The following is a 102,262-nucleotide window of genomic DNA, read 5'->3' as shown; positions in this document are numbered from 1 at the left end:
CCCGCTGTATGGGGGAAAACGCTGCTTTAGGGACACACGATTGGGATAGGACTCGTCTCAATCATTAGGCTTATGCCCATGCTGAAAAGAAATGTGAATAGTGCCTATAATCCATGGAGAGGTTATTTGACCTTAAAGGGGTACTCCCGTGGAAAGCTTTTTTTTTTTTTTTTTTTTTTTTTTATCATCATCAACTGGTGCCAGAAAGTTAAACAGATTTGTAAATTACTTCTATTAAAAAATCTTAATTTCAGTACTTATCAGCATGCTCCACAGGAAGTTCTTTTCATTTTGAATTTCCTTTTTTGTGTGAACACAGTGCTCTCTGCTGACATCACGAGCTCAGTGCTCTCTGCTGACATCTATGTCCATTTTAGGAACTGTCCAGAGCAGCATATGTTTGCTACAGGGATCTTCTCCTACTCTAGACAGTTCTTAATATGTCAGCAGAGAGCACTGTGCTTGTGATGTCAGCAGAGAGCTCTGTGTTCCAAAAAGAAAATAATTTCCTCTGTAGTATTCAGCAGCTAATAAGTACTGGAAGGATTAAGATTTTTTTAATAGAAGTAATTTACAAATCTGCTTAACTTTCTGGCACCAGTTGATTAAAAATTATTATTATTTTTTTTTTTGCGGAACGGCTCTGAAATGCATTGCCGTCTATGGAGACGGTGCATACTGAAGATACCGAACCCACAGGGGCAGATGTGAGAGAAATCAGGAAAACTTTGAACGCAGCTTTAGATGTGACTAGAGTGTAAGACATGATTTTAAAAGCAAAATAACTCATCGGGTGTTTTAAGTCAAAACTGTATTCCTCAAAACCAGACCAAATTGTATGCAACCGTGTGCTTAACTGTATATGGTCTGAAATGTTTTAATTTTTTGTCCGGTTCCATGCGGTTGCATACGGTTTTTAACAATTACATCAAATCCGGTTTTAATATATATATATATTTTTTTTTAAATAAAGTTTTAATTGTTCGGTAGGTGTGACTTTAGAATCGCATGTGCAAAGTTAAAAACCGTATAGGGAAAACTGGATTGAACCATAGACACATACGGTTCTCATTGACTTCCATGTTACTAGGACCATATATGGTTACGATACGTTTTTTTTTCACCCGGACCAAAAACCGTGGTAGAACATTGTTTTGAGTACGGACGGAGGGAGAGAACATATTACAAACAAACTGCATGCTACCGGATGCATCAGATTGCATACGGTTTCCAATGCATTGTCTATGAATACGGTTGCAAACGGTTTCAAATATGAAACCGTACACGGTAACCGCGCGGACAAGTTGTGATGTGAACCCACCTGTAGTTGGAGCGTGGAAGTTATGCAATTTGTGTAACGCCCATTGACCTTAATGGGAGTTGTGCAAATGGCGTAACCTCACAACTGCGCTGTTTTATGTAACCCCTAGAGTTAAGTAAACAGTAAAGCGCGTGGGACTATTCCATTTGCGTAACTCCCTTTTGCCTTTAATGGAAATTGCACAAAGTTGATTTAAAGGGGTATTTCTTAGCTCAGCGTTTGGAACAAACAGTTCCAAACGCTGGAGTTGGCGCCGGGAGCTTGAGCCGTCATAGCCCCACCCCCTCATGATGTCACGCTCTACCCTCTCAATGCAAGTCTGTGGGAGGGGGTGTGACGGCTGTCACACCCTCTCCCCCAGACCTGCATTGAGGGGGTGGCACTATGATGTCGGTCGCTCCCCCGGCTCCAGTGTTCGGATACAGTTTGTTCCAAACGCTGAGCAGCGGAGTACCGCTTTAACAAGATAGGACAACCCCTTTTAAAGGATATGAAATATTCCAGGATATGAAAAATTATCCCCTGTCGTAAGGATAGGGGATAAGTTTCAGATAGCGGGGGGGGGTCTGACTGCTGGGACCACCCATGATCTCCCGAATGGGGCTCCAGCTCGCCAAATAGCGCGTGTCAACCACCGCACAAAGCGACAGCCGACACGCCCCCTCAGTACAGCTATGGCAGAGTCGGAGATTGCCAAATGCAGAGCTTTAGTTCCCTCATTAAGTTGTATTGAGGGGGCGTGTTGGCTGCTGCTTCTTCGTGCGGTGGTCAGACACACCCCCTTCCTGCGGACTACCGGGGCCCCGTACAGGAGATCGCAGTGGGTGTCAGAGGTCGGACCCCCCTATTGTTAGGAGAGGGTATAAGCTGTAGACCATTAAGGCTACGGTCACACATCTGAATGTCCATACGGAGTACGCAGAAAGAATGGATGTGTTTCAGATGTTTCTGCCGCAGAAATTCTGAAGTGTGCACAGTGGAGCAGAATCCGGTTGATTTCAATGGGATTCTGCTGCTGCAGAATCTCCGTGCAGAATTCCGCACAGAAATTCTGAGGCGTGAACATGGCCTAAGCCTATGTTCCCACTGATTTCTGGAGCCTCATTCTGGGCTGTATTTTTACCAAAGCCAGAAGTTGAACCAACACAGAGAAAATATAAATAACTAACTATTGGAAAGCTCGAAAAACTTTAAAGGGGTAGTCCGAAATGTTTTTTTTTTTTTTTTTTTTTTAAATCAATTAGTGCCAAAAAGTTAAACAGATTCTTAAATTACTTGTATTAAAAAAAAATCTTAATCCTTCTAGTACTTATTAGCTGCTGAATACTACAGAGGAAGTGGTTTTGTTTTTGGAACACAGAGCTCTCTGCTGACATCACGAGCACAGTGCTCTCTGCTGAGATCTCTGTCCATTTTAGGAACTGTCCAGAGCAGCATATGTTTGCTATGGGGATTTTCTCCTACTCTGTACAGTTCCTAAAATGGACAGTGATGTCAGCAGAGAGCTCTGTGTTCCAAAAACAAAACCACTTCCTCTGTAGTATTCGGCAGCTAATAAGTACTAGAAGGATTCCGATTTTTTAATAGAAGTAATTTACAAATCTGTTTAACTTTCTGGCACCAGTTGATTTAAGAAAAAAAATGTGAACACAGCCAAAGGCCTCCGAAATCCCTGACCAACCGTGCATCTAATGACCCAAAGTAATTTATTTTTTTTGCTTGTGTGAACATACCCTAACAACGCTTGCAGTCCTCCTAAATTCAGCACCCCACCCCCACCATCCTTTTTATTAAAACACTTCCTGTTTTTTATCTATATATTTTTATTTCCGGAAGGATGTGTGGAACTTTACCGTGTTTTGACATCTTAATATATTTAATTAAAAAGAGGCCAGTGTAGTGAGAGCCGTATGTTCCTGCTGTGCGGCTTTTCCTCTGCGCTGGAGACCTTTTTTTTTTATCGCCAAGACTGCGCCTTTTGAGCCCTGTTCACACTATGGAAATTCCTTCTGGAATTACCGCGAGGGGATTTTGAGCAAATTGATCTCAACGGGATTCTGCTGCTCAGTTTACACGTCAGAAGTTGCGTTGTGGATTTTGCGGAGAAACGTTCTAACATTCTGCAGTTGTCAACTATAAGGGTATGTTCACACTAAGGAGATTCAGCGGATTCATGTTATTCAGAATGATCGGGAATCGGCGCTTAATTGTTGCGTACATGAGCTCTGTCCTACTGGTAGATTCTTCTGGAAAACGGAACGTTCTTGTGAAGTGGGCAGTGGAGTTCCTATTGAAGTCAATGGGAATCCTCCATAGTGTGAATGGGGCCTTTAAAGGGGTACTCCGCTGCTAGACATCTTATCCCCTATCCAAAGGATAGGGGATAAGATGTAGATTGCGGTGGTGCTGCTGCTAGGGGCCCCCACAATCTCCCGCAGCGCCCACCGTTCTAAACAAACGCTGGGTTCCTGCAGCAGAGGTCGGGATGTCACAGCCAAACCCTCTCCATTCATGTCTATGGGAGGGGGGCGTGTCGGCCGACACGCCCCCTCCCATAGACATGAATGGAGGGGGCATGATGTGACATCACAAGGGGGCATGGCCATGACATCACAATCGCGGCCCCTAACTCCAAGCGTTCTGAACAAAATGTTCAGAACGCTGGAGCAGCAGAGTACCCATTTAATGTGCTTAAAGGGGTAGTCCAGTCCTGAAAATCTTATCCCCTATCCTAAGGATAGGAGATAAGTTTCAGATCGCGGGGGTGGTCCGACCGCTGGGCCCCCCACAATCTCCTGTATGGGGCCCCGGCAGGCACGGGAAGGGGGCGAGTTGACCACCGCACGAAGCGGCGGCTGACACGCCCCCTTAATAGAACTCTGTGGCAGAGCCGGATCTCTGGCTCTGCCGTAGTGCTGTATTGGGGGGGGGGGGGGGTGTCGGCCACCGCTTCGTGCTGTGGTCAACTCGCCCCCTTCCTGTGCCTGCCCGGGGCCCCATACAGGAGATCGCGGGGGTCCCATCGGTCGGACTCTGTGATCAGACATTGATCTCCTATCCTGTAGATGTTATGTACCAGAGCTCCCCTGTAATAGGAGGCTGCTGCAAGGCGGAATATCCTAAGTGTGCTGGGCTCACGTATCCGCTCCTGTCGGCGGCGTCCGACACGCCTCCTCCATATATGTCTATAGGAAGATAGCCGAAAGGCTCCCCCATAGAGATATATGGAGGGGGCGTGTTTAGACCTGCATTTTTATGTCTTTACGCCACCTGTTGCGATTGAGCTTCAAATCTTTTTAAAAAGTCACCTATAATAAATGCGTCTGAAACTGTTTTTCAACCAGTGTGCCTCCGGCTGTATCCAAACTACAACTCCCAGCATGCCTCGAAAGCCAATGGATTTTGAGCAGTAAAAATGTTGTTTTCTGGTCTTTTTACGGCTTTTAAGTAGGCAAAAATACTGTGTGCGCATTAGGGGAGATTTATCAAAACCCGTCCAGAGGAAAAGTTGTTGAGTTGCCCATAGCAACCAATCAGATCGCTTCTTTCATTTTTCAAAAGGCCTCTGAAAAATGAAAGCAGCGATCTGATTGGTTGCTATGGGCAACTCAGCAACTTTTTCTCTGGACGGGTTTTGATGAATCTCCCATAATACGTTTTATCTAATACAGTGTTTTCCAAACAGTGTAACTCCAGCTGTTGCAAAACTGCAACTCCCAGCATGCCCGGACAGCCAACGGCTGTCCGGGCATGTTGGGAGTTGTAGTTTTGCAACAGCTGGAGGCATACTGTTTGGAAAACACAAATCTAAAACTTGGATGCCTTAGACTTTGCAGGTGTAAAACAGCATGGAGCGCAACAAGTGACGCGCTGGAAAAATATTATTTAACTTGAAAATAAGATCCAGACGTCTGAATGGAGTCGTTTTAATGGCAAAGTTCCGTGTTTGAATTTACCCTTAAAGGGGTACTCCGGTTAAAACCTTTTTTTTTTTTTTTTTTTAAATCAACTGGTGCCAAAAAGTTAAACAGATTTGTAAATTACTTCTATTAAAAAAATCTTAATCCTTCCAGTACTTATTAGCTGCAGAATACTACAGTGGAAATTCTTTTCCGTTTGAAACGCAGAGCTCTCTGCTGACATCACGAGCACAGTGCTCTCTGATGACATCTCTGTCCATTTTAGGAACTGTCCAGAGTAAAAGGAAATCCCCATAGCAAACATATGCTGTTCTTGACAGTTCCTAAAATGGACAGAGATGTTAGCAGAGAGCACTGTGGTCATGATGTCAGCAGTGAGCACTGTGTTCCAAAAAGAAAAGAATTTCCTCTGTAGTATTCAGCAGCTAATAAATACTGGAAGGATTAAGATTTTTTTATAGAAGTAAAATTTTAAAGCACTGTGCAACGATTTGCGTCTTATTTTTTTTTTCAACAACATTTTTCGGGTGTAAGACTTTGATTGGTTCAGCAGTAAAACTCTTTGTTAGATTAATTCAGAGGAAATTCTGTAGTGTGTGTGAACGTTTGCTTCAGAGCAGTGTTTCTGAACCAGTGGGCCTCCAGCTGTTGCAAATACTACATTTCCCAGTATGCCTGGGCTGGGCATGCTGGGAGTTGTAGGTTTACAACAGCTGGAGGCCCACTGGTTGAGAAAACACAGTCGTAGAGTGACTACATCCCAGTGTTCCCCCAACCCTCATTGTTTTGCAGCAGCTGGAAAGCAACAGATTGGGGCATAATATCTATAAACGTGTGTGGTAATATTCAGTACAGTCAGCCGCATCTCCAGTATATGGTGATTCACACAAGTAGTTAAAATACATAGACTGCGATGCCCTGTCCTAAATATAGATAACCGCAGACTTACTTTTTATTCATTTTATTTTACGTAATACTTGTTTTCGCCACATGATGGCAGCAGCGTTTCACAATCCATCCCACCACATAGTTACACTGGGACATATATTAGCTGTGATGTCATTCTTCTATTGGGGATGATCCGATCAGATGTGCGCTGTGGTCCCAAAAATAATTATAGAAATAATAATTTTAATAAATACTACAAATTCTCATATATCTACTAAATAACGTTTAGTTATATAAATGACATTCAGCAATGGGATTTCAGATGCTTTAGATTGGGCCCTTGGGTTTATCCGAGAGATGCACGTTACATATATAGTGTGTGTGTATGTGTGTGTATATATATATATATATATATATATATATATATATATATATATGAGACTTGCCGGGACACTACCTCCAATGGTGGCACTAGAAAGCAAGCTCCTTTGTCTCTGGATAGAGGCCCATACACACTACGGAAAAATTCCTGACCGCAGGGCTGGTTCAAGAATATTTGCCACCCGAGACAAAAGCTAATTTTGCCACCCCTTGACTCCACCCCTTGACTCCACCCCTTGACACGCCCTTTGATGGAACCGCCGCAGCCTGTCCGTGCTCCTTCCGTATTTCCCCACAGTGTAAACTAATGCTGATGCTGTGGAGCCACGACTGACAGACACTATGCGTAGCCTCTGCCTCCCGGAACCATTATGCAAGCAACCCCCTTATACATTACCACCGCCGGAACAGCAAAGCTTCAGTAGCAGGAGTCTGGCGGAGCTCAAAAATGGCGGGAGATTTGAATTCTGTACTCCCTGCCGGGCACAGCAACGTCCGCAAAAACGGCATGTAATGCTCCGCCAGTAGGTGCAGGGGTGTTATATACCCCTGCCCCCTACACACCACTCCTTAACACCCCGCCTAGAAGTGTAGGGGGGCAGAAGAGATCGATGCCCCTCGCACAAATACAGCCTGATAGGCTTAAAGGGGTTATCCAGGAAAAAACTTTTCATATATATATATATATATATCAACTGGCTCCAGAAAGTTAAACAGATTTGTAAATTACTTCTATTAAAAAATCTTAATCCTTTCAGTACTTGTGAGCTTCTGAAGTTGAGTTGTTCTTTTCTGTCAAAGTGCCCTCTGATGACACCTGTCTTGGGAAACGCCCAGTTTAGAAGGGGTTTGCTATGGGGATTTGCTTCTAAACTGGGCGCTTCCCGAGACACATGTCATCAGAGAGCACTTAGACAGAAAAGAACAACCTTAACTTCAGAAGCTCATAAGTACTGAAAGGATTAAGATTTTTTAATAGAAGTAATTTACAAATCTGTTTAACTTTCTTAGCCAGTATATATATATAAGTTTTTTCCTGGATAACCCCTTTAAGACATAAAAATATGAATATAATATATGGTCTATAGTTTATGGGATCACTATTAGGCAGGGGCTCCACATTTGCTCCACATTACATCGGGGCTGCAGTGTTTTGGTTCTGTCTCAGTTCCTTCTCAGTGAAGAATGTGGAAATGAAAGAGAAAAAAATGCATTGATGGGTGGAAGTTGTCGCAGGCGCGGAGGCATGAACTCAAGTCTGAGCACGAAATCCTGACAATTCAGTATTTTAACATTTCCTGTTTAGTTGTAGAACTTGCTTCAAATTTGGCTGTTATCTCTGAGGGAAGCAGCCGGCAAGTCTGGATAATAGAGGGGAGGTCAGGGGTGAAACCCCCGCTATTATCTCCAGACATGATACCCCTCTACGGCTGGGTTCACACCACGTTTTTCAAATATGGTAACCGTACACGGTTTTCCTCCAAAAAACGTATACAACCGTATCCGAAACCGTATGCATAGAGAATGCATTGTAAACCGTATTCCAAATGTTGTGTACGGTTGCATCCGTTCTGCCTCGGATACGGTTTTGCCGATTTTTCAACCGTAGGCAAAAACGCTGTCGACCACGTTTTTGCCTCCGGTTGGAAAACCGTATGCGAACCGTATGCAGTTCTTTTAACATTGCTGTCTATGAGAACCGTACACAGAATTTCAGAATACGGTTGTATACGGTTTTTCTAATCCGTTTTTGGAGTTGACACATGCGCAGATTGGAATTTTAATAGAACAATAGTAACTTTATTAAATTGCTGGAAAACTGATTCCAACAAAATAGCAAAACCGCACGCAAAAACTGATGGAAACGGATAGAACCGTACAGGGGAAAAACCGTATACGTTTTGATTTGGAGTCATACGGTTGTATAAGGTTGCATACGGTTTTTGCCATACGTTTTTTAGCGGAAAACCGTGTACGGTAACCGTATTTGAAAAACGTGGTGTGAACCCAGCCTACCAGGGGCATAGCTATAGAGGTAGCAGTCGCATGGGGGGGGGGGGGATTGCTGGTGCCTAAGAGAGCCCCCAAGCTCATCTGCCCTATTAGAGACCAGTATTATAATTGGCATATGGGGCCCTGTTGCAGATTTTGCATCAGGGCCCAGAAGCTGCAAACTACACCTCTACCATCTCCATACACGAGGACTGGGGTATTCCCTTTAATATCCCGGACGAGCCCCCAGCAACCCCTTCCTCAGACACAAGGACCAGGGCATCTGTGGGGAATCAATGTTACCCCTTCCTCAGATACAAGGACCGGGGGTAGATAGGCCACAGATTCGCCCCACAGGATGAGACTAATTCTGCACTAAGTCTACAACATACAGCAGTGTTTCCCAACCAGAATGCCTCCAGCTGTTGCAAAACTACAGCTCCCAGCATGCCTGGACAGCCTTCGGCTGTCCAGGCATGCTGGGAGCTGTAGTTTTGCAACAGCTGGAGGCACCCTGGTTATGAAACACCGACATACAGAATGATAGTGTGTGTCAGAAATCCATGGTTATGCCCACAGACTTCTTGGATACACACAAGGGAAGATTTATCAAAACCTGTCCAGAGGAAAAGTTGCTGAGTTGCCCATAGCAACCAATCAGATCGCTGCTTTCACTTTTCAGAGGCCTTTACTAAAATGAAAGAAGCAATCTGATTGGTTGCTATGGGCAACTCAGCAACTTTTGATAAACCTCCCTCTATGTGTCTATGGGACCTTAGGGTATTTTATAAATCCCTAATCTACGGGTTTCCTGGTAAAAGGTAACATTTTTTTTTTAAAAAGTTGCAATTGTTGGTGCATTTCTGTTGGCTGTCTGGGCATGCTGGGAGTTGAAGTTTTGCAACATCTGGAGGGCCACAGTTTGGGACCATTGCTTTAAAGTGTTTAGTGGTGGAAAGTTGAAAGGAATTGCACATTTTTGCGCAAAACAGGAATGCTTTCAGTGCAACAACCTCTTATTGTTTTCAATGGGATTCTGCTGCATCGTGCACATGGCTGAATTTCGGCGGCAGAAAATTCCATTCCGGACTCCTTTGAAAGAATGAACATGTTCTTCTTTCGGTGGATTCTGCTTGGATAGGCATTGCCGTCGATGACGTGCACGTTCAAGCGGTCCTAGCACTCTGTATAAGCCTATGCTGACTTGTACAGAAAATAGGGCGGCTCTGTCGACGGGGGAGTGAACATCGCTGCTGCCCGCTTTACCGGCCTATAACTAGCAATCGCAGCAAATGTCAGGAGTGTGACCCGATGCGATCAGAACTTTTAACGTGTGGGCAACAGTAACACTTTAAGGGTAGGGTCACACGAAACGGATCCGCAGCGTATCTTACGCTGTGGATCCGCTGGTGACCCGACCTATGGTGTGCCTCCAGCTGTAAGATCTAACCCAAATCCATGTCCCCCCTGCCCCCCGCCCTGCTTTCAGCTGTAATACGCCACTCTTAGCAGACCTGGGGCCTGAGAGATGCGACTTGTAGTCAGACATGTTGGAGCAGCCTCCATTTCTGAGTACATTGCGCATGCGCGCGGCCACTCATAGTGTACTCAGACATTGTGGCTGCTCCACAGGCCCCCTGTGTGTCTGCTCGAAGTGGCGTATTGCAGCTGTGAGCAGGCCGGGGGGCAAGGGGGATTCGGGTTAGTTCTAACAGCTGGAGGCACGGTATGGTTCGGGTCACGGGCGGATCAACAGCGTAAAATATGCTGCGGATCCATTACGTGTGACCCTACGCTAAATGGGAACTATCACTTTAAAAAAAAAGCTTATGACATGTTGTAAAAACATGTAAAAAATTTTGATCGGTCGGGGTCTGAGAGTTCTGACCATGAACGGCTGGCTAAAACTAACTGGGAGAAGAGCGCCCAAAGAGAGACAAACTTTCAATGTTAGTCTATGGGATTGCCTTTGTCAGCCGCGCTGTTCTTCCGCTCGTTCTAACAATTGGTCGGGGTCTGAACACTCAGAACCTGCACGGTAAAAACTTTTGGCATGTCTCTAGGAGATGTCAAAAGTTTTTTTTTAAAAGGACAGGTAGATGTTAAAGAGAAAGTAGACTGTTTAGTGGGATTTACTATAAATGAGGAAGATTTATGAAAACCTGTGCAGAGGAAAAGTTGCCCAATTGCCCATAGCAATTAATCAGAAAGCTTATTTTATTTTTACAGGCCCTTTTAAAAAGGAAAAAAGCGATCTGATTGGTTGCTATGGGCGACTGATCAACTTTTCCTTTACACCATAAATTGGGGTAAATTATAGTGGAAATCTACGCCACCTCATATTGGAGTGTGTAGCATTTTGGATAGCTCAAAGAGCCTACAAAAGTATAAGGGAATGTTCACACAGTGTACTGTGGTGGCCCAGTATGGGAGGTGTTACCCCGTGTTCCCGCTGTCCTGTCAGGCAGCCTCCTTCAGTGTCCCCAAGGCCCCCTGCACTTGTTTCCCCATTGCCCGCCCCACCTGACCGTGAACCACCCCTACCCAGAAAACCTGCCCCTGCTCCCCGCAATTTCAACCCCACACAACCCACCGCCTAATAGACCCTTAGGGACTCAAAGACCCTTTTGTAACTTATTTGAATAAACCAGGACATTGGAAAATGCAGTGTTGGGATTTAAATTGATTTCCCCTGAGGTCGCAGACCGGCCCTCAATAAAACAGTAATCAGGTCCAATCCCCGTACCACCTAAGTCAGGCTCTCACTCTATGTCGCCTCCTGCCCCAATGTAAAAATTATTGTAGAAGGTGTACCGTTGGAGGCGTTGATAGATACAGGGTCATAAGTGTCTACTATAGCATTGGGATGCTAGCTTTTTGTGTAAACTGCTAACTTCAGAGTAGTTGCGGGTAATGGGCAACCCATCCCCAGACATGGATACTGGGAGCCAACCATTCAGCTGGGAAAGCATGTACTTAGCGGGCAGGGAGTGATTGTAACTAATGTGACAGATAAGGGGTTTGCTGAATTTATATTGGGGATGAACATTATGAAAAACTGTTTTATTGAAATAGTAGATGCTTTGCATGCCTCTCTTCCCCATATCCCCTTCAGGCCAGCAAGCTGCGCTGCACCACTTGAAGGTTCTACAAGCAGAGCGGAAGTTTGCCAACAAGCAAGTTGAAATCTGCAGAATTCGAGTACAAGACATCCGGTCGGTGACCTTGCAACCCAACACAGAGTCAAGAATAGAAACTATCAAGCCATGCTGGAGCCTCTGCAACTAGAATACTACCCTCTTGTCCGAGCTGCAAGAATCCTTGTCACTGTCACCAACGGGAGAGTTCCAGTCCGGTTAGTCAACCTGTCTGATGCTGCTACTGTGTAGCTTAGTTGTATCTCATAGAGTCAAAGGACATCTTAACAGAACGTATGGTGGCCTCACTGCGTGCAGCCCAAGTGGCTGAAGGATCCAGCACGAGTCCTCCCAAGCCCTGGTGGACACAAGTTGGAGACGACACTACCCTAAGAGATCATGTCAAGGGAGTCATCAATGTCGCCAAAATTTACCATGAAGCTTTTAGCAAACACTCCACAGATTTTGGGCATGGTGACAGCCCACCTATCAAGGAAAGACACCGCCCGTTCGCGCCAGGCATGTATCAGACTGTCAAAAGATGCTGGCCGACATGAAAGAGGCAGACGTCATCCAAGAAAGTCAGAATCCACTTATTCCTGGTCAAGAAAAAAGACAGAACCATCCACTTCTGTGTCGACTACAGGAAACTGAACAATGTCACACATAAGAGTTTGAGTACGCATATCCTCTGCCAAGGAGCGAGGAGTCACTCACAGCCATTGGGTCTGCTGCTTACTTCTCCACCCTGGATTTAATCAGCAGATATTGGAAAGTGGCCATGTCTGTGGAAGACCGGGAGAAGACCGCATTCGTGTCACCCATGGGACTGTTCGAGTTTAAAAGTATACCATTTGGGCTATGTAATGCCCCTGCTACAGTTCAGCATTTGATGGAAAGGTGCCTGGGCCATCTACATTTTAAAAGTGTCCTATTGTACCTGTATTACAAGTCCTACCAGGAACACCTCAGTCAGACGTCTTCCAAGTCCTGTCAGACGTCTTCCAAGTCCTGATCAAGCATGGGCTTAAGATCAAGCCGTCAAAGTGTCACTTGCTCAAACCTCAGGTACACTACCTGAGTCATGTTGTCAGCACCGAGGGAGTCCAGCCCAATCCTGAAAAGGTGGAAGTTGTCAAGAACTGGGCTACCTCGTGCGCGGTGAAAGATGTCAGGAGCTTCCTGAGATTTGCTGGCTACTACCGCCGCTTCATTCCCCACTTCGCCCAGATTGCAGAACCCCTCACAGCTCTCTTACGGGGTACAGGGAAGGAGAACTACAATGGGAAACTACCTGTTGAATGGGCCAAAGAGCAAGAAACAGAACCACCCATCCTGGCGTACCCAGACTACAGTCAGCCATTCCTGTTATATACCGATGCCAGTTTAGAAGGTCTGGGAGCTGTCCTGTCCCAAGTCCAGGAAGGGCAAGAGCGAGTAGTTGCCTTTGCCAGTCGTAACCTGCGAGGAGCAGAGAAGAACGCTGCAAACTACAGCTCATTCAAGTTAGAACTTCTTGCCCTGGTATGGGCAGTGACCGAAAAGTTCAAAGACTACTTGGCTGCCACACCAATTACTGTCTATACGGATAATAACCTGTTGGCCCATCTGAACACTGCCAAGTTGGGTGCCATCGAACAACGTTGGGCTTCAAGATTAGCCAATTACAGTATCACCATCAAGTACAGAAGCGGCAAGTCGAATGTCAATGCTAATGTACTGTCTCGGATGACTCCCGGTGAAGAACCACCTGTCGAAGACGTGTGGGAGGACGTGGAGATGCCCCATTTTTATCAACGGGTTCGTGAACCAGAACTTTGTGATTGCCCTGATGGACGGTGAACCCAGGTCCGAAAAGGTTACCTGTACACCTGGAAGACTCTTCAAGATGAAAGTCGAGTCATGGGGGATCTATTGGACTACCTTCTGGCGATAAAGGTACCAGCCCGTCTACGCCGGGCCCAGTGTGATTATGAGCTGAAACATCTGTGGCGACAGAGGAAGCGACTGTTTGTACACAAAGGGCTGTTGTGCCGAAATTCTTTTGATCTGCTTTCTGGTGATTGACTTCATCAGATTCTGGTTCCCCAAAGAGACGCGGCGATGGTCCTCAATGCATACCATGATCAGTCGGGACACTTTGGAGTCCACAAGACCGAAGCTACTGTCAGGCGAAGATTCTATTGGATTGGAATGCGGAGCGACATTGAGAAATGTTGCAGTGAATGTGCTGTCTGTAATGTCACCAAGAACGTGCGCAAGGACACAAGAGCACCCCTCCGTTCCATCCAGAGTGAAAGACCTAATCAGTTGGTCTCGCTAGACCATGTCAAATTGTCTCCTACCCGGTCTGTGTACACTGCTCTCACCACAGTGTTCACATGGTGGAATTTCCCTGGCAGATGTTTCCCAATTCTGGTGTACCCAGTAATAATAGACCTGTCTATCCTTTCTGCGGACTTTGCTCGGAAACGCATTGCCGTCTATAAGGCTGCGCATTCCAGAGAGGTCCTTTTGCCCGCCGAACTCTCAAATGTGTGGTATGTCCGCCCGTGTTTTCGGGCCAAACATACCCTAAGGAGGTGTGCGCGTCTTAATGTACGTGCACATGTGGCCCGTTCACACTACGGAGTTTCCGGGCAGAATTATGCTTGGTAATTCCGGGGAGCCGTTGTTTTCGGTGGGATTCGGCTGCACCATGCATACTTGGAAATTTCCGGATTCCGCCCAAAGAATATCCGTCAATGTGAACTAGCACCAATTGATTTGGGCAGCACCCGTTGCAAATGGAAACATATATCCTACGGAATTTACATTCTGTAGTGTGAAGGGGCTCTTATGTGAGAGAGAGGGGGAGCAGGCCAGATCGGGTGCATTATTTGGGCGCTTTATTAATAGGTGTTAAAAAGCCTTACAGATCCTACAAACAAGGACCCACACCAAAGGTCCCAATTATATCTTCCGCTATGGGGCCCCTCACATTTATATCTACATGTTGAAAGGATCTGTTACTCCTCACTATATGCCCCTGGCATAAGTGCCCTGGTTCCACCTTGGTTTGTGTGACCCTCCCTGGCGCCAGCAGAGTGTCTCCCTCATGGGAAAAGATGACAGACACGTAGGTATGAGGAAAACACTCTGTCTTTATTTTTATCAAACATCAGTATATAAAAGCGAAGGGCGTATCTATCAATTTGGGGAGTTGACGCAAGTAAATGGTTGGTACAATAGTTGTAGTTTTAACAAAAAGTTTCAATTCTTCAGCAAGCGAGGTCAGCTACGGGAAAAGAAACTTATTAAGAACAGGACCTTGAAAAAGACTGAGAACTTGGAAAAAAGATAAGGCTGCGTTCACATCACGATTTCTCCATCCAACTTGAGTAAATGATTTTATAACTTAAAATCGTATGAAATCGTAGATAAAGTCGGATCCATTGACCTCCATTAAAAAATCGGATCAATTACACTCATCCGATTTGATCCGCATCCGATTTCACACGATTTTTGTTCAGGTCTGAAAGCGTGGTCAAACCCGATTTCAGACCCGAACAAAAATTGTGTGAAATCAGACGCGGATCAAATCGGATGAGTGTAATTGATCCGATTTTTTAATGGAGGTCAATGGATCCGACTTTATCTACGATTTCATACGATTTTAAGTTATAAAATTGGTACTCAAGTCGGATGGAGAAATCTTGATGTGAACGCAGCCTAAGAAAGAAAAAAAAAACAATACTGAAGGAGAATTAGGCTGGGTTCACACTACGATTTGTAACTACGGTTCCCGTATAAGGCTGGGAGGAGGGGGGCGGGGCTTAATCGCGGCGCCCGCACTCAGCCGTATAGGGGAACCGTATTTAATGCATGTCTATGAGCCGACCGGAGTGAGGGGGGCGGGGCTTAATCGCGGCGCCCGCACTCAGCCGTATAGGGGAACCGTATTTAATGCATGTCTATGAGCCGACCGGAGTGAACCGGTCGGCTCATAGACCGAGTGCGGGCTCCGCATAGACCGGTCGGCTCGGGCGCCGAGTGCGGGCTCCGCGATTAAGCCCCGCCCCCTCCTCCCAGCCGTATACGGGAACCGTAGTTACAAATCGTAGTGTGAACCCAGCCTTATCCTCCAGCCTTTCACATGTCTTTGCTCGTTCGCTGTCAGGGCATGCTGGGACTTGTAGTTTTCCAACAGTTGAAGAGCCGCAAGTTTGGGAACATTAGGGGAGATTTATCAAAACCTATGTAGAGGAAGGGCGGTGCAGTTACCCATAGCAACCAATCAGATCGCTTCTTTCATTTTTCAGAGGCCATTATTAAAAATGAAAGAAGCGATCTGATTGGTTGCTATAGGCAACTACTCTACTTTCCCTGTGCACAGGATTTTATAAATCTCCTCCATTGTGCTAAGGCAGTGTTTCCCAACCAGGGTGCCTCCAGCCATTGCAAAACTACAACTCCCAGCATGCCCGGACAGCCGGAGGCTGTCCGGGCATGCTGGGAGTTGTAGTTTTGCAACAGCTGGAGACATTGGGGGAGATTTATCAAAACCTTTCGAGAGGAAAAGTTGCTGAGTTGCCCATAGCAACCAATCAAATCGCTTCTTTCATTTTTGAAAAGGCCTCTGAAATAAAGCGATCTGATTGGTTGCTATGGGCAACTCAGCAACTTTTCCTCTCGACAGGTTTTGATAAATCTCCCCCATTCTGTCTGGGAAAACACTGACCTAAAACTTAAATCCTGGGAGTTGTAGTTCTTGCAAGACAGCCGGAGAACCGGGGGGGGGGGGGGGGGGTGGCAGACTAGAACGCAAACGTAATGCGCAATACGGAGAATTAGCTTGGCAAGAAAGAGTTAATATCTTGGCTGTTCCAAGGTCTTGCCTAATTGAGTTTTGCCGTCTGTAGACGCTCGGTCTCGGCCACATGTGCCCCCATATTAATATTAATGTGCGCGTCTAAGTGCTCTGCATTCTAATGCTCCGTCCCTATGTCAGAACCCAGACATAATGACAGCGTAATTAAAGGGGGATTCCACCAAATCTCATCCTGCCCTAGTGTCCGAGAGACATCTCAGATCTGACATCATTGAGAGTTTAGATCCCTACAGACTCCTAAAACAAAAGGGGTCGGGGTACTTTTAAGATCAGGGGCCATTTAGGGCTCAACTATTGTGCTGAAAATGCCCACTGAGAGCAGCACTAATGGGGGTCACAGCGGCCGGCTAAGTGCTAATGGTACTACCTTGTGGGAATTAGCATCTGAAATCATCCCTGCCAATGTCATCGTCTGACCTGTCATATGGCAAGGATTTAAAGGGGTATTCCAGGAAAAAACTTTTAATATATATATATATATATATATATATGTATATATATATATATATATATATATATATATATATATATATATCAACTGGCTCCTGAAAGTTAAACAGATTTGTAAATGACTTCTATTAAAAAATCTTAATCCTTTCAGTACTTATGAGCTTCTGAAGTTAAGGCTGTTCTTTTCTGTCTAAGTGCTCTCTGATGACACGTGACTCGGGAACCGCTCAGTTTAGAAGAGGTTTGCTATGGGGATTTGCTTCTAAACTGGGCGTTTCCCGAGACACGTGTCATCAGAGAGCACTTAGACAGAAAAGAACAACCTTAACTTCAGAAGCTCATAAGTACTGAAACGATTAAGATTTTTTAATGGAAGTAATTTACAAATCTGTTTAACTTTCTGGAGCCAGTTGATATATAAAAAAAAGTTTTTTCCTGCATAACCCCTTTAATGCGGTTCCCCTCTAAAGAGGTTGTTTGCACTGTGAAATCTGCCAAAATCTGCCAAAGTTATAAAATCACCTTTTTACTTCTCAGTCAAGTGTCAAGGAGGTGGAGCTCAGCTGCTAAAGTGCCACAGCCTGGCACCGCTTTCTCGCTCTCACATTCCAGCCCCCCCCCGCCATGACTGACATCTGATATACAGGGCTCTTTACATTAATGAGATTATCAAGCAAAATAAAACCATATCCCCCACCCTTACCCTTTTAATAAAGGAGTAGCTGGGAGGTGAGGGAAAGCGAAGAGATGTGTCAGCCCCGCCTCCTTGACACTTAGCTGAAAAACAAAAAGGTGATTTTATAAGTTTGAACTATAGATAAACAATACCTGACAGGTGCGTCATATTGAAGGTCCTATAATTCTTGTGGTAATGTCCGCCATCAGCATCTGTCAGCAGGTTAGTGAACATTTACAATTTGGCCATGAATTACAGATGTGTTAAAGGATGAAACAATAATTTACAATTGAAATTATTATCCCTCCCCCGCTCTGTCTGCTCACTACTAGAATTGGCGGAAAAATAGAGACTGGATCTGAAATTGTTTGTGTAGGTGAGATCAGGATGAAGCGGCCATTACCAGGATCATTATGTAATGAGAATGACTTCATACAATACATTCTGCCTACAGTATACAGGGCAAGATATAGGGGGAGATTTATCAAAAACTGTGCAGAGGAAAACTTGCCCAGTTTCTCATAGCAACCAATCAGATCGCTTCTTTCATATTTCACAGGTCTCTTTAAAAATGAAAGAAGCAATCTGATTGGTTGTCATGGGCAACTGAACCATTCTTCCTCTGCACAGTTATTAATAAATATTAATAAATATCCCCCCATGACTGTCAATCATTTATATGTCAGACACAACCTGTCAATCATTATTATATCAGACACAACCTGTCAATCATTATTATATCAGACACAACCTGTCAATCATTATTATATCAGACACAACCTGTCAATCATTTATATATCAGACACAAACTGTTAATCATTCCTATATCAGACACAACCTGTCAATCATTATTATATCAGACACATAACCCGTCAATCATTCTTATATCAGACAAATAACCTGTCAATCATTCTTATATCAGACATATAACCTGTCAATCATTATTATATCAGACACATAACCTGTCAATCATTCTTATATCAGACATATAACATGTCAATCATTCCTATATCAGACATATAACCTGTCAGTCATTCTTATATCAGACACATAACCTGTCAATCATTCACATATCAAACACACAACCTGTCAATCATTCACATATCAGATACATAACCTGTTAGTCATTCACATATCAGACACACAACCTGTAAATCATTCACTTATCAGACACACAACCTGTCAATCATTCATATATCAGATACACAACCTGTCAGTCATTATTATATCAGACACACAGCCTGTCAATCATTCCTATATCAGACACATAACATGTCAATCATTATTATATCAGACACATAACCTGTCAATAATTCTAATATCAGACACATAACCTGTCAATCATTCCTATATTGGACACATAACCTGTCAATCATTATTATATCAGACACACAACCTGTCAATCATTCCTATATCAGACAAATAACATGTCAATCATTATCATATCAGATACATAACCTGTCAATTATAATTATATCAGACACATTACATGTCAATCATTCTTATATCAGATATATAACCTGTCAATTATTATTATATCAGACACATAACCTATCAATCATTCTTATATCAGACACACAACCTGTTAATCATTCTTATATCAAAAACATAACCTGTCAATCATTCATATATCAGGCACATAACATGTCAATCATTCATATATCAGACACATAACCTGTCAATCATTCTTATATTAGACACATTGTTTCACTTGTATCATACATCACAGCTGTCCATCATTCTCTTATCATACATCACCGCTGTCAATCATTCTCTTATCATACATGACAGCTGTCAATCATTCTAGTATCATATATCACAGCTGTCAGTCAACTTATTATCATACATGACAGCTGTCAATAATCCCAGTATCATAAATCACAGCTGTCCATCATCCCAGTATTATATATCACAGCTGTATATCATCCCAGTATTATACATCACAGCTGTCCATCCTCCCAGTATTATACATCACAGCTGTCAGTCATCCACGTATCATACATCACAGTTGTCAATCATTCTAGTATAATACATCATAACTGTCCATCATCCCAGTATCATACATCACAGCTGTCAATCATGCTAATATCATACATCATATCTGTCATCATTCTAGTATCATAAATCTCAGCTGTCAATCATCCCAGTATCATATCACTTCTGTCAATTATTTTAGCATCATGCATCACAGCTCTCCATCATTCTGGTATTATGTATAACATCTACCAATCATCACAGTATCATACATCACTGCTGTCAATCATCCACATATCATACATCACAGCTGTCAAACATCCGAGCATCATATATCACAGCTGTCAATCATCCATGTCTCATACATTATAGCTGTCAATTATCCCATTATTATACATCACAACTGTCAATCAACCCAGTATCATACATCACAGCTGTCAATCAGCCTAGCATTATTCATAATAGCTGTCACTCATCCTAGAATCATACATCACAAATATCAATTATCCATGTATCATACATCACAGTTGTCAATCATTCTGGCATCATACATCACAGCTGTCAATCATTCCAGTATCATACACCACAGCTGTCAATCATCCGTGTATCATACACCACAGCAGTCAATCAGCCTAGTATCATACATCACAGACGTCAATCATCCATGTATCATACACCACAGCTGTCAATCATCCCAGTATCATACATCACAGCTGTCAATCATCCCAGTATCATACATCACAGCTGTCAATCAGCCTAGTATCATACATCACAGACGTCAATCATCCATGCATCATACATCACAGTTGTCAATCATCCATGTATCATACATCAAAGCTGTCAATCATCCGAGCATCATAAATCACAGCTGTCAATCATCCATTTTGATACATCACAGACGTCAGTCATCCGAGTATCATATATCACAGCTGTCAATCATCCCAGTATCATTCATCCCAGCTGTCAATCATCCACGTATCATACATCATAGCTGTCAATCCTCTCAGTATCATACATCACAGCTGTCAATCATCCACGTATCATGCATCACAGCTGTCAATCATCCCAGTATCATACATCACAGCTGTCAATCATCCTAGTATCATACATCACAGCTGTCAATCATCCATGTATCATATATCACAGCTGTCAATTATTTTAGTATCATACATCACAGCTGTCAATCATTCTAGTATAATACATCACAGCTGTCAATCATCCCAGTATCATACATTACATTTATTAATTATCCTAGTATCATACATCAAATTTATTATCCTAGTATCATACATCACATTTATTATCCTGGTATCATACATCACAGCTGTCAATCATCCCAGTATCATACATCACATCTATTAATTATCCTAGTATCATACATCACAGCTGTCAATCATCCGTGTATCATACATCACAGCTGTCAATTATTTTAGCATCAAACATCACAGTTGTCAATCATCCCAGTATCATACATCACAGTTGTCACTCATCCTATTATTATACATCACAAATATCAATTATCCATGTATCATACATCCCAGCTGTCAATCATCCATGTATCATGCATCACAGTTGTCAATCATCCTAGTATCATACATCACAGCTGTCAATTATTTTAGTATCATACATCACAGCTGTCAATTATTTTAGTATCATACATCACAGCTGTCAATCATCCCAGTATCACTCATCACAGTTGTCAATCATTCTAGTATCATTCATCACAGCTGTCAATCATCCATGTATCATACACCACAGCTGTCAATCATCCATGTATCATACACCACAGCTGTCAATCATCCATGTATCATACACCACAGCTGTCAATCATCCATGTATCATACACCACAGCTGTCAATCATCCATGTATCATACACCACAGCTGTCAATCATCCATGTATCATACACCACAGCTGTCAATCATCCCAGTATCATACATCACAGTTGTCAATCATTCTAGTATAATTCATCACAGCTGTCAATCATCCATGTATCATACACCACAGCTGTCAATCATCCATGTATCATACACCACAGCTGTCAATCATCCATGTATCATACACCACAGCTGTCAATCATCCATGTATCCTACATCACAGTTGTCAATCATCCATGTATCCTACACCACAGCTGTCAATTATCCATGTATCATCCATCACAGCTGTCAATCATCCATGTATCACACACCACAGCTGTCAATAATCCATGTATCATACATCACAGCTGTCAATCATCCATGTATCATACATCACAGCTGTCAATCATCCATGTGTCATACATCACAGCTGTCAATCATCCATGTGTCATACATCACAGCTGTCAATCATCCATGTGTCATACATCACAGCTGTCAATCATCCATGTATCATACTTCACAGTTGTCAGTCATCAGACATCACTTACTACAAATACCACTCCTCTCCTCTATCCCATGAAGTCCTGCATCTCATCTGTCCATCACTGGCGGCAGCTGTCAATCATCCCAGGAGGTTCTGCAGCAGCTGACCCTCTCCTGCCCCGCACACCCCTCTCCTTCCTCCCCGGGCGGGGTCTCCGTTCCCTCCCTCCCCCCGGCCGGCGGCAGCGTGTCCCAGCAGAGCGGATCACTATGTCCTGGGATGAGGATCAGCGCTGAGGACAGGAGATCGGTCAGTGGATCCTCCTGCTCCGGATCCTTTGTGTGTGAGGCCCCAGGTCAGACCCCTCACTGCTGCCATAAGGGTGGGGGCTGCACCGGGAACAATGGGGGGAAAGACCGGACAGGGGGGCGCAGGGTAAACATTGGGCGTAATGGACTAACTTATGTATATGGGACTGGTGCTGTATATAGTATAGTGATCTGTATATAGTATAGTGATGTGTATATAGTATAGTGATCTGTATATAGTATAGTGATCTGTATATAGTATAGTGATGTGTATATAGTATAGTGATGTGTATATAGTATAGTGATCTGTATATAGTATAGTGATGTGTATATAGTATAGTGATGTATATATAGTATAGTGATCTGTATATAGTATAGTGATGTATATATAGTATAGTGATCTGTATATAGTATAGTGATGTGTATATAGTATAGTGATGTGTATATAGTATAGTAATGTGTGTATAGTATAGTGATGTGTATATAGTATAGTGATGTGTATATAGTATAGTGATGTGTATATAGTATAGTGATGTGTATATAGTATAGTGATCTGTATATAGTATAGTGATGTGTATATAGTATAGTGATGTGTATATAGTATAGTGATCTGTATATAGTATAGTGATGTGTATATAGTATAGTGATGTATATATAGTATAGTGATGTGTATATAGTATAGTAATGTGTATATAGTATAGTGATCTGTATATAGTATAGTGATGTGTATATAGTATAGTGATCTGTATATAGTATAGTGATCTGTATATAGTATAGTGATGTGTATATAGTATAGTGATGTGTATATAGTATAGTGATCTGTATATAGTATAGTGATCTGTATATAGTATAGTGATGTGTATATAGTATAGTGATCTGTATATAGTATAGTGATCTGTATATAGTATAGAGATGTATATATAGTATAGTGATGTGTATATAGTATAGTGATGTGTATATAGTATAGTGATCTGTATATAGTATAGTGATCTGTATATAGTATAGTGATGTGTATATAGTATAGTGATGTATATATAGTATAGTGATGTGTATATAGTATAGTGATCTGTATATAGTATAGTGATCTGTATATAGTATAGTGATCTGTATATAGTATAGTGATGTGTATATAGTATAGTGATCTGTATATAGTATAGTGATCTGTATATAGTATAGTGATGTGTATATAGTATAGTAATGTGTATATAGTATAGTGATCTGTATATAGTATAGTGATCTGTATATAGTATAGTGATGTGTATATAGTATAGTGATCTGTATATAGTATAGTGATGTGTATATAGTATAGTGATCTGTATATAGTATAGAGATGTATATATAGTATAGTGATGTATATATAGTATAGTGATGTATATATAGTATAGTGATGTGTATATAGTATAGTGATGTGTATATAGTATAGTGATCTGTATATAGTATAGTAATCTGTATATAGTATAGTGATGTGTATATAGTATAGTGATCTGTATATAGTATAGTGATCTGTATATAGTATAGTGATGTGTATATAGTATAGTGATCTGTATATAGTATAGTGATCTGTATATAGTATAGTGATCTGTATATAGTAGAGTGATGTGTATATAGTATAGTGATCTGTATATAGTATAGTGATGTGTATATAGTATAGTGATGTGTATATAGTATAGTGATGTGTATATAGTATAGTGATGTGTATATAGTATAGTGATGTGTATATAGTATAGTGATCTGTATATAGTATAGTGATGTGTATATAGTATAGTGATCTGTATATAGTATAGTGATCTGTATATAGACCTTGTACTGTATATAATATAGTGATCTGTATATAGACCTGATGCTGTATTTAGTATAGTGATCTGTATATAGTATAGTAATGTGTATATAGTATAGTGATGTGTATATAGTATAGTGATGTGTATATAGTATAGTGATCTGTATATAGTATAGTGATCTGTATATAGTATAGTGATCTGTATATAGTATAGTGATGTGTATATAGTATAGTGATGTGTATATAGTATAGTGATCTGTATATAGTATAGTGATGTGTATATAGTATAGTGATCTGTATATAGTATAGTGATCTGTATATAGTATAGTGATCTGTATATAGTATAGTGATCTGTATATAGTATAGTGATGTGTATATAGTATAGTGATGTGTATATAGTATAGTGATGTGTATATAGTATAGTGATGTGTATATAGTATAGTGATGTGTATATAGTATAGTGATCTGTATATAGTATAGTGATGTGTATATAGTATAGTGATGTATATATAGTATAGTGATGTGTATATAGTATAGTAATCTGTATATAGTATAGTGATGTGTATATAGTATAGTGATCTGTATATAGTATAGTGATCTGTATATAGTATAGTGATGTGTATATAGTATAGTGATCTGTATATAGTATAGTGATCTGTATATAGTATAGTGATCTGTATATAGTAGAGTGATGTGTATATAGTATAGTGATCTGTATATAGTATAGTGATGTGTATATAGTATAGTGATGTGTATATAGTATAGTGATGTGTATATAGTATAGTGATGTGTATATAGTATAGTGATGTGTATATAGTATAGTGATCTGTATATAGTATAGTGATGTGTATATAGTATAGTGATCTGTATATAGTATAGTGATCTGTATATAGACCTTGTACTGTATATAATATAGTGATCTGTATATAGACCTGATGCTGTATTTAGTATAGTGATCTGTATATAGTATAGTAATGTGTATATAGTATAGTGATGTGTATATAGTATAGTGATGTGTATATAGTATAGTGATCTGTATATAGTATAGTGATCTGTATATAGTATAGTGATCTGTATATAGTATAGTGATGTGTATATAGTATAGTGATGTGTATATAGTATAGTGATCTGTATATAGTATAGTGATGTGTATATAGTATAGTGATCTGTATATAGTATAGTGATCTGTATATAGTATAGTGATCTGTATATAGTATAGTGATGTGTATATAGTATAGTGATGTGTATATAGTATAGTGATCTGTATATAGTATAGTGATCTGTATATAGTATAGTGATGTGTATATAGTATAGTGATGTATATATAGTATAGTGATGTGTATATAGTATAGTGATGTGTATATAGTATAGTGATGTGTATATAGTATAGTGATCTGTATATAGTATAGTGATGTGTATATAGTATAGTGATGTATATATAGTATAGTGATGTGTATATAGTATAGTAATGTGTATATAGTATAGTGATCTGTATATAGTATAGTGATCTGTATATAGTATAGTGATGTGTATATAGTATAGTGATCTGTATATAGTATAGTGATGTGTATATAGTATAGTGATCTGTATATAGTATAGAGATGTATATATAGTATAGTGATGTATATATAGTATAGTGATGTATATATAGTATAGTGATGTGTATATAGTATAGTGATGTGTATATAGTATAGTGATCTGTATATAGTATAGTAATCTGTATATAGTATAGTGATGTGTATATAGTATAGTGATCTGTATATAGTATAGTGATCTGTATATAGTATAGTGATGTGTATATAGTATAGTGATCTGTATATAGTATAGTGATCTGTATATAGTATAGTGATCTGTATATAGTAGAGTGATGTGTATATAGTATAGTGATCTGTATATAGTATAGTGATGTGTATATAGTATAGTGATGTGTATATAGTATAGTGATGTGTATATAGTATAGTGATGTGTATATAGTATAGTGATGTGTATATAGTATAGTGATCTGTATATAGTATAGTGATGTGTATATAGTATAGTGATCTGTATATAGTATAGTGATCTGTATATAGACCTTGTACTGTATATAATATAGTGATCTGTATATAGACCTGATGCTGTATTTAGTATAGTGATCTGTATATAGTATAGTAATGTGTATATAGTATAGTGATGTGTATATAGTATAGTGATGTGTATATAGTATAGTGATCTGTATATAGTATAGTGATCTGTATATAGTATAGTGATCTGTATATAGTATAGTGATGTGTATATAGTATAGTGATGTGTATATAGTATAGTGATCTGTATATAGTATAGTGATGTGTATATAGTATAGTGATCTGTATATAGTATAGTGATCTGTATATAGTATAGTGATCTGTATATAGTATAGTGATGTGTATATAGTATAGTGATGTGTATATAGTATAGTGATCTGTATATAGTATAGTGATCTGTATATAGTATAGTGATGTGTATATAGTATAGTGATGTATATATAGTATAGTGATCTGTATATAGTATAGTGATGTGTATATAGTATAGTGATGTGTATATAGTATAGTGATGTGTATATAGTATAGTGATGTATATATAGTATAGTGATCTGTATATAGTATAGTGATCTGTATATAGTATAGTGATCTGTATATAGTATAGTGATGTATATATAGTATAGTGATCTGTATATAGTATAGTGATGTGTATATAGTATAGTGATCTGTATATAGTATAGTGATCTGTATATAGTATAGTGATGTGTCTATAGTATAGTGATGTATATATAGTATAGTGATCTGTATATAGTATAGTGATGTGTATATAGTATAGTGATGTGTATATAGTATAGTGATGTGTATATAGTATAGTGATCTGTATATAGTATAGTGATGTGTATATAGTATAGTAATGTGTGTATAGTATAGTGATGTGTATATAGTATAGTGATGTGTATATAGTATAGTAATGTGTGTATAGTATAGTGATCTGTATATAGTATAGTGATGTATATATAGTATAGTGATCTGTATATAGTATAGTGATCTGTATATAGTATAGTGATCTGTATATAGTATAGTGATGTGTGTATAGTATAGTGATGTGTATATAGTATAGTGATGTGTATATAGTATAGTGATGTGTATATAGTATAGTGATCTGTATATAGTATAGTGATCTGTATATAGACCTTGTACTGTATATAGTATAGTGATCTGTATATAGACCTTGTACTGTATATAGTATAGTGATGTGTATATAGTATAGTGATGTGTATATAGTATAGTGATGTGTATATAGTATAGTGATCTGTATATAGTATAGTGATCTGTATATAGTATAGTGATGTGTATATAGTATAGTGATGTGTATATAGTATAGTGATCTGTATATAGTATAATTATGTGTATATAGTATAGTGATGTGTATATAGTATAGTGATGTGTATATAGTATAGTGATGTGTATATAGTATAGTGATGTATATAGTATAGTGATCTGTATATAGTATAGTGATGTGTATATAGTATAGTAATGTGTATATAGTATAGTGATGTGTATATAGTATAGTGATGTATATATAGTATAGTGATCTGTATATAGTATAGTGATGTGTATATAGTATAGTGATCTGTATATAGTATAGTGATGTGTATATAGTATAGTGATCTGTATATAGTATAGTGATCTGTATATAGACCTTGTACTGTATATAGTATAGTGATCTGTATATAGACCTTGTACTGTATATAGTATAGTGATGTGTATATAGTATAGTGATGTGTATATAGTATAGTGATGTGTATATAGTATAGTGATCTGTATATAGTATAGTGATGTGTATATAGTATAGTGATGTATATATAGTATAGTGATCTGTATATAGTATAGTGATGTGTATATAGTATAGTGATCTGTATATAGTATAGTGATGTGTATATAGTATAGTGATGTGTATATAGTATAGTGATGTGTGTATAGTATAGTGATGTGTATATAGTATAGTGATGTGTATATAGTATAGTGATGTGTATATAGTATAGTGATCTGTATATAGACCTTGTACTGTATATAGTATAGTGATCTGTATATAGACCTTGTACTGTATATAGTATAGTGATGTGTATATAGTATAGTGATGTGTATATAGTATAGTGATGTATATATAGTATAGTGATGTGTATATAGTATAGTGATGTGTATATAGTATAGTGATGTGTATATAGTATAGTGATCTGTATATAGTATAGTGATCTGTATATAGACCTTGTACTGTATATAGTATAGTGATCTGTATATAGACCTTGTACTGTATATAGTATAGTGATGTGTATATAGTATAGTGATGTGTATATAGTATAGTGATGTATATATAGTATAGTGATGTGTATATAGTATAGTGATGTGTATATAGTATAGTGATGTGTATATAGTATAGTGATGTGTATATAGTATAGTGATCTGTATATAGTATAGTGATCTGTATATAGACCTTGTACTGTATATAGTATAGTGATCTGTATATAGTATAGTGATCTGTATATAGACCTTGTACTGTATATAGTATAGTGATCTGTATATAGACCTTGTACTGTATATAGTATAGTGATGTATATAGACCTGGTGCTGTAGTTATAGTACACAAATCTTGGCGTAAACACCTTGGAGACGTCGTTTTTTTGCGGCAGAACGTGTTTTTTTCTGGGAAGGGAGCAGATGCAGCAGAGCTGTTGTTGTTGGCAGCGCAGCGCCTTCTAAGAATACTTTGTGGTGTTTTATTTTCGGACAGTGGAGACGACCTCAGGGTGCGGAGAGGCTCTTGGACGTCCTTCTCCCCTCCCTTCTCTATAATTTCACATCACTCTGTAAACATATCCCAATATTTGTATTGAAACCAAATTCCCCCCTTTTTTTTCATACGGGGAAATTCCTCTAAATTCTGCTGAATGCATCAAATTTCACAACAGTTGGGAAACCCGCAGGTTGTAGTTCACGGCCCAAACCGGAAATTCCTCATTATTTTTATATTTTATTTTATTTCATAGAAATCACCAGAGATTTCTCAGCACTTACGCATAGAGTTTTCCCATATGTACAGAGTGCGTATGCAAATGTGTAGTCTGTTCCTGTAATCACAGTGCTCTCCTACTGAATGAAATACAAAGGTTTAGTGCAGGATCAGACTACACACTGGGTTTGTTTGTAGTCTGTTGCCATGGAGACACTTACGTTTTCATACACAAGACAGTCATTAGTTCAATGTGCCTAGTTGCTCCACTTTTCAGTTTAGATATAATAAAAATCCAGCCAAAAATAACCTGTCCCCTATCCACAGGATATGGGATAAGTAGCTGATCCTGGGGGAGGTCAGACCGTTGGGGCACCTTGCAATCTCCGGAACGGTCCCCGGCTGTTAGTGAGGAGCGCGCGCTGCAGACGCACACATTCTGTTCATTTCTATTGGAGCGCGGAAGAGACCCGAGTACAGCCAAGGCTGCTGTAATAGTTTTTGCCACCCCAGGCAAAAGCTAATTTTGCCGCCACTCAAAGGGGTACTCCGGTGGAATACATTATATATATTTTTTTAAATCAACGGGTGCCAGAAAGTTAAACAGATTTGTAAATTACTTCTATTAAAAAAATCTTAATCCTTCCAGTACTTATTAGCTGCTGAATACTACAGAGGAAATTCTTTTCCTTTTAGAACACAGAGCTCTCTGCTGACATCATGACCACAGTGCTCTCTGCTGACACCTCTGTCCATTTTAAGAACTGTCCAGAGTAGGAGAAACTCCCCATAGAAAACATATGCTGCTCTGGACAGTTCCTAAAATGGACAGAGATGTCAGCAGAGAGCACTGTGCTTGTGATGTCAGCAGACAGCTCTGTGTTCCAAAAAGAAAACGATTTTGTCTGTAGTATTCAGCAGCTAATAAGTACTGGAAGGATTAAGATTTTTTTTTATAAGCACCAGTTGATTGTAAAAAAAAAAAAGTTTTCCACCGGAGTCCCCTTTTAACTCCGCCCATTAGCCCACCCTTTAAAGGGGTACTCCCATGGAAAACTGTTTTTTTTTTTTTTTTTAAATCAACTGGTGCCAGAAAGCTAAACAGATTTTTAAATCACTTCTACTAAGAAATCTTAATCCTTCCAGTACTTTTTAGGGGCTGTATACTAAAGGGAAATCCTAAAAAGAAATGCATTTCCTCTGATGTCATGACCACAGTGCTCTCTGCTGACCTCTGCTGTCCATTTTAGGAACTGTCCAGAGTAGCATATGTTTGGGGTTTTCGCCTGCTCTGGACAGTTCTTAAAATGGACAGCAGAGGTCAGCAGAGAGCACTGTGGTCATGACATCAGAGGAAATGCATTTCTTTTTTTGGATTTCTCTTTAGTATACAGCCCCTAAAAAGTACTGGAAGGATTAAGATTTTTTTTAATAGAAGTGATTTACAAATCTGTTTAACTTTCTGGCACAGGTTGATTTAAAAAAAAAAAAAAAGTTTTCCACGGGAGTACCCCTTTAACACACCCCACCTTACTACTGGGGGTGACACACTGTTACAAACCTCCTCCTCATGCTGCTGGCTTAGCCAGTGTTTCGGATGCTAGTTGTCTAACTTTCTTGCGGCAGGCAGAGTAGGGCCCCCCCTCAAGAGGGCGCTCTAGGTGGCTGCCTATTTTGCTATAGACAGAGCCGGCCCTGAGTACAGCACTCCCGTAGAATCATATGGAGCACGTAAATTTCTGGACAGAGTTCCGCGTGGAAATCCCGTATTGTTTACGTACCCTTAGGTACGGTCACAAGGGCCGTATTTTTCTGCAGCGTCTGCTGATTTCGCCACCCATTGACTTCTGCATTAGAGCAATAAAAAAAAAAAATAGTTTTTAAAGGGGTATTCCAGGAAAAAACTTTTTTTATATAAATCAACTGGCTCCAGAAAGTTAAACAGATTTGTAAATTACTTCTATTAAAAAATCTTAATCCTTTCAGTACTTATGAGCTTCTGAAGTTTAGGTTGTTCTTTTCTGTCTAAGTGCTCTCTGATGACACCTGTCTCGGGAAATGCCCAGTTTAGAAGCAAATTCCCATAGCAAACCTCTCCTAAACTGGGCGTTTCCCGAGACACGTGTCATCAGAGAGCACTTAGACAGAAAAGAACAACCTTAACTTCAGAAGCTCATAAGTACTGAAAGGATTAATATTTTTTAATAGAAGTAATTTACAAATCTGTTTAACTTTCTGGAGCCAGTTGATATATATATATATATATATATATATATATATATATATATAAAAATATAAAAAAGTTTTTCCCTGGATAACCCCTTTAAGCTTGACTTCCCCTTTAAGACTGACGACTATGCCCTTGAAGTGGCGCGCGTCTTGTGATGTTTTACATGTCTCGGCCTTGAAGCAGAAGTTGATAAACCGCTAGTGGTTCCCACACGCCTGGTATTACAGCACAGTCAGCCAGTTAGGGTTGTCATAGGGTTTGTTCACACAGAGGAACTCTCCCTGCTAAGTTACTGAGTGAGAGTTGCTCTTTATTTAGGCCAACTGTTGCAAAACTACAACTCCCAGCATGCCCGGACAGCCAACGGCTGTCCGGGCATGCTGGGAGTTGTAGTTTTGCAACAGTTTGGAGAACAAGGAGGAGATTTATCAAATCCTGTCCAGAGGAAAAGTTGCTGAGTTGCCCATAGCAACCAATCAGATCGCTACTTTCATTTTTCAGAGGCCTTTTCAAAAATGAAAGAAGCGATCTGATTGGTTGCTATGGGCAACACAGTAACTTTTCTAGGTTTTGATAAATCTCCCCCCAATTGTTTTGAAGCCATGCTGGGAGTTGTAGTTTTGCAACAGTTCGGAGAACAAGGGGGGGGGAGATTTATCAAATCCTGTCCAGAGGAAAAGTTGCCCAGTTGCCCATAGCAACCAATCAGATCGCTGCTTTCATTTTTTAAAAGGCCTCTGAAAAATGAAAGAAGCGATCTGATTGGTTGCTATGGGCAACACAGTAACTTTTCCAGGTTTTGATAAATCTCCCCCCAATTGTTTTGAAGGCATGCTGGGAGTTGTAGTTTTACAACAGCAGGAGGCACCCTGTTTGGGAAACACTGGCCTAGCATCTACACGCCACTAAATATGCACGATTCCGCTCCAAATGTCCGGACCGCCAAACATTCCGCACATATGAATGATCCGGCAAGCGCTAGGACCGCTCTGAAATGCGGCGTCTCGTAGACGACAATGCATTTCCAAGCAGAATCCGCAGAAAGAATAGGCATGTCCATTCTTTCTGCGTATGCCGGAATCGGGATTTCCGTGGACAGCGCAGCGGAATCCCATTGAAATCAATGGGACTCTGCTGCAGCGGAATACACCTGCGGAATTCCGTTCCGAAATTCCGCCGTGTGAACATAGCCCAAGGCCCCATTCACACAGTGGAATTTTCTGATGGAAAATTCTGTCTGCGGCAGGTGGCGCTGGGACTGCTCGGAAATGCGTCGTCTCCATAGACGGGAATGCGTTTCCGAAAGGGTCGGAATTTCCGCTGCAAATGTTTCCGCCTCGTTCACAGTGCAGCAGAATCTTATTGAAAACAACGGGACTCTGCTGCAACAGAATTTCCGAGTGGAATCTTTTTGCCGAATTTTGTTAGTTAATTCTGCCGTGTGAACGAGGCCTATGCTCTGATGAAAGTGTACCAACCTGGAAATAGAATGTCCGAAAAGAGGATGATAATGGTAAAAAGAGAAAGGGCCTGGCAGCACCAAACAACAGACGGACAAGGACACGAAAGAGAAGACAAAACAAACCGGAGAACACAATCCTAGAGCGCCAAAGATAAGAAACCGCTTCATCGTATCGTAATATAAATATAAGGGAACCAAGGTTATTACACCGCTTCATAATGGGATGGGGAATTCTTGATAATACCGGTGAAACGGCATTAAAGGGGTACCGCAGTCTTAGACACTTATCCCCGATCCGCTGATCACCATTCTTGTTCCATTGCTCATTGTCTCCTCCTTTACCACAAGCTGGGGCAGAGAATGGGGGACAGATGATTTACATAGTGGAAACAGACAGTAGGACGTGTACGATGCTGCAATAAACAGAGCAAAGGACCAGATGTGGAGGTTTTTACAGAAAATATCTTTATGTTTTTAGAATTCCAGATCCTCAAGGTCCCCTATCTGCAAGGACTGAATATGAATCTATCTATCTAATATCTATCTATCTATCTCTCTCATATCTATCTCTCTATCTATCTCATATCTATCTATCTCATATCTATCTATCTATCTCATATCTATCTATCTATCTCATATCTATCTATCTCATATCTATCTATCTATCTATCTCATATCTATCTATCTCATATCTATCATCTATCTCATATCTATCTATCTCATATCTATCTATCTATCTATCTATCTCATATCTATCTATCTATCTCATATCTATCTATCTCATATCTATCTATCTATCTATCTATCTCATATCTATCTATCTATCTCATATCTATCTATCTCATATCTATCTATCTATCTCATATCTATCTATCTCATATCTATCTATCTATCTCATATCTATCTATATCATATCTATCTATCTATCTATCTATCTCATATCTATCTCTCTATCTATGTAGAGGGTAGGCAGCACAACCACGTATTCTGACGGAATCTTGGGGTGCAAGCAAGGATAGCAGTCCCAATCGCAGACGGCTCAAATAATCCAAGATGCAGAAAATATAGCAGCACACCCAGTAGTAAAGTGCAAAAATTGGGATTTATTGACCCATATCAAATGCGACTTTCGACGGCATCCCGCCATCTTTTTCAAGCTTGAAAAAGATGGCGGGATGCCGTCGAAACGTCGCATTTGATATGGGTCAATAAATCCCAATTTTTGCACTTTACTACTGGGTGTGCTGCTATATTTTCTGCATCTTGGATTATCTATCTATCTATCTCATATCTATCTCTCTATCTATCTATCTATATATCTATCTCTCTATCTCATATCTATCTATCTCATATCTATCTATTTATCTATCTCATATCTATCTATCTATATATATATATCTCTCTATCTCATATCTATCTATTTATCTATCTCATATCTATTTATCTCATATCTATCTATTTATCTATCTCATATCTATCTATCTCATATCTATCTATTTATCTATCTCATATCTATTTATCTCATATCTATCTATTTATCTATCTCATATCTATCTATCTCATATCTATCTATCTATCTCTCATATCTATCTATCTCATATCTATCTCATATCTATCTATCTCATATCTATCTCATATCTATCTATCTATCTCATATATATCTATCTCATATCTATCTATCTATCTATCTATCTCATATCTATCTATCTATCTATCTCTCATATCTATCTATCTATCTATCTATCTATCTATCTCATATCTATCTCATATCTACCTACCTACCTTTGCTTGGCTATAGCACAGAGAAACTTGGAGCAGTTAGAAAGTGAATCTAGAGATTAGAGATGTGATCTGCTTCTATGGATGCCCGTCTGATCTGTGCATTTTTTGGGCATTTGGGGCCTTTATGGGGCAAATTGTGTGTAATTCGCTATTCTCCTTATAGTGAGAACATACAGTACAAAGGTCGCCCACAATGTGCTTAGAGAAACCTCCGGGCATTAAACATTAAACAATACCAGTAAGAATAAAGCAATGATCTACACACATCATCTGCAGGTAGAACATTCTGGAATAAGAAGAAAACAATTTTCCCCTTAAGATTTTTGTATAGAAGTAATTTACAAACCTGTATAACCTTCTGGAGCCAGTTGATTTAAAAAATATTTTTTTTTTCCACCGGAGTACCCCTTTAACCCTTCAGGTGCTGTCCCTTCGCTCTTACCCTCTGTTGACCCTTCAGGTGCTGTCCCTTCTCCTTTCTCCCCTGTTAACTCTTGAGGTGCCGTCCATTCGCTCTTACCCTCTGTTAACCCTTTAGGTGCTGTCTCTTCTCCTTTTCCCATGTTAAAGTGGTATTCCAGGAAAAAAATGTTTTTTTATATATATATATATCAACTGGCTCCAGAAAGTTAAACAGATTTGTAAATTACTTCTATTAAAAAAATCTGAATCCTTTCAGTACTTATCAGCCGCTGAAGTTGAGTTGTTCTTTTCTGTCTGGCAACAGTGCTCTCTGCTGACACCTCTGCCTGTCTCGGGAACTGCACAGAGTAGAAGAGGTTTTCTATGGGGATTTGCTTCTACTCAGGACAGTTCCCGAGACAGGTGTCATCAGAGAGCACTTAGACAGAAAAGAAAAACTCAACTTCAGCAGCTCATAAGTACTGAAAGGATTAAGATTTTTTAATAGAAGTAATTTTCAAATCTGTCTAAATTTCTGGAGCCAATTGATGTATAAAAATTTTTTTTTTCCTGGATAGCAACTTTTTACAACTCACTTCCTCCCGTTAAAGGGGTACTCCGCCCCTGGCATCTTAGATCGCCGCGGTCCCGCTGCTGGGGACCCCGCCATCATTACTGCACAGAGCGAGTTCGCTCTGTGCGTAATGACGGGCGATACAGGGGCCGGAGCAGCGTGACGTGACGTCATGACATCACGGCCCATCACCTTAATGCAAGTCTATGGCAGGGGGCGTGACGACCACCACGCCCCCTCCCATAGACTTGTATTGACGGGGGCGGGCCGTGACATCATGAGGGGCGGGCCGTGACGTCACGAGGGGCGGAGCCGTGACGTAACGATGCTCCGGCCCCTGTATTGCCCGTTATTACGTGCAGAGCAATCTCGCTCTGCGCAGAAATGATAGCGGGGCGCTGCAACAGAGATCCCCTTTGGATAGGGGATAAGATGTCCAGGGGCGGAGTACCCCTTTAACCATTTCCTGGTACCCCAATCCTGTTTTTTTTCTAAATTCGGTGATCCAATTATCGTCTAACTAATTGATTTTACAAATAAACATTTGGTGCAGCCTTTGTCCTTATTGTAAACGGGGACTACAAAATACTGTGACTGTCCTTCCCAAGATGGGGGGGGGGGGGGGGGGGGTTGTACCTTACATTCCTTGTTCAAAATGTAGATGGATAAGCTATAGCCAGGCATATATTGCTATATGGTATGTGTGTATGTATGTATATATATATATATATATATATATATATATATAATGTAATATATATATAGGGGGGTATTTATCAATTTTGCCTGTTGACAGTTTCATTTTACCCTTTTTTTTCCCCTTTGGTTTTCGTTAGAGATGAGCGAACTTACAGTAAATTCGATTCATCACAAACTTCTCGGCTCGGCAGTTGATGGCTTTTCCTGCATAAATTAGTTCAGCTTTCAGGTGCTCCCGTGGGCTGGAAAAGGTGGATACAGTCCTAGGAGACTCTTTCCTAGGACTGTATCCATCTTTTCCAGCCCACCGGAGCACCTGAAAGCTGACCTAATTTATGCAGGATAAGTCATCAACTGCCGAGCCGAGAAGTTCGTGACGAATCGAATTTACTGTAAGTTCGCTCATCTCTAGTTTTCGTGGACATGCACCAAATGTATCATTTGGTGCACTTTGTTAGTAATTTTGGCGCAAATGTTGAGATCAGCTGTTCACAGCGCCTTTTACACAGAACTTACCGCCACAGAGGATGCGTATTTTACCCTGTAGAGCAGCCATTTCGGAGTCCCTCCTGCAGTATATCAGCAAGCGACATGAGTTATTTTCTTTTGTGGGGTTTATAGCCGCCATGTGAAATGGATTTTATTTTCAACTTGGGTAGTATTTTTGTTTTTTTTTACTTTAGTGCAGTGGTCTTCAACCTGCGGACCTCCAGATGTTGCAAAACTACAATTCCCAGCATGCCCGGACAGCCGTTGGCTGTCCGGGCATGCTGGGAGTTGTAGTTTTGCAACATCTGGAGGTCCGCAGGTTGTAGACCACTGCTTTAGTGCTTTACCTTTTCTGAACCTGTGCGGCCATGTCCAATGCTGGCTCAATGGAGGGTGAAGGTTCCTCAGAGACAACTATGTCGCAGGATAGTATTGAGCAGCCCTGGAGGCGTCGCTGCATTCACCCCAAAAAAATTTTTTATGTATTTTGACGCCTTTACATTTTCTGACATTGCTAAGTGTGTTTTCCATGTGCAAAATTACTTGGCGGGGATTTGCGCCCCCCCCAAAAAAATGGGATTTGTGCCAAAATTGCGCCAAAGATCGATTGGCGCAAATGATGAATTACTGACTGGTGCGGTGATTTTTGGACTTGATATAAATATATACAGTGGTCCCTCAACATACGATGGTAATCCGTTCCAAATGGACCATCGTTTGTTGAGGGATCTGTGCAATGTAAAGTATAGGACAGTGGTCTACAACCTGCGGACCTCCAGATGTTGCAAAACTACAACATCCAGCATGCCTGGACAGCCAACGGCTGTCCGGGCATGCTGGGAGTTGTAGTTTTGCAACATCTGGAGGTCCGCAGGTTGAAGACCACTGGTAATGGAGGTTGTACTCATGTGTCCCCGCCGCTCCGGACTGTCACCGCTCGTCACTGCTGCCCTGGATGTCGCCCTCCATCGCTGTTGCCGCGTCCCCGGGGTGTCCCCGATGCTCCGGCAAGGCCTCTGCTTCCCCGGCATCCTCGCTCTCCGTCGCCGCCATCACGTCGCTACCCACGCCGCTCCTATGGGGTGACGGGACGGCGTGTGCAGCGACGTGATGACGATGGAGAGCACCAGCGATGCAGGGGATCCCAAAGAGGACGCGCCGGAGCCCCGAGGACAGGTAAGTGATCGTCAGCGGAGCACACGGAGCACCGTAAACGGCTATCCGGTGGCAGCTGAAGCAGTCTGCGCTGCTGGATAGCCATTTATGCGATGGCCCCGACATACAAAAGCATCTTATGTTGATGCTGCCTCTGAGAGTGATCGTATGCTGAAATGATCGTATGTCGGGGCCATCGTAGGTCGGGGGGGGGGGGGTCACTATATATATATATATATATATATATATATATATATATATATAGATAAATAAATATATATAGATAGATATACAGTCCTTTAGAGATTGGCGGCCCGGAATCATCTCGGAACTATGTAAATAATATTCTCTACAAAGCCCTTGAAGCGTTAACAATAACTCCCCTGTAATCCTAATGCACAACGACGTTACATATACGCCGTGACTGTCACGGTTTCTGGTTAGTGCCGAAAATCTTTTTCTGCAGTATTTTTCCCTGGAAGCAGAAGGAGGAGACACAGTGAGCAATGGAACGAAGAATCCGTTTTCTGTTCCTCTTCATGGTCTTTAGTCATATTTCTCACTTCGCTTTCTTACGGTCATGTGTCATTTGAGAATGTAAACAGGAAGTAGTTACTGTTGTCATAGGAACCTATTGTACTTTCCAGGTGCCTGCTGTCAGGGTCCATTCACATCTCCCATTTGTGTATCCAGTGGTCAGATATGGCGGGAGAATTTTAAAACCGCCTCCTGCCGGATCCGCACCGTACCCCATTGTTTTCAATGAGCCGCACAGTCAGGTAGTGTCTCCGGTTGACTCTTGTTCCGCCATATCCGGTTTTTGGGATTATGCTGCCCAGTTCACCCTGCAGAGAACATGTTCATTCTTTTCCGGAATCCCATTTGTGGGACTTTTTTCCAGTGTCGCTTATTTTCGTGGTTAAATTCCTCGTAAAATACGCGTAGAATGTGCGAGTATAACTCTGTTTTGTGTATGGGCACTAACTAGGATATCTCTAGGGCCTAGGTCTCCAATCTGTGGACCTCCAGCTGTTGCAAATCTACAACTCCCAGCCAAGCTATGCGGGAGTGCAGGATCAGACTACACACAGGGTTTGTTTGTAGTCTGTTACCGTGGAGACACTTAAAGGGGTATTCCAGGAAAAAATCATACTGGCTCCAGAAAGTTAACCAGATTTGTAAATTACTTCTATAAAAAAATATTAATTCTTTCAGTACTTATGAGCTTCTGAAGTTAAGGTTGTTCTTTTCTGTCTAAGTGCTCTCTGATGGCTCCAGAAAGTTAAACAGATTTGTAAATTACTTCTATAAAAAAAATATTAATCCTTTCAGTACTTATGAGCTTCTGAAGTTAAGGTTGTTCTTTTCTGTCTAAGTGCTCTCTGATGACACCTGTCTCAGGAAACGCCCAGTTTAGAAGAGGTTTGCTATGGGGATTTGCTTCTAAACTGGGCGGTTCCCGAGACAGGTGTCATCAGAGAGCACTTAGACAGAAAAGAACAACCTTAACTTCAGAAGCTCAAAAGTACTTAAAGGATTAAGATTTTTTAATAGAAGTAATTTACAAATCTGTTTAACTTTCTGGAGCCAGTTGATATATAAAAAAAAGTTTTTTCCTGGATAACCCCTTTAAGACTTCGTACACAAATCGGTAATCAGTGAAATTTGCACAGTCCCTCCGCTTTGCAGTTTAGATATGTTAAAGCAGTTTGCCTCCAGCTGTTGCAAAACTACAACCCCCAGCATGCTGTGCAGGTTCAGACTACACACAGCGTTTGTTTGTAGTCTGTTACCATGGAGACACGTCTGCATATACAAAACAGTTATTAGTTAAATTTGCAGTTTCTCCTCTTTTCATTTTAGATACATTAAAGGGGTACTCTGGTGTAAAAATTATTATTTTTTTAAATCAACTGGTGCCAGAAAGTTAAACAGATTTGTAAATTACTTCTATTAAAAAAATCTTAATCCTTCCAGTACTTATTAGCTGCTGAATACTACAGAGGAAATTATTTTCTTTTTGGAACACAGAGCTCTCTGCTGACATCATGACCACAGTGCTCTCTGCTGACATCTCTGTCCATTTTAGGAACTGTCTAGAGCAGCATATGTTTTCTATGGGGATTTTCTCCTACTCTGGACAGTTCTTAAAATGGACAGAGGTGTCAGCAGAGAGCACTGTGCTCGTGATGTCAGCAGAGAGCTCTGTGTTCCAAAAAGAAAATAATTTCCTCTGTAGTATTCAGCAGCTAATAAGTTCTGGAAAAATTAAGATTTTTTAATAGAAGTAATTTACAAATCTGTTTAACTTTCTGGCACCAGTTGATTAAAAAAATAAATAAAGTTTTTCTCCGGAGTACCCCTTTAAACCAGTTTATCCCTGTCTGTTGTAAAACTACAACTCCAAGCATGCCCGGACAGCCAACGGCTGTCCGGGCATGCTTGTAGTTGTAGTTTTGCAACAGCTGGAGGTCCACAGTTTGGAGACCACTGCTGTGTTTTTTCTCAACCTCTAGTCGTTCACAGTTTATTTGTGAATGTTGACAATGCCATATGGTGTGATCGGTGGCTTTGGGTGAGTGCCTATCGTTGGGGTTAGAAGCTGGATGTAGAGCTGCGCCACGTGGTGCACATCTTTTATTTGGCACAATTGACGCTCTAAGCATGCCTCCCCCTGCGCTCAACAACCACTGAACAATCCAGCGGAGCAGACGTCTGTCATAAATGGCTTCAATAGTCAGCGCAGAATGGATTTAGTCACTTGTTTTGGCTATCTGAAATCTGCAACGTATATGGCAAGCTCGGGCTCCGTTCGCATCTGCGTTGTGTCCAATATTTCTGTGCCAAATCTGCCTTTAGATCCCAGCAATGTCCGACTGACCCCATTAGATAAAACAAAATGTCCAGCACCAAGGAGTACAGGTAATAGTCTTCTTCATCCAATAAAACATGCACAGATACATTTGAAGGGTTTCGAGTTCAAAAACCCTTAAATGGGCACTCTCATTAAAATTAATTTTTTGGGGGGCTTCCGGTTTCGGCGCTACCAGCTCCCGCTCCTTCCGGCCCTAACTGCATCTCTCTGGCCGACACCATTGCCCCCCCCCCCCAGATGGCCTCAACACCTGGCCACCGTCTCCTGGTGCTTACCTGGCTGTATGGAGCGTTATTTACTCCACAGCCATCAGAAAACCCTGTCTCAGGCGGGAGCTTGCTCGGCCTCCAGACAGCGCTCAGCAGCAGCGTCGCGTGGTCCCGTGGCTGCGAAACAGAAGTGCCGGCTCTCTCTCTTCTCATACCGGGCAGCTGCAGGATTACTCAGTGACTCGCCTGTGAGACCGCTTGCATCGCCCTCCGCTCCTCTACCTCTGCAGGTTAGTACTGTATCCCCGGGGGGCTGCCTTATCCATGATCCTCACTGACTCAGACGGCCTTAAAATGGTGGTGGGATGGTCCCTGAACACCCCTCCTCTCCAGGCTCCCTGCACTACTGAGGACCCACCTGTCCTTTTACCATCTGCTGCAGCTTCTAGTAGGGATCGACCGATTATCGGTTTGGCCGATATTATCGGCCGATATTCACAATTTTGGACATTATTGGTATCGGCAATTACCTTTCTGATATGCCGATAATGCCCCGGCCAGAGGCGACCGCCGCTGCCCCATTGCCTCCCCCATCCCAGGTTTTATAATTACCTGTTCCTGGGGTCCGCGCTACTTCTGGCTCCTGCGGCGTCCTGCGCTGTTGCTATGCTCGGCACAATGACGAGTGACGTCCTCAACGCGAGTGTCACGATCCCGGCTGGTAGGAGGTGGATCCTCTGTGCCAGAGAGGGATTGGCGTGGACCGTGCTAGTGGACCGGTTCTAAGGCACTACTGGTGTTCACCAGAGCCCGCCGCAAAGCGGGATGGTCTTGCTGCGGCGGTAGTGACCAGGTCGTATCCACTAGCAACGGCTCAACCTCTCTGACTGCTGAAGATAGGCGCGGTACAAGGGAGTAGACAAAGCAAGGTCGGACGTAGCAGAAGGTCGGGGCAGGCAGCAAGAATCGTAGTCAATAAGGCAAGCAGGAGGTCAAGTACACGGATGGATAAACACAGTAACGCTTTCACTAGGCTCAAAGGCAACAAGATCCGGCAGGGGAGTGCAGGGGCAGAGATCAGATATAGTCTGGGAGCAGGTGGGAGCCAATAAAGCTAATTGGGCCAGGCACCAATCATTGGTGCACTGGCCCTTTAAGTCTCAGGGAGCTGGCGCGCGCGCGCCCTAGAGAGCGGAGCCGCGCGCGCCAGCACATGACAGAAGGGGACCGGGACGGGTAAGTGACCTGGGATGCGATTCGCGAGCGGGCGCGTCCCGCTGTGCGAATCGCATCCCCGACGGCCATGACAGTGCAGCGCTCCCGGTCAGCGGGACCGACCGGGGCGCTGCGGAGAGAGAGACGCCGTAAGCGCTCCGGGGAGGAGCGGGGACCCGGAGCGCTAGGCGTAACAGCGAGGTCACCGTCAGTGCGCACAGTGACAGCTCAGGACGCCGCTGGAGCCAGAAGTAGCGCGGACCCCGAGAACAGGTAATTATAAAACCGGGGATGGGGGAGGCAATGGTGCAGCGGCAGTGGTTGGACTCAGGACCGGCAGGGGGAGAGAAGCGGGTGGCGGTCTCTGGCCCCGCAAAAGCCACTGCAGTTCATTGATTTAAAGTTCCCGCTTTAATTCATTGATCTTCAGCGGTTTCTGTGGGTCCGGGGGGGTGGGGTGGGGTTAATAGCCGATAACTTATACCGGAATATCGGTATAAATTATCGGCTATCGGCCTCAAAGTTCACAGATTATCGATATCGACCCTATAAAATGAATATTGGTCGATCTTTAGCTTCTAGCCAGCTCGTGCTAGAGGGACAGCCTGCAGAAGCCCCTTCTTCTTTACCCACTACAGCAGACCAACCTCTGTTTGATTGATTTTAAAATGCTGGAGGCAGAAGTGATCCAGATCCAGATCGTGCCTGACTTGCGGAGGACCCTGGAAGCAACCCTACACGCTTCCTTTGATAAGCTTCGGACTGATCTTGCACAAACCACGGCGACGTTGGCGGAGGTCCAAAGTCGAAAAGACCCTGAACGGGTCGGAGCACAGCGATGATGTGAGCCTGATGGGTCCAAATAGTATTTTAGTCTGTAGACTGCCATTTTGATTGCACATTGTGATTCTGTGATTAAGGGGTTTTGAACCTGAAATGCGTCAGTGTATCTGTGCTCTTTAAAATGTTTCTTTATTGCCCATGGAGTTTTAATATAGCAGACTTTTACCTGCTGGACATTTCGTTTTATACAAGTAGCATCAATTAAAACCTGAGACGCTGCTGGTGGGTTCAATGCTCAGGTGTTTGATTGGGGGATGGGTTGCGAGCCATTGCTTCCTGTCTACGTGGATCAGTTTATAATGGAGTCCTTGTTGTTTTTGATTGCAAGAATAGTAAACACAAAGAGAGAACTGCCAATAGAGGCTTGGGACCGAGGCCCCCACCGTCAGTGTGAACACCACCTAAATAGGATAATAGAGGGGGTCCACACTCCAGACCCCTTTCTTAGACCTACAGCAGAGCATCGCTGACAAGTAACTACAGGTCACTACTCACTACTGTTATATAATACATGGATACTCATTTATCTGAATGACCACCATGTCCTACTGCATTTCCACCTCAATGGTTCAGTTTGTAGCATCTAGAATGGGATATCTGGACTTTGATGTTAAGGATATTGCAGAATTTCCAAAATTGAGACATTTTAAAGGGAAACTCCGGTTAAAATAAAAATTCAGATCAAACGGTGCCAGAAAATTATACAGATTAGTAAATTACTTCTATATAAAAAAAAATCCTAATCGTTCCAGTACTTATGAGCTGCTGTATGCTCCAGAGGAAGTTGTGTAGTTCCTGACACAGACAGAGGTGGCAGCAGAGAGCACTGTAGTCAGACTGGAAAGAGCGACACAACTTCCTCTGGAGCATACAGAAGCCGATAAGTACTGGAAGGGTTAATATTATTATATAGAAGTAATTTACAAATCTTTATAACTTTTTGGCATCAGTTGATTTGAACACATTTTTTTCCCCTCTGGAGTACCCCTTTAAGTCTTATTTCAAGAAACATCCAGGAATATCGCCTCACAAATTTTTTTTTTAGAAGTGTGGAGTGTTCCTTTAAGGTTGACCCTATTTATAGAAGAACATATGACGAGGAGACAAGAGAAAGGATAATGATCTGTCTCACAGGTCCTGAACTATTCAGGTCAAACAAGCAGTATTGTGTTTTTTCAGGTTTCCTGAATATGTACAATCTTTTGTAAAAGGAAAAAGAAAGTTATGGTGGTGAGTTTATATTATAAACAACATTTTTGGCAGACCTCATATAGCTGGAAAGATGACGGCGTCCAAGCCAAACTCCCTAACACTTCAGGCATTTCTTAAAGCGTACCTGTCAGAGCCCACTAAAAAACTGTTATGTGTTACTCAGTGCCTGATCCTGGTCATGTACGTGTCATTTTTATATATCTATCACCCATATTTCACTAAAAACTATTACAGCTGCACATTGTCTTTTCCATTTTGTCCAAGGTAGGAGGCATGTCCTTCTCTTGCCTGCACTGTGATGACTCCTCCCCCTCTCACTCTGCTGACTCACTGCTCTCGGGAGCCTGGCAGCCCTGCTCTGTAGCCCTTTCCTCTCTGGATTTATACTGTACACACACACACACACATATACAATGATTATTGGGGATTGCCTGTACTCTACCACCAAAGACAATATGGTGAGTGTATAACTTACATCTTCCTATGTCATTCATGTGTGTCATCCTTAGGCAGTCCTGTAATGCTGGGACTTGTAGTTTTGAATTAGTTGAAGGTACACTGTTCTAGAGATTTCTTCTACAGGTGATCCTTGATTGTTAAAATGGGTGGAGGTCCAACATTGAGGTGAACGTGTGGCATGTGGTTTTGGTATCGAGCCTTGTTGTCAGTGAATTGAAAAAATCCATGTTTTTATAAGGAGGTTGAAACCCCATTCAACCCTGAGAGCCCTTGCACACTATGTAAATATCACTCAGTATTATTCTGAACCTCCCGGCTGCTATGTGCACACACACTTCTGACACGGATTCGGATTTCGTTCATTCTTGTGCCTGAATCCGCCCAGAACTGCATTGCAGACAATGGGAAGGCACTGAAAATGTTTATGGTGTTAAAGAAACGCACTAATATAATGTTAGCCACTGTTACGCCGAGCGCTCCGGGTCCCCGTTCCTCCCCGGAGCGCTCGCCTCATCCTCGTTGCTGCAGCGCCCCGGTCAGATCCACTGACCGGGTGCGCTGCGGTACCGCCTCCAGCCGGGATGCGATTCGCTATGCGGGTGGCGCCCGCTCGCGATGCGCACCTCGGCCCCCGTACCTGACTCGCTCTCCGTCGGTCCTGTCCCGGCGCGCGCGGCCCCGCTCCCTTGGGCGCGCGCGCGCCGGGTCTCTGCGATTTAAAGGGCCAGTGCACCAATGATGGTGCCTGGTCCAATCTTCCCAATTACCTTGATTAGTTTCCACTTGTGCACTTCCTACTTATACCTCACTTCCCCTGCACTCCCTTGCCGGATCTTGTTGCCCTTGTGCCTAGTGAAAGCGTTCCCTTGTTTGTTCCTAGCCCGTGTTCCAGACCTCCTGCCGTTGCCCCTGACTACGATCCTTGCTGCCTGCCCCGACCTTCTGCTACGTCCGACCTTGCCTTTGTCTACTCCCTTGTACCGCGCCTATCTTCAGCAGTCAGAGAGGTTGAGCCGTTGCTAGTGGATACGACCTGGTCACTACCGCCGCAGCAAGACCATCCCGCTTTGCGGCGGGCTCTGGTGAAAACCAGTAGTGACTTAGAACCGGTCCACTAGCACGGTCCTCGCCAATCCCTCTCTGGCACAGAGAATCCACCTCCTACCAGCCGGGATCGTGACAGTAGATCCGGCCATGGATTCCGCTGAAGTTCCTCTGCCAGTTGTCGCCGACCTCCCCACACTGGTCGCCCAGCAAGCCCGACAGATCGCCCAGCAAGCCCGACAGATTGCCCAACGAAATCACCAGCTGGCATACTTGACCACCGTGACTCTGCAACTTCAGTCACAGATACAGCAGCTGCTGCCGCAGATACAGCAACTTCAGTCACAGACACAGCAGCTGCAACAACCATCTCCTCCGCCGGCTCCTGCAACTCCTCCGCAGCAACCGGCCGCTCCTAACCCCTGCTTGTCCCTGCCAGACAAATTTGATGAGGACTCTAGACTCTGCCGTGGTCTCCTTTCTGGAAAGGCCTTGTCTGGGGCCACGCCACTCTGGGACCGCAATGATCCTGCCACAGCCACAGTCCAGTCCTTCTTCGCTGAGGTCCGTGGTGTCTTCGAGGAGCCTGCCCGAGCTTCTTCTGCCGAGACTGCCCTGCTGAACCTGGCCCAGGGTGTTTCTTCCGTTGGCGAGTACGCCATTCAGTTCCGTGCTCTTGCTTCCGAGTTGTCCTGGAATAGTGAGGCTCTCTGCGCGACCTTTAAAAAAGGCCTATCCAGCAACATTAAAGATGTTCTGGCCGCACGAGAAACTCCTGCTAACCTACATGAACTCATTCATCTTGCCACTCGCATTGACATGTGTTTTTCCGGATGGCGTCTGGAGCTCCGCCTGGATATGGACTTTGTTCGCACGAGGCGTTTTTTCTCCCCGGCTCCTCTCTCCTCTGGTCCTCTGCAAACCGTTCCTGTGCCTCCCGCCGCGGAGGCTATGCAAGTTGACCGGTCTCGCTTGACACCTCAAGAGAGGACACGACGCCGCATGGACAATCTTTGCCTGTACTATGCCGGTACCGAACACTTCCTGAAGGATTGTCCTATCCGTCCTCCCCGCCTGGAAAGACGTACGCTGACTCCGCACAAAGGTGACACAGTTCTTGATGTCAACTCTGCTTCTCCACGCCTTACTGTGCCTGTGCGGATATCTGCCTCTACCTTCTCCTTCTCTACTATGGCCTTCTTGGATTCCGGATCTGCAGGAAATTTTTTTTTGGCCTCTCTTATCAACAGGTTCAACGTCCCTGTGACCAGTCTCGCCAGACCCCTCTACATCAATTGTGTTAACAATGGAAGATTGGACTGTGCCGTGCGTTACCGCACGGAACCCCTCCTAATGTGCCTCGGACCTCATCACGGAAAAATTGAGTTTTTGGTCCTCAGGTTCTTTGGCCCCAAGAAGAGGGGGAGACCCAAGGGGGGGGGTACTGTTACGCCGAGCGCTCCGGGTCCCCGTTCCTCCCCGGAGCGCTCACCTCATCCTCGTTGCTGCAGCGCCCCGGTCAGATCCACTGACCGGGTGCGCTGCGGTACCGCCTCCAGCCGGGATGCGATTCGCTATGCGGGTGGCGCCCGCTCGCGATGCGCACCCCGGCCCCCGTACCTGACTCGCTCTCCGTCGGTCCTGTCCCGGCGCGCGCGGCCCCGCTCCCTAGGGCGCGCGCGCGCCGGGTCTCTGCGATTTAAAGGGCCAGTGCACCAATGATGGTGCCTGGTCCAATCTTCCCAATTACCTTGATTAGTTTCCACTTGTGCACTTCCTACTTATACCTCACTTCCCCTGCACTCCCTTGCCGGATCTTGTTGCCCTTGTGCCTAGTGAAAGCGTTCCCTTGTTTGTTCCTAGCCCGTGTTCCAGACCTCCTGCCGTTGCCCCTGACTACGATCCTTGCTGCCTGCCCCGACCTTCTGCTACGTCCGACCTTACCTTTGTCTACTCCCTTGTACCGCGCCTATCTTCAGCAGTCAGAGAGGTTGAGCCGTTGCTAGTGGATACGACCTGGTCACTACCGCCGCAGCAAGACCATCCCGCTTTGCGGCGGGCTCTGGTGAAAACCAGTAGTGACTTAGAACCGGTCCACTAGCACGGTCCTCGCCAATCCCTCTCTGGCACAGAGAATCCACCTCCTACCAGCCGGGATCGTGACAGCCACAGTGCACAGATCTTAATATGAGCTGTGAATGCAGAGCTCCCGTACTCCCCATCTGCTCGGGACAAGATCAGTGAAGGGAGGGAAGCTCATTACTGCTCAATATATTTGAGACTCATTAGATAAGGCAGCAGTGAGTCTGTTCTGATGGAAACTACTGTGACTGAGAACGGCTTCCTGCTGCCTTATCTGATGAGTCATAAATGTAATGAGCAGTAGTAAGAATTCCCCCCTTCACATTACTGATCAGCCAGAAAAAAAGTTTTTTTCCCAAAAAATATTGTGTATTAGTTTAGGCGTTTTTTCTTTGGTGTTTTATCCCCCTTTTTTTTGCATTTGTTTCTTTTATCATATGGCTTTAACATTTTTATCGAAGAATTCAGGGGGAAAACCTTCAGAAAAAAAACACCACTAATAAATACACATTGCAGTTTTTTTTTTTCTTTCTTCCCATAGAAGTCTATTGGAGGAAAAAAGCCTCAATGACATGAAAAAACGCCATACCTTTAGCACGCTGCAGTTTTGGAAAGCTGCTCTGAGCCTAAAAACGCCCAAAAAGAAATGTCATGTGGACCTGGCGTTTCATATTTCCCTATTGACTCGCAGCTAACATCTGGCTGTGGTGAGTATGGTGTTTTATGGGGCAAGCTAAGCCTAACTAGACCCTCAGGATTCTATGAGAAGCATAGGGCAGTATTATTTATCCTATAGATATACAGATGTATATGTTCCTATTCACTGACAGTAAGAAGAAAACCTAGTAAGTGTTGAAGATCTGAAGCACAAACCATAATAGCAGTATAAGTTGCAGTCAGCGTCTGTTACAATTTAAAACATATACGGAAAATTCCAAACCAATAAAATATAATGTAATTGATCCCAAACAGTAAATGACGTAAATGTAAAAAAAAAAAAAAAAAAACAGAGCAATACCAGAATTGCTGTTATCCTGGTCACTTCACCTCACATAGAATAAAAAAGGATCAAAAAGTTGTATATACCCCAAAAGGGCATCAATAAATCAAAGGAAATAAAAAAAAGAAGGAATAATAGTTGTAGTGAATGTCGTAAAAAACAAAATCCTCCCCAATATAGCAGAATTTTTTTTTTCTTTTTTTATTTCACCTCACAAATAGTTATTCGGGATTTTTTTTTATATAATATGTATGTACATTACAATCTCTACAGCCCAAGAGAAAAACAGCAGAGCTCGGTGCAAGTCTAAAAGGTTCCGGATCTGGAGATTGCCCAGGAGTTTTAAACATCCTGTCGCCTGACCAGCGTCATGATAAAGTATGATTTAACTGTTTTGCAGGCAGGCACAGAGAATAGTTAGTGCTGGGGCAGAGAGGACAGGGTGGGTGTGGGAGAGAAGAATTTATTTCGGGCTAAGAGTAGAAAGAGGAGGAGAGAAGACATCAGTGCAGGAAAGACGAGCAGCATATTACGTCTGGGGCTTCAGGAAACTGGAAAACATGCCACCCAGCTTTCCCAGTCTCCTGAAGAGCATTGATTTTCCTCTCCCACAAGGTTTAGCTAGGAAGAACAGGCAATGCTGAGTACTCAGCTATTATTTACTATATTCACCAGTTCTTTACTGGCTCTTTCAATCTTTATATGTATATCCAATGGCTTCAGTTTTTTTTCTTCTCTATTTTCTTCCTTATGGTCCAGACAGGGTTGACATTTTTTTTCCAGCCTGGACTCTGCAGAATGAGTCCCCCTACCCATAGTGCCCCATAAAGCCACAATGCCCCCATTGGTGCCCCACATAGTAAGAGTAGCACGTTTTTTGTGCTCTATACAGTTACAGTGCCCCTTTAGATCCCATACAGTACAATCTCTCAAAAGCTAAGGCCCACACATAATAATGTTCTGCTCTCTGTCCCCTCACAGTAGTTATACCTCCCTTGCACCTCTGCCCCCACAGAGTAGTTAGGCTATCCCTGTGTGCCCTTACACAGTAGTAATGTCCCCCTTTGTGCCCTCACACCTTCACTAGGCTCCCTGTGCACCCCTTGGGCAGTAATAATGCCCCTTTTGTGCCACACACAGAAGTTAGGCCCTCTCTGTTTACCCCGCCTAGTAAGAATGCCCCCTATGTAAATAATGTCTATTTGTGTCCTCTCATGTTAATCATTTCCTCTTTGCACTTACACAATTAAAAAACTGAAACCTTTCTACATTCACATGCCAAAAAGCTGGGTTCTCTTCCTACTGGAACCAGGCTAGTGCAAACGGTGTCATGTAGTGAGGTGCTGGGATGCTGACGTCCTTGGCTGTCCCAACTTCTTCTAGGCTGCAGGCCTAAAACAGCCTGCGGCCTACAGGAGCTAGCAAGCCAAATCAAAGTTTTTAACTGGATGTGCATCCTGAGGACGCAGATACAGTTGAAAGTGGCATTGTCTTCCTCCATTGGAGTTACACCCCTGATATACTGCCTATAAAGCTGGGAAGGACTGGAGCTTTGGAGATTCGAAACCCAATCTGTCTTCCCCTTTAAACAGTGAAGGTTCTTTGGTGTTTAGGACCCGTGAAGGAAGACTCCGCAGGGACCGGTGCCAAGTCGGTAACACAGTCCAGACGATGCTTCCAGCGTGAGCTGTCATGGTGTTTTGTTTTGCACGTAGAGTAGCGTTACCGAGCTATAAAATCGGGGGCAAACAGATGAAGAGATGTTGAAAGATGTGATACGAAAACCAGATAAACCTATGTACGAGATGACAACACTAATACACGCACTAATAACTATCACACTGACGCTCACTAGTCCAAGAATTATTATAGCCCTGTACTTGTTTTTAGAAGCGTAACCTGAAGCTAATGCAAAACTGTAACAGACCCCCCCCCCCACCCGACCCACCTACCATGTGTCACTTATAACTCTGCTATGCGGCTAGGGGCCAGGGGGTACTGCTCCTACCCCTGCACCCCGTATAACTATACCCCCATGTTAACTGTAAAATAATTTGAGATCAGAAGCAGAAGGCAAAGTAGAGATTATGAGACCCGTCGCATTATTTCAAGTGATAGATTGACGTATGTTTTGGGGCAGTATTTCCCAACCAGGGTGCCTCCAGCTGTTGCAAAACTACAACTCCCAGCATGCCCGGACAGCCTATGGCTGTCCGGGCATGTTGGGAGTTGTAGTTTTGCAACTTGGTACACATGCTATTTATATGTCAACTAAAGATATAGCAGAGCTGAATAAACCCTAACCCACCCCCTTATGCCAGAGTGAGGGTTTACGCTAAAGTCCCATGCAAGTCTATGGGCTTTCTGTTACATCTCCTGATCATGTTACTCTCAGGCTGTGGAGATTGCCCGGGACTTTTAAACTTTCTGCCGACTGTCCAGCAGGCAGGTGCAGAGAATAGTTAGTGTGGGGGACGGGATACGAGGTCAGAATATGAGTTTGGGATAGGAGGTCAGGATATGAGGACGGGATATGAGGTCAGGATATGAGATCGGGATATGAGGACGGGATATGAGATCAGGATATGAGATCAGGGTATGAGGACGGGATATGAAGATGAGACATGAGGTCAGGATATGAGAACGTGATATGAGGACAGGAAATAAGGATGGGATATGAGGACAGAATATGAGGTCAGGATATGAGGTTGGGATAGAATGACGGAATATATGAGGATGGGATATAAAAAGGGTTACGAGGTCCGGATTAGAGGATGGGTTGTAAGTATGGGATATGAGGTCAGGATAGGATGGCAGGATAAGAGGAGGGGATATGAGTTCAGCATAGGAGGACAGGAAATAAGGATGGGATATGAGGTTGGGAAATGAGAAGAGAATATAAGGTCCAGATTAGAGGATGGGTTGTGAGGATAGGATATGACAGGATAGGACTACAGGATATGAGGTCAGGATCGGACGACAGGATATGAGGTCGGGATATGAGGTTGGGATAGAATGACGGAATATATGAGGATGGGATATGAAAAAGTTACGAGGTCTGGATTAGAGGATGGGTTGTAAGTATGGGATATGAGGTCAGGTTAGGACGACAGGATAAGAGGTCGGGATATGGGTTCAGGATAGGAGGACAGGAAACAAGGACTGGATATGAGAATGGGATAGGAGGGTGGGATATGAGAAGGGCATATGAGGTTGGAATAGAAGGACGGGATATGAGGTCAGGATAGGAGGACGGGATAGGAGGTCGACATATGAGAAGGTCGGGTTATAAGGACTGTTATGAGGATGGAATATAAAGTCGAAGCTTGCACTTTCCGACTCCCCTTGTGGTTATCTTCACAAGAACAAAGGGATTAAGCAGCTTATCCTGCCTGATCCTTCTCTCTCCAACATCATCTGTTGGGCCAGAGTCTGCAGACCCCATACACCAAAATCAGAGGGTTTGGTCGACACTTGGCTGAATTGACTGAATTTTCTTCCCAAAATAATTCCTCCTCAGTTCCTCAGTGTGAACCTACCCTTATAGCATACTTTACTATTCTATAAGCATCCTGCACAGTACCATGAATGCCACTTGTAAGTAAACTTTTATTTAGTTTTTATGATTTTCGGTGGGGCGTCCCTTTTGCGGTTGGCGCCATGCTTATGGTGGTGATGGGGGGGGGGGGTTGTTTTTTTCTTCATTGATTGGCTCTGACCTTCACCCACCTTCACAGCCTCGTTCTCCTATTCATTCGGTAATGATTTGTGTCTTATCCTGCAGCCACATCGGTGTCACGCCTCATTAGCCTCAGTGCAATTACATTAATGTTTTGTTTATGTGCGTACTAGTCATTGTACACGGTTAATACTACATACCTAACACACATACCGAACCCACAGCAGAGCATTACAACATAAACCTGCTGGGACTTTACTGCTCAACAACAATTTCTTAATATTCCCCTTTTCCCCGTCTGCTCCGGCCTTGTGAAATCCTTCATTAAAGGGGTACTCCGCTGGAAAACATTTTTTCTTTTAAATCAACTGGTGCCAGATTTTTAAATTACTTCAATTAAAAAACATAATCCTTCCAGTACTTATCAGCTGCTGTATACTACAGAGAAAGTTCTCTTCTTTTTGAATTTCTTTTCTGTCTGACCATAGTGCTCTCTGCTGACACCTCTGTCCATGTCAGGAACTGTCCAGAGCAGGAGAGGTTTTCTGTGGGGATTTGCTCCTGCTCTGGACAGTTCCTAAAATGGAAGAGGTGTCAGCAGAGAGCACTGTGGTCAGACAGGAAAGAAATTCAAAAACAAAAGAACTTTCTCTGTAGTATACAGCAGCTGATAAGTACTGGAAGGATTAAGATTTTTAAATAGAAGTAATTTACAAATCTGTTTAACTTCCTGGCACCAGTTGATAAAAAAAAAAAAAAGTGGAGTACCCCTTTAACTACAGTATTTGAGGTTCTGGATCGTTGGATGTCGTATTAAAGGAGTTTCTGTATGTATTCATGTCACTGGTAGGGTTAGGCCATGTTCACACAATTAAATTTCCATGCGGAATTCTGCATCGGATTCCCCTGCAGCAGAGTCCTATTCATATAAATACACATCCCGATTCCGGTCTATGAGACGGTGCATTACTGAGCGGTCCAATGTAGACAGAGTGGAGGTGATTTATCAAAACCTGTCCAGAGGAAAAGTTGCTGAGTTGCCCGTAGCAACCAATCAGATCGCTTCTTTCATTTTTCACAGGCCTTTACAAAAATGAAAGTAGCGATCTGATTGGTTGCTATGGGCAACTCGGCAACTTTTCCTCTGGACGGGTTTTGATAAATCTCCCCCTCTAGAATCTGCATTTATTATGCAAACATTTGGGGCTCTTAGTGAACAAAGTAGGCGTCATTTTGCTGGCTTATGTTTTGGCGCTGGAATTACTATTATTTGAAAAGTCGCACAAAATTACATGAATCCCACCCGTGCCTAACTGCACAATTATTGGGGAAGATTTATCAAAACCTGTATAAAGGAAAAGTTGCCCAGTTGCCCATAGCAACCAATCAGATCGCTTCTTTCATTTTTAACAAGGCCTCTACAAAATGAAAGAAGGCATCTGATTGGTTGCTATGGGCAACTGGGCAACTTTTCCTTTATACAGGTTTTGATAAATCTCCCCCAATCTGTACTTTAAAGGGGTATTCCAGGAAAAAACTTTTTTTTTATATATCAACTGGCTCCAGAAAGTTAAACAGATTTGTAAATTACTTCTATTAAAAAATCTGAATCCTTTCAGTACTTATGAGCTTCTGAAGTTAAGGTTGTTCTTTTCTGTCTAAGTGCTCTCTGATGACACGTGTCTCGGGAAACGCCCAGTTTAGATGCAAATCCCGATAGAGATTTTTTATTATTATTATTATTATTATTATTATTATATTTGCTTAATTTGATGAGGATGATGATTATATATTTTACTGGAGAAACTCTGAGATTTGATTATTTTATTATAATTGTTATATTTGATTTTGTATTATTATATTTGCTTAATTTGATGAGGATGATGATGATGATTATATATTTTACTGGAGAAACTCTGAGAAATTTGACTATTTTATTATAATTATTATATTTGATTATTTTATTATATTATTATCATTATATTTGATTAATTTTATGATGATGATTACTATTGTTATTAATATATATATATATATATATATAATTTTTTTATTATTTTATTAGAATTATTATATTTGATTATTATTATTTTATTTACTGGTTGGGAAACTCTGAGATATTTTATTATTTTATTAGAATTATTAGATTTGATTATTATTATTATATTTACTGGTTGGGAAACTCTGAGATATTTTATTATTTTATTAGAATTATTTATATTTGATTATTATTACCGTATATCCTTTTACTGGTTGGGAAACTCTGAGATATTTTATTTTATTATAATTATTATATTTTATTATTATTATAATTATTATATCTTTTACTGGTTGGGAAACTCAGATATTTTATTTTATTATAATTATTAAATTTTATTATTATTATTATTATTATTATTATTATTATTATAATTATTATATATTTTACTGGTTTGAAAACTCTGAGATATTTGATTATTTTATGTTAATTACTATTTTTTATTTTTTTTTAATCATTATTATATCTTTCCCTATTTCTATTTCTTTAGGGTTTCCCATTCAGCATTCCTGAGGACATGTAGTCACCATAAATTGGCTCAGTAGTAACGATCACTTCCTTGTAGCGCTGGAACTATGGGAATGAATCCGTCTGGGGTATGTTCATATTGACTCTTTCCTGGCACTTTGTCCTCCTCCCGCCGATACATATCGATGGCTAAAATAATAGGTCTCTCGGAATCCTCCCAAGTGTGACTGCGGTGCGGGGCTTAGATTTCCAGCCCCGACCATGGACTCATGTTAGAGAATATATTGCTAAATTACTTAAATTATATCCTCTTCCAGAATAACTAATATTGGGCTGGATTCTGACACGCATTATGTGGCTGCATTTTTGTGTCGGTAGTAGGGCTGCAAGTCTTGGACCGACTGTAGGTCTGACAACGTTATAGATCACTATGATGCTTTTAAAGAAACACTTTAATTATTATTATTTTTTTTTGCTGATATGATGCCACCATCACTAGTTCTACAGCACCATTTGTTTCATCCCAGCACAGCTGCATCTCTGTATTTCATGACTTTATTTAATCATGTGGTCACAAGTCTGACTCACAGACCCCTCCCCTTCCAGCTCTGTCTGTATACTGCTGCTGCTGTCTCTATGGGATCAGGATATATAGTAGTTATACACCTTCGCTCCAGCTCTATCTGTATACTGCTGCTATCTCTTTAGGATCAGGATATATAGTAAAGAGAGAGTAGGATCAGCTCACCCAGCAAAGACTAGCTGCAGCACGGACAGGTGCGGATTCACCTTGTGGCAATCAAGAACAAGAAGGAGGTCCAGCGCAGCTTCTCACATCTGGACCTCCTTCTTGTTCAGGATATATAGTAGTTATATACCTCCCCTCCAGCTCTATCTGTACACTGCTGCTATCTCTATAGGATCAATATATATAGTAGTTAAATACCTACTCTCCAGCTCTATATGTATACTGCTACTCCTATCTCTATAGGATCAAGATATATAGTAGTTATATACCTCCTCTCAAGCCCCATCTGTATACTGCTGCTATCTCTATAGGATCAAGATATATAGTAGTTATATACCTACTCTCCAGCTCTATCTGTATACTGCTGCTGCTATCTCTATAGGATCAAGATATATAGTAGTTATATACCTACTCTCCAGCTCTATCTGTATACTGCTACTGCTAGTTGAATAGGATCAAGATATATAGTAGTTATATACCTACTCTCCAGCTCTATCTGTATACTGCTACTGCTAGTTGAATAGGATCAAGATATATAGTAGTTATATACCTCCTCTCCAGCCCTATCTGTATGCTGCTGCTATCACTGTGGGATCATGCATGCTGCAACAGCTGGAACTCTTTTTAATAGAAAAATACAAAACTTTTACAAAACACAAAAACAATGCTTAATCAGCTGAAACATAAACAATGAAAAAGTAACATAAATATGAACTTTTTGTAACAGAATGAAAAGACCTTCCTAACTGGCAAGCCCAGCTTTACTCGACTAACAAACTACTAATTCTTACCTATTATCCTTCCAAACACCCATACACATTCATTACCATCCATTACATAAATATAGTTTCCCTTAAAGGGGTACTCCGCTGCCCTGTGTCGGAAGCTCCGCTCCCCAGCGTCCGGAAGTTTATTGTTCCGGACACTGTGTGCAGGCTTCCGTGTTCAGGGCTGCCCCTCGTGACGTCATGCCTGCCGCCTCAGCGAAAGTCTATGGAAAGGGGGCGCGATGGCCATCACCCCACTCTAGCACCCCACTCTTGCACTCTGCTAACCTTCTCATGCATCATACCATCAGCAAAATGTTTATTTGCAGAGGATACTTCACTCTCTTTTACACTCTTTCCTTTCACACCATTATCCTGGCTGGACTTTGCTGGGCTTGCCGGGTTGTTTATGTGTGCCATGGGGGTTCGCTCTGCTAGCCCCGCCCCTGCTGACAGCACTTTCGGTTACGGCGACATCACTTCCGATTCCGGTGATGTCGCTTCTGGCAACGCTGATTACGATCCCAGTGGGAACTGCTTCACACTGGGTGGGAGCTGTCCCTCCGGACCCACCCCCACCCCTCCTACAGAAGCCGATGTGCAGGGATTCCCCTCCCTAACAGGGGAAAGCCCCACAACATCAGTGCAACCTTCAGGAGCCTCTTCACCTAACCGGCCAGGCTTTATTGCCATTACAGACGTATGGACACTCCTCCTCCCCTCACAGGGGAGTTTCCTGCTACGCGTAGATCATGGGGGAATGCCCCCTGAGCAGACAGACACATCACCAAGCTTCGGCGCTCGGACATGCCCCCCGCCCACTTGGGGCGATCCTGCAGCACCAGAGTTGCCCACCTTAAGCCTGTCCTGCCCCTCCCTACCAGCAGGACAAGTGGGCTCCTTGGCATCTGTAGCCATCTTATATATGGTTTCCACCATGTACCCCCCCATGCTGGCCCCGCTGGGGGGCCCAGCAGCCTGACCCACCTTTTCAGATGGCCCAGACTGCTGGAGAGAAGAAAAAACAAGCCTAGTCTTCTCTTCTTTTTTTCTTTTTACTTCTCCTCTTCCTCTTGCCCTTCACCTCAGTTTCTGGACCCAAGTCATTTCCAAATGAGAAGTTCTCAAAGTGGGTAGGCGATTCTTGGAGCACAATCGCCTTCAGTAATCCACCACCACTTAACCCATTGCTGCAGCTGCTGTTGTCACTGTTGTGTCGCCCTTCCCCGAAGGTTTCCACAAACCTGGGGAAGGGCTGATGGAAATCCTGCTGATCTCTAGTTCTCTGGTTCTCCTGGAGCACACAATCACACAACCTCACTTCAGCTGGAGGCACCCTGGTTGGGAAACACTGCTATAGATATAGGGGATGCCCCCTTTTTACAAACCTGGGTATAAATAGGTCATGGGGAGATCTCTGTACTGCCCCTGATATACTTATACATAGTTATTAGGTCTCCCCTAAACCTTCTTTATTTTAAACTAAATAACCCTAATTCTGATAATGTTTCTGGGTACTGTAGTCCTCCCATTCCCCGTATTACCCTGGTTGCCCGTCTTTGAACCCTCTCCAGCTCCACTATATCTTTCTTGTACACTGGTGCCCATTACTGTACACAGTATTCCATGTGTGGTCTGACCAGTACTGTGCACAGTATTCTATGTGTGGTCTGACCAGTACTGTATACAGTATTCTATGTGTGGTCTGACCAGTACTGTACACAGTATTCCATGTGTGGTCTTACCAGTACTGTACACAGTATTCCATGTGTGTCTGACCAGTACTGTACACAGTATTCCATGTGTGGTCTTACCAGTACTGTACACAGTATTCTGTGTGTGGTCTGACCAGTACTGTACACAGTATTCCATGTGTGGTCTGACCAGTACTGTGCACAGTATTCCATGTGTGGTCTGACCAGTACTGTACACAGTATTCCATATGTGGTCTGATCAGTACTGTACACAGTATTCCATGTGTGGTCTGACCAGTATTGTACACAGTATTCCATGTATGGTCTGACCAGTACTGTACACAGTATTCCATGTGTGGTCTGATCAGTACTGTACACAGTATTCTATGTGTGGTCTGACCAGTACTGTACACAGTATTCTATGTGTGGTCTGACCAGTACTGTACACAGTATTCCATGTGTGGTCTGACCAGTACTGTACACAGTATTCCATGTGTGGTCTGACTAGTGACTATATAAGCAAAAGAAAAAGAAAACTAGAATGCTTCTTTAAAACTTGACTTGAAAGTAACAGATGTTTTTTTTTTAACACCTTCCTCTTCCTGTTCTCTGAAGGGTTAAGTCCTGTTGGTCTCTATTCACATGGATAGCCAGGAGTCATTGTCTGGTATGCGTGAGATTTGGGGGGAGGGTAGTTGGGGGCTATTTGCCTTCTTGTGAAGTGAGATCCTTTTTTCCCCTAACCTACGGCTGAGACGGTGTTGTTAAAGTTTTGTTTTTTCGGCTGTTTTGCCAGGAAAAAAAGAGTGTGCAACCCACAGCATTCTGGAAACGAATTTACTGAGAGAAAGAAAACTGGATTTTATTATGAAAGGGATAGCTGTATACATATATACGGGAGAGGGAGGGGTGCGGGATACTGGTGTACATCTGTAGCTGAGCGTGCATAGCTGTCGTGTGTGTGTATATAGTTATTTACATTTATATATATATATATATACAGTGGTCCCTCAACATACGATGGTAATCCGTTCCAAATGGACCATCGTTTGTTGAAACCATCGTATGTTGAGGGATCCGTGCAATGTAAAGTATAGGACAGTGGTCTACAACCTGCGGACCTCCAGATGTTGCAAAACTACAACACCCAGCATGCCCGGACAGCCAACGGCTGTCCGGGCATGCTGGGAGTTGTAGTTTTGCAACATCTGGAGGTCCGCAGGTTGAAGAACACTGGTATTGGAGGTTATACTCACGTGTCCCCGCCGCTCCGGACCGTCACCGCTCGTCACCGCTGCCCTGGATGTCGCCCTCCATCGCTGTCGCTGCGTCCCCGGGGTGTCCCCGACGCTCCGGTAAGGCCTCTGCTTCCCCGGCATCCTCGCTCTCCTTCGCCGCCATCACGTCGCTACGCACGCCGCTCCTATTGGATGACGGGACGGCGTGCGCGCGACGTGATGACGACGAAGGAGAGCGCCGACGATGCAGGGGATCCCGAAGAGGACCCTGAGGACAGGTAAGTGATCGTCACCGGACCACACAGGGCACCGTAAACTGCTATCCGGTGACAGCTGAAGCAGTCTGCGCTGCCGGATAGCCGTTTATGCGATGGCCCCGACATACAAAAGCATCGTATGTTGATGCTGCCTCTGAGAGACCATTGCATGTTGAAATGATCGTATGTCGGGGCCATCGTAGGTTGGGGGGTCACTGTATGTGTATATATGTATATATATATATCTATATATATATTCAAACACATATATGTATTGTGGGTTGAGTAAGGGCCACATGGCGACTTTGGCAATCACAGCGTCTCCATGCCCAATCATAGCTAATAATAGTGATTATGTAGGGTGATGACTAATGAAAAAAGTAATTATACACCTCCTTCAAGATTTAGGGGAGGGTTTGAATGATTATATATCCTAATTTCAGAGATACCAGCAGTATACAGATAGAGCTGAAGGGAAGGTGTATAACTGCTATATATCCTGATCCCATAGAGATAGCAGCAGCAGTATATAGATAGAGCTGGAGGAAGGTGCATAACTACTATATATCCTGATCCTATAGTAGTGATAGCAGCAGTATACAGATAGAGCTGGAGAGGAGGGGTATAACTACTATATATATCCTGATCCCATAGAGATAGCAGCAGCAGTATATAGATAGAGCTGGAGGAAGGTGCATAACTACTATATATCCTGATCCTATAGTAGTGATAGCAGCAGTATACAGATAGAGCTGGAGGGGAGGGGTATGACTACGATATATATCCTGATCCAATAGAGATAGCATATATATATATATATATATATATGTTATGTTCAAACACATATATGTATTGTGGGTTGAGTAAGGGCCACATGGCGACTTTGGCAATCACACCGTCTCCATGCCCAATCATAGCTAATAATAGTGATTATGTAGGGTGATCACTGATGAAATTAGTAGTTATACACCTCCTTCAAGATGAAGGAGAGGGTTTAAATGATTATATATCCTAATTTCAGAGATACCAGCAGTAGTATACAGATAGAGCTGGAGGGAAGTGTAACTACTGTTTGGGGCTCCATACGTGTAACTAGTGAAAGGACAGATTGCCTACATACCTATACAAGATCTTACCCTAGCACAGCGGTCTGAGTTGTGCCATAACCGCGCAATGAGGGCACGCCTATAGAGGGCATACACTATAGTGAAGAAATAAAATAAGGGAGGGTTGGGTGGGTTCCACAAACGTCACGTGCTCCTCCCCTGTAGGAGAGGGGGAAGTTATATATACACGCCCCCACCTGTTCCCAATAAGCCCCACCTGGAAGTGCAGGGAGCGATAATTACTTCTGCCCCTCACACAAATACAGCCCATCAGGCTTTATACATATCCTGATCCTATAGTGATAGCAGCAGTATACAGATAGAGCTGGAAGAGAGGGGTCTTAGAGCTAGTAGGAGGGATCTGGTAGTTGATGATGTCATCATGTAGTCCACAAGTCAGGAGTCTGACATCCTGTTGTAACCATTAGGCAGTAGAACCTTTGGAGAGTCAGGAATGTGATCACGTGACCAAAGTTGGAATAAAACAAATTACACTTTAGGACTAGTGATGGCGAGTGTGCATGATATGGGCAAAGAAAAACAAAAAAACCCCGACGTGCTTCTTTATCTATATCCTTGGCGTCGTCAGGCATATAATGTACCTAGCAACCAGTCTGCCTCTTACTTAAGCGCAGTTCCCTCACTGCCATGATAAGTGTATAACCCAGCGTCCACCCCAATATATATCACTCACAGTGTCCTGTTCCGGGGGCGGCAAAGTTCTGGAATCTGCCTCGTTTGGATCTGGTTCAGGATCAGGGAAGGACAGAGGGAAAGCGGCCAGGCCGGGCTCCTGTTCTATTGTCCTCCCATTTTATCGGCCTTGGTCATAATAAAAGCCCTGAGCTTTCCAGAACCCGGCGCTGATAAGTGAGCGTCCCTTTTATTCCCTGATCCAAAAGCCTTTAAATAATAAATCTCTCAGGATTAAGGATCTGCTGATAATAATTTGTCTGCGCCGGCGTTATTGTGTCTCCTATGTCATAAATGCAAAGAAAATCTATAAAATTGTTATAGAAAAAAGCTGTAAAGAAATGTCCTCAGGGAATCCAGCACGTCGATCACTTTGGTTTCGAAGTTGTTGTTTTTTTATTTTTTATTTTATTTATTGGTTCATGTATTTTTTTTTCTAAGGAATTTTTATGGCCGATTTAATTGGGCACTGTTTGAATCAAAATACTTTTTCTATTCTGTACATAAAACATTAACCTTTCTAATATACTACATAAAAAATGTTATCTCTTATTTTTTTATTTTTTTTTATAGAAATCATGGATTATAAAAAAAAGATCATTAGGGGTCCACATACGATCCAGAACATAATCCTGTCCGGTTGCAGAATCATCTTTGTCCCAGCTGAAGCATAGGCCGGGACAAAGTCCAGGAAGTGAGCACTCCTGTCCTATTAGACTGCAGCATGAACACAGAGAGGAAGGGGTTACAGCCTGCAGCGATTGGATGAAGAGACACTGCACAGCAGGCTCAGGGAGGAAGTGAATACATGGTGAGTGAGGGCGGGCTCAGTGCTTGCCTCGGACACGCCCCTTCCTGATCAGTGGATGTCAGAATGAGTAAGCAGCAGACAAGAGGGATTTGTGAGCCAAACACAGAAGCTAGAAACATAAAAAAGACATGTAAAGCATCTGCATGACCTAGTGAGCAACATAGGAGCATTAGTTTTTATAGTGATATAACAGGTACGCTTTAAGCATTTTTCTGCACTTAACCCTTTATGACCATGCTGGGAGTTGTAGTTTTGCAACAGCTGGAGGCACCCTGGTTGGGCAACACTGCTCCAGCAGGATCCTAGTCCCCTGTTCCGCTACTGTCCATACTTTAATGGCATGTCAATCAAACACCATGGTGGTACTGGGGGTACAGTAGCTTGAACTCCAACCGTTTTTAAGAATGAGGGGGTCCTAATTTTTATGTAGCTCCCTTCAAAGTTCAGTAGAAGGATTCATGTCCTGTTCATCGAAAACGCGACACCCCTATTCCAGGTGGTTACGTTGCCAATGTAGCTTCCAGTGGTGTACATAGAAAAAAGAGGGCTCCATGGTAAATATCAAAATGGGCCTTCTGTTATAGCGTCCTGCCCCCCAGGACAGAAGGGTCTGGTGTTTTATTTCCCCTTTCCTCCAATGACCCATTGGTCAATACGGCCCCCCATTAATTTGCTGACATTGCAGTCCCCTGTAGACTGCAGTTCTGCACAGTTTCATATCTATAAAGAAAGGCACGGGACCAACCATGACGGGGGCGGGGGGGAACCAACCATGTCAAGGGCCTCATGGCAGCGGGATGGTCTGCCAATATAGTACGTACGTCCTTGGCAGCAGCTATCGGGCCCAATAAATTGAAAAGGATTTTGCATATATTGGATTTAGACTGGGTTACACATTGTTAAAGGGGTACTCCGCTGCTCAGCATTTGGAACAAACGGCTGGAGCCGTCGCCGGGAGCTCCTGATGTCATAGCCCCGCCCCCTCATTATGTCACCCTGCCCCCTCAATGCTAGTCTATAGGAGGGGGTGTGACAGCTGACACGCCCCCTCCCATAGACATGCATTGAGGTAGCGGGGCGTGACATCATAAGGGGCGGGGCTATGAGGTCACAAGCTCCCGGTTGTTCCAAACGCTGAGCAGCGGAGTACCCTTTTAATGCAGTGCGTCCCAGGTATAGGTCGGCATCCCATTGAAAAAAGGGATGATAGAGTGATCAAAAGGCCTCGTGTACCCCAAATGGTTCTGCTAAAAAAAAAAAACACAACTCATCCTGCAAAAAATGATCAATCACACTGCTCCGTAGAGGGAAACATAACAAAGTCTGAAATGTTAAAATGATAAGAAAAAAATAAATAAATAGGAAAATAGTCAGAAATAGGAAAATAATCAGAAATGGGAAAATAGTCAAAATTATTAAAATAATTGGAATTATTAAAATAGTGAGAAGTATTAAAATAATCAGAAATATGAAAATAATCGGAAATATGTAAATAGTCAGAATTATTAAAATAATCTGAAATATTAAAACAATCAGACAAATATAAAAATGATCTGAAAATATGAAAATAATGAGAAATATAAAAATAATTGTTACAAAAATCGATTTTTTTTTTACGCTGTTAAACGGAAACCCAAGAAATGTCAAATGATTCTATAGATCAGTGGTCTCCAACCTGCGGACCTCCAGATGTTGCAAAACTACAACTCCCAGCATGCCCGGACAGCCGTTGGCTGTCCGGGCATGCTGGGAGTTGTAGTTTTGCAACATCTGGAGGTCCGCAGGTTGGAGACCACTGCTATAGACAATGATACGCACGGTCGTCTCGGCTGCCTTCGCGTCGTTTGCAGATTCTGCTTTCGCTTTGAATTCTTATTTTTCTCAGGAAATTACTTTGTATCTGGGGGTTGGCATCTGCTATGCCAGTTTTAGTATTAGTACCAGAAGTATATAGATCAGTTTTCGGGGAACTACATAGGTGCCCTGCTGCATTACTTCTGCCCGTCTGAGGAGGTGAGGGATCTTGGGGCCCTATTATTTCTCTTTTATGACATTTTTGGGTTCCTGCAGACACCTGGGGTTGGATTCACGTGCATTGCTTCAACCTAGTCTGATACCTGTTTTTTTCTTTGTCCTTCTGTGTAATTTTAATTTTTTTAATTTTTTTGGAGGTGCAGTTTTTGACCTTTTTAAACCATGTTTCTTAGAGGCGATGTGTGGTGTATTGCGATCTTATCATTCCATTAGGACATTCTGCCCTTGGCGGAGTACTATGATGGCAGCTGCCATATTAAAGTGTACCTGTCCTATCTCAGAAAATATAATGCTTCTATATGTTACTCACTCGGTCATGCAGATGCTTTACATGTCTTTTTTTTATGTGCCTAGCTTGTGTATTTGTCTCAGAAATCTCTCTGTTCTGCTACTCACTCATCCTGTCATCCTCTGCTCAGAAAGGGGCGTGTCCGAGGCAAGCACTGAGCCCTCCCTCCCTCACCATGCATTAATTTCCTCCCTGAGTCTGCTGTGCTGTGCTGGGTCTCTTCATCCAATCACTGCAGGCTGCTCTGTAACCCCCTCCTCTCTGTTTTCATGCTGCAGTCTGATAGGACAGGAGTGAGCACAGAGGAGTGCTAGTCCCGCCCTCACTTCCTGGACTTTGTCCCAGCCTGTGCTTCAGCTGGGACAAAGATGATGCTGCAGCCGGACAGGATTATGTTCTGGATGGTATGGGGACCCCTAGTGGTCTTTTTTTTATAAGCCATTATTTCTATAAAAATGAGATCACATTTTTTTTAATGAAGTATATTAGAAAGGTTAATGTTTTGTCAAGAAAGTTTTCGAATCTGATAGCGCCCATTTAACTTCTCAGGGCACGAGTGTGTGTGTGTGTGGGGTGCGGATGTGGTCATAAATGGTCAGAGGGAACCGCAACCTGCTTTTCTAGACACCTAGGGAAAGAAATTTTCTGGGGAAAAAATATGCAAATTCACTGAATTCATGGGCTGTTTTTGCTAGTGAATATTCTGTGATAGCCTGGGGGATGTAGGGTATGGGGAGTGTAGCTGTGCAGTAATTAAAGGGTGCTTGTTAACCCTTACTATTCGTGACGCCAGGGTGAGGGCTCCTCAGTAACGCTTGTCCCACCTCCACCCTTCCCAAGAGCGATAGGGAGGTATAGAAGAATAGATTGTCCACAACCGGAGAGTTTTCTGAAACAGTATTATCTTTTACTGAAGGTTTTCTGCAAGCTTCAATAACATAACAGTCTTTAAGCATAACAACGGCTTTCCTTGGTGATTGACAAAGGTTGGTACTTTAGCATTTAGAGTCTTTTAGTATTGTGCGTTGTTCCACTGGATTTAGGGGATTTAGTTGCGGTCCACTAGTCAGGCTAGCATTACCGGGGATTTAGATTTGAAAACACGGTTTTAGTTCTGCTGAGGCCGGCAGGTTTTTGAGGTCTAGTGTGTCTTTGAAAGTTGCGCAGATCCGTCCTGCTAGTCCGGCATCCGGGAGAGCAGCAACCCAAGAGAGCGATAATTGGACGCATCTCCCTTATAAGGGCAGGGGCTGGACTAATGCTTGTCCATACTGATGTCAATCACCATTACAAAGATCTGTGGGTAACACGTGACCCAAGGACCTCCTAAGGTCCTCCAACATACCATAGAGGTGACTAGCTTGGTCACATGACCGAAGGTCCTGCGACGCTAAACAAGGTAAGTACTATACATTACTATAAAATATATATAATTATTAAATATATACATATATTATCATTAGAGATAGACTTGAGGAGAGGCGACTAGGGGCTGTCCCACCTGAGGAACCCTACCTGAACGTAGTTACTCTGACTATGGGGACCTCTACACTAGGTACGGTATGCAATACGGTACCTGGACACCACAATTCCATTTGCGCTCTGGGTAGGGTTATGAATTTGCATGTGTTTTCATATGATTTAATAAAGGGTTCATCCAGAAATGGCAAAACAGAGCTGATTTCTTCTAAAAACAGCACCACCCCTGTCCTAAGGTTGTGTGTGGTATTGCAACTTGGCTGTCCGGGTGTGCTGTGAGTTGTAGCTTTTCAACAGCTGGACCTACAGGAAGCTGTAGAAGTGAAACTTAACAACGTTAATAATAAAACCCTATGGAGGAAATGCTTTTTCACCATAATAAGTACAAAGCAAACTTATTATATCAGTGTTTCCCTGCTAGTGTGCCTCCAGCTGTTGCAAAACTACAGCTTCCAGCATGCCCAGACAGCCGTTGGCTGTCTGGGCATGCTGGTAGTTGTAGTTTTGCAACAGCTGGAGGCACAGTGGTTGGAAAACACTAGTGTGCTCTGCAATTGTCACTTTAGGATATCTAGTATTTGTTAAAACAAGAGACCTACAGGAGGCTGTAGAAGAGAAACTTAACAAAATAAATAATAAAAACCCTATAGAGGAAATGTTTTTTGCCAGTATACCTCCAGCTGTTGCAAAACTACAACTTCCAGCATGCCCGGACATCATGGGCATTGTAGTTTTGCAACAGCTGGAGGCACACTGGTTGGAAAACACTGGTGTACTCTGTAATTGTCACTTTTGGATATCCAGTATGTGTTAGAACAAGGGATCTATAGGAAGCACCATAATAAGCACGAAGCAAACTTTTTATATTCGTGTTTCCCTGCTAGTGTGCCTCCAGCTGTTGCAAAACTACAACTTCCAGCATGCCCGGACAGCCAACGGCTGTCCGGGCATGCTGGGAGTTGTAGTTTTGCAACAGTTGAAAACATTTTGATTGGGAAACACGAGTTTACTTTGTAATTGACACTTTTTGATATCCAGTATTTGTTAGAACAAGGGATCTACAGGAGGCTGTAGAAGAGAAACCTTACAACATTCGTAATAAAAACCCTTTGAAGGAAATGTTTTTTTCCCATCATAATAAGTACAAAGCAAATGTTATATATCAGTGTTTCCCAGCTTGTATACCTCCAGCTGTTTTAAAACTACAAATCCCAGCATGCTCGGACAGCATGGATGTTGCAGTTTTGCAACAGCTGGAGGCACTCAGGTTGGAAAACACTGGTATACATGTAATTGTCACAGTATTTTTTTTAGAACAAGGGGGCTCCATGTAGACCATTAGGACTTCTTACCAAAGGATTTATAATTTAAGGCATTTCCTAGATTTCGGAAGGGGGGGGGGGGGGGTTGTTAGAATTGCCCAGCCCCAGGCTTATACAGTACATGTAATCTAAATGCTATGTCTGTGCATTACACCACATAGGACGAAGAATGCAATATGGAGAGACCGGAGTTAATGACCTGTGAGCCAGTTCTAAAATCCGGCCTGTGTACACACTGAGTGACCTTTAGCTTCGCCGCTGCTGTTTTTCCACCAGTAAGACAGATGTTTCTGTGTCCGTTCCATGATGAAATTATATTCATACATTGGCAAAAAAAAAAATCCAGAGCCACCGTCCAAGGGAAAACCAATTTTATTAGACTACAAGGAGCCGAACAACATGTTAAATACATTTAGGACGAGATATTAACATCAGCACAAGTGCAGGTATTCCCCAGGGCCAGCCGTATATTATACCGCACAATGCCAGGGCATAGCTGAACGCCGGACAAGGACACGGATCTCGCGGAGCTCCAAAACACTAACAATTTATCAAGGCCTGTATGCCAGTTTTCTGGGGTACAGAAGTCACACATTTTTGGCAATCCCTGTTAACACATTTACTTTAAATAAATCACTCAAGAAAACTGGTGTTAATTATAACAGAGGTCCTGCACCTTTATATCTTTATGGCACACCTTTAGAAGCAGCAGCGTGGAGGACATTTTAGAGTAGTACTGATCAGTGTAAGCTGTGAATCCAGCACTGGGGTGAGATTTAAAATGTACATGTCATATCACAGAAACAAACAGTGCTTATGTTACTTAAATGCAGATGTTTTACTTGTGTTTTTTATGTGTCTAGCTGCTGTATTTGGCTCACAAATCCCTCTGTTCTGCTGCTCACCCATTCTGACTTCCACTGCTCATCGAGGGGCATGTCCGAGGCACGCACTGAGCCTGCCCTCACTCATCATGCAGTCACTTCCTCCCTGAGTCTGCTGTTCTGTTCTTCTGTTCTGTGTCTCCATCCAACCACATCAGGCTGCTCTGTAACCCCCTGCTAGTCCCATCCACACTTCCTTGACTTTGTTCAACTGGATCGGGCACAATAGGTATTGCGGAAAGTCGTCCTGCGCTGCCGGTGAATCCCAAGATAGAATCGGAGCCAACGATGTAGGTATAAGGATAGTATTTTATTGAAACATGCAACGCGTTTCAGGGCCGGGATGGTCCTTTCATCAGGCATGTTGCCATCCCGGCCCTGAAACGCGTTGCATGTTTCAATAAAGTACTATCCTTATACATACATCTTTTGCTCCGATCCTATCTTGGGATTCACCGGCAGCGCAGGACGACTTTCCGCAATACCTATTGTGCCCGATCCAGTATCCTATACACGCCAGTCCGGCGTGGGAAACCTGCAGCAGCCTTCCGGTCACGGAATGTGTGTGACCCCTCTCTAAGTCCAGTGAGCGTTGTGCCTCGGTTGTTGCACAACCATAGAAGGTGAGCGCATTACTCACCGATACTAATTTAATTCCTTATTTTGGTGGTCCTACCCATAGAAGCGCTCCTGTCTTCTTTCTTTTGACTTTGTTCAAGTCTGTGCTTCAGCTGCAACAAAGATGATGCTGCAGTCAGACGAGATAATGTTCTGGATGGTATGAGTATTATATGGGGTTTGTATGTGGACTCATTGTTTTTTTAAATAAGCCATGTTTTTTATTAAAAGGAGGATAAACATTTTTTCTTATGAAGTATATTCGAAAGAAATGTTTTTCCAAGATGTACAACATAGAAAATGTTTTTGAATCTGACTTTGCCCATTTAACACATGCTGGGGCTTTTAGCAGCTTCTCCGTGTCTCACTCTGCCATTTCTCTCCAGCCACTCTCACTCTCCTCCATTGACTTCTGTGGGCAGCATGTAATCTGATTCGTCAGTGAGCTGACCTGTCTCCAGATGCATTTGAGCAGTTGCAGTCTAGGAATGCTGGGAGTTGTAGTTTTGTAACAGCTGGAGGCGCCCTGATTGGGAAACACTGTCCTGTGGGTAGAGGAGTGATCTGCCAGGGATTCCAGCGGTGCGGTCACCCACGGGTTTTATATAAAATATTATACAGGGAAAAAAGTCAGAATGCAGCTTAGTCATCTTCTCCCAAATCTGTGTGCATAAACCTAATTTAAGGGGGAAGTCCGCCTTTACGTCATTCTCCTGGGTGCACTGACTGGAGTTGTAGCTATCGTCTGACATGTCTATGGGACCTATAAGGCTACACTCACATCGGCATTCCAGAGCTGGACGGAGGTTGCGACAAACAGACAGGAACCGATGCCGACGGGTCCCGTTCTTGATGTCCGTTATTTTGCTGGAATCAGCGAACAGATCTCCTTATGGCCATGTTCACCCTGCGGAATTTCCAAGCAAATTTCCATAAGAATATTCTGCTCGTAAATTCCTCTGCAGCAGAGTCCCCTTGATTCCGGCTTCTGCAGAAATTTTTTACCTGTTCAATGTTACTGTGGTTTCCACTCAGAAATTCATTGCTGTCTATTCAGAGCAGTTCTAGTGCCGCCAATACATGTAATGTCTGCCCACATTTTCCGGCGGACATTCCGCACATTTTTGGCCGGGTGAACATGGCCTAACACTGATGTGAAGGAAGTCCTTACTTGTGGGTGATTATTGGCCAAATCTTTGATCTGGCTGATCAATGTATCAGTGCCAGACCTGTGCTGCACCCCATTCAGTCCGATGACCCAAATTCAGTCAGCTTATGACTACGTTCAGGTCATTTTCCGATGGTATGTTTTTTGGCCCATCTGGGCATTTTGACAGCTTGAAGTGTACCTGTCGTCAACAAAAACTTTTTCTATAATGTAGATAATACCATTATATGTATATTTGTAATATACATTGATTAAAAAATGTGTATATTTTTGTCCCTCCAATTATTGTCTGTGTGTCTCTATGAGGAGTCCAAATACAGGAAGTGAGGGTGGACAAGCAGGGCTCTGTACACTAAGGACAAGCGGGGCTCTGTACACTGAGGACAAGCAGGGCTCTGTACACTAAGGACAAGCGGGGCTCTGTACACTGAGGACAAGCGGGGCTCTGTACACTGAGGACAAGCGGGGCTCTGTACACTGAGGACAAGCGGGGCTCTGTACACTGAGGACAAGCGGGGCTCTGTACACTGAGGACAAGCAGGGCTCTGTACACTAAGGACAAGCGGGGCTCTGTACACTAAGGACAAGCGGGGCTCTGTACACTGAGGACAAGCGGGGCACTGTACACTGAGGACAAGCGGGGCTCTGTACACTGAGGACAAGCGGGGCTCTGTACACTGAGGACAAGCGGGGCTCTGTACACTGAGGACAAGCGGGGCTCTGTACACTGAGGACAAACGGGGCTCTGTACACTAAGGACAAACAGGGCTCTGTGCACTAACAAAAAGCAGGACAGTGTGCACTGAGGCTCTATAACAGTGGTCTCCAACCTGCGGACCTCCAGATGTTGCAAAACTACAACTCCCAGCATGCCCGGACAGCCGTTGGCTGTCCGGGCATGCTGGGAGTTGTAGTTTTGCAACATCTGAAGGTCCGCAGGTTGGAAACCACTGCTCTATAACATACCTCTGGCTCATACATCAGGATGATTGACAAGCCAGGAGTCTGCACAGATCCCTGCTTGTCCCGCCCTCACTTCCTGTTTTTGGACTCCTCATAGAGGCACACGGACAATAGCTGCAGGGACAGCATTTTTTCACCCAAAAATATACACAATTTTTAATCAATGTATATTACTAATATACACATAATGTTATTATCTACATTATATAAAAAGTTTTTGTTGACGACAGGTACACTTTAAATAACTATCAACCATCGGCCACATATCTCTTCATGTTAGAGTGCCAGGACCCCATTCAATCCAATAACTCCACTCAGGTCATTTCCCAGCCGTATCCAACTTTTGACCGGGACTAAATGTTTGCACCCCACCCCCTGTGATCAGACACTTATCCCCTATCCTGTCCATTGGGGTTAAGTTGTGTTCCCTGGTTAACATATTAAGACCAGTAGAAACCTGTAGACAAAAACTGTAGCCCCGTAGGGTAGGCCCTGTATGTCTGTAAAAAAAAGTGACAGTCCCCGTCACAATTTCCACCTAAAATTCTTACAGTGCATCCCTAAAATGCTTACAGTGCTTATTTAGAACTGTAAAAACCTTAAAAGTGTATTCCAGGATTTTTTTTTAAATTTGACTATGCTACAGAGGCTGTAAAGTTAGTGTAGTTCATAATATAGTTTCTGTACCTGTGTTTCATGGTGGTCTCGCAATTCCTTTGTGATTTTTGCCCCTACATTTATTTTTAACAGCATACAAAACGAGTGTCGTCTCAGGTTTTCCCAGGTTGCAGTGCAGCCGAGACATTACGTCACTAGTCAGGTGATTAGAGGGAGCCTGTCTTCAATGGGTGGAGCAACTGCTGGGTGGGAGATCAATTTGCAAGAATTTGCAACAGCTGGAGGCACCCTGGCCAGAAAACACTGGTCCATAGTATTGAAGGCAACACAGGAGTGTTTTAATGGGCGGAGGGGTGGCTGATGTGTGGGAGGAAGAAAAATTACCTTAGACTTACACACAAGGAACTATGGGATTTGTAGTTTGAGAGAACTAAGTCCAACAGTAAATAGCCAGTTCACAAAAAGATAGCCACAGCTTTATGGTAATCTCAGCCATTTAGCCCCAATACAAGCACAGATCCTTCCTAAGCATGTCCATTACTGTCTGACAGGTAAGTACTAAAATCACCTTATGGTGGAGTACCCCTTTAAGAGAAGCACCAACCATAACATTGGCGCTCAGATGCAGATACAGTACTGAGCGCCAATGCGCTGTTTTCAAAACTACAACTCCCATCATACCTTGACATTCTGGGAGGACATTTATCAACTGGCGCACACGTGCAAAATTGCACCAGCTCAGTGTGCATGTATTTAGCACATGCGGAGCCTTGCGGAGAAATGCGCATCTAATTTTGGGCTTTCCGCTGTGTGAACAAGGCCTTATGCTGACAGGCTGAATACACTGCACTAGTATAATAGTGCAGGGTATTATACCAAGGATCTGGTGATCACTCTCAGTCCCATTGTGTGGGACTAGTAAAAAAAATAAAAAAATAAAAAAAAAGAGAGAAAAGAAAGTAAAAAGAAAATGGCAAAAAATAAAAATAAATCCCCCTCCTTCTCCCAAAAAGGGGGTTCTCCAGCATAAGGTGATTTTAGTACGTACCTGGCAGACAGTAATGGACATGCTTAGGAAGGATCTGCGCTTGTCTTGGGGCTAAATGGCTATGTTGTGAGATTACCATAACACTGTGGCTAGCTTTTTGTTAACTGGTATTTCCTGTTTGATTTTTCTTTTTTTGACTACAAATCCCATAATTCCATTTTCCTCCCTCCCACACATCAGCCATCCCACCCATTGAAACATAAATGAGCTGCATCCATTCAAAAGACCTGTGGTTTTCAATCAGGGTGCCTACAGTTGTTGTATTAGTTGCAGATTGATCTCTCTCCCACCAAGCGATCACTCCCCCCATTGAAGCAGACAGGCTCCCTGTCATCAGCTGACTAGTGAGTCAGGTCTCGGCCGCATTGCAAGCTGGGAAAAATCCGAGACAACAGTCATTTTGTATGCTGTTAAAAGTAAATATTGGGGTGAAAATCACAGAAGAATTGTGAGAAAACCGTCACACACAGTTACAGACACTATATTATGAACTACACTAACTTTGCAGCCCCTGTAGCATAGTCAAATAAAAAAAATAAAAAAATTCCTAGAATACCCCTTTAACAAAAAAAAATATTAAAAACACACATTCGGTATCGCCACATCCGTAACGACTCGAGCACTAAAATGATTTTATCATTTATCCCGCGATTTGAACACTGTAGAGAAACAAACACAAAAAAAATTCCATGATTGTGGTATCTTGTTTATTCGCCTCCCAAAAAAACAAAAACAAACAAGAAAACAATCAAAAAGTCGTACGTGTTCAAAAATGTTCAAAAATGGTACCAATAAAAAAAAGGGAGCCCAAACATAAAAAGTCAAATAATAATTCCACACTGCGCAGTATTATCATATCTGTGTACTTAATCCATTTATTTCCTTGTCGCCAGTGCTCAGGAAGTTCCTGCAGACCGCTCCTGAAAAACAGCTCAGTACATTCCATCGGAGGAAATAGGAGTAAATAAAGAAATCATCAGTGACTGATCGACCCGTCATGATTTGGCAGGTAATATGGCGCAGACCATTGCTATTCTGATCTGTCGTAGTTTTTTTATTTTTTTCCAGGGGAGCCCAGAGGCTGGAATTGTTAGACGACCATATCGGGGGTAACCATTACAGGATTGTGAATCTTGTTTGGGGTCACCAACCCTGTGTGCAGTTGGATCCTGCGGGTTATCCAGGAAATAAAAAATGTTTTTATATATCAACTGGCTCCAGAAAGTTAAACAGATTTGTAAATGACTTCTATTAAAATAAGTTAATCCTTTCAGTACTTTTGAGCTGCTAAAGTTGAGTTGTTCTTTCTTGTCTAAGTGCTCTCTGATGACACCTGTCTCGGGAACTGTCCAGAGTAGAAGCAAACCCCCATAGCAAACCTCTTCTACTCTGTGCAGTTCCCAAGACAAGCAGAGATGTCAGCAGAGAGCACTGTTGCCAGACAGGAAACAACAACTCAACGTCAGCAGCTGATAACTATTGGAAGGATTAAGATTTTTTAATAGAAGTAATTTACAAATCTGTTTAACTTTCTGGAGCCAGTTGATATAAAAAAAAAAAAGTTTTTTTTCCCTGGAATACCCCTTTAACCCCTTAAGGACTCAGCCCATTTTGGCCTTAAGGACTCAGACAATTTAATTTTTACGGTTTCATTTTTTCCTCCTCGCCTTCTAAAAATCATAACTCTTTTATATTTTCATCCACAGACTAGTATGAGGGCTTGTTTTTTGCGCGACCAGTTGTCCTTTGTAATGACATCACTCATTATATCATAAAATGTATGGCGCAACCAAAAAACACTATTTTTGTGGGGAAATTAAAACGAAAAACGCAATTTTGCTAATTTTGGAAGGTTTTGTTTTCACGCCGTACAATTTATGGTAAAAATGACGTGTGTTCTTTATTCTGAGGGTCAATACGATTAAAATGATACCCAATATTATATACTTTTATATTATTGTTGCGCTTAAAAAAAATCACAAACTTTTTAACCAAATTAGTACGTTTATAATCCCTTTATTTTGATGACCTCTAACTTTTTTATTTTTCCGTATAAGCGGCGGTATGGGGGCTCATTTTTTGCGCCATGATCTGTACTTTTTTTTGATACCACATTTGCATATAAAAAACTTTTAATAAATTTTTTATAATTTTTTTTTAATAAAATGTATTAAAAAAGTAGGAATTTTGGACTTTTTTTTATTTTTTTTCGTTCACGCCGTTCACCGTACGGGATCATTAACATTTTATTTTAATAGTTCGGACATTTACGCACGCGGCGATACCAAATATGTTTATAAAAAAGGTTTTTTACGCTTTTTGGGGGTAAAATAGGAAAAAACTGACGTTTTACTTTTTTATTGGGGGAGGGGATTTTTCCCTTTTTTTAAACTTTTACTTTTACATTTTTTTACATTTTTTTTTACACTTGAATAGTCCCCATAGGGGACTATTCATAGCAATACCATGATTGCTAATACTGATCTGTTCTATGTATAGGACATAGAACAGATCAGTATTATCGGTCATCTTCTGCTCTGGTCTGCTCGATCACAGACCAGAGCAGGAGACGCCGGGAGCCGCACGGAGGAAGGTGAGGGGACCTCCGTGCGGCGTTATGAATGATCGGATCCCCGCAGCAGCGCTGCGGGCGATCCGATCGTTCATTTAAATCGCGAACTGCCGCAGATGCCGGGATCTGTATTGATCCCGGCACCTGAGGGGTTAATGGCGGACGCCCGCGAGATCGCGGGCGTCGGCCATTGCCGGCGGGTCCCTGGCTGCGATCAGCAGCCGGGATCAGCCGCGCATGACACGGGCATCGCTCCGATGCCCGCGGTTATGCTTAGGACGTAAATGTACGTCCTGGTGCGTTAAGTACCACCTCACCAGGACGTACATTTACGTCCTGCGTCCTTAAGGGGTTAAAGGGGTTATCTAGGGAAAAAAACTTTTTTTTTTATATATTAACTGGCTCCAGAAAGTTAAACAGATTTGTAAATTACTTCTATTAAAAAATCTTAATCCTTTCAGTACTTATGAGCTTCTGAAGTTAAGGTTATTCTTTTCTGTCTAAGTGCTCTCTGATGACACGTGTCTCTGGAAACGCCCAGTTTAGAAGAGGTTTGCTATGGGGATTTGCTTCTAAACTGGGCGGTTCCCGAGACACGTGTCATCAGAGAGCGCTTAGACAGAAAAGAACAACCTTAACTTCAGAAGCTCATAAGTACTGAAAGGATTAATATTTTTTAATAGAAATAATTTACAAATCTGTTTAACTTTCTGGAGCCAGTTGATATATAAAAACAAGTTTTTTCCTGGAATACCCCTTTAAAGGGTTACTCCCCTGCCCCTGCATTTGGAACATTTTGTACCGAATGCTAGGTGCTGTATGTCATGACCATGCCCCCTCAATGCAAATCTATGGGAGGGGGCATGGCAGCCACCACGCCCCCTCCTATAGACTTGCATTGAGGGGGCGTGGTGTGACAACACGAACCCCACAGCCCGCACCCAGTGTTCGGAACAAAATGTTCTGAACACTGGGGCAGTGGAGTACCCCTTTTAAAGGGTTTATCCATCTTTAAAGAATGTTTCCCCTATCCTAACTGGATAAGGGATAGGTATCTGTCTGATCACAGGGGTCCGAATGCTAGGACTCCCTGCAGTCGGACAATTAGCTCCTATCCTGTGTAAGTTGGCCACACATTTCAGATAGCTGTCCGCCAAAGGCTTGCTTGACTGGCAACTACAGTGGTCCCTCAACATACGATGGTAATCCGTTCCAAATGGACCATCGTTTGTTGAAACCATCGTATGTTGAGGGATCCGTGCAATGTAAAGTATAGGACAGTGGTCTACAACCTGTGGACCTCCAGATGTTGCAAAACTACAACACACAGCATGCCCGGACAGCCAACGGCTGTCCGGGCATGCTGGGAGTTATAGTTTTGCAATATCTGGAGGTCCGCAGGTTGAAGACCACTGGTATTAGAGGTTATACTCACCTGTCCCCGCCGCTCCGGACCATCACCGCTTGTCACCGCTTCCCTGGATGTCGCCTTCCATCGCTGTCGCCGCGTCCCCGGGGTGTCCCCGCTGCTCCGGCAAGGCCTCTGCTTCCCCGGCATCCTCGCTCTCCGTCACCGCCATCACGTCGCTACACACGCCGCTCCTATTTGATGACGGGACGGCGTGTGCAGCGACGTGATGACGACGATGGAGAGCGCCGGCGATGGAGGGGATCCTGAAGAGGACGCGCCGGAGCCCCGAAGACAGTTAAGTGATCGTCAGCGGACCAACACGGGGCACCGTAAACGCCTATCCGGTGGCAGCTGAAGCAGTCTGCGCTGCCGGATAGCCGTTTATGCGATGGCCCCGACATACAAAAGCATCGCATGTTGATGCTGCCAAAAGCATTGAATGTTCAAATGATCATATGTCGGGGCCATCGTAGGTCGGGGGGGGGGGGGGGGGGGGTCACTGGATGGGGGAGATTCATCAAAACCTGTCCAGAGGAAAAGTTGCTGAGTTGTCCTGGGCAACTGGGCAACTTTTCCTCTGGACGGGATTTGATAAATCCTTAGGTCTTCTCATCCCCCCTATATACAGTAATGCTCGGCTACATGTGTTCTGAAGAGGGAGAGAGGAGAAAGCCGCTGCCAGAGACACTTCAGCAGGTTTCCCCCCCCCCCCCCCCCCCCCCCGAGAACATAAACCAGCGGCCCGTTTCTCTTCTTACCCAACATCTACCATCAGGGGAAAAGTCAGGTGTCCTCATACCCATTAGATGTCAGCTACTCCCACTGAAATCAACAGATTGGGCAAAGTTTATTCTTTTTTTTTTTTAAACTGTAATTTTTATTAAAGAATTTTCTAAATTACAAATCCAAATAACATGAAAATAAGACACAAATAGCATCATAAAGGATCGAGACCCATAACAGTTAGAGTGTAAGGAATAGCAAAATGGTGAAAAGGCAGGACCAATGTAAGCCAGTGAAACCATATAAATCTAGGCAAAGGCCTCAAGTACCAGGGTACCAATAGAAAAAACAAAAACAAAACAAAAAAACATAATCTTAACCATAGAGATCCATCAACAAGCGCAGATCTACGCTCCAAAAAATATATGCAATGAGGCCCGAGGGACACAGATTCGGGAAGGGCAAAGCTTATTCTAATGTGTGTGGCCTGCTTTACACTCTTATATGTTATATTAGTGAATTAACAAGTAGACAGGGAAAGTTAATTTCTTTGTATATTTTTTGTACCTTTTGAGTTCTACGGTATTAATGGCAGGCTGGGGTAGAGGAGACAACGCCAATTGGGCAGTTCCCCATCCTGTCACTTTGCCAGCGTTGGCTGAAGGTAGGTGGGCTAACCAAGTCAGTGCTTCTCACCTATGCAATACCCCCTCCTCACTCACCTTTTCTCCAGCTTGTCCACTCATAACTTTTTTGTGCAGTGACAGTAACTCAATGCCAGTGTTAGCTTAGGCCACAGAAAAAAGAAAAAAACAAAAAAGGGGGGTGGGGTGAGCCCCTAGTGAAGTACGTTCCTATAGAGGATTTATGTGGTAAATGGAAATGCACTCACCGGTCAGAGTTGCGCTGAGAGCACAACACCTATTTGGGCATATTCGGAATCTCCAGGCCTGCAGCCACGGTCCTCTGGTATCAGGCTTGCTGTTCCAGTTTGAAGCAGTAGATAAAGTAGGAAAAACGAACGTCCCTGGCGCTGGTGTGCTGGAGGCAGATAGACTAGGACATCTGGTAAATTTCCTTTAAAATTGGTTTATTCGGACATACACAGGCAACGCGTTTTGGGTCCATAACGAACCCTTCGTTAGGCAAAGTGTATACATCTGGTATATATCCTTTAACATTGGTTAATTGGGACATACACAGGCAACACGTTTCTAGTCCGTAACGAACCCTTCGTCAGGCAAAGTGTATACATCTGGTATATATTCTTTAAAATTGGTTTATTCGGACATACACAGGCAACACGTTTTTGATCCGTAACGAACCCTTCGTCAGGCAAAGTGTATACATCTGGTATATATCCTTTAAAATTGGTTTATTTGGACATACACAGGCAACGCGTTTCTGGTCCGTAACGAACCCTTGGTCAGGCAAAGTGTATACATCTGGTATATATCCTTTAAAATTGGTTAATTGGGACATACACAGGCAACGTGTTTCTGGTCCATAACAGACCTATCATCAGGCAAAATGTATACATCTGGTATATATCCTTTAAAATTGATTTATTCGGACATACACAGGCAACATGTTTCTGGTCCGTAACGAACCCTTCGTCAGGCAAAGTGTATACATCTGGTATATATCCTTTAAAATAGGTTAATTGGGACATACACAGGCAATGCGTTTCTGGTCTATAACGGACCCTTCGTCAGGCAAAGTGTATACACTTTGACTGATGAAGGGTCCATTACAGACCAGAAACGCGTTGCCTGTGTATGTCCGAATAAACCAATTTTTAAGGATATATACCAGATGTCCTAGTCTATCGGCCTCCAGCACACCAGCGCCAGAGACGGTCGTTTTTTCTACTTTATCTAGTGTTAGCTTAGGGGCCCAGTTTCAGCTGCAACTGCTACAACCTCTTTAGCCACCCCACAGATTGTTTTCCTTGTACCATTCTCAAATGATTCATATAAATTTCCTTTCTTCGCCGGGTGAAGTGGATGGTTCTTAGTCTATATTCCTAGTATTTATTTAAGAGTTGGAAAAGCTGATCCCAATCATAACAGAACAATGGACCAACTCCAACAATTGAGGGATTCAAGCTCGAAATAACACAACGTTAGAAAGAAAGAGAGAGAACTTCAGATGGCCTAGACGCTTAAGTCTTATCAAAGCATTTACGCCCTCAGGAGACATTCCTTTAAACACAAACCCTCCCGTGTCTATTGTGTCATATGGAAACAGTTGTCTGAAGACAAAAATACTGAAGTACCAAGATCTGCCCGTGGGGCCCGTTCTTGCTCACTTAGACTTTCTTACAAATTTACTGCCAATTTTTTTTTGCTGCAGGGAGAACAATGGAGTTAGAATTTAATCTACTTAATACAATGGTCCTACATGGGATGAGCGGGATTATGTGACACTGCACTGGTTGCCTTTGATTCTTGATTTTCAATTTCTGAATAAAAATAACATTTGGCTCGCTCTTCAGGGTAGACGCTGATGCTGTTAGCTGTTCCTTTGTAAAAAACAGGAAATCTGGTCAACAATAGTCGACAGGCAGGTGGCTTCATTGAACCTTCCCGGCACTGAAACACTTAATTCCCTCATGTTTTTGGCCCAGGCTGTTCAAGTACAAGATCCCTACAACCTAAGGGGCAGGATGTGTGCCAGAAATGTGTTTAATGTGGTTCCCACAGCCCTTCTCCTTGATGAAGTTCTCCTTGACTTAGAAGACCTGCCCAGGCAAGGAAAGGCTCACTGCTACGTGCAACTAGGAAAATCCAAGAACATATTTTTTTTAGTATGAAAAAGAATACCTGTAATACTACCAGTGGTGTGTATAGAAGAATGGGGGCACTATAGCACATATCAAAATGGTCCTCCTATAATGTCGTCTGATTTTGCCTCCAGGACAGAAAGGTCTAGTGTATATTTCACTTTGCTTTCCATGACCCATTGGTCAATTCGCCCCTCCATTATTTGCTGACAATGCAGTTCTCTGGAGAGAGATGTTCTGCACAGTTTCTTAGGGTTTGTTCACATTGCCATCGAGACCTGTTATATGGAGCTCTGTCATTAAGTCCGACGGAAGTTTTGTGGAGTAAAAAATAGTGCATGCTCTTTTTTTTCTCACTGCTAAACTCTGGTAAATTAACGGATTCCCGACAGACCCTATATAAGTCAATGGGATTCGTCGGTGGTGACCTTGTGCTCCGATCTGTTTTTGGGGCCATTCAGTGCAAAAAAAAGCCAACGAGCCCTTAACTGGATGGAGCACAATGGCAATGTTAACTTAGCCTTACCAATAGAAAAAGGAACAGGACCAACCAGGACAGGGCCCCCTATCTCCAAGGGCCCCATAGCTGCCTCATTGGGCAGCACTGTGCTAACTAGGACCTTGAATGCTACATTCGTACATGGATCCTCGCTCTGTATCCTTGCCTATCATGAAATGATCACCTCCCAGCATCAAGTACTTTCATGATCATTTAAAACATTTCTACACCAAAAACAATTATTTTGGGTGAGAGTAGATGGTGGCAATACTACTTGCTCCGGATTCTCTACTCTTATGGATTACCTGATACGGAAACCCAGAGGTGTAACTTGTAGCTTCTGAATCCCAATGCCAAATCTGTTACAGGGCCCAATGTCTACCATGTACCATTTATACTACTGGTGTCTTCCTGTGGGGCTGTTACCTCTGCACCCCCCTATAGTAATGCCCCTGTGGAAACCTTAGCAACAGAGGACTATTTTATTTAGGCTAAGTCTCTGTTCACATCAATGCGGATCTCTGTTGCATCGTTTTTCTTTCTTGGATGGGGGCAGGAAGAGTAACCTGTTGAAAATAGATCTATCAAAGCTGTCAGGTCCCTGTTAAGAACAGAACTCTTTTAAGAACAGAACCTTAAAGAGTGATCTCCTGAATGGGACCCTGGCTGTCTGAAAGGAGCGTATGTTACAGATGGGATCTTCATTTCTATGGGAGTACAGCACTCTTGTCTCTCCGACACCCCAATAGAAAATGAAGCTCGTGCCATCCTTAGCAAGCACTCCTTTGAGAGAGCTGGGGTCCTATTCAGGAGATCACAGGGGGTCCCAGTGATCGGACTCCCCGTGATCATACACTTATCCCCCATCCTTTGGTTAGAAAATAAGATGTTTTTCGCTGTACCACCCCTTTAATGGGGGTGGTAAAATTATATGGTGTTGGGGTGGGAAGTAATAGAAAAACAAACACTTACCTACCCAGCCTTGGTCTTTTGTTGCCTCAGTTTGGTTCCGCCTGGTCTTGTCATTTCTTCCTGCTTCTGAGCTCAGCCAATCACTGGCCAAGATGGGACACTGCTGCGGCCAGTGATTGGATGAGGGGACAGGTCCTGCATCAAGCGCTCATCTAAGCAGCAGGAAGAAGAGAGAAGACTGGGGCTGGGTAAGTATGTTTTTTTTTCTTCTATTTCTCCCCTTTCCCCATCACCATAAACACTAGTTAAACCCTATAGCTAGAGCATACCAGCGTGTGTCCAGCTGTTGCATGACTACAACTCGCAGCATGCCCAGACAGCAAACATGCTGGGAGTTGTAGTTTTGTAACAGCTGAATGCACACTGGTTGGGAAACACTGGGTTAGAGGCTTACGTGTGGTTAACTTGAGCTCGCTTTGAGATAGAATCCTGACCATAACCTTGACCTAGAGTTTAAAGGGGTATGCCAGGGAAAAAACTTTTATATATATATATATATATATATATATATATATATATATATAATCAACTGGCCCCAGAAAGTTAAACAGATTTGTAAATTACTTCTATTAAAAAAATCTTAATACTTTCAGTACTTATCAGCTGCTGAAGTGGAGTGGTTCTTTTCTGCCTAACTGCTCTCTGACGACACCTGTCTCGAGAGCTGTCCAGAGTAGAAGCGAATCCCCAAGGCAAACCTCTTATGCTTCGGACAGTTCCTGAGACAAACAGAGGTGTCAGCAGAGAGCACTGTTGTCAGACAGAAAAGAACAACTCAATTTCAGCAGCTGATAACTATTGGAAGGATTAAGATTTTTTAATAGAAGTAATTTACAAATCTATCGAAAATTGGGCAGTGTACCTCACAATTAATTTACTGAGGTATACTATGGTTATACACTCATACCTTAGGTGTTGGATAAATATATTAGAAAATTATAGTAACCAGCGGTGTGGGGTGGGACTGGGTACCTTGTTTCATATTTTCTGGTTCTGCCATCTTTTGTCGGAGTATTGGACTAAGGTTCAGAGGTTGTTGGGTGAAGTGCTGGGTATCCTGGTTCCCTTAGATCCCCTTATCTATCTCCTCCATCTTTCTCACCCTTCCTTATCTAAGATACCCTTCAAACATTTTCAGCATATCGTTTTAGCTGCCAAGACCCTTATAGCCAAATCTTGGAAGAACACTCTCCCTCCAACAAGGAAAGAATGTCCAGCGCCTGGTGTGCACTTAAAAGCTTGATTTATTGCTTGACTGGAGTTACAATTACAGGTAAAGGAACGGCTGACGTGTTTCGCACTCGCAGGTGCTTAATCGTAGACTACCAGTCTACGATTAAGCACCTGCGAGTGCCAAACGCGTCAGACGTTCCTTTACCTGTAATGGACATTCTTTCCTTGTTGGATTATCGCTGTGAAGCCGGGGTTGGGATCGGTGGGTCCGATTGCGCAGGTTGACTGTATTGGTCGTTGGTTTGAAGCGTGCAGCTCTCTTTGTTTGCAGAACACTCTCCCTCCCTCTTGGCCCGTATTACAGAGATTCGCTTACCTGACAGCCTCCCTCAATAACTCCATTCCCTTATTTCTGTCGGTCTGGGAGCCCTGGGATCGCTTCACTGATCGGCAGCCGCCTGTTCATTTCCCCTCCTTAGTTTGTGATTTTTGTCAACTATACGCTCAATAATGATGCTGCGTGGTACCATGCTGGTTTGGGCTGTTTTAGGGCTCCTGCGGTGGTCCTCGGATATAATATTGAGGTACCAGAGGCCTTCCGCGGATGTCCTGTCTAGTCCTTACTTTCTACTAGCCTTTTGACTTATGTACGGTAACTGTGCTTGGGTCTTAGCCCTAGTGATTCCATTGTATTCTACAGTTTGTATTGGGCTATGGCCCTAGTATTATTATGCTATTATTTTTTTTGTTGTTTCTTGATTTCTGTTCCCTGAAAAACTTTTAATAAACATTACAGTTGAAAAAAAATTAAGAAAATGATAGTAACCATGAACCTCAAGGAAAGTACCAGGGTTACTGGTACATGAGGAACTGATGTATAAGAGACCGTGCTTCAATTAACAGATGTCATTAAAACCATATACCGTAGTTATATAAAATTATAAGACCTGTCACAGGGCCCTTGTGGCAGGATTTGATATAAAACAATTGTAACAGGATAAGACAAGATAATACACACTACTACAATACATCCAGCAGTTGAAATCAGTCCTGTATGTGGTCAGTCTGGTGTAAATCTATAGTTCATAGAGTAGCAGAGTTCCCCCTGTACGAGGTGTTAGCAGGCGTCTATTGGCATCACACACTCCTATTACTTACAAGGTCAGACGCTGGATGTTGAAAATGCTGCGCTGAAGATTCCGTTACTTTATATCAAATCCTGCCACAAGGGCCCTGTGACAGGACTTATGATTTTATATAACTACAGTGATCCCTCAACTTACAATGGCCTCAACATACAATAGTTTCAACATACAATGGTCTTTTCTGGACCATTGTAAGTTGAAACCAGACTCAACATACAATGACAAGCTGGACAAAGACAGTCCAGATCTGTGAAACTTGTCAATGGCTGAGAGAACTGACCAATCAGAATGGGCAATTTACTGGTAAAACCCCTGTATTACTGAAGCGTATGCACTGACTGATGTCTGGTAGCGCCCTCTACAGTACAGGGAGGTATTACATGTTCTGTACTACTTTTTACCTGTATTACTGAAGTGTATGCACTGACTGGTGTCTGGTAGCACCCCCTACAGTACAGGGAGGTATTACATGTTAAGTACTACTCTTTACCTGTATTACTGAAGTGTATGCACTGACTGGTGTCTGGTAGCGCCCCTACAGTACAGGGAGGTATTACATGTTCTGTACTACTCTTTACCTGTATTACTGAAGTGTATGCACTGACTGGTGTCTGGTAGCGCCCCCTACAGTACAGGGAGGTATTACATGTTTTGTACTACTCTTTACCTGTATTACTGAAGTGTATGCACTGACTGGTGTCTGGTAGCGCCCCCTACAGTACAGGGAGGTATTACATGTTCTGTACTCTTTTAGCTGCTCCTTTGGACACCAGGTGAGGGCGGCTCCATGTTACTTTTTTAGGACACTGTGTACTGTACAGGACCCTGAAGAAGCTCCTGTCCTCTACATAGACCAGTGTTTCCCAAGCAGGGTGCCCCCCAGCTGTTGCAAAACTACAACTCCCAGCATGCCCGGACAGCCAAAGGCTGTCCAGGCATGCTGGGAGTTGTGGTTTTGCAACAGCTGGAAGCTCCCTGCTTGGAAAACACTGACATAGACAGTGATTACAGCTCCCAGCAGATCTTTATTACTTTTATATGGAAGGATTTGCTTTATCTATATTAGTTATCTACTTATTTTTCTTTAATTCTCACTTTTTCCTATTTTTGGATGACATTTTGGGGCTTTAGAACCAATTATCAGGTTTCCATAGAGTTCTGGTCTCAACATACAATGGTTTCAACATACAATGGTCGTCCCAGAACCAATTAATATTGTAACTTGAGGGACCACTGTATATGGTTTTAATAACATCTGTTAATTGAAGCACGGTCTCTTATACATCAATTCCTCATGTACCAGTAACCCTGGTACTTTCCTTGAGGTTTATGGTTACTATCATTTTCTAATAATTTACAAATCTGTTTAAAGGGGTACTCCATTGGAATTTTTTTTTAAATCAACTGGTGCCAGAAAGTTAAACAGATTTGTAAATTACTTCTATTAAAAAAAATCTTAATCCTTCCACTACTTCTTAGCTGCTGAATACTACAGAGGAAATTATTTTCTTTTTGGAACACAGAGCTCTCTGCTGAATCAGCATAGTGCTCTCTGCTGACATCTCTGTCCATTTTAAGAACTGTCCATAGTAGGAGAAAGTCCCCATAGCAATCATATGCTGCTCTGGACAGTTCCTAAAATGGACAGAGATGTCAGCAGAGAGCACTGTGCTCATGATTCAGCAGAGAGCTCTGTGTTCCAAAAAGAAAATAATTTCCTCTGTAGTATACAGCAGCTAATAAGTACTGTAAGGATTAAGATTTTTTAATAGAAGTAATTTACAAATCTGTTTCACTTTCTGCCACCAGTTGATTAAAAAAAAAAGTTTTCCACCGGAGTACCCCTTTAACTTTCTGGAGCCAGTTTTTTCCTGGAATACCCCTTTAAGGTCAAAACCTGACTTGAATTCCGGGGACATATTGGAAGTTTTTCAGCAATGTGTGGTTAAGCAATGTCACAGTTACAACATCACATAGAATTGCAGCGTCTCAGTTACAAAATTATACTTAAATAAATAAATTGTGCAGCCAAGTCGATTTATTTATTAACTTGTATGTGCGTCCTTATTCAGCAACCAGACTCCTATTTGTTACTGCAATAACAATAAAGGGGTATTCCAGTATCAGAAAGCTGTATATTTAAATAAAACTATCACCCCAAAGATATATACCGGTAATTTATAACTAATATGGTGCCATCACTAATTCTCCTGGCTTCAGATTGTTTTTGCTTAAAATACCCTTCACAGGATGTTGTGTATACCTCTCATTGTCAGTGTGGTGTTGTCTCAGCAGCTCCTTGGATCCTCCCACACTTCTGGCAGGAAGTTGTGCAGTCCTTTTATTGTCAGTGTGGTGTTGTCTCAGCAGCTCCCCGGATCCTCCCTCACTCCTGACAGGAAGTTGTGTTGTCCTCTTATTGACAGTGGAGTGTTGTCTCAGCAGTTCTCGGGCCTCTTACTCTCTCCTGACAGAAAGTTGTGTAGTCCTCTCATTGTCAGGGTGGTGTTGTCTCAGCAGCTCCTTGGATCCTCCCACACTCCTGGCAGGAAGTTGTACAGTCCTTTTATTGTCAGTGTGGTGTTGTCTCAGCAGCTCCCCGGATCCTCCCTCACTCCTGACAGGAAGTTGTGTTGTCCTCTTATTGACAGTGGAGTGTTGTCTCAGCAGTTCTCTGGCCTCTTACTCTCTCCTGACAGAAAGTTGTGTAGTCCTCTCATTGTCAGGGTGGTGTTGTCTCAGCAGCTCCTTGGATCCTCCCACACTCCTGGCAGGAAGTTGTGCAGTCCTTTTATTGTCAGTGTGGTGTTGTCTCAGTAGCTCCCCAGATCATCCCTCACTCCTGACAGGAAGTTGTGTAGTCCTCTTATTGTCAGTGTGGTGTTCTCTCAGCAGCTGCCCGGATCCTCCCTCACTCCTGACAGAAAGTTGTGTTGTCCTCTTATTGACAATGGAATGTTGTCTCAGCAGTTCTCTGGCCTCTTACTCTCTCCTGACAGAAAGTTGTGTAGTACTCTCATTGTCAGGGTGGTGTTGTCTCAGCAGCTCCCCTGATCCTCCTTCACTCTTGACAGAAAATTGTGCAGTCCTCTTACTGGCAGTGTGGTGTTGTCACAGCAGCTCCTTGGATCCTCCCACACTCCTGGCAGGAAGTTGTGCAGTCCTTTTATTGTCAGTGTGGTGTTGTCTAAGCAGCTCCTCAGATCATCCCTCACTCCTGACAGGAAGTCGTGTTGTCCTCTTATTGTCAAAGTGGTGTTGTCTCAGCAGCACAACAGCTTTTTGTTGTGGGAGGGATAAGTTGACATCTGAGCTGTGTGGCTGCAGTTTAGGGAGGTCAGGAAAGGAAACTGCTTGGCCGACGATTATTAGAAAAGTATGGCAGCCTTCACAGAGCATGTCTGAAAGAGGAGGGTCTTATGGACAGCCCGAGATGTCCCTTTTAGGTAGCGGTGTATTTTGAATACTTGTGACCATAATTTTCAAATACTCTATTGGGAAGTTCTAATAGAATGAAATCTCCCTTTATATGGCCCTCTCTGGTAGACCCAAGTCATTTGTGTATTTTGTGGAGAGCCCATTGAGTTCAATAGACATTGTGTAATACTTGATTGACTGATGGTCGGACGACCTTTATTCCCAAGAGATATTGTTCAAATCTTAGATTTTTAATTCTGATTATAGTAAAAGCAGATACATAACTGTGGGGTTTTAAAAAGAAAATTTTGCACCAGACATTTAACCCTTACCCGTGTGTTTTTTTTGTAGGCCCTAAATCTTCCATGGCAGAAGATAAGAGAATTCAATGAGTTGTATCTCGGTCACCTATCAGGAATGAAGCCATGTGCATCCTTAATGAAACCCAGCAAACTCTTCATTGTCATCTGTGTTCTCATCATTCTGATCCTGATGTATTATATCTGGTTTGTAAAACTTACTGTGAATATGAGATGGGGGATAGTAGAAGAACCTTCGGGCAAAGCGACAGAAACATCAGTATGTAAGCGCATTCTAACGGAAGATACCATCACCAAAGTCCAGAATAGTAAGACCTTCCTTGTATCGGCCTACCTGGACCTCCGCGGCAGCAGGCTTGTCCGCATTTTGGGCATTACCTACCGAAATGAACCAGATTCTTTGCTGTGTGACTTTTGTTCCATACACTATAACTACTCAAATTATGCCGAGCTTCAGGTCCACGCTGACCACTTTGGTTTTCCTTATGGTACAACGGATCTTCTGTGCAATATCCAAGATGGCAGAGACCCAGAATACGTATCTGTATACCAAGCGAACGACCCTGCACACCTATTCCTAAAAATACAAAATACTAATATAGAGACGAATGAATTGGAGCCTAAATTCCATTATAACTTTCTTGTTTGCATTTCAGCAATGTTTGATGCCTACAACAATGTTCTCCAGTTTATTCAGTCCATGGAGATGTACCGCATGTTGGGTGCCGAAAAAGTCATCCTTTACTACACTGAATCTAGTCCCCTGATGAAGGACATTCTGTCCTATTACAAAGACTTTGTAGAACTTATTCCTTGGCCCATTACCTCTTTTATAAATGTTTCCAGGGGCTGGCACTACCCAGAACACCCCGGAGATCTCCATTACTTCGGTCAGACGGCTGCTTTGAATGACTGTGTTTATCGCAACATGTACAAGAGTAAATACATAGCTCTTAATGACATCGATGAGCTGATCGTCCCCATAACCTACAAAGACTGGCCAGAAATGTTAGACTCTTTTGTTAGGACTGACCCAACCACCAATGTTTTTATCTTCGAAAACCACCTCTTTCCAACGACTCCGCAGGATAAGTCTAATTTCGAAACTCCCGAAGAGTGGCTGTCAGTACCAGGAGTCAACATCCTCAACCATGTATATCGGGAACCCAACCTGCCAAGTGAAATCAATCCTACAAAGATGATCATAAACCCCCGAAGCGTTGTGAGAGTATCGGTCCACGTGCCACTTGAGTTTACGGGAAATCAGTACCAAGTTCCCAGTGACTTTGCTAAACTTTGTCATTACCGAGAACCTAAGCAAAAAGACCTAGACAGAAGTTTGCTGCATAAAGATAACATCTTGTCCAGATATGAACCGGAACTGATAGAAAAAGTAAACCGGGTGTTAAGTGACGTAAGGAAGTACATAAAAAACACCCCCGATGGTCAGGAGTGAAAATCCTGTTGAGAACCAGAACCTTATTTATGGGGTGCACTCAGCATCATTTGTCAGAGCAGTAGCTGAATGGGCTTGGAAAGTGACAACTATGCTCATCCGAATCGGGTCTTCCCTTTGCCCGTATAACTCAGCAGGGGGCGACAGTGAGCACAGGAGAGAACTCCTCCCTGAATTGAGAGAATATGAAATGATTGCTTCATCCTCAGGTATGACGAGAGTGACATTCAGAAAAGAAAACTTGACAATGATGGAGTATTGCTTCAAATATGCCACCAGTACCCAGTTGGCTGGTATCCGACCCTTGTGATGACCAGTGATCTCTAGAATGGAGTGGCAGTGGTGTATGAAAGAATCGGAAGTAGATAAAGCATATTGAAGAGCTCCAAGGACAAAACGGATATTGTCCTTCTTTCCTGGCGAAGAGGGGAGTCTCTGTCCTTCGGACTTGACGAAGAGGGGAGTTCAATCTTAAAATGCGTAGTCCGTTTATGTATATGTGAAAATGAAAGTAATCTTTTATTATTTTCATTTTCCCATTCAATATATTTTTACCCTTCGACGGTACAGCGCCAGAGAGTATCGCTTTTGTCCCTGGAGCTCCACAAGCTGCTTTATTTTCTTCACCTTCTCTCCCAGAGCGGAGATTACGGCAGGATACAGGCTGTGTCCGGGACCCACAACGCACAAAGGCGAGCACAGTATTGACTGTATCCCACCTAATATCGGTAACGCCACTTAGAACGCCCCCTCTGCCCTGAAGAATTGGGAGAGAACCCTGTGGGCCGGACTATCCTATATGTATGGCCAACTTGGTGGTCGAGAAAAAAGCCAAGGCCAAGATGGGGGTGAAGCTTTTTTGTTTCTTCTTTGCACTGTAGAGATAGGATTGTACCGTAAGCCGTCGGCTCGGCGGTAATGAACTGTGGATATTGATTATTTAATAACCCTGTTTCACAAGGGGAAAAAAACTCTTAATGCATTTGCTAAGTGCTGCCTAAGCGAACACAGAAAATATACACCATATAAATTTCCAGTGATGGTGTAGGCGCTACGAAAGATTTTTATTGATTCTGGACTGGGACATTTTATGGTCTCATCTGATTTTATATTTTATTTTGATTTTTTTTCTTTTTTTTAAAGTTACATAAAACCAAAGATATCTATTTTTGTACCAAAGATTCTGATTTTGTGACGGGAGTGAAAGAGTTGATAGAAGATCATTTTATTACTTAAAGGAGTAGTCCAGTGGTGACTCAGTGGTGAACAACTTATCCCCTACCCTAAGGATAGGGGATAAGTTGCAGATCGCGGGCGGTCCGACTGCTGGGGCCCCCTGCGATCTCCTGTACGGAGCCCCGACAGCCCGCGGAAAGGGGGCGTGTCGACCTCTGCACGAAGCGGCGGCCGACACGCCCCCTCAATACAACTCTATGGCAGAGCCGAAGCGCTGCCTTCGGCAATCTCCGGCTCTGCCATAGAGATGAATTGAGGGGGCGTGTCGGCCGCAGCTTCGTGCGGGGGTCGACACCCGCTATCTGGCCGAAGAGCCGGGGCCCCGTGCAGAGAGATCACAGGGGGCCCCAGCGGTCGGACCCCCCGCGATCTCAAACCTATCCCCTATCCTTAGGATAGGGGATAAGTTTTTCACCACTGGACTACCCCTTTAAAAAAAGTGGGGGGGGGGGGAGTGAATTTTCTGCAGTATTTACAGCTGAGGTTTCAAGGAAGATTTTTACATATATCTCCAGAATATTATCAAAGGCTGAAATTTAAGAAGAGTCTTTCAGTCTGGGTCCCCATGACAACAATGTCATCATAGGTACATAGAGGGGAGGGAGATGCATCAAGACCTGTGCTGAGGAATAGCTGACAAGTTGCCCATAGCAACCAATCAGATCGCTTCTTTCACTTTTCAGAGGCCTTTTCAGAAATGAAAGTAGTGATCTGATTGGTTGCTATGGGCAACTTGTCAGCTTTTCCTCTGCACGGGTTTTGATGAATCTCCCCCCCATGGAGCCCTCAAATGACCAAACAGATCAGAGGTTTTTAACCTATGCTAGAACATTTAAAGGGGTACTCCGGTGGAAAACTATTTTTTTTTTTTTTTAAATCAAATGCTATCAGAAAGTTATACAGATTTGTAAATTACTTCTATTTAAAAATCCTTCCAGTACTTATCAGCTGCTGTATACTTCAGATGAAGTTGTGTAGTTCTTTTCTGTCTGACCACAGTGCTCTCTGTTGCCACCTCTGTCAGGAACTGTTCAGAGTAGGAGCAAATCCCCATAGCAAACTTCTTCTTCTCTGCACAGTTCCTGACATGGACAGAGGTGTCAGCAGAGAGCACTGTGGTCAGACTGGAAAGAACTACACAACTTCCTCTGGAGCATGCAGCAGCTGATAAGTACTGGAAGGATTAAGATTTTTAAATAGCAAGTCATTTACAAATCTGTTTAACTTTCTAACTGTGGGGAGGGCTTCTCTAGCTGTGTACCCTATGACAACACTTCGTGTTCGAGGAATGCTGGCCAGTGGAGTACCCCTTTTAAAGGGGTACTCCAGGGGGGAAAAAAAATCAAATCAACTGGTGCGAGAAGGTTATACAGATTTGTAAACTACTTTTATTTAAAAATCTTCATTAGTAATAAAAGTTAATATGTTATAGAATAGCCTATTTCAATTCCTTTTCTAATATACTTTCTAATAAATTTTGAAGCTTTATGTGTTAAATTTACCCCTAAAAGTTTGGCCACCAGGGGTCCTCCTTCTGGTCCTGCCTGCAGCCCTGCTAGCAGATTGTCTCCTGCAGCAGCCTGGCAGAGACAAAAAAGTCAGGAAATGCAGGTGGGACCTCAGCAGTGTATAGAGTGTACAGTAGAGTTCAGAGAGCAGGGGGGAATGTGTGCAGTCTCAGCCAATCACAGCTCATCTCACATTGAACTGCTCCCCACTGTGTGTAGCAGAGTGAGGGAGGAAGGTCTCCCCAGCAGGACTTCAGATGATGTCACGCCTGCTGGGGAACGCCCCTTCCCTGTCAGTGGAGCTGACTGAGAAGAAACAGAACAAGATCAAGGTAGAAAACTAAAAAATAATGAATATAAAGACAGGTGGTGGTTTATCATGATGGGGGCAGTGAACTGGGATTAAAATATCATCAAGATCATTACAGGTACTTTTTAAGCCTTCCAGTACTTATCAGCTGCTGTATGCTCCCGAGGAGGTTGTGTACTTCTTTCCAGTCTGACCACAGTGCTCTCTGCTGACACCTCTGTCCAGACTAGAAGAAAATCCCCATCGCCAACAGCTCCTGCTCTGGACAGTTCCTGAAACAGACAGAGGTGGCAGCAGAGAGCACTGTGGTCAGACTGAAAAGAACAACACAACTTCCTCTGGAGCATACAGCAGCTGATAAGTACAGGAAGGATTAAGATTTTTTTTATAGAAGTAATTTACAAATCTGTATAACTTTCTGGCACCAGTTGCTTTGGCCCCCCATCTTTATATGACCGGCTGACCTGTTGAGTCCTCGATGGCTACCTGACCACCTGGTCCATCCTTACAGAATGGAGATTGAGAAGGTGTATGCAGTTTATTCTCAGGCCGGATGCAGTTTTAATGCATCAACTAATAAATCTGATGAACGTTGAAGGTGTCTGTCCCCATTTTTCTCGAGACTACACAGATTTGCATTACAACTTCCTGTTCACATCTGTGGTGCGCTTGCTTTCCTATTATGACAGCACAAGTCTTCCTGTTTGCCCAGTCAGCTAATATAGTTTGTTCCAGTGTCTGTAGAACAGGGTTTCCCAACCAGGGTGCCTCCAGCTGTTGCTAACTACAACTCCCAGCAGTCGGCTGTCTGTTTATGCTGGGAATTGAAGTTTTTCAACAGCTGAAGGCACCCTGGTTGGAAAACACTGCTGTAGAATGAGCAAGATGGGAACAAAGTGGCTTCCCGTTTGTGGAATGTACAAAACTACAACTCCCAGCATGCCCAGAGAGTGTCTGTAGAATTGTGTTTCCCAACAAGGGTGCCTACAGCTGTAGCAAAACTACACCTCCCAGCATGCCCTGTCTAGGGGCATTCTGGTTGGGAAACACTGCTGCGGTCATTGGCAGTGTAATATGCAAAACAACAACTCCCAGCATGCCCAGACAGCCGTTGGCTGTCTGGGCATGCTGAGAGTTGTAGTTTTGCAACAGCTGGAGGCACCCTGCTGAGAGTTGTAGTTTTGCAACAGCTGGAGGCACCCTGGCTGGGAAACACTGCTGCAGAATAAGCAAGATGGGAGAAAAATGGTCACCGGTGGTGTAATATACAAAACAACAACTCCCAGCGTGCCCAGACAGCCATCGGCTGGGAGTTGTAGGTTTGCAACAGCTGGAGGGACCTAGTTGCTGTAGAATGAGCAAGAGGTGAACAGAGCGGTCACCATTGGCTTTCTGGGCATGCTAAGAGTTGTACTTTTGCAACTGCTGGAGGCACACCGGTCGGGAAACACGGTTGTAGAATGAGCAAATGTGGCCACCGGTGGTGTGATGTGAAAGACTACAACTCCCAGCATGCCCGGACTCCAGATATGCAATTTACAAAACCATGCAAAGACCATAAGATTAGGTTGCATATTATAGTACTTGACCTTTGTGTGTTTTTCTTTTTTTTACACTCATTTTCTGGTCCCAGCTGTGAAGCAGTCAATGGGGGGACTTTATCAAGGGATTTACACAGGATTTTTGGTGTATATTTGTCGCAAAAAAGTCGCACTTTTGTACGACTTTTAGTGGTATGCTGGCCTGCGCGATTTCTCACAAGCCAGATGTTTTACACGAGATCTGTTTTTTTACTTAGCTCTGTAGGCAGGGATCTACTAACTGCGACTTTTGTTAAAAAGTCGCAAGCGGCCTAAAAAGTCTCAAATCTACACCAAAAAAAAGTTGGCTTAGAAAAAGTCCTGTAAAGTCCCGCCCACATCTAACACCCGCTGCCCGCCCGCATCCATCACCCGCTGCCCGCATCTAACACCCGCTGCCCGCCCGCACCCATCACCCGCTGCCCGCATCTAACACCCGCTGCCCGCCCGCATCCATCACCCGCCGCCCGCCCGCATCCATCACCCGCCGCCCGCATCTAACACCCGCTGCCCGCCCGCATCCATCACCCGCTGCCCGCATCTAACACCCGCTGCCCTCCCGCATCAATCACCCACTGCCCGCATCTAACACCCGCTGCCCGCCCGCATCCATCACCCGCCGCCCGCATCTAACACCCGCTGCCCGCCCACATCCATCACCCGCCGCCCGCATCTAACACCCGCTGCCCGCCCGCATCCATCACCCGCCGCCCGCATCTAACACCCGCTGCCTGCCCGCATCCATCACCCGCTGCCCGCATCTAACACCCGCTGCCCGCTCGCCCACATCCATCACCCGCCGCCCGCATCTATCACCCGCCGGCCACATCTATCGCTGGCTGCCCGTAAGACTACAACTCCCAGCATGTCCTTACAGTGAGGACATGCTGGGAGTTGTAGTCGTGCAGTAGCTAGCTGGCGGGTGTTAAATGCGGCCAGGCAGCGGGTGGTATATGCAGGCGGCGGGTGGTAAATGGGGGAACGACATGGTGGCATACTGCGGGTGGTGGGTGTATGCGGGGGGCAGCGGGTGATAGATGCAGACAGGTGGGCAGTGGGGAGCTGAGCCGGCTGGGAACCTTGAATATAATACTACAGCACCGTAATTTCATATTCCCCGCCCGGCGCTGTGATTGGCTGAGGGGCCTTGGCCAATCACAGCTTCAGGAGGGAAATATGAAACTACGTTGCTGTAGTATTATATTCAAGGTTCCCAGCTGGCCGGCTCCGCTCCCCACCGCCTGCCAGCCCACATCTATCACCCGCCACCCGCACACCACACAACTACAACTCCCAGCATGTCCTTACCGTGGTGAGGGTGTGATGAGGGCAGATCTCTATCACCTGCCCGCACATTTCTCACCAGCCCGCTCCTCACAACTACAACTCCCAGGATGTCTTTACAGTGAGGACATGCTGGGAGCTGTAGTCATGCGGCGCAGGCGATGGGAGATAAGCGGCTTCCCTGCATGTTGCTAAACTACAACTCCCATGATGGGAGTTGTAGTTTAGTAACAGGGTGCCTCCAGCTGTTGCTAAACTGGAGGCTCACTGTTGCTAAATTACAACTCCCGTCATGGGATGGGGGTTGTAGTTTAGCAACTGCTGGAGGCACCATAAATGTATTAACATATTTTTCGTGTTCTTTTCTTCTCTTTTCAGATCCATGTATGCAGAGGACTTCTTCGTATTCGGTGCATTACGTCAATGACCAGTGTTTTTTTTGTTTTTGTTTAATATTAATAAAATGGTTAACATGGGCTTGTGGGGGAGTGTAAAAAAAAAGAAATAAAATAAATACATTTCTTTAAACGTGTGTTTTTTTTAAAGTTTTTTTTTAGTTTTCTTAACAGGCTTAGTAGTGGAAGCTGTCTAATAGACGGAATCCATTACTAAGCCGTGGCTTAGCTTTAGGCACAAAATCAGCTAGCGCTAACCTCCAATTATTACCCCGGTACCCACCGCCACAGGGGTGCCAGGAAGAGCCGGTACAACAGGCCCGGAGTATCAAAAATGGCGCTGCTGGGCCTAGGCGGTAACAGGCTGGTGTTATTTAGGCTGAGGAGGGCCAATTACAATGGTCCTCGCCCACCCTGGTAACGTCAGGCGGTTGCTGTTTGGTTGGTATCGTGCTGAGAAGGAAAATACGGGGAACCCTATGCATTTTTTTAAATTATTATTTATGCAAAAAATTTGTGTGGTTCCCCGTATTTTCATTCTTGTTGCTGGCCCTCCCCAGCCTAAATAACAGCAGCCTGTTATCGTCTAGGCCCAGGAGCACCATTTTTGATACTCCAGACCTGTTGGTACCGGCTCTTCCCTGCACCCCTGTAGCGGTGGGTACCGGGGTAATAATTGGTGGTTAGCGCTAGCTGTTTTTGGGGCTAACACTTAGCTCGGTTTAGTAATGGATTCCGTCTATTAGACAGCTTCCACTACTAATCCTGCTAAGAAAAAAAAACACATTTAAAAAAAAAAATTCTTCAAAAAAACAGTCCCCCACAAGCCCTCGCTAACCATTTTATTAATATTAAACAAAAAAAATGTTGGTCACGGTAGTCCAAAGTAGTCCTTTGCATACATGGAACTGAAATGAGGAGAAAAAAAAACATACAAAAAATGGGTTAGTACATTTAGGGGCAAACAAGTGGTAAAAAAAATTTAATAAAAAATATCTATCGCACATTTATGTCACAAATGCGACTTTAGAGCAGAAAAATCACAGAGGAGAAGAAGTGGTGTTACAAAGTGGTGTTCTGAAGTCATTTCTAGGTTTATGCTTGTGTATTCCCAATGTATCAACCCCCTGTGATAGTATAATAAATGTGCCACATGTAAGAAACACACCATGGAAAACAGTGTAAGTCGTGTACGTAAGAGCAGCTTGATGAATTCCCCCCAATGTGTTTGACGGCCTTGGCCTGCAGCACTGTCTGGTACATGACATTCTATGTCTAGAATCATAACCAAATCTTGGTTAGTAGCCCCATCTTGTGGTCATTCAGTGTAACTTTTTTTATTAAGTAAGTTTTTTTGGACCCATGTTTTTACAAAGTTTTATATATGGTACAGACGTGTACTGGCTCTAACATTATTTTTTATTTTTTTTTCAAACAGTGTGCCTCCAGATGTTGCAAAACTACAACTCCCAGCATGCACGGTCAGCCAATGGGTGCTTATTAAAATAGTTTTACATTTTTTTTCTGTAAAATAAGGAAAAGTGGCAATTAAAATTTTTATTTTTGGAGGGGCTTATTCACATTTTTTTGTAAACTTTTCTTTACTCTTTATTTTAAATTAAAAAATGTTTTATGCCCCCATAGGGGGACTATGTATAGTGATCTATTGATTGCTAATACTGTTCATTGCTGTGCATAGGCATAGCACTGATCAGTACTATCTGTGATCTACTTCTCTGCCAGAAGGCATACCAGAGGAGAAGATTGTTGGAGAGAAAAAGAGGAGTTTTGGTGGCCATCTTAGTGCAATCGTGGGGGTCCGATGAGCAAAGTTCCCTTGAGCCCTGCAGATACTTTAGATGCTGTGATCAGTATTGATCATGGCATCTTAAGGGTTAATGGCAAAGATCAGCGCAATGCTAAACCCGCAGTGCAGAAAGGGAGCGCAGCATCTGCAGGACCTAAATGTATGTCCTGGTGCATTAAGTACTTCAGCCTCCTATCTCGCCGATGCCTGCTGTGAGCTGAAATAAGCACGGACCAAATCTGGAATGAGAAAACATGTCAAAACACACCAAAACATTAAAGGGGGACTCCACTGCTAGACATCTTATCCCCTATCCAAAGCACCCCGCATTCTAAACAACCACAGGGACGTCACAGCCACGCTTCCTGGAGACATCATGCCCCGCCCCCTCCCATAGACATGAATGTAGGGGGCGTGGCATGACATCATGAGGGGGCGTGGCCGTGACGTCACGATCACGGCCTCCGGCTCCGAGCGTTCTGAACAAAATGTTCAGAATGCTGGAGCATCGGAATACCCCTTTAAGATCGCCAAGTGCCACCATATCCATCAAAAACAGAAAAGAAACAAAACCCCCCAGATAAATCACCCGACATGGTAACCCCAGTCAAAAGACCACACTCCAACTCTTTCATGTCCTTTTCTTTTTTTTTATTTTAATATTTTTTTTTTTTCTGTTAAACACAACAATGATGTAGAAATATATAAAAATCATTTCTTACAAAAACAACAAAGTTCAAGACATAAACGCAATATGAAAATACAAGGCACCCGAGAAGGAACTGCATGAACAAAGAAATGTATTTTTTTATTAGGGGGGCTAATAGCGTGCGGCACCGATCGTATTTAAATACATTTTTATTTTACACTTTTAAGGTCCCATAGTGGACTATTAGAAGCCATTAATAGATTGCAGTGTACTGTGCAGTACAGTAACCCCCTGAAATACGATGGCCCTGACATACGATCATTTCAACATACGATGGCGTCTCAGAGGCAGCATCAACATACGATGCTTTTGTATGTCGGGGCCATCGCATAAACGGCTATCCGGCAGAGCAGACTGCTTCAGCTGCCACCGGATAGCCGTTTACGGTGCCCCGTGTGGTCCGTTGACGATCACTTACCTGTCCTCGGGGCTCCGGCGCGTTCTCTTCGGGATCCCCTGCATCGTCGGCGCTCTCCATCGTCGTCATCACGTCGCTGCGCACGCCGTCCTGTCATCCAATAGGAGCGGCGTGCGTAGCAACGTGATGGCGGCGACAAAGAGCGAGGATGCCGGGGAAGCAGAGGCCTTGCCGGAGCGTCGGGAACATCCCGGGGATGCGGCGACAGCGATGGACAGCGACATCCAGGGCAGCGGTGACGAGCGGTGACGGTCCGGAGCGGTGGGGACAGGTGAGTATAACCTCCAATACCAGTGGTCTTCAACCTGCGGACCTCCAGTTGTTGCAAAACTACAACTCCCAGTATGCCCGGACAGCCATTGGCTGTCCGGGCATGCTGGGTGTTGTAGTTTTGCAACATCTGGAGGTCCGCAGGTTGTAGACCACTGTCCTATACTTTCCATTGCACGGATCCCTCAACATACGATTGTTTCAACAAACGATGGTTCATTTGCAACGGATTACCATCGTATGTTGAGGGACCACTGTACTATGTTACATCATAACACTGATCAGTACTATCGTAGATCTTCTCGTTCTGCCTGGCTTTGCAGGCTGTCAGGTTGCTTCAGGTGCCTGACCTTGGCCCTGCTGTTTAGGTGACATCCATTGTAATATTCATTGTAATATTTGTTCTGTTAATTCATATTATGTTGCACTGCGTCTTTAAGGAATGTTCTGGATACCTGTGAGGAGATATGATGCAGAGTACCCATGTGAACCTGATTGCCCAATAGGAACCCCCAAATTGCCCTATATATAGTGGAGGGGGATGAGCTATTCAGTTTTAGTTTCAGTTCTGGCCCTAGCATGTGAGCTGCAGTGTGGAAAGGAGATGGAAGAATTGTGAGGTGATTCCAAGGGAAGCCTAAAGAAAACCTCTTATCAAATCAGCCTCGCCATTCTGCAAGTGTTCCCCGCACAGGAGTTGGTGAGTTCATACCCTGGCGGTGCAAGTAAATTGGACCCTAGCAGAACCCTAGTCAGTGTGGGATATATCCAAGTCACAAGTCTGTCATATCTAATAGCAAGTCAATTCAAGTGGGTGAAAAGCACCATTAGTCCCAGCAAGGCCACAGGGCTCCCATGGGTTACACTGCATCCTTTCTACTCTGCGATGTACTGCGAGTATTGTACATCTGCTCTTTCCGCAGTAAAAAGACAGTTATCCATTACCTGGCATGAGTGTGTTTATTGCCCCATGCCTGACCCAGGAGAAGCTGTCACATTTTTAAGGGAATGCCCGTTGTTACGTCATTATTGGCTTAAAGGGGTACTCAGAGGAACTAAACCCATAGCCAATCCTTTTCCTTTCATCAACCTATTTAATAATGTATTAGCTATCTTGAGCAGTTTGCCCTCTTTGGTTGTCACTTACTTGCATGAAGTGAGGGAATTACATCATCCAGCCATCCACTCTGTTTCTGTCTTAATTCCCTCTCAAAAAGTAGTCCCCACCCCCCTGAGAGACACATACCATGTGGTTTCTGCCCTGGGCTCATGAGTTGTGCTCTCTTTAGTGCTGAGAGCTGGAGGTGTGTGCAGCCTCAGCCAATCAGACACTGAACCTTTCTCTGCTGCTCAGAGCAGGAGGGTGGGGTCTGGCAGAGTAGAGCTGAAATAATTGTTGGGAGATGTAGGCAAGGGGGAGGGGAAGTATGGCAAAGAATATCAAGCAGCAAGAACAGACCACAGGAGCTACAGGATGGTTTACAGGGAACATATCCAGGTAGTGAGGAGGCTTTGGATATATATATATATATATATATATATATATATATATATATATATATACTTTCCTGGAGTACCTCTTTAAGGTCCAATTCCAAGTAAAAGAAATGCTGGATATTAAAGACCCTTTAGATCCAATTACATATCTCCTGAATAAACCACCAAGGCCCCTGGGGCAAATGGAGTTCTTAACAGCTGGATTGGACAATAAACTAGGTGGTTTCTATCAAATCTGTAAGGCTTGGGTCGTCTATGTAGATGCAGCTAAATCGACTTTAATAGACCAATTTCTAAACGGAGATGGGCTCACGGAGGTGAGGATTTTTATATCCTTTTACATTTTTTCTTCCTTCTCTTTCTTGTTCTTTAACATCCTTTACTCTCAACACCATTAAAGTGTACCCGTCAGATCCAGCAAAAATGTTTTTTTTTTAATATATCACTCAGTACCTAATCCTGACCATGTACATCTAATTTTTATGTGTCTAGCACCTTTATTTATTTTTTTATTACACTTTTTTAATTTAGCTCACTAGTCTGAATTCCGCTCAAAGGCAGGGGGCGTGGCCTCACTGTGCAGGTCTCCGCCCCCTCCCTCAGTATGCTGTCTGCTCACATCTCCCCTAGCATTAGCAAAACTACAACTCCCAGCTTGTCCTCACTGACAGTAGCGGCACACAAGCTGGCTGATTTTCCTCCAGCTCTGAGCCCTGCGCTCACAGCTGTCAATCAAGGAAGTGTGTCCATGACATAGGTGATGATGCATGGACACAGCAGGACTAGTATGTGTCCAAGCTTTTGACTGGATTTTTCAGTATGAAATACTGAAAATTTTATAATGAAAGCAATTACAAAACCTTTTGATTTTACATGCTTTACAGCATATCAAAAGTTTTTGTATCTGCGTATTTATCTAATCCTATTCTTTCTAATTTTTACGATTTTTTTCTTCTATTCTTACAGTTTTTCCTCTTTCTCATTTTTACACATCGTGATGATGTAAGATGCAACATCCGAAAACAGGCTCTGATAAAGACCTAAACTTTCATAATGTTTATATTCTAACTAAATACGGTTTATTTTATTTATATGGCTTTTACTACGTCACTACTCTTTAAAGGGGTACTCCAGTGGAAAACAATTTTTGTAAATTACTTCTACTTTTAGATTTGTAAATCACTACTATTTAAAAATCTTATTCCTTTCAGGACTTATCAGCTGCTGTATGCTCCAGAGGAAGTTGTATAGTTTTTTCCAGTCTGACCACAGTGCTCTCTGCTGCCACTTCTGTCCGTGTCAGGAATTGTCCAGAGTAGGAGCAAATCCCCATAGCAAACCTCTCCTGTTCTGGACAGTTCCTGACATGGACAGAGGTGTCATCAGAGAGCACTGTGGTCAGACTGGAAAGAACTACACAACTTCATCTGGAGGGATTAAGATTTTTAAATAGAAGTCATTTACAAATATCTTTCTGGAGCCAGTTGATTTTAAAAAATAGTTTTCCACCCGAGTACCCCTTTAATGGGATTTTTTCCTTAGAGGACTGAATGAGTGCAGATATGTATACTACTGAAATCCTTGGGCTGATATTCTTTCTGAAAGGGAACGTGTTATATATGGTATAGTCATCTTCCTCACCATCCCCGGGAGACATTCCTGCCTGCAGGAATGGTGAGGATATCAAGTTAAAAAGTGTCCCCGCCTGCCCCGTAATTAGTCCCCTGGGCAGGGAGCTATACTTACCTAGTCCCGTCAGCTACGGTGTAATCATGCCCCCTCAGCGTGATTGACAGCCCACGGCACCACTCCCACTCACTAAGCAGACAGCATAGCGATGATGTGGGCGGTGCCCGGGCTGTCAATCACATTGAGGGGCGTGATTATAGCTGGAGTAGACGGGACTAGGTGAGTATAGCTCCCCTCCAAGGGGACTACTTACGTAGCTTGCGGGCGACACTTTTTAACTTCATATTCTGACCATCCCTGCGGGCAGGAACGTCTCCTGGATGGAAGAAGATTTTACCATACATAATGCATTGCCACGCGTTATTTATGGTAAAATCCTATGACCGGTTCCC

At 43.2% G+C, this 102,262-nt stretch overlaps 1 protein-coding gene across 6 annotated transcripts; it reads left to right on the top strand.

Annotated features, from left to right (window-relative positions):
* Positions 1-22,040: 22,040 nt before the first annotated feature.
* On the top strand, positions 22,041-90,543 carry LOC130290471 (beta-1,4-galactosyltransferase galt-1-like). Of its 6 annotated transcripts, none has more exons than XM_056538146.1 (5): positions 22,041-22,303; positions 54,980-55,085; positions 67,557-67,670; positions 73,588-73,703; positions 87,743-90,543. In XM_056538146.1, the coding sequence occupies exons 4-5, from the start codon at positions 73,692-73,694 to the stop codon at positions 89,165-89,167; spliced, it is 1,437 nt and encodes a 478-aa protein (XP_056394121.1). In that variant the 5' UTR covers positions 22,041-22,303; positions 54,980-55,085; positions 67,557-67,670; positions 73,588-73,691; the 3' UTR covers positions 89,168-90,543. The 6 variants fall into 6 exon arrangements, with proteins under 6 accessions (XP_056394121.1, XP_056394119.1, XP_056394122.1 ...); XM_056538147.1 differs by lacking the exon at positions 22,041-22,303 and adding an exon at positions 38,310-38,612; XM_056538148.1 differs by lacking the exon at positions 22,041-22,303 and adding an exon at positions 53,656-53,672.
* The last annotated feature ends 11,719 nt before the right edge of the window (positions 90,544-102,262 follow it).

This window comes from Hyla sarda, chromosome 9 (genome assembly GCF_029499605.1).
Source record: "Hyla sarda isolate aHylSar1 chromosome 9, aHylSar1.hap1, whole genome shotgun sequence".
Lineage (NCBI taxonomy): Eukaryota > Metazoa > Chordata > Amphibia > Anura > Hylidae > Hyla > Hyla sarda.
The sequence above is the reverse complement of the archived record's forward strand: the minus strand, read 5'-3'. Positions and strand labels throughout refer to the sequence as shown.